Source organism: Adiantum capillus-veneris, chromosome 25 (assembly GCF_014529385.1).
Source record: "Adiantum capillus-veneris isolate H3 chromosome 25, ASM1452938v2, whole genome shotgun sequence".
Classification (NCBI taxonomy): domain Eukaryota; kingdom Viridiplantae; phylum Streptophyta; class Polypodiopsida; order Polypodiales; family Pteridaceae; genus Adiantum; species Adiantum capillus-veneris.
Window position 1 is genome coordinate 87,861,040 of NC_140955.1, and position 144,179 is coordinate 88,005,218.

Here is a 144,179-nt window from a genome sequence, read left to right on the forward strand (position 1 = left end):
CAAGCGGTTGAATGTGGCTGGTGCATTGGTCAAGCCAAAAGGCATGACAATGTATTTGTAAAGACCAAACGTAGTGCAAAATGCGGTCCACTTTTTAGGTCAATTCTACTAAAGTAGGTTGACCCTTGTAGCTTATCAAATAGGTCTTCTACCAGTGGAATGGGAAACCTATTTTTGATAGTGATCCTATTTAGTGCTCTATAGTCGATACACATGCAATATGTGCCGTCTTTCTTTTGCACTAATAGCATGGGTGAACAAAATGGAGATGAGCTAGGCCTAGCCATGTCCTTCTTAACTAACTCATGCACTTGCCGCATAATCTCTTTTTGTTGAGCTTGAGAAACTCTATAAGGAGGTTTGTTAGGTGGTGAAATTCCTGGAAGAAGTTCAATCGCATGGTCATCATTGCCTCGTTTAGGAGGTAGTTCACGAGGGATGTCGTCCAATAAAAAAATCTTGAAATCCCTTGAGAAAATTGGATAACTCTAATTCCTTGTGATTGTTTATATTTTCTTTTGGTAAAGCATTAGGTTCATTTTCAAAATCTTTAACAAAAATCATGTACACGGAAATATAGCTCTTTATTGACTTATTGAAAGCTTGCGTATGTACAATGGGTATGGTGTTACCCAACTCCTTGGCATTTATGTACATATCATTTTCCCTGAACCTAAAGTAGATTTTCCTTTCACGAAATTTAACATTGGTAGCCATGCAATCAAACCATGGTGCCCCTAGGATTACATCCTCGTGCTTGAGAGGAGAGATAAAGAAGTCCTCTTTGTCCACATAGCTTTGGACATGGAGCCTCAATTTCCCAATTAAGGGAATGACTGAAGCTTCTTGCCCCTTGAAAGCACCATCTGCGGGTAGGACATTTCCCATCTCATAGGCTTGGTTGCCTAGCTTGGTGGCCAACTCTATGGATATGAAATGGTGAGTAGAACCAGGGTCAAATAGAATAAAAGAACCAGGGTCAAATAGAATAAAAGCATCATGTTCTCTTACCTTTCCCTAAGCATGGCATAGAGGAGATCCTTTGTGGTGAGCTTCCTCTTCTTGGATTTTGACCAAGGTAGCTCTAGGAGGCTCATGGCGGGTGTTCTTTTGGGGACAAGCGTGGTACACATGCCCTTGCTTGCCGCACTTGAAAAAACGGTTATCCTTGCGATAACGCTCAAGATCTTCAAGAGAGAGTTTGTTTTTGCCTTTGTAAACTCCCTTCTCCTTAGCTTTGTTGTTATTGGAATTGCCCTAATTATGAGACTTTTGGACATTGTCCTTCCCCTTAGGCTCATTGGAACCCTTGTTTTTTGTGGGCTTAAGATTTCTCTTAGCCCCTGTTTGGAAATTGACTCACAAAGCCACCATAGTATGGTGTATGACCAAAGATGTAGTGCGTGGCCTTTGGGCCATTTCTTCAATTAAGCCCGCACAAAATTTTTGTTTTGGCTCTCCAAAATCCATCTTTATGAAGACAGTGGCTTTGAGATGTAAGTAACTTGTCTACATATTTGTGAATGGATTCATAGGGAGAGAGCTTCAAGCTTTGCCATTTGGTGAGTACTTTGTCTTTGGAATCGATGGGCAAAAACTGCTTCATAATGGAAGCTTTTAAAGCATTCCATGTTTGTGGAGCTTCACTGTTCGCCTGTAGGCTAGAACACCATTTCTTGGTGGACTTTTGAAAGTGCATGGCTACATGGTGTAGCCTAGAGGACTCCATGAAGCCCTCATCTCCAAACGCCGCATCGAATTGTTGGATGAAAGCCAAGACTTTGTCCATAGAACAAAAAGGTGCCATTGTAGGTAAGGAAAGAGATTCTCTTTCCTCCCTCTTTGAACTTCTTGAGCTTGGATGATCTCTTCCACATGGCATAGTATTTCGTATGGCCTCTTCTTTTTGATGGTTCAAAAGTTGCACCGTCGCTTTCTTCAGAAGATGAAGAATTTGAGGAAGATGGAGAAGAGGGTGACCTCTTCTCGCCTTTTTCTTGCCTTGGTCCTCTTTGTCCGCACCATCACTTTCTACATAAGAGGAAGAGGATGAAGAAGATGGAGAAGAGGGTGACCACTTTCTCGCCTTTTTCTTCTCTTGCTTTTTGTCATCCCTCTTTGAATTAAGGTGTGGAGAAGTGTGCGATGGTCTTCTCCGTTTAGGAGGAGATGGAGAGAGTTTTGCCCGCCATCTTCATGGAGCCATCGCCGCCAAGGTGGAAAGAGACTCACTTATTTCTTGTTCCTTTGGTGGGCGCTCTTGAGTTCTCCTTTGGGAAGGATATGCGTCATCAAGAAGCAAATTTTTGAGCCCTCGTATGGATCCTCCTCTTCTTCCCGAATCAGAGAGGCCTCTTTTGGGAGTCTCGCAAGGAGGCTTCCTAGGTACTCTCTTGTTATGGTGGGGAGTTTGGAGAATCCCATGAGCACGAAGTTGCCGTTGCACTTCACTTTGGAGAGATGGAGTTCCCATGGCTTGTTGAAGCCTAGAAACAAGGTAGTTAACAAGCATAGGGGCATCATTAGTAGCCTGCTCATTAGCAAAATCAAATCTATCAACATTAATTTCACTCTCTTTACTATTGTCAGCCATTCTGACAACTTTTAGGTGTAACTTTTTTTTAGGTGTACTTTGGCACTTCAATCCCTAGTGGCTACTCCTCTTTACCCCTTTAGAAAAGCACTCAAGCTATTGTACCCGTAAATCAAATATCATTAATTGCAAGGAATATAAGAAAGGGTTTTTCAACACCAAAACAACACCGGTTCTGTCAAGCTTCTAATATCTCAATACTGGTTAAGCCGTAGGCAAGCCCTGTAGGACTCCACTATTAGGACCATAGCTCTCGACAATGATTCCTCGTTATCTACATGAAGGCAGGTGCACTGCAAGGTTGAAAAATCCCTATTCTACTTACTCAATTTCAATTAATAACAACAACCATTTCTAGCTATCTTGAGGACCTCCCTTCTTGAGCAACAAAAGAGAAACCTTGTGCTCTAATACCAATGTAACATTTAATGGCCTAGTAACTTATGTGTAGCAGAAAATAGCATAGACATAGTGAGCATCTCATTAGAATAGATTCCTAATGAGCATAGCAAGAGTGCTTGGGTGGAGAGAGCAACAAAAAGCATAACACCTAGTTAGATGGGTATGAACAATACTTCAAAAGAGAGAGAAATTAAGCTATTGACAACAATTGAGGACTGGATTTTCATGGAGCCAGTCCCCCCTCCAAAAGGCTTTGAATTATAGGTTTCCCCCATCAAGGGAGACATTTTACAATACAATTATTTGTGTTCCTTCAATACTTACTAGTGCAATGAAGATGGAAGCTTCAAGCACTAAGAAAAATACTTATAACACGCAACATCAATTCCCTCACGATCTTAGAACTAAGACCTGACCCACCTTTGAAGATGGTGAGAGCTAGCGGGGTATGAGAGTAGATTGAGAGGAAGAAGGAGTAGTCTTATGAGAAAGAAGTACATCTCCTCACTTAATCACTCATATTGTCATAGCATAGCTTAGTAATTAGCATAGTAGAGGAGATGAGCATGCATTGAAGCTTGGCTCTTGGTTGGATTTGCATCACAAAGCCAAGAAGTGTTGGTGTAGGCCTCCCTTCTCACAAGCTTGGAGTAGGTGATAAGCTTTCCATTAAAGATTGAGAAGGAGAGAAAGAGTCTTCTTGCTTCACACATGAGCTAGTCTAAGTGTGTGTGGAATAATGCCTTTGAAAAATAAGTCCCCCTCTCTCTCTTGGTCGACCCTCTTGCTGGCACCTCATTGAACCTCTCTAGGCTTAGCCAATAGGATTTAAGAAGCATAAGTGATAGCCTTCTGACATGTGTCCCCCTTTCACCTTTTGTGAGAGCTTTAGGTAATTAATTAATGCAACTAAACTCTCATTGGACCCCTTTTTCTCTTGGAAAATAGGAATCAGGCAAGCCATTGGGTTGTTGAATGCTCATTGGACCCCTTGGGAGACTGCCCAATAGTCTTCTAGAGAACTTAATTCTTATTGGTTCTTTTATTAAGTGTTTTTAAATTAATTAAACTAGATTTACTCTATCTTAATTCTCATTGGTCCACCTCCATGTCCATCCAATAGGATTTGAGTGCACCTTGTGGGCAATTGGCCTAGGGAGCTGACATGTGTTCCTCATTCCGTTTATGTAAAGGGAGCCTGTGAGTGAGTGTGTGTGTGTGTGTGTGTGTGTGTGTGTTTCTCTCTCATCCCCTACTTACAGGGCACACCCCCTCCTATGTAGGAGCCTTGAAGACTTTTTTGGCACACTCACCAAGCATCCAATTTTACTAAGCTTGACCATTGGACACAACCTTTGAATTTTGGAACCTTAGAATTTTGGAAGTCTTAATGGGCTGAACCTTAGGGTCTTTAAATCCCATTGTTGCACATTGCTCTTTTGCAGATGGCGCCGCCTTTGGATCCCTATTTTCCCTCTTTTGGATCCCTACTATGGCTGGCTGCCAGCTTAAGCAATATTCTAGCTTTTTCTCCCCTGGCAATTCCCCATATTAAATGATCAGTTTAACATGAGAAAATCATTTAGGAGAATTAGATATTAGTTTTTATGACAATCTAAAAGTATGTACTAGATTCTCTGACATTGGTATCAGAGATGATTTTTCTCTTTTCTTGCCTAAGATGAGAGGTCCTCGCGTAATGCATGAAAGGTTGGAGTTGTTCATTACAATAGGGTGTGGAACTAGGATTTATTAACTTGGTTGGTATGACTATTTACAGGGTACGGGGACACCATCGCGATCTATGGTCTTAATAATGGATTCTTTTGGGACTTTCCTACAAATTAACCATTATTGAGTTACCAATCTCCCAATAGGAATTGGTGCCAACATCGCACTATTAAACCCACTCCACTACTCTTTGCCATTAACAATTTTCTAAACCACGGGTGTAGTTACTCGAATGCTACTTTTCAAGGGATAAGAGGAGTGGTAGCGAAAGCTTTGGAAGTAGCAAAGAAAGAGGTAGCATACACATATAAGGAAATTTGATCATGGCCCAACATAATCAAGAGAACATAACAGACATTGACGATTTAGACTTGGCTTATGGTATAGAATGTGATGGTGGTTGTAGAGTTGCCAATTGCCTTGTTGACAAGTTGCAAGAAGCAATAGGAAACCCTATTTTGCAAGCGGAGGTTTAAAGCCAAATTCAAGCCCTTCAAGCTCAAGTTCCCAAGAAGAGAGAATTCTTGCGAGGACTCCAAGTAAGAACTCCAAAAGAGGAATCTCTTTGGGTAATGAAGAGGAGATATCGGAAAGGAAAATTGTTCAAGAATAAGAAGTATGCATTGAACTGTCAAGGGAGAGGTATGAAAGAAACACTCCACCTACCTCTCAAAGTAATGCTTCCCCAAGAAGACAATAGGCATGGCGGTCATCTACTCTTCCCAAAAAGAAGAGGAAGTCATCAAGTACTCTCTCCCATGCTAATCCAAAGAAGGAAAAATAAATCCAAGCAAGAGAAAGTGAAGAAAGCAGTCACCATATTTGCCTTCTTCCTCCTCGTCATCATCACCATCTTATGACATAGAGGACATCGACTTGCCACCCAAGAGAGAGAAGAGAAGGGGTGAATTGAGGAGTTATGAAGCATGAAAGAGTTCACAGTTGAAGAAATTCAAAGAGGGAGAAAAAAACATCAACGTTCTTACCTATGATGGAACCTTTGAAGCAATTAATAAAGTATTGGCCTTTATCCAAAAATTTGATGTAGCTTTTGGAGATGAAGATTTCTCAAAATCTTCAAATCTCTCTATGTATGTCCAAAACTCAGCCTGTAATGGTGGGAAAGCCTACATAGTTAAGGTGAAGCTCCAAAGACTACAAAAGTTTGAAGATTGCTATAACAAAGCAATTCCTTGTGAGTGATGCCAAAGACAAAGTCCTCACGGAATGACGAAGCTTGAAGATGGCCCCATACAATTTTGTCCAAAAGTATGTGGATAAATTTTGAGAGTTACATTTCAACGACACTGTCTATAGAAAGGTAGACTTTGTGGAACAAAAGCAACAATTTGTGATGACCGAGATGAGTGAGTATGTCAACTCACAAAGACATAAAACTATTATAGAGCTCATACATCATACTATGGTCGCTTTGAAGATTCATGTCCAATAACGGAGCAAGAAGGGCTCAAAGCTAGCAGAAGCCAAGGAATCAACTAAGACAAAGGGGAAGAACTATGCGACACACAATTCTCCCAAGGCTAACAACAACAACAACAAAGGAAAGGGAAAAGAAAAGGGCTATAAAGGTAGAAATAAACTTTCTCCTATAGAGTTTGAACACTATCATAAACATAACATGTGTTTCAAGTGTGGAGAGCAAGGTCTTGTTTCCTGGACACGTCCTAAGAGAAATGAACAACATGATCCTCCTAGATCTAGCATGGTGGAAGCTCTAAAAGAGAAAGGCCATTACAAAGGATCACCACTCTCTTATGATTGTAGAAAAGTAAGAGAGCATGATTCTTTCATATTGTTTGACCCTTGCTCTGCTCACAAATTCAACTTTGTTGAGCTAGCTACCAAGCTAGGAAGTCACGCTTTGAGATGGGAGATGTGGCATGGAGCTTTGAAAGGAGAAGAGGTCTTAGTCAATCCACTGATTGGGAAGTTAAGGCTCCATGTGCAAAATTATGTTGATAAAGAAGATTTCTTCATCTCTCCACTCAAGCATGATGATGTTATCCTAGGGGCACCATGGTTTGATTGCATGGTTGCCAATATAAAATTTCTTGACAGAAAAGTCCTCTTTTTCTATCAAGGCAAGGATGTTATGCTTGATATTAATATTGTGGGAAACACTAAAGTTCTTGTACGAACTCAAACTTTAGAAAAAGTAATGAAAATCTCTCTTTCTTGTTACATGGTTTTTGTCAAGGAGTCTAAGAAAGATACATGTGTTCCTAATGATGTTAAATATGAAACTAAAGAGGAGTTAAAATTCTCTAGTTTCCTAAATGACATTCCAGGGAGCCTATTCGTCTCCATTTTGTTAACCTGTTCTATTAGTACAAAAGAAATATGGTACTTACAGAATGTGTGGAGACTATTGGGCACTTAATTGGATAACCATGAAGAAGAGAATTCTTGTTTCAAGGATAGAGTATCTATTCAATAAGCTACAAGGTTCTACCTACTATAGTAGAGCAGATCTCAAAAGTAAATATCATCAGATAAGGATAGAGCCTAAAGATATTTATAAGACGGCCTTTCAAAAAACTCTTGGCCTATATGAATTTTTGGTACTCCATTTTGGCCGTACTAATGTGTTGAATACCTTTAATCAAATGATGGAAAGGCTCTTTAGACCTCATCACAGCTTCATGAGATTATTCATCGATGACTATTGGAACATAAGCAACATCTTTAGGTAATATTTCAAGTTTTGAGAGACAATAAGTTTTACATTATCAAAAGAAAAAGTGAGTTTTTCTTAAAAGAGATTCAGTATTTAGGTCATATTATCTCTCAAGCAGAGATCCGAATGGACCCTGCAAAGTTGGAGGTAATAAAAGTATGGCATATACCAACAAATCTACACGAATTGAGAAGCTTTATAGGAATGTGTGTATACTAAAGTTGCTTCATAGAAAAAGTCTCATTCATAGCAGGACCATTATATGATTTGACTAAGAAGAATGTTAAATTGTATGGTCTGCAAAAGAGAATGGAGCTTTTGAAAATTTAAAGGAAAAGCTTATATCTCAACCTGTTCTAATATTGCTAGACCTTTCAAATCCTTTTGAAGTCCAATGTGATGCGTGTGGAAAATGTCTTGGAGCTGTTTTGCTTCAAGAAGGGCATGCCATAGCATATGAAATTAGGAGATTGGATGACTATGAAAAGAATTCAATCATATATGAAAAAGATCTATTAGCTATTTTACATGCCCTAGATGCTTGGCAACATTATCTCCTAGGCATTCCATTTGTTTTGCGCACAAACCATCACAGCCTAAAATAAATTTTGTCGCAAACTCAATTGAGTGATAAGAAAATGAGGCGGGCAAATAATCTCTCACATTTTAATTATTTATTTGCTCACATATCTGGTAATCACAACCAAATTGCCAATGCACTTTCACAAAGGTCAAAAGTGAATGTTGTATCAATAGCTACTCACAGTGATCTATCCTCTATGATAGATGAGTACGATATGGATCTAGACTTCAAAGATGTAATGTCGGGTATTGCACTAGAGAAGAAAGAGAACCCTTACGATGTGCAAGATGGTTATCTTCTCTACAAAAATAGGCTATGCGTTACACATAGTTTACGTGAAAAGGTTATGTACAAATCTCATGTTTCACTTTATGTGTTACATCTAAGAGGGATTCAAGCTACTCTCAAGGAAGTAGAGATGTACTTTTATTAGCCAAAAATGAAGGGAGACATACCGGATTATGTTTCTAAATGCATTATATGCTAACAAAGGATGATAGAGGGAAGCAGCCTGGCTGGCTTCAGCCATTTCCTATACCTGATTCCCCAAGGAAAAGTATATCCATGGATTTCATCTTTGGATTACCCAAGTCCATACATGGAAATACGGTAATATGGATAATAGTAGACTGGTTTAGCAAGTAAGCACACTTTATACAAGTCAAAAACACTATCAAAGCATGACAACCCTCTTTATCTCACAGGTCTTTAAGTACCATGGCTTACCAACATATGTAGTCTCTAATAGATATCCAAGAATGACCATCAATTTTTGGAAGGGTCTCTTTGAGAATTTGGGTACTATGTTGAAGTTCTCCTCGGCCTATCACCCACTAACGGATGGCCAAAGTGAGATAGTAAATTCAATCATCAATGATCTACTTAAAGCCCATGTTATGGAAGTAGATCAAAGAGATCAATGGGAAAATTATTTACCCTTAGTAATGCATACAATAACACTATCCATACTTCTATAGGAAAGGCACCCTTCAAAGTAATCAAAGAAAGACCCAAGCTCCCATTGATGGTCAAGACACTTGGGAACATACTTGCTGCTGCTGATGAATATAATAGAGATCTTAAAGAATCTTTTCAAAATATCAAAGAATCTATATCCATCACATAATAAAAGAAAAAAGTTGTTGGAGATAAGCACAACGGAGAGCCTTGACCTTCAAAGAAAATGATTGGGTATTTCTTAAGTTTCCAAAAGCACGCCTAAGTCACACTACGGGCAAGGTAACACAAGGACGCCCACCAACGGGTCACCATAAATATTATGCTAAGTTTTCAAAAAGATATTATCACCCATTTCAAATTCTTAAGACTATCAATCAAACAACTTACAAGTTAAGGTTACTGAGTATCTAGCTCATTCATAATTCCTTTCATGTGAGCCTCTTGGAACCTTATACGGGCAAGCCACCCAAAGAACCAATGATTGAGGAACCACCGAGGGTCAAAAAGAGATTTTGCAACCAGAGAGCATCCTACAAGATAGAGACAAGATTTTAAGAAGTGGTAAGACTATTCAACGGTACCTTGTTCAATTTTAAAATTATCCTGTTGAAGATGGAAGGTGGATGCAATACATCCAGCTAAAGGATAATGTAAACCTTGTAAATAATGATTCCTGTCAAAGGTAAGAAACAGGTATGGAAAAAATATATTTTATAAATCATTTTGTCTTGTTTTGACTCTAAGAATTCTTTTAAATGTTCATAAGTTTTAAGTGTATGTATACTGTAAATCAAGCTTGCGACAACTTAGTCTCTCAAGCATCTAGTTGACCTTGCTAATCTACCATGAAAGATGATTAGGACTAATAAAATACATGCTTGCCATAGTTAAGCCTTCAAAGCACCAAGTGGAGTTAGTCACTAGTGTGGAAGAAGGTCAACAGGTAATAAAGTGTAATGGAATTGGCCTATTAGCTTGAGAGTAGCGGAAATTAATGAGTGCTTTTGAGAAATTACTTTGTGAGCATAGCGGGTGAACATAATTGAAAATATCAACATAGTCATAGCAATTAGTTAACTTGGCATGAACAATACTTTTGCAAGAGAGAGAATTTAAAGAACATGACAATAGTTGAGGACCATATTTATGTGGAGCTGGTCCCCCCTCCAATAGGCATTTGTATTATGATTTCTCCCATTATGAGACTTGCTACAATACAGTCTTTGTGTTCCTTGTGACCTAGGTGATGCAATGAAGATGGAAAGCTTCATGCATCACAAGCATAACATAAAGTTTGAAGAAAGATTTAACTATCCCAAGACCTCAAACACCTTCGAAGGTGGAGAGAGCTAGCAGGCAATGAGGGTAGGGAAGAGGAAGAAGAAACATTTCATAGGAGAAAGAATTAGTTCCTTACTTATCATAACTCTTCTTTCTAGCATACATAATAGCATAGTAATGAAGACGGAGAAGATGGAAATCTTAAGCATTGAAGCATGTCTTGTGGTTGGATTTGCACTCTGTAGCCAAGAGTGTTGGTGTAGGCTCTCAACCTCTACTTGCTTGTAGAAGGTGAGGGAGCTCTTGTACTTTGCACAATGCAAAATGAGAGTGTGTGTGGGATAGTATACCCCCTAAGAAACCCCCTAGATTTCTTTGGTCAACCGCCGGTTGTAGCCCATGCTTGAAGCTCATTGGACCCCTCCAGACCTAGCCAATCACAAGCAGGAGGCATTACAAGTAACAAGGGTAGCCTTGGGACAAGTGTCCCCCTTTCCCCTTTGAGGAGAAGAATTGATAAATGCAAAGACAATTGATTAAATCCCCTACATTATAATTGGACCCCTTGGGTGGCCAATCAATAGGCTTCAGGCACACCATGAGGGCAACATGAAGAGGAACTTGACAACTGTCCCCTTTGCTTTCTTTGTACTAGGCATGCCTTGTGTGAGTGTGTGAGTGTTCTGTCTCATACCCCCTCATGTAGGGCTCGCCCCCTCATTGTAGGGATTGTCTTTGACCTTTTGCACACCTCAATCCACTCAACTTGGCTTGGTTCCTACCACAAGCTTGGCCATTAAGCCCCTCAATCTTGGACCGGGTTCCCACCTCAAGTACAACCCTAGCATCTCAAGCATGACAAGCACCTCAAGCATCTCAATAATTAAGCACCTCGAGCACCTTTATCTTGGGCCGGGTTCCCACCTCAAGCTCAGCCCTAGCTTACCTAAGGTCAAAGGACGTTCACACACATTATTGGAGGTTGTCAATGAAACTAACCCTAAGGTCTTATAATCCATTGGTTAGCCGTGCTCTTTGATAGACCATCTATCATTTGAGCCTCTTTATTATTGGCCCCGTGTGGAGATAGATCTATAAGCACATGTCTACATCTTAACCCTTGTTCCCATTTATTCTCCCACATTAAGTGATCAGTTTAATATGAGAAAATCATTTGAGTTGGTTAGATATTAGATTTTATGACATTACTTCTCTCTTGAAATCATAGTCGTCCTCGACTATGAGGTAGAAGAGATAAAGCCTTAGGCATTAGTCAATCTTACTTAGTGGGTAGAGGATCCCTTTTTACCCTACGACATCTTTCCAGGATGGAGGACTTATCCATTTGGTGCTTGGGAGACATAACTACCGCAAGCATGTCTGCTCTTTAGTCCATTTCATTCTCCCAAAGTAGAGTGATAAATTCTACTTGGTGTCCCGATTGGTGTTTGAGAGACATCGCCATCACAAACAAGATTCTAAGCATGCATACTAATTAAATTTGTGCACAATAAAAAAAGAACTAGTCTTATAAGACAAAAACATTGGTCATTTAAAAGAAATTTGTACATTTGCTTACTCTAATGTAGCATTGTAAGCATTGACAAGGTTCATACTATCCTTAAGCTGTATTCCTTGCATCCATCTAGCATCTTCAAAAGGATACTTTTTAAACTTAATTAGATGCCGTCAGATAATCTTACCATGTCGTAGTACCTTGTCTTCATGCCGAAGGATAGTTTCGCATTGTAGCACCTCTTCTTGGTCTTCAACTTCGGAAGGGTCTTCAATAATTGGTTCACTTGGTGGCTCTCCTTTGTAGGGCTTGAGTAGGCTTACATAAAACGCATTGTGTATGAGCCAATGGTTAGGCAACTTGAGTTGACAAGTCCTCTCATTGATGGGCTTCAATATTTGGAAAGGACCATAGTATATTTTTTCTAACTTAGCATAATACTTTTGATGGCCCGTAGGATTTTTGCAAACTTAAGTAAGACGCAATCATTTTCTTTGAACGTTAAGGCCCTTCTGTGCTTGTCAGCAGCAGCTTTTTGCCTTTGTTGAGAGATGGATATAGCCTCTTGAATCTTTTGAAAAGATTCTTGTAGTTCATGGCTATACTCATCGGCAGCGAAGATCTTTCCATGAACTTTGAGTAGCAAGGGACCTTTTGGTCTTCCCTCAATGATCTAAAAAGGCGCTTTTTCTGTAGAAGTATGTACAGTATTATTGTAGGCATACTCTACAAGAGGTAAGTATTTTTCCCATTGTGAGCATTGATCTACTTCGATAACATAAGTCTTGAGTAGATCGAGTATCGTAAGATTGGCTATCTCACTTTGGCCATCCGTTTGTGGGTGATAGGCCGAAGAGAAATTCAATCTTGCTCCTAGATTTTCAAAGAGACCTTTTCAGAAATTACTGGTCATTCTAGGATCTCTATCTGACACGATGGATGTTGGTAATCCATAGTGTTTTAAAATCTGAGATATGAAGAGAGTTTCCATGTGGTGTGCCTTAATATTCTTTTGATAGGAATAAAATGTGCTTGCTTCCTAAAGTTGTCGACTATTATCCATATTCTCGTATTCCCATGATAGAATTGGGCAATCCAAAGATGAAATCCATGGATATACTCTCCCATGATGAATTTGGGATAGGCAATGGTTGGAGTAATCCAGGTTGCTTCCCTCTATCATATTTGGTCTTTTGGCATACTACAAATTTTGAAACATACTCTTGTATGTCGACTTTCATGGTAGGCCAATAGAAATAATTTTCTACTCCTTGAAGAGTAGGTTCAATACCTCAATGTCTTGCATAGGGAGAAGCATGGGATTCATACATAAATTTCTCATGAAGGCTATGGGTAACACATAGCCTATTGCCATGGAGAAGGTAACCATCCTGCAAGGTGAATGGTTCCTCTTTCTTCCCCAAAGCAAGGGCTGACATTATTTCTCTAAAATCAGGGTCAGTAGCATACTCGTCTATCATAAAGGATAGATCATTGTGAGTAGCTGTAGACACCACATTAACTTTTGGTCATCATGAGAGTGCATCGGCCACTTGATTGTGCTTACCAGCAATGTGAGTAGTCTGAAAATTAAACTGCGGAAGAAAATTTGCCCACCTCATTTGTTTGTCAGAGAGCTTGGTTTGCGTCATGAAACACTTGAGACTTTGATGATTGGTTTTTTGTAGAATGAATGGAGTCCCTAATAAGTAGTGCTTCCATGTGTCTAGGGCATGTAGAGCCGCTAAAAGCTCTTTCTCATAAATTCCCAAGACTTGTTCATCAATATTGAGCCTTCGGCTCTCATATGCTATGGCATGCTCTTCTTGAAGCAAAACTACTCCAAGGCAATCACCACAAGCATCACATTGGACCTCAAATGGTTTTGAGAGATTTGGAAGCATGAGGACTGGTTGAGATGTAAGCTTCTCCTTGAGCTTGTCAAAAGAATTCTTCTTGTTAGCAGCCCATACATACTAACATTCTTCTTAGTTAAGTCATGTAGTGGTCCTGCTACTTGAGATAATTTTTCTATGAAGCGTCTATAGTATGCGCACATACCAATAAATCTTTTAGCTCATGTAGATTCCTTCAATTAGGCCATGCTTTTATTACCTCTAACTTCAATGGATCCATATGGATACCATCTCTAGAGATAATATGACCTAGGTATTGAATCTCTTGAAGGAAAAATTTTCTTTTCTTTTGGTTAAGAAAAAACTTATTCTCCCTCAATGCTTGAAAAATCACTTTGGAGATGTTGCTTATGTTCCTCCAATGACTTGGAGTAGATGATGATATCATCAAAGAATACTCCAGTGAATTTGTGGTAAGGTCTAAAAATTTTCTCCATTAGATGATTGAATGTAGCTGGCACATTAGTCAAGCCAAAGGCATGACTATATATTCATAAAGACCAAATGTTGTGCGAAACATGATCTTTAGGATATATTCATCCACTATCCTTCTTTGATGATATCCACTCTTAAGGTCAATCCTACTGAAGTAGGTAGAGCCTTGTAGCTTATCACAAACAAATCTTCTACTCGAGGCACGGGATTTTTTTTCTGATAGTGATGTGGTTTAGTGCTCGATAGTCCACACACATACGGTATGTATCATCTTTCTTTTGCACTAAAAGGACTACATAACAAAAGGGAGAGGAACTAGGCCTCACCATCCTTTTGTCTACCAATTCCTATACTTGCCTCATGATCTCCTCTTGTTGAGCTTGTGAGACTCGATAAGAAGACTTGTTAGGTGGTGAGGTTCCAGGAAGGAGCTCAATGTGATGGTCATCATCCCCTCATTTTGGAGGTAAGTCCATAGGAATCCTTTTAGAAAATTAGACAAGTCTAACTCTTCTTGATTCCTACTATTTACATTTGATGAAACATTAGAATCTTTTAGAGACTCTTTGACAAAAGTCATGTACGCAAAAACGGAGCTCTTCATTGATTTATCAAAACAGGAGGATTTACAAGTGGAATGGTGCAATCACGCTCACTAGCATTTATATACATGTTCAGGGAGCTTTATATTGGTAGCCATGCAATTAAACCATGGCACCCCTAGGATAACATCCTCATGTTGGAGAGGAGAGATGAAAAAGTATTCTTTGTTGACATAGCTTTTGACATGAAGCCTCAAATTCCCAATCAAGGGAGTAATGGAGGCTTGTTGTCCCTTGAAATTTGTGTCAACCATTACCATATCTCCCATCTTGAAAGCTTGAATGCCCAACTTGGTGGCCAACTCCATTGATATGAAGTTGTGAGTAGAGCCAGGTTCAAACAAGATGAAGGTCATCATGCTCTCTTACCTTTCCCCAAGCATAAGAAATTGATGATCTTTTGCAATGAACATCCTCTTTTGGAGCTTCGATGGTGGAAGCCATAGGAGTCTCATTGCGAGCATTCTTCTTGGGGGCAAGACTGATAGCCATGTCCTTGATCCTCACACTTGAAACACTTATGGTCCTTGCGAAAAGCTTGAAGCTCTTCAAGAGAGAGTTTGTTTTTACCTTTGTAAACTCCCTTCTCCTTGGACCGATTGTTTTTGTTGTTGTTGGAAGTGCCTTGGGAAGAACTTTGAGCATTGGTTTTCCCCTTTGCATCATTTTTGTCTTTGTTTTCCATGGGCTTGACATTCCGTCTAGCCCCTTGATGGAAATTGATGCGTGAAGTAACCATAGTGTGATGGATTACTTTGCTAATAGAACGAGGCCGTTGAGAGTTGATGTATTTGGCCATCTCTTCAGGTAATCCCGCAAAGAATTGTTGCCTTGCTCGGCAAAGTCTATCTTTTGAAAGACAGTAGCCTTGAGATGTAAATCCCAAAACTTGTCTACATACTTGTGGATAGACTGATGAGAGAGAAGCTTCAAGCTGCACCATTCTGTGAGCACTTTGGCCTTTGCATCGCTTGCAAGTAATTTCTTCATGATGGAAACTCGTAGAGTTTTCCATGTCTTTGGGGCTTTGCCGTTACCACGAAGTCTAGCCCACCATTGACGAGCTAATTTCTGGAGGTGCATAGCTACATGGTGATGAAGGCCAACACTTTGTCGATAGCACCAAAGGTGCCATCATAGGTGAGAAAAGAGATACTATTTCCTCCCTCCTTGAACTTCTTTAGATTTTGTGACCTTCGCCATGCCGGGTATGTTTTGCGATGTCCTCCCCTCCTGTATTCTCTAGGAGAATAGCCATAGCTTTCATCGGAAGAGGAGTAAGGTGAAGAAGAAGGAGAAGAGGGTGACCTCTTCCTAGCCTTTTTTCTTCCTTTGTTTCCTCTCTTCCTTTTCAAAATGACAAGGATAAGGAATGTGTGTTGATATTTTCCTCTTGGGAGGAGTGGGAGATTGTCTAGACTGCCATCTTCATGGAGCCACATCTTCAAAGGAACTTAAACTTTCATTTCTTTCTTGCTCTTTGGATTCCTCCTCTCGTATGGGAGAGAGTCTTCTTTTGGGGGTCTCTTCAAGAGGCCTCCTAAACTCTCTCTCCTCTTTGAGAGGAAGGAAAATCCCATAAGCGCGAAGTTGTTGAGTAACTTTGGCTTGCAAGGCAGGGTTTCCCATAACTTGCCACAACCTAGTTACAAGATAATTCACAAACATGGGAGCATCATCATTAGCACCTTCATGTGCAAAATCAAAGCTATCAATTTTCATTCTACTCTCTTGGTTATTGTCAACCATGTTAACAAAATTTATGTATGTACTTAGTGTATGCTTTGGAAATTCAAAACCGTAGTTGCCACTCCTCTTAGCCTTTGAAAATTGGCTCTTAAGTATCTACACCCATGACTCAAAGTGGTTAATTATAGAGAGTAGTGGAGTAAGTCTAACATAGTAGAGTTGCCGAAGGCTAGCTCCTTTTGAACTTCTTATGGCTCAACAATGGTAAAGCCATAGGCAAGTCTAAAAAGACTCCATTATTAAGTCCAAAGGTCCCGAGGTGTGCACCATATGCCACATAGTGGGCTCAACAAAACCGATAATAGATCCCAATTCCACTTACCCTAATATAATTAACAACATCAATCATTTATGGGATACTTAAGGACCTCTCTTCTTAAATGCTCTGATACCAAGGTAATGAAATTGGCCTATTAGCTTGAGAGTAGCGGAAATTAATGAGAGTACTTTTGAAAATCTACTTTGTGAGCACAACAGGTGAACATAATTGAAGATATCAACATAATCATAGCAATTAGTTAACTTAGTCCCCACCCCATAGTCGAGGACGACTATGATTTCAAGTGAGAGGTAATGTCATAAATATTAACTTCTAACCTTAAATTATTTTTCCAACTTAAATTGGCCACTTAAGTCTAGGAAAAAGAGAAAGAGAACAATTGAAATTGATTAGGTGTTGATGGACCATCAAGGCTTCGGACGAAAAGGAGAAAAGTTCATAAAAGAGCAAAGTTAATTGCTAACTAATTATCTTTATCATAGGTACAAGTCAAGGAAGGGTAAATGTATCCTAGGAAGCCTTGATCAAAGGTACATGACAAATGAGATGACCGTGAGTAATTATAAGAGTCTAAAAATAGAAAGTGATTGTGCTAATCTCAAGTCATTAAAATAACTCTTTAGACTCCAAGTATGAAGTCCACAAAAGCTTAGGGTGAAATTTCAACTTGCCACAAATTGTCTAAATTTAGCAAGTTCTAGGAGTAGCTTGGCGGCACCTCCAAAGCATTGTGCTAAGGTTTTGCACGAGGTGAAAGTTTTAAATTTCAAAGGGTGGGTTTATTTTTACCAAAGTTTATCTTTATATAGTAGGTCCTAAATTACCAGGTAGGTTCTAGCCACGAGTCAGCTTCATAAGACTTCAATGTTTGTGCAAAGGTCTTGTACCCGAGCTAATTAATAAAAAGGTAAGTTTATGATTTTATTAAATGAAAAGAAAAAGCTAAAGAATAAGGTTAGATCAACCCTCCTCATTTAGTAAGTTGACTCTCGTCTTTGCTTACTAAGCTTGAGTAAGACACATGACCAAAGCAGCACACACTTGCTTTGAGTGAACTTAACAAGTGTGCGTGAGTGTGTGTGGTGTCTCCACTTGCCAAGATGAGTCCCAAGAAGGGGGGGAACTTCTAGCATGTAAGCCAAGAGTGAAAAAGTGTGTGGCCTGCTTGAGTTTCATTAGGAGGTGTTCCCACCTCATTGGTCAAGTGTGAATCATTCTAATTCAAGTCTAGCTCGACAGTTGCACAAGCATATAAGGAGGGGCTTGTGGATATTTTAGGCTCTTCTTGCTCCTCTCAAACTCTCTCTCAAGTGTCCATGTTGGCAAAGCAAGATCTGTGTGTGTGTGTGTGTGTGTGTGTGTGTGTGTGTGTGTTTGGTGGACACATGCATATACAGGCGTATGCACACCAAACCCTGTAAACAATCTATTGTTTCAAAGAAAGCCATGTAATTCAGCCTAGGATGAGTTGTGACCGTGATGTAATTAGATAATACCCTCTTTACTTATCTGAGTCTACACCCTTGTAAGAGACCGGATGGTTGTCGGAAAGCCCCCTTAACTTTTAAAGTCAAAACACTTGGTTTTGAGGAGAGATTTATCATTAGCTGGAAAAATAAAAAAACGTGCACTGTGGAGGCCTCTTACTATTACAACTTGTAATCTTCTTTTCTCCTGAACTGGTAATTAGAATTCGTTTCCAAATAGCACATTGCGTTCCTTGTCTCTTACTCTACAATCTAAGTGTGATCATTTCCAATTTTGCTATGGTTTGCGACGCATTGCTTGTGAGCTAAATGCATTTATTTGGAGGTTAAAATGGTTGTTTTTTATGTTTTGTCCATGGATAAGTGTTTCTATGCTTAAGGAAGACCTTTCCAAGTAATTTTGTTTCAATTTTTTGCACATTTTTTGTGATGGATTGTTATTTATGTACCTTCCCAGATGGTGGCAAAACTCGGTAGGATCATTTAATATGGGGAAGTACCAGGGGAGAAAAAACTAGAATATTGGTAAGGCTGGTAGACCTGTCTCAATAGGGATCCAAAGGAGGGAAAATAGGGATCCAAAGGGGGGCAGTCTGCAAAAGAGCAATGTGAATGCATGGTGCTATAAAGACCTTAAGGTTCAGCCCATTAAGACTTCCAAAAGCTAAGGTTTCAAATTTTCAATCAAAAATTTATTTGGCAAATTTTGGGAATTTTGGATGCTTGTGCGAAGACTCAAAAGTCTTCCCACATCGCTATCAAGGAGGGGGCGATCCCTAAAGGTAGGGGAAGAGAGAGAAGAAGTGAGAGAAACACACACACACACACTCTCCCAAGCTCCCTTTACACAAAGGTCATAATGGACACATGTCAGATTCCTAGCCCAGTTGCCCCCAATTCCCATTCAAATCCTATTGGATAACCATAGAGGTGGACTAATGAGAATTAGGCTAGAGTAAATTTAGTGTAATTAATTTGAAAACACTTGATAAAATAACCAATGAAAATTAAGTTCCCTAGAAGACTATTGGACAGTCTGCCAAGGGGTCCAATGAGAATTAAGCAGCCCAATGGCTTGCTTAATTCCTATTGGCCAGAAGACTAAAGGGTCCAATGGGAATTTATATGAATTATTTGAATTACTTAAGCTCTCACTAAAGGGGAAAGAAGGACACTTGTCACAAGGCTCTCCATTTCACCTCTTATTTCCTTTTGGCTAAGCTTGGCATGAGCCAATGAGGGGCCATCAAGAGGAAATAGCAAGAGGGGTCGACCAAGAGAGAGAGGGGGCTGATTTTGCAAAGGCATTATCACACACACACACACACACACACACACACACACTCACACAACTCATGTGTGGAGCAAAGAACTCTCTCTCCTTCTCCAAGCTTTGATGGAAAGCTCATCATCTTCTCCAAGCTTTTGAGAAGGGAGGCCTACACCAACAACTCTTGGCTTTGTGATGCAAATCCAACCAAGAGCCAAGCTTCAATGCATGCTCATCTCCTCTACCATGCTAATTACTAAGATAAGCTAAGCTAATAAGAGTGATAATGTGAGGAGAAATACTTATTTCTCGTAAGAATACTTCTTCATCCTATAGATCTACTCTCATACCCCGCTAGCTCTCACCATCTTCGAAGGTGTGTGAGGTCTTAGGTTTGAGATCGTGAGGGAATTGATGTTGTGTTTTTCAAGTGTAAGCTTGGTGCTTGAAGCTTCCATCTTTATTGCACCATTTAGTTATTGAAGGAACACAAAGTATTGTATTGTAAAATGTCTCCCTTGATGGGGGGAAACCTATAATACAAAGCCTTTTGGATGGGGACCGGCTCCATGTACATCCAGTCCTCACTGTATTGTCAATAGCTTAATTTCTCTCTCTTTTTGAAGTATTTTTCATGCCTAATTCTAACGAGGTGTTATGCTTTTGTTGCTCTCTCTCCAACCAAGCACTCTTGCTATGCTCATTAGGAATCTATTCTTAATGAAATGCTCACTATGTCTATGTTAATTTCCACTAAATATAAGTTACTACCCTAATGTTACAGCTGCCCCCTTAAACATAACTCTAGCAAGGTCATCTCGTCTATGTGCCCCATTGATAGCAAGACCAAAAGGAGATTTTTTTCCATTTTGTGGCATCTCTACTACTTCTAAATGTTCAGACTCCATCGAGCAAGTCACTTTTGCAAAAGCATAATCCAAGCTGTTGTGAATCATTGTATCCAAGATCGTTACCTCCAACTCAACTTGCGCCCATTGTAGCTTGCCCTAGGATTCTTAGATCCACGCCTCATCAAATGAATCCACGTGAACAATGCACATTTTATGGAGCACCAACGTGCATACCATCTTAGGCACATTCTACAAAACCATGTGACATCACTTTACAAGGATTCTAAATTGAGCCTTCAACATTCTAAATGCGCACTCCATAGGCATTCTTGAGCTAGATTAATGTATTTTTCTAGTGTTTTTGATGATGTGGCTTTTTAATAGGGAGCCCCTTTGTATTATCTCATCAATTATCAATTGTTGATTGCCAAGGTTTTGGGAGACTCTCTCTGTGTAGTGTTTTCCCTCTCTTTTCTCTAGCATTATCTCTGAATGCTCTCTCTCTCTCTCTCTCTCTCTCTCTCTCTCTCTCTCTCTCTCTCTCTCTCTCTCTCTCTCTCTCTCTCTCTCTCTCTCTCTCTCTCTCTCACACACACACACACACACACACACACACACACACACATTCCTCTGCAGAAACCCTAGCCTCGCATCATCTATCCCTCCCAGGCTCAAGGGAGGTCCTGTGGAGGGGCGTCAAGCTTTACAAAGTTTGTGTTGTCCTACAACTCGTTTGCCTTTTGCAACGCATTCGTCTTTTGCAGTTCGCCCTTAGCAGTTCTTTGGCCCACTCGACTGACTGTGAAGACCTGCAACTTGGCCACCGTAGGCTTGGCTCTGTCTATTCACAGGTTTCATACCACCGATTTCAAAGCCCATCTCACCCTCCAAGGACACTGTTCCCACAGCTTTCCCCCCACAAAACAACAAGCACAACCAACAGCATTTCTCTTGCTCTGTAGATGCTTGCCCACATAACATAGATTCTAGATTCTCTCAAGGATAAAGAAACTCCAATGTCCTCCTTCAACACACCACTTTCTATTGCACGCAAAGTTTTCTTGTGGTGGCAGTTGCACCCAAGAAAGATCCCACCGCTCGCCAAGATGCAAGGCTCGCGACCCTAGAAGATCAAATCCAAGAACTTCTTTGGAGAATTCCCAACGTAAAGAACGCTTGAGTAAGCTCGAGACAAAGGCAAAGGAGAGTGAAAGTTTACTTGCAAAAACACATGAAGTCAAAGCCTCTCTCCATTGAGACGGTCAAGAAAGCTTAGAAAGAAGACCACGAGGCAATACATAAGAAGAATGATAGCAAAATACAAGCAGCCTTATAAGAATGTCGGCTATAAGAAGCCCTCAGCCTCAAGATTTGGATTAAAGGGCTTTGCTCACCATGGTGCACAAAGGAGGATACCCTCAAAGAAGCCATCACCAAGCTCAATGACATTCTTCAACCATTCAACATCGAGCCCAACACTATCTCTTGGATCAACGATACGCATAGGCGTGTGCCACTTGGTCAATACATCCTCACTTTCAAAAACAAAGAAGAACAGACGAGGCTACTACGTTAATCTTATCACCTCAAGGGGAAAAAGCTTTGGATCGCCGATGAATTAACCACAAATCAACTCAAGGTTAAAGCAAGCGAGCTTAAGAAGATGCATGAAGCTTGTAAACAAGGTAAATGTGTAGTCTACCATGGTGGTAAAGCCATCATCCAGGAGTTCCGAACTCCTAAGCCAGCTCTACCTCCACATGACCCTCCTTAGGTTTTGTTCATGTTCTTCTCCTTTTTCCTTTTTCCTTTTTCCTTTTTCCTTTTTCATTTTCCCTTCACCCCAGATGGACCCTCAGTCCCTAACTGAAATATATCTGATGCCTTTACCCCAAAAAACCATATGCAATGCTTATTTTGGTCCCATGGGTCATATCTGACCTCCATGGGCGATAATGAAATCTCTCTCTCTCTCTCTCTCTCTCTCTCTCTCTCTCTCTCTCTCTCTCTCTCTCTCTCTCTCTCTCTCTCTCCCCCCCCCCCCCCCCCCCCTCCACCCTCTTCCCTCCCCAGCTCCTCACTTGCTTGCTAGTTGTGTTGCTTGAGGCCCATGCGGTGGGCAACCATTTGTTTCGAGGCTGACACGAAGGAGATTTGTCATGGCAGATCTAAGATCTAGTCGCTACCCATACTTGAGAGGAGGTTTGCTCACAGTTGCAGACTTGATCATCATTTGATTCACCTTTTTTGTTGCACTTTTGACATGGTATTAGACTCGAGACATGCTCAAGTTGGATCAGTGATTTGTGCATGTTTATGTATTCTATTCCGACCATTGTTGCCAAGATATTATCATAAATAGGTCTCCCTTTGATGAAACTGTGTTGGTGAGGAGTGATAGCCTTATCTAGAATGGGAGAGAGTCTTAGGGCAATTGACTTGGCAATAATTTTGTAGGCTAATGACATCATGGCTATGGGCCGCCAATGTTTCAATTGGGAGCAACAAATTTGTTTCAAGATGGGTTTGATGAGGTCCCTATTAATACCAGAGTCTAGGGATTATTGATCAAGGCTCGATTGGCCATTTGCATGATAGGGACATTAAATCCTCTCATAATTCAGAGGAGAATTCCGTAGTCAGACCATCCCATCTCAAGGATTTTTCTTTGCCTAATGCTTTTAGCATGAAGAATCACCCCTCCTTAGTGAAGGGCTTCACTAGGAGGTTAGCTTCTTGTTACCATATACATGTGGTAATGATGTGTGTGAACACACTAGGACCACCGGGGCATGTTTTCCCTCTTTAGGAGATTTTTTCCCCCGAGCATTGTATATACGCCCTTCACTCCATGGCTATGTATCTTTCCATTGCACACTAAGTAATACACTCTTTATTGTGTGCCTTTAGCTTCCTTCGTCTTCTCCAAGCTGTGTGCATTTCTCTGCAACCCTAAATCCAACAATTGGTATCAGAGTAGGTTACGTCCTCCCGGGCTTAGTCCCCAATTGCTCCAGCACACGCCTGCTCACTTTCTCCGATTACAGTGAGGTTTGGCAAGCGTTCACAGGTCGAAAAATATTTCGGGAGAACTCGTAGAGCTTGGTCTACTTATATTTTTGATTCGGGCTCATTTCGGCCTCCGTTTCCACTACAGGTAGGTCTGCATAGGCTATTTCGTCATTTTGTGCAAAATTTTTGTCAGTGCCATTTTTTGCATAACATGTGCCTCATAGTCTTCTGCGGTTTGTGCTATATAGCACGTGTTGTTCCCGCTCCATTTCTCCTATTTTCGGGCAGTTTTCACATCAGGTGCAGCATTTACCATGGCTGACAACAACACAAATGCGTTCAAGATGTTTGCTATTGAGGACAGGTTGGATGGGGACAACTACCCTATGTGGGCTTATATGATGCAAAATGTTCTTCTGTCAAAGGGCGTCTGGAACATTGTGCAGGGCATTGATGTACGTCCTGGTTTTTAGGATGTAGGCGATGTTGAGGATGTTGCAGGTCTTGCTGCAAGGATTGCTGCTATTAGAGTTGTTTTGCCTATGGCAGAACAAGCTCGTTGGGATGTAAAGGATGCGTAGGCTCATGCATTGATTGCGTTGTCTGTGAAGCGCACCATTGTTCCTCACATTCGTTCAACAAAATCTGCAAAACAGGCTTGGGATATTCTAGCAGGTCTTTATGCAAGCCGCAATGAGGCTAAAATTGCTTTGCTGCGTAAAGAGCTGGAGTCGAAGATTATGCATGAGGAAGATGATATGGACACTTTACTTGCTAGTGTCAAGGATATCAATGAGCAACTTATTTCTGCAGGTGAAGTCATTTTAGACAGTTCCCTTGTGCAGACTGTTATTGATGCCTTACCAGACTTTTGCTAGTACTTGGAGACTTATGACCCAAGGAAATCCAGAAGTTGTCAAGTTTGATGCATTATGCACATTGCTGTTGCAAGAGTCACTTTTCATAAAAAACAGGACTAGACAGCATGCAGTTAAACAGGCTTTTATTCCTTCTCAAAGAAAGGGTGGTAACAACAATGCAACCACTTCTTATGGTTCTGCTGCAAGTGGCAAAAATTTTGTTCCTAATGCTTCTGCCTGGCAGCAATTCGTCTAGAAATTTTGGTGATAAGGGCAAAAAGAAGATGCGTTGCCATTATTGTAAAGCTAATGATCACTTGATCAAGTCGTGTCCTAAGTTGAAGGCCAAAGAGGGTAAGAAGAAAGAGGGTGGTTCCACTGCAAATGCTGGTTCCACTACAAATGCAGCCATTGTTGAGTCTTCTGTGAAAGGAGACTGCGTTGCTGATGTTGATGTAGAATGGGCTTTTAGCGCATAGTGCACTTACAATCCTGCTGTCCACGATGCATGCTTGTCAGTTGCTGCAGATTCACATGTGTGGTATTTCGATAGTGGTGCTACAAAGCACATTGCCTCACATCATGAATTGTTTACCTCTCTTGAGTCTGCCCCTCATGGGAATTCAGTCACTTGTGCCAACAATGCCTCTTATCCAGTTCAGGGAGTTGGAAAGATTGTGCTTACTGCTGGAGATGGCAGTTCCTTCACACTTGTTGATGCACTTCATGTACCTGGGATCAAGAAGAATCTCTTGTCTGTATTAGCACTTGCTAGACTTGGACTTGTACTCAAATTTGTGGATGACAGATGCACAGTTCATGATCTCAGTTTTGGTGATGAAATTGTCGCATCTGGCCTTTTGTGCCGTGGGCTGTATAAGCTCACTTTGTATGACAAGTGTGGACAAAATTTTGCAAATGCTGTTGCAGATTCAAGGGCTATTTCAGATGCAAAACTTTGGCATGCACGTTTTGGTCATTTGAATTTTGCCAGTTTGTTGCGTTTGCAAAACTCTGATATGGTTGCTTCTTTGCCACCTCTTGAAGCACCTGTCAAACATGTTTGTGAAGGCTCTTTTTAGGTAAGATGCAGCATTCTAAGTTTCCATAGGATGGTTTAATTCAGGCCACATGCAGGTTGCAGCTTGTGCATAGTGATGTTTGCGGGCCCATGCAAACTCCGTCCTTGGGCAATTACATGTACTTCGTGACTTTCATTGATGATTACTCCAGGAATGCATGGGTATTTCTACTTAAAGCGAAGTCCGAAGTTTTTATGTGCTTCAAACAATTTCTGGCTATGGCTGAAAATGTCTCGAAATGTACTATGGGCACCCTCCGTTCCGATCGAGGGGGAGAGTATATGTCTCATGAATTTAATGTATTTCTGGCTAGTCGTGGGATAAAACACCAATTTACAGTGCCTTATACACCTCAGCAAAATGGTGTTGCTGAGAGGAAAAACAGGTCACTGACGGAAATGGCACGATGTATGGTCAAAAGTCAAGCTTTGCCGCATTCTTTTTGGCTTGAGGCCATCATGTGTGCCACTTATGTACTTAGCAGGTGTCCTACGAAAGTTTTGCAGTCTATTACTCCATATGAAGCATGGCATGATAGAAAGACTTCTATTGAGCACATGCGTGTTTTTGGTTGTTTGGCATATGCTTTGGTGCCACAAACACAGTGCAAAAAATTGGATGATAAGGCTGTCAAATGTATTTTTGTTGGTTATAGTGCTGAAAGAAAAGGTTACAGGTTGTATCATCCACAAACAAAATGTATTCTGGTTTCATGGAATGTAGTGTTTGTGGAAGATTCTATTCAGCCCTTGTTGTCATGTACTAGAGACTGTAATGTAAGCTCACATGACATTTATGACGCTTTGTTGCCTCTTTTCGGTGGTGGAAATACAAATGTAAGTTCCAATGAGGCAAATGTACAACCTATGGGGGTTTTTGAAAATGTTACAGATCAACCTATTACTGATGCAGATGTACATGATGTACTTGATGAGGAAAGGGTTGAAAATGAGCAGGCTAGAGGTATGCCAAAATGGCTGGTGCACACTTTGCATGACAGTAAATTGGATGTACCTTTGTCTAGTCGTACTCGTTCAAGCTCTCGCCATGCATCTTACGCATCAGATTGTTATGCTTTGGTTGTGTCTAGCTTACATGATGTTGAGGAGTCTCTGTCTTTTGATGAAGCACATAATTCAAAAAATTGGATGGTTGTCATGCAATCAGAATATGATGCACTTATAGAAAATGACACATGGACTTTATGTGATTTGCCTCCTGGAAAAAAGGCCATTGGTACGAAGTGGGTTTACAAGTTGAAACGCGAGCCGGATGGTGAAATCGATCGCCATAAGGCTCGACTTGTTGCAAAGGGTTACGCATAGAAAAAAGGCATAGATTATGAAGAGACTTTTGCTCCCACTTGTCGTATGACTACTGTGCGTTTTCTATGTGCATTGGCGGCTCATTTTGGTTGGGATGTACATCAATCATACATTGTTACTCCTTTCTTGAATGGTGACATGTAACACAGCCTCACAGTTTTGTCATAAAAGGACAAGAGGACAAAGTGTGTAGATGTAAGAAGGCTTTGTATGGGTTGAAGCAATCTCCTCGTGCTTGGTATGAGAAAGCTGACACTCATTTGGTTAAACGAGGCTTTCATAACAGTCCAACAGAAAGCACATTGTATGTAAAGCGTGAGGGTGATGTACTTCTCATTGTGGTTCTTTATGTCGATAATTTGCTGATCACTGGACTAAATGAGAGACATATTGCTAAATTTAAGTTGATTTGAATGCTTTTCAAGATGAAAGATTTGGGGATGTTGCATCATAACTTGGGTATACAGTTTAAGCAATGTGATGGTGGTATTGCCTTGTGTCAGAAAAGTTACATAGAGACATTGCTATGTAAGTTTGGACTTGAGGATTGCAAACTTATTGCCACTCCCATGGAAACAGGTTTGAAGTTGAGTCTACATGATGCTGGCGATCCTGCTGGTGTCACTCTTTATCAAACTGCTGTTGGCTGCCTCATTTATGTATGCAACACGAGGCCAGATATTCAGTTTGCAGTTTCACAGGTCAGCAGATTTATGCATAGCCTAGGGTCTAAGCATTGGAAGGTTGTCAAGAGGATTTTCTGCTACCTTAGTGGCACTTTACATCTTGGCTTGTTTTATCCCAAGGGGGGATCATTGCCGCCAAACTTACATGCTTTTTCGGACTCAGATTGGGCTAGTTGTTTTGACACGCGAGTGTCCACAAGTGGTTTTTGTTTCATGCTTGGCAGTTCATGTATATCATGGTTGAGCAAGAAGCAACCTACTGTGGCCACTTCGAGTTGTGAGGCTGAGTACATGGCAGTCTTCATAGCTATGGTTGAGTGTGTATGGCTCAGACACCTTATGGATGATTTGGGTGTTGGACAGGACACTGCCAACACTATCTACACTGACAGTCAGAGCGCATTGACAGTTGCGAGGAACCCAGTTTTTCATGCTCGCACAAAGCACATTGAGGTGCATTACCACTATGTCAGGGAGAGGCTCTCAGCAGGAGAGATTAGCTTGGCTCATGTGCCAACACAGGACAACCTTGCATATCTTTTCACAAAGGCATTGTCTCGTGAGAAGCTTGAAGCTTTCCGCAAAGCTTTGGGCTTACTCCCCTTTGTGGACTGATCATGTCCTCAGCGCATGGCACTTCCCTTTACTCATGTGCCAGCTCTCGTTCACCACATCACTCCAGGGGGGATTTGTTACCATATGCATGTGTTAGCGATGTGTGTGAACACACTAGGACCGTCGGGGCATTTTTTCCCTCTTTAGGAGGTTTTTTCCCCCGAGCATTGTATATACGCCCATCACTCTAGAGCTATCTATCTTTCCATTGTGCACTAAGTAATACACTCTCTATTGTGTGCCTTGAGCTTCCTTCGTCTTCTCCAAGCTGTGTGCGTTTCTCTACAACCCTAATTCCAACACTTTTGATCATACCACTGTTTTCTTAATGCTCCTCAAGGGCTTGCCCTCGCTTCCTCAACTTTGGCATATCGGCTTTCCAGTTGATTTAAGTGAAAAAGCATCCTCTTAGCTATATCTTCTTGGTCCTTCACCTCATTCTCCTCCCCCTCTACTAGCAAGTGGATCAGGATCTATCCTCTCTTGACCTTTAAAGCCCTGAAGAAGTGAGCTTGATTAGCCGCCTCGAGTTGCAGGTAGGTTTCCTTGGATAAAAGTTCGTCTTTTCAGACTTCTTCAAGCTATAGTTCTGCTAGGTTAGTTTTTGCTTGTAGCCACCTTATGTGTTTAGCTTTAGAGGATGTTCCCTCATGTTTCTTAGAGGTTAGCTGTTCAACTTCGTCTTCCAATTGCTTGAGTTGCTCCTCCCAAGATTTCTTCAATCTAGGGCATGCGGTTGTGATCGTGTTTTGGTGAAAGAGTCCCAAGCTTTGGGGTTACTCGCATGGAGATCTTTTCCAAGCTTGCACACAGTTTTTTTGGCCAAGCCTTTGAAAAGAGGGTCTTTGAACAGGTATGCACCGGTCAGGATCAGCTTCTTGGTCCCTGTAGAGTCAACTGTCATGATGGGGTTAGCATGGAATATGATGAGATTTTGACAAGGGCTTTCTTTTCAATTAGTTTCACTCAAATTCATTACTTGAAGTGGAAGCTTCAATTACCACAATTTGAATTTTCCTCTATTGGCCCTTACGTTTTGAGTGTCTTTAAGGCCTATGTCAGACACATTTTCTCAGACGTGTGTGCAAGTGAAGTGGCAAAAGAGCATCCACTCTTAAAGTTGTCCGCAGCTCTGCAAAACAGGGTGGCATAAACCCTTCGCCCAACAACACCTATCAACGGACATGGCTAACAACTTGCGCGAGAGTTTCTTCCATTGGTATCGTGCCTACAATTTCTCGCTCCCTTCAATGATACCATATAGTTGCGTAAGCCGATTCACATCGGAAATTTGTCGTCGAATTCTTTCGACCGCCTATGTGTGGCACACACAACACCCCCATGTTCGGCAACCCATGTGTGACACGAGCCTAAGTTGGGGGTTTTACGCTATACATGCAAGGTGAGGAAACAAACCTTTCCAATAAATAACTCCCTATGCACTTTGTAGGCTTGCAAAAGTTTTTAGACCTTTGCCCATGAATGGGATGCTCAGCATTATACATTTTTTGTTGCTGCCATAAAAGGCACGACAAAGGTAGTCCCATTCGTTTCTATAAAGAGGGACTGCCCTTTCGTCGAAACATTCAGCACTCTTTGGTCTAGAGTGATTGAACTATTCCAAACACTCTCTCGTGACTAAATGGCATGGGGTCTTGAATGAAGACCTTGCCATGGGATCGACGATGGACGGTGTGGATCTCGAGGAGATCCAACGGTGATAAAAAATCAACAATGGGTTCCCCCTCGGATTCGAACCCAGACGGGTGCTATGGTAGTCCAATGCCCTAATCGAGCACGCACATGTATTTTGTTGAAATGGGTGTGCGTTTACATTTACTTATGCTTGTCTCAGTTTACTATTTGAATGTCCGAGTTTACAAAATTTGTCCGAGTTTACTTTGTAAAAATCGAACGATGTCACGCACCTTTGCTTTTGTGCCTGGAGTTCTCCTCCGTGGATCCCATGACGAAGTCTTCATTCAAGATCCCGCGTTCTTTAGTCCTGAGGAAAACACTCCCCAAAAACGAGGGACACTTAGTCTCAGCTACATCTAACACGGGCATGACAGATGGGATCAAAGACTCCCATCAATTTTGGGCCCCGACATTAGGCGTCCGTCGTAGATCTTGTCGCAAGTAAACTCGAATATTTTTGTAAACTCGCGCACCCGAGTTTACTTTTTTTCGCCCTGATACATTTGCACGTCAAAACTCCATGAAAATGTCTACATTCCACAAGTGAGGTGCACGGGCGATTTGGCTAGGCCAAATGGCTCTCATATCTCAGGTTGTGGGTTCAAGCCTCTCGGGGGGGTGATGGGGGCAGTAAACTCGGGTACTCGAGTTTATATTGTCCACGAAAACCCGAGATCTACGATACTCAATCATCCCACCGTAGACCCCATTTCCTCCCATGTCCCTGTGAGACATGTCCCTGTGAGATATAGCCAAGGGAGAGAGAGACCCTTATTGGGTAAGAACTTGACGGACGTTTGTGATTTGAGATATAGACAAGGGACACTGAGGCCCTTTGTTTTCTAGGTACTTAAATGGGGTAAGAACTTGACGGACGTTTGTGATTCCAAAGCTTCAGGAAATTAACCTGCTTGATCATAGTACATACGTTGAACGTGCAGCGAGCTTACACCGGTTACCTCTCTCTCTCTCTCTCTCTCTCTCTCTCTGGGGCCCAACGCCAGCTAACTGTCTAGTGAATGTGGTTGAGTTTGGATCGTCTTTCACAGCTTCAGTGTGTGTGTGTGTGTGTGTCTCTCTGTGGGGCCCAACGCCAGCTAACTGTCTAGTGAATGTGGTTGAGTTTGGATCGTCTTTCACAGCTTCTTGTGGAGAGAGAGAGAGAGAGAGAGAGGGCTACTGATTTGGGGTAGAGCCCAAAGTTGACTTGTAGGAAAAACTAGTTTGCCTTGATTGATCGACTGAGGAAATGATATGAATTAAAGAAGAGGAGCAGTGGTGTACCTTTCATCTCATATCGTCTCTTATTTTGGAGATTACATAGCCCAAAAGCTCTATGACTTCGCAAGGCAAATGAAATTTGGCATTTACGGATGTGTGAAGGGGAAAATTTGCACATAGTAATTTTCAAAGATGAAGATGCATTTTGTGATCGCGATGTTTGTGCCCATAAAAAAAAAGAAAGGTGCATACGTACGTATGGTGTGGAGTTGGCACCGTTCTCCACATTTATAATAATACCATAGGGAACGTGTCCTTGCCTCGCCACTTTTATCCCTTCCAGTGTTGAAGGGGGACTTATGCTTCTCCTTTAGTGATGGAGGGACTTTCTTATAAAAGCATTTTACTTTTACAAAGAGGAATTTATTATCTTTAATTTCACGCGAACTTGTGAAATTCTTGATGATATAGATAACATGCTCCGGCTCACTCTCTTGTGTCCACTCATTGGACATTGCGAAAGTTGAGCTTGCTCCATGGAGTTCTTTTCAGCCATCTGACCTTGATCCAGTGTAACCGCCTTTGCCACCACTATTGCTCCCACCTCCGCCACCACCACTGCCACTAGGCTACAATGGTTGGAGCCCATATGGATACCCTTATTATCCATACCCAGGATATGTGCCCAACCAACCCAAAGATTTCAAAGATGACGGCACGACAGTCAAATTTTTTATTTTTTTTCGGGGTGAAAGATCGCAAGAAAGCATTGCAGTTCCTACAGCAATTCGACAACATCTATGCTTTAGGGAACTATATAGAAGAATCCAAGATTTCTCGAGCAGCGGAATTTCTTAAAGATAATGCTATGCAATGGTGGAGTTCAATCGCGACACAACCGCATGCTCCAAGGACCCGGCAAGCTTTCAAGACAGTTTTTGCACGTAGTTACATGACATCGATGTTTGAAGTCCGGATTTTGACAGAGTGGGGTAACTTGAAAATGCTTGCCACCGAAACCATGGACAACTATAACCAAAGGTACCTTCCGGCGTCCTTCTTTAAGTTCATTCCCTTGGAGGATCAATGCGAGCGCTACACCATTGGACTACCATCACCATTGCAGGAATATTGTCTCTCCAAGCAAGTCTCTACCATGCAAGAGCTTATGGATCATGCTGCGGTCGGCTACAAGCTCATGAAAGGAAAATTGGAGTTTACCACAGAAGAACCTCTGACCACTAACCAGAACTCTCGGCAACAACGAACAAATTCTCGGGAATCCCGTGAAAACCAACCTCAACGGCCTCGTCTGACACAACATCAACGAGACGCCTTGTTACAAGAAGGTAGATGCTTTGAATGTTTCCAAACAGTGCATACGTTTAATACATGTCCCGAGCGAGCCTTGACGTCCTCAGTGCAACCTTCTGCTCCCACGTCAGACAGATTCCTGGGACCACCTCCGGCCAAGAAGGCTAGACCTGCTATTGGACTAGTACCCGATATTTATGGCATACACCTCGAGAGTTTTAATGAATTATGCAGAGCTTATGGAAAAGTCAACGGCTTGAAAGCCCTTATTTTCTTTGACCTTGGAGCTATGGAGAACTTCATCCATTCAGAATTCTTGAAGCAAATGCACTTTGATTGTCACGTGACACATCCCAACCCTATGTGTCCGTGGACAAGCTACACTACAGCAGGGTACAGTCAGTTCAGTCAAGTCTAGATTAGCAGTGATCTGGCACTTTTGTGAGTCTATTTGTAGACCGTGCATGCCAAATCACGTAGCATAGATGCATATCCTCCGGTTGCACACAGCATGATCATCGGAATTCCCATCAGAATCCATTAGCATCAGTTAAGGGAATTTTTTAGTGCATTTAGCCTATTTTCCTATTTATTGGTATTCACTTATTATTTTTAAGTGACTAGCCAACAAAAGTAGGTAGGGCAATTTTGCTAAGTTAATATATAAGCAAACCCAAGTTAGCACTTTCTGGCAGAAGAGGCAGCAGGAGCTTCCCGCTCAACAGGCAACTTCTCAGTAGTACCCCCCAGCAGTAGATCCTCGCCATACCTCCCTTCCCCTTGGCGTTTTTCACAGACCTTCCTTCGCCGTGAAGTCCTCCACCTTCTGGCGCTTGTCCCCCTTGCAGCCAATTCAGCCAGCGTTTTCTTTGCAGAATCGCCACAGCTTCAGTAGCGTTTTCCTTCCTAAAAACGCCAGCCTAACATAGTAGATTTTCAGCGTTTTGTTTTCAGCCAATCAACGTTTTTGATCTGCAGTTTAGCCCCTTGAAGAAACACAGATTTTCAGCCTCAGACTTCGTAGCAGATTCCCCCCAAGAAGGTTGTAGATGCTCCCCCATTTTCAGCCATAAAAACGCAGCCAAAAACAGAGAATTTCAGCCACCAAACAGTCCTTAAAATCAGCAGATAAAGGATCTCAGATTTCAGCCATCAAGTCGCCGTCGTCATCATCGTCGTCATCATCGGCATAGTCCCATTGCATTCGCATTGTACACCTTTGTGCAATCAAGTTAGACCACTCTCGCCGACGAGAGTGGGGCCTTCGGAGGAGGGTTTTACAAACCTCTCGGTGTCGTATCTCTTCTCTCTCCTTCTCTCAATCTCATTCATTTGCACGCACAATATCCACTCACTTTGTTCGTGACCACATCACTCTACAAGACGGAAAGCTCTCTCTTTCCCTAAGAACTAAAAGGAACCTTGAGCAATAAAGATCACTAATCTTGAGAAAATACAACATTCATTCCGCTGTACCTTACATTGATTATGATGCAGAGGGTGGAGAAATTGAAGCTGAGCTAGCCACGGGGCAAACTTAGAAAGTGGTACCGCTCATTGGTGCACTTTCAATGACTATACAAGATTATCATGGAAAAGCCGATTTCCACATTATGAAGTTGGGCAATTGCGACGTTCTCTTGGGCATGCCCTGGCATGACAAGAATGACGCAACTCTCCAGGTCCGGAACCGAACCATCACCGTGATGCAGAAGGGCAAGCCCGTTGTCCTCAAAGTTTGGTTGTTCCAACAACACCCTGAATGACCTCTCTAGTTGTTTTCTACTTAGATACTTTTGAACATTGTTTGAGAGTATTGTCTGAATTTTGTTTGAAATGGATGCTATCTGTTTGAAACCTGTCTTGGTGCCGCTTTGAATTGTTTGACTCTGGTTTTAATATTGGTTTCAATAATTGGTGATCTGACTCTCGGGTGGAGAAGTGAGAAATACTGTTTTGGTATTGTTTGAACCTCGGAACGACGCAGGCCGATGCTTGGGGAGCGTTTGGTTGTATGCTTGAACCTCCAAGCGACGCAGACTGCGGTCTGGGGAGCGTTTGGTTGTACAGTTCTTGAGCTCATGGCCCGGACCTTTTTAGGTTATTTGCGGAGGGAGCGACGAGGTAGTCGTTGAGTAGCTTCATACCGCAGACCGTTTGTCTCGGGGGAGTGCTCAACGGCGCTGTTTGTTGTGTCTTGTAACATGCATATGTAAGCATTTGTGTTGCATTGTGATGTGCCAATTACTGAATATTCCTAATTGAATGAGATTGCCTGGGTATGTAATTTTTTAGTACATCAAGACACCCGTGGAAGATTAGTACGGTTTGGGTGTGATGGTTAATTTTACTACGCCGGAATATCAAGAGTTCCAATCTGGACGAAAGGAGAAGCTAACTCCTTGATCAAAAGAGAAAAAAGGAGAAGCTAACTCCTTGATCAAAACAGCCGAAAGAAGAAGCTAACTCCTTGATCAAAAGAGCAGAAAGAAGAAGCTATCTCCTTAATAAAAAGAGTAAACTGATTGTTTGTCACGAGGACGTGGCAGTTATTAACCATGTCACAGAGATGTGGCAACTGCTAACCTTGGTTGTTGGTTTCTTTCCAATGGGGTTTATTTTATTTGTTTAAGACCCTCTTTTTGAAGTAGCAAACGGTCGGACATTGTATGGCCAATGTGAACGGTAGATTCACCCGCAGACGGGAAGTGGTCGGCACTGGAATTCGTATGGTAAGAGGATGTCTAGGCTCAGAGCAAGATCATATAGGTCCCCCCGTCGCACTTAGCAAGTTGGTGGATACTAGGAAGTGAACTCAATTAAGGCATAAAGTCAAGGTGGGACTATCAACAAAAAGTATCCGACAGTTGGGCCACATTGCACTTTTGGATGCGGCTCCAATGAGGATAGATGGTCAGAAGACCAGTGGGAGCCCAACGGAAGCATCTCCTAAAATTTAGGGAACTGCTATTTTGGGCCACGAAATGTGTTCGCGTCATTACCTTCGGTATGACTAGGGGAACACTTTACAACTCTGCCGCGAAGTCAACTGATGCACCAGTTGAGATATTTTTAGCAGGGAAAGCCCAAACTCGGAAACTGGGCGACGTGTCAGCTTGTGAGCGATTCTGCCACTCTGGGAGGCAAAAACGAGCTGCATATCATCAAAGGGGGCGCCATTTTTCAGCCACAGGCGGATTGTAACAAGTACAGAAACTATGGAATGCTTACCTTGCCCTCTATGCACAGTATGGTGACGGGAGTGATGCCCCGCACGCTACATACTGCTCTCTTTCTCCCCTACGTGCAGTTATGTGATGCCCCACAAGAGGGCTACTCATTTGACTGATGTACAGTTGTGTGGGTTCATGCTTTTGTGCTGAGGCAAGAGCCTCCTTGAGCAGGAACAGGGGTAGCTAACTGCTGCTCCAAAGCAGGCACTGGTGAGGGTCATAACCTCACCGTACAGGTGCAAAATCAGCGCTGTGTATGCGCTGTAATTTGACTGTTTTTCAGCCATACGGACGCCAGGATCATTGGGAATCGTGCCCCACTGGCAAAGGACAGTTAGGGGACTGTTTGGGGCTGAAAACAGGGCAAAAACCAGTAAATACAGCGTGCTGAATTTACTGTTTTTGGACAGGAATCAGAGGGTATACGACAGTGCAAGCGAGTTCCAGCAGGGGAATTGGTTTCGCGCAAGTTTTGGGGCTGTTATGTTGCCGAAATTTGGCCAAATCAAATGGTATCTAGGGGGATACACGTGAAGGATTCCCAGGACCTTACCTTGTAATTTACCCTCCTAAAGAATAAAGAAATACCGAAAGGGGCGCCAATTTTGGGGCCTACAGGTTGTCGGCGTCTGCTCGGAGCATTCTAGCTTCCGAGCCGTGTGTGTAATGAAGTGTTAATTCTCGTTACAGGTCTCCTTTGCAAAGTGCTCTGTGTGTGTGTTTAAGTAAAGAATTTCGGGTGAAAGCCAACGCCTACCGCCCTACGGGCCGGTTTCATGGTTCCATTGCCGGGATTTCAATCACTTTTTCCTCAAAGAGTGAGCCTGGATTGTTCAGGGTAAAGACACACAGTGCAAGAACGCGGGGATTACACTATGGCCGACAAGGGGAAGGGAATTATGGAAGAGCGTTCCTCTCCAAAGGACAGGCAGGAGATTCCTATGGTTTTTGAGATTGGCGAGAGCTCACGGCCACGTCAGTCTGTACCTCCTGTCAACATGAATGTCCCTCCAGTAGTACAGAGCTTTATGACAGGGCAACTTGAGGATGATGCGTTTAAGACTCAGTTAGTTGCCGCGGTGAATGTCTTTTCGCAGCTGGTGCAGAATCCGAGGTTTATGGAATTCTTGCAAGCGCCACCAGTGCAACAGCAAAATAGGCAACCTACGCCGCGTACAGAGCTTGTTGAAGCTCAAGCCCAGGTACTTCATGAGGCGCAGGAGGAAAGGGAACACTCGCATGTTGCGGAGTCGGGGGCTCCAAAGCAGGTTCCTCCCGTGCTTGAACAGGTGGCTAGAACGCCTATTCCACAGGTTATGCCAGTTCAGCCCGCCACCTTTCAGAGCCAGCATGCTGTCTTGAATGGACAGGGAGCTGGATACCAGGCTATGCACTCAGTTTTTCCACCACCCACGGTACATCCTGGGTATTTCGGGGGTGGATCAGTGTTCCAAAGTATGGCTGGTTATGCGTCTGGAAGTCAGCCGTACATGCCAGGAACAGTGTTCGGGGGTATGCAAGGCATCATGCCAAACCCCATGTATGGTACTATCGGCATGCAGCAAGGTTTCCACGGCAACCAGGGCCAGTTTGGGGTGCCACAGGGTCATTTTGGCATGGCTGGTTTTTCTGGACAGCAGCCAGATATCGCACCTCTGACGCAAAATGTGAATGGCCAACACGTGCCGATCATGCGTACTACAGTGCCCATGTTGCAGACCATCCCGTATGACAACTTGGGGGCACTAGAGAAGCCGAAGGCTTACAAAGAAGGTGGTGCAGCGGTAAAGTTCAGTACCTTCAGTGGTTTCGAGGATAAGACAAAGACACTCACTTTCCTCCAGCAGTTTGATACAGCTTATGCGGGAGGGAATTTTACAGAGGCCTCGAAGGTTAGGAAAGCTGCCACTTTCTTAAAGGACAATGCGCTTACATGGTGGACGACATTGTTAATGCAAGGACAGGCACCCGCCACTTGGGTTTACTTCAAGCAAATGTTTGCATCTGCTTGGCTATCAAATGAATTTGAAGCCGATGTCTTGACAGATTGGCACCAGCTTACGGCAGCTTCGTGCAAGAGCTTGCTGGAGTACAATAGGAGGTTTTGTAAAGCATTACTCTCAGTGACCTCCTACAGATTTGTGCCATTGACAGAGCAGATAGAGAAGTATTGTTGTGGGCTGCCTAAAGGGCTTCGCGATTACTGTACAAAGAACAGAGTGGCTACCCTTACTCAGCTTATGGAAGTTGCGAACACTGGTCTTGCCCTGTTGAAAGGAGAGGACAGTGGATTTCCGAGCAATGATAAAGGAGGGCAGCAAAAGAAAAATTCAGCGAAGAAGCCCTTTGTGAAAACGGCTCCTGATGCGTCACAGGGGTCAGAACAGGCCACCAAAGACAAGGATTCAGCTGGGACTTCTGGAGCGCAGGCAAAGAAACAGAAAAGGAAGCCTTTTGTGCGCAAGTCGCTCGAGGAAAAGAAGGTCCTAATGGCTGAAAACAAATGCTTTATATGCGAGCAGCCTGGTCATATTTCTATCAACTGTCCACAAAGGAAAAGGCCAGCTGACTCAGAGGATAAAGAAGACCAGAAAGGCAAGAAGCCTAAACCCACGGCAGGTTTAGTGCCAGACATGGTGGGTGACAGACCCAGCACAGATGCCAGTGAGTTATGCAGGGCATGGGGTAAAGTTAGGGATCAGACGGCACTCATCTTCTTTGATCCAGGTGCCAAAGCCAACTTTATCTCACCAGAGTTAGCTATGAAGCTCGGCATCAAAGCTGAAGAGATGGGGTACACCGCAGAGGCAGGGTTGGCATGTCCTGGCCACTCAGAGTGTGTTACTCCCATCATTGGAAAACTGCGTCTGCATATTCAGTCGTATGTGGACACTGAAGAGTTTTACATCATGCCGCTGGAAGGTTGTGACGCCTTGTTGGGGATCCTGTGGATGTTCCGAGTGCATGGAGTCTTGGATGCCTACAACAAAAAGATCACTGTACAGCATAGGGGCAAAACTCACATCTTGGATGTAAAGCTTAAAGGAGAGTCAGTCCCTATTGTATCTGCTTCTGCTATCACTTCTGTAATAAAGAATCATCTTTCTGTGTACTTGATTTTTGCACGTGATGTCTCAGATAGGGATCAGTCAAATTTATCTGTGTTAGATAAAGAAAGGTCAGCATTTTTGCAAAAGTTTAGTGACTGTTTTTCTGATTCATTACCGTCGCAATTACCGCCAGAGAGACCTGAGGACCATCGGATAGATTTGGTGCCAGGGTGTAGCCCACCAAATAGACCTCCCTACAGGGTTAGTGCGGCGCAGCAGAAAGAGATTATGGGCCAGGTTGAGGAGTTATTAGAGAAGGGGCTGATTCAGCCTAGTTCTTCACCCTTTTGCTCCCCAGTGCTCCTAGTGCAGAAGAAGGATGGCTCATGGCGCATGTGTATTGATTACCGTGCGTTGAATAAGAATACCATCAACAATAGGTTTCCTATTCCTCGCATTGATGATATTCTCGATCGTTTAGAGGGTGCTGCAATTTTCAGCAGGATAGACCTGAAGAGTGGGTACCATCAGATTCGTATAAGCCCAGAGGATGTGCACAAGACTGCGTTTAGAACGACATTTGGTCTTTATGAGTTTCTAGTGATGCCGTTTGGGCTAACAAATGCTCCAGCCACGTTCAACAGAATGATGGACCGGATTTTCCGCTCGCATCAACAGTTTGTTGGAACATTCTTCGATGACATGATTGTGTATTCGAAGAATGAAGAGGAGCATAGGCGTCACTTGACCATTGTGTTCGAAGCGCTGCGCAGTCACAGGTTACTTGTCAATCCTAAGAAAAGTGAATTCTTCCTCGAAGAGATCCACTTTCTGGGCCACATAGTCTCAAAGGATGGTGTAAGAATGGATCCCGCAAAGGTCGAAGCTATCAAGACATGGCCAGACTTGAAGACTGTGCACGATGTCAGAAGCTTCTTGGGATTGTGTTCCTACTATAGAAGGTTTATCAGAAATTTTGCAGAGATAGCATCGCCTCTTCACGCATTGCAAAAGAAAGAGGTCACTTTCAGATGGACCCAAAAAGAGATTTCAGCTTTTAGTCTCTTAAAGGAAAAGTTGACTTCAGATCCAGTTATTGTTTTGCCAGATCTCAGGAAGTCATTTGTGGTCCAGTGTGACGCGTGTGGCAGTAGCATCGGAGCAGTGCTAATGCAAGATGGACGGGTAGTAGCCTATGAAAGCCGAATTTTGCAAGGGCCAGAGAGGACTATGCAAGTCTATGAGAAAGAGCTCTTGGCCGTGATTCATGCGCTTTCTAGCTGGAAGCACTACCTCTTAGGTGCTGATTTTGTTGTTTAAACAGATCATCAGACCTTGCGATACTTCTTGACACAGTCAAAGTTATCCGAAAAGCATATGCGATGGGCAAACATTCTTTCCATGTTCCACTTCCAGATTATGCATGTGGAAGGCAAGAAGAATGTTGTGGCTGATGCGTTATCAAGAAAGCCACAAATTTCAGCTGTGTCAATTCCTTATCATCATGAGTTAGATGACATGAAGGAACAGTATACTGCTGATGAAGATTTTGCAAGGATCTTTGAACAGTTACAAGAGGGGCAACATCACGAGCACTACCTCCTCAGAGACGGTTTTATGATGATGCATGGCAGACTTTGTGTCACTAGGCCATTGCGACATAAGGTCATGGAAGAGAGTCATGTCCCACCGTATGCAAGGCATCGTGGCATTGATGCAACAGTTAAAGCGGTAGAGACGTTCTTCTATTGGCCTACCTTGAGGAGAGATGTGGATGCCTTTGTGCGAGCATGCATAGTTTGCCAAAAGGTCAAGTTTGACAGGCCAAAGGCACCAGGGTTGTTACAACCACTGCCGATTCCGGATAAGCCATGGGAAAGCATTGCTATGGACTTTATCTTTGATCTTCCAAGAACGCCAACAGGGAATGATGGTATATGGACCATTATCTGCAGGTTCAGCAAGCAGGCCCATTTTATCCCTGTCAGGAAGAAGATAAAATCTGATCAGATGGCACGCTTGTTCATGTACAATGTGTTTAAGTACCATGGTATGCCACAATCGATTATCAGTGATCGTGATCCTCGCATGACCAGTTTGTTCTGGAGAGGATTGTTTGAGAACATGGGTACTACGCTCAAGTTCTCGTCTTCGTTTCATCCACAAACTGATGGACAGTCAGAAGAGGCCAATTCTACTGTCTTAGATCTGCTGAAATGCTATGTGTCAGATAATAAGGGCAAGTGGGAACAGTATTTGCCTATGCTTGAGTATGCGTACAATAATACAGTGCATTCGTCTACTGGCAAAGCACCTTTTGAAATTGTTGAAGGCGGCAAAAAGGTTCCTCCCATTTTGCATACAAAGGACAAGATCTTTGAGGCAGATCGATATGTTGAGAACATGGATGAGATGTATAAGAAGATTAAAGTTGCCTTGGAGAAGACTCAGGCAAAACAGAAAAAGGCTGCTGATCGTCACCGTCGTGAATTGCTACTATCACCTGGTGATTGGGTTCTTTTAAGGTTCGAAAAGGCAAGGTTAAAGAAGATGAAGGGTAAGGAACGGCTGTTTCCTAAGCTCAGCATGCGTTACTATGGGCCTTTTCAAGTGCTTGACAAGATCAGCGATGTGGCTTACAGGCTGAAATTGCCTGATGCGTGGAAGATTCATAATGCGTTTCATGTGAGTCTTCTAAGACCCTTCGTGGGTGATGTGCCAGAAGATATGCCAGTTGAGGATCAGCCAGAAGTTGAGGAACTTGATGAGATCCTGGTACCTGAGCAAGTTTTGGCACATAAGGACAGAAAAGTTAAAGGACAAGTTGCAAGACGTTATTTGGTGAAGTTCAAGAACTATCCGCCTATGGATGCAAAGTGGATGGAAGAGCATGAACTGTCAGAGTCACCAAATGTATTGCAGCTTTACCTTGAAGCCTTTGGGTTACAGCCTACTTATGCCCAAACCCAACGTGTGCAAAGGAGGGGTAATGATAGAGCTAGTACATCAAATGTACATATGAATTCAGTGCCATAGATGGAAATGGCAAAAGTATGAAGGCCTCATTAAGTCATTTGTATCTATGTATGTTACGACCTTTCTTGCGGATACATGCGATGATAAAAGAGTGTTAATAGCACAAGATCATCAGTGGCGTGTATTTATGGTATGCAATCGAGGACGTTTGCGATTTCAAGAGGGGGGTATGTCACGAGGACGTGGCAGTTATTAACCATGTCACAGAGATGTGGCAACTGCTAACCTTGGTTGTTGGTTTCTTTCCAATGGGGTTTATTTTATTTGTTTAAGACCCTCTTTTTGAAGTAGCAAACGATCGGACATTGTATGGCCAATGTGAACGGTAGATTCACCCGCAGACGGGAAGTGGTCGGCACTGGAATTCGTATGGTAAGAGGATGTCTAGGCTCAGAGCAAGATCATATAGGTCCCCCCGTCGCACTTAGCAAGTTGGTGGATACTAGGAAGTGAACTCAATTAAGGCATAAAGTCAAGGTGGGACTACCAACAAAAAGTATCCGACAGTTGGGCCACATTGCACTTTTGGATGCGGCTCCAATGAGGATAGATGGTCAGAAGACCAGTGGGAGCCCAACGGAAGCATCTCCTAAAATTTAGGGAACTGCTATTTTGGGCCACGAAATGTGTTCGCGTCATTACCTTCGGTATGACTAGGGGAACACTTTACAACTCTGCCGCGAAGTCAACTGATGCACCAGTTGAGATATTTTTATCAGGGAAAGCCCAAACTCGGAAACTGGGCGACGTGTCAGCTTGTGAGCGATTCTGCCACTCTGGGAGGCAAAAACGAGCTGCATATCATCAAAGGGGGCGCCATTTTTCAGCCACAGGCGGATTGTAACAGGTACAGAAACTATGGAATGCTTACCTTGCCCTCTATGCACAGTATGGTGACGGGAGTGATGCCCCGCACGCTACATACTGCTCTCTTTCTCCCCTACGTGCAGTTATGTGATGCCCCACAAGAGGGCTACTCATTTGACTGATGTACAGTTGTGTGGGTTCATGCTTTTGTGCTGAGGCAAGAGCCTCCTTGAGCAGGAACAGGGGTAGCTAACTGCTGCTCCAAAGCAGGCACTGGTGAGGGTCATAACCTCACCGTACAGGTGCAAAATCAGCGCTGTGTATGCACTGTAATTTGACTGTTTTTCAGCCATACGGACGCCAGGATCATTGGGAATCGTGCCCCACTGGCAAAGGACAGTTAGGGGACTGTTTGGGGCTGAAAACAGGGCAAAAACCAGTAAATACAGCGTGCTGAATTTACTGTTTTTGGACAGGAATCAGAGGGTATACGACAGTGCAAGCGAGTTCCAGCAGGGGAATTGGTTTCGCGCAAGTTTTGGGGCTGTTATGTTGCCGAAATTTGGCCAAATCAAATGGTATCTAGGGAGATACACGTGAAGGATTCCCAGGACCTTACCTTGTAATTTACCCTCCTAAAGAATAAAGAAATACCGAAAGGGGCGCCAATTTTGGGGCCTACAGGTTGTCGGCGTCTGCTCGGAGCATTCTAGCTTCCGAGCCGTGTGTGTAATGAAGTGTTAATTCTCGTTACAGGTCTCCTTTGCAAAGTGCTCTGTGTGTGTGTTTAAGTAAAGAATTTCGGGTGAAAGCCAACGCCTACCGCTCTACGGGCCGGTTTCATTGTCCCTCCGAATGACCCTCGGAATTTCTTGAGCTAACTTGAGTTGTTTTGCAGATATGCTGTAATCGCGGACGATTACTCTCTTTCAAGAAGGGGAGATGTAACAAAGTGCTGATGTGCTGACGTGTCAAAGCTCTGAAGAAGGGAGCCAACTTGCAGATGCGAGGGGCCTAAACCCCAAGAAGAAGAAGTAACAGAAGACGTCCTACCAACCTATGGGGACCCCGTCCGATGGGGCCCCAAGTGACAAAGGATTAAAATAAAGCAAGACCTGCACACACACACAAACTGATGACGTGGCAGATTTTCGAAAATTGCGTTGACATGATGAAGTGGCGGGCTGTACGGATTTTCGCGTTTTGCGCTGACAGCTTTTTGGCATTGCTTTTTGGACCAGAAGCTTTTGAGTTTGAAGGCTTTTCATGTAAACTGCTTTTCAGGCCAAGGCCCTTAAATATGAGGTTAGGGCTCATTTTCTGAAATGCTTCCTGGAGAAGGTGCAGCGTCTGGAGTACCGGCTTGTACTGAGTTGACGCAATATAAAGAAATACTGAAAGGGGCGCCTAGGTTTGGGGCCAATACTCTCTGGGGTAGAATTCCGCCACTTCGTGTCGCGTGTTGTCTCTCTCTCTCTCTCTCTCTCTCTCTCTCTCAGTTCAGTTGTTATTGAAGTGCTAAAAGTTTGTTCAGTCTGTTCTTTTCTATTGGCACGTGGTGCTCGTCTTGTGACAAATCGACACGCCCAAGAGGACTTGGGTTGCGTGCGACCGCAACAAGCAAACGAAAATAAATTCTTGTGGTTCTTTCCTTGAGTGATATAAAACACTGCCAAAGCTGTGATACCAATGTAAGGTGCAGCGGTTGTGAATGATGAACTTTGCTCAAGATGAGTGCTCCGAATTGTGCTCAAGGTTCCTTTCCCTTACGGAAAGGAGAGTTTTCCGTTCCTTTAGTGAGAGATTGCAAGTGATCACAAACAAAGTGGATAAACACTGTGAATGAAGGTGCTGAGACTGAGAGATAGAGAGAGAAGAATACGACACTAGAATGTTGTCAAACCCTCCTCCGAAGGCCCCACTCTCTATGGCGAGAGTGGTCTACTATTGATTCCACAAAACTCTACAATGCTTTGGACTTGCTGATGTTGTCGACGACGATGAGGACGACGACGAGACGGGTTGAAATTCGAAAACGCCAAGGGCTGAAATCTGCAAATTTTTATTTGTTGAATTCCGACTCTATGTCGGTTACGACGACGACGCGCTGAAAGCGCAGATGCTGAAATCTGTGTTTTCCAGGCTGAATCTGCAAATGCTCGCTGATCTGACCGTGCGGCGAGGATCTGCTGCGGGTTGGTGAGATCTGCGAGGTTTGGGACTTCTATTGCGGTTGTTGATGCTGAAAACTGAAAACGCTGATGCTACTTGTGGTTTTGTCGCGATGAATCTGCAAACGCTAGGTGGTCAGGCTGATCCAAAAACGCTAGGGCTGAATCTAGTTTTGCAACAAAAAACGCTAGGCTTCTGCTGGAGTCTGCTACTACCGGGGCTGATCTGCAATGCAAAAACGCCAGGGCTTGCTGTCGATGAAAAACACTAGGCTTGCTGTTGGTGTAGGTCTTGCTGAGAAGGTGCCTGTTGAACTCTTGTTCCTGCTGCCTGTTATGCCAGAAAGTGCTAGCGCTACGGTTTCTTATATACTAGCTGAGTCAAATTACCCTACCCAGTTTCCCAAGAAAAGTCATTAAAAAATAATAAGTGAAAATTGGCTAAAATAGGGAAAATAGGTCTATGCACTGTAAAAATGCTCCTGATGGGTTCTCATGGAAATTTGGTGATCATGTTGTGTGCAACTAGAGGATATGCATCTACTCTAAGTGTCTGGACATGCACGGTTTGCGAACAGACTCACAAAAGTGCTAGAACACTTCCTAATCTAGCTGAACTGAACCCATGTCATGAAGTAGGTTGTCCACGTACACATAGGGTTAGTTGTGCACGTGACATCCCCTCCTTTTCAAAGTAAGGTACTAGTACCGAGTTGTATGGCGTCGAGGGAGATCGCCAACAGTGTCTAGAATCGGAAAAAACTCTTCGCTAGCCCACTCTGATGCGTGGGTCATGCAATACTTGAACTTCATAAAGGTCTCAACGCTTGCTTCTTTGGGCCGCGCTGAAAGCGACACAAAGTCATGTGTGGCTCCTTTAATGATTTAACTTCGTGTATAGTCACGCGTCTACCTTCTTCAAGAATCTCCGAGGCTAAAAATTCTTGAAACCACTTTCAACACAAAAACATGAATATACCCATTCCATGTAATGTGACTGAAAAAATTCTAGTCTTCTTTAAAGATTGTGCATGCAATGTAGATGAACAGAGAGACGGAGTGCCAAACCGTTCATCAAACACACGCAAACAATGAGATCAAATCTTGACTTTCTGATCTAAATCTATCAATTGTGGCAAATCACATTGGAAATGCCGATGCTTGATGCTCAAACCTTCTTGTGCTCTTTCGAATACTGTGTCATGCCAAGTAAGGGACATGGAATATGAATTACTTGGGTGCAAACATTTCAGCTTTTCATGAGTAATCCGCATACATCCGTGCTCATTCATGAGTGAATCGTGCAATATGTCATGCCTGTGAAAAGGGATCACATAAAGACGGTGACTAAAATACAGGAAAGCATCACGAGTGAAACACTTGAACAATGCGTGCTGACTAATCATTCGAACACAGAATACTTCCTGTGGGGGTTCTCTGGACCTCGACTTTAGAGCCAAGATCGGTTCTTCGTGATTGATCGTATTTGCAACGATGTTAGCTTCGCTAGAAAAAGCATCAACTAAACCATCATCCTGGGGAACAATCACATCTTTCTTCGTGCCACACTTCTCGTTGTCTACTTTGTCGTATCATCATGTCCATCATCGTTTTGACCAAAGTCTCCATAGAATTTGGTGCAAACCGTGGCATAGATGGGGAAGGGGGAGAGTCGGAAAAACGTCCTTGGGGGGAGAAATTCTTCTTGACCACCCTCATGCTCATTACTGTTAGGTGCAGCGGAATGAATGTTGTATTGTCTCAAGATTAGTGATCCTTATTGCTCAAGGTTCCTGTTAGTTCTTAGGGAAAGAGAGAGCTTTCCGTCTTATGGAGAATGCTATGATCACGAACAAAGTGAGTGGATATTGTGTGTGCAAGTGAATGAGACTGAGAGAAGGAGAGAGAAGAGATACGACACCCGAGAGGTTGTAAAACCCTCCTCCGAAGGCCCCACTCTCGTCGGCGAGAGTGGTCTACTTTGATTGCACAAAGGTGTACAATGCGAATGCAAAGGACTGATGCAACTTGGACTATGCCGATGACGACGACGACTTGATGGCTGAAATCTGAGATCTTCTAATCGCTGAATTCAGGACTGTTTCGGTGGCTGAAAATGACTGTTTTGGCTGCGTTTTTATGGCTGAAAATGGGGGAACATCTGCAACCGTCTAGGGGCTGATCTGCTACTGTGTCATAGGCTGAAAACTGCGAGAATCCAACTGCTGAATTCTGCGTTTTTGCTACTGCTGAGCTGGCGTTTTTGACAAGGCGGAAAAAACGCTGAATCTGCAAGTGATGCTGGTGTTTTTGTCAAGGCTGAAAAACGCTGCCTGGGAGTATCTGATGAGGTTGGAAAACGCTAGGCAAGAGGACTTGTAGGCGATGGCTTGCTGGGAGGAAACGCCAAAGGGAAGGAGTGGATGGGGAGGGTCTACTGATGAGGGGGGTACTGCTGAGAAGTTGCCTGTTGAGCGGGAAGCTCCTGCTGCCTCTTCTGCCAGAAAGTGCTAACTTGGGTTTGCTTATAGATTAACTTAGCAAAATTGCCCTACCTACTTTTGTTGGAAAGTCACTTAAAAATAATAAGTGAAAATCCCAATAAATAGGAAAATAGGCTAAATGCACTGGAAAATTCTCTTAACTGATGCTAATGGATTCTGATGGGAATTCCGATGATCATGCTATGTGCAACCGGAGGATATATATCTATGCTAAGTGACTGGGCATGCACGGTCTACGAATAGACTCACAAAAGTGCCAGATCACTGCTAATCTAAACTGATTGAACTGACGGGAACCCTGCTATGGTGTAGCTTGTCCACGAACACATAGGGTTGGGATGTGTCACGTGACATCCCCTCCATGCAAAGTATCCATTCCGCTTCGGGTGACCATACACTGAAGTCTTGGGTTCTTTAGTTCACGAGGAACTTGGGTTCTTGTGGGTCTTGGGTTCTTGGGTTCTTGAGTCTTGAGGGTCTTGAGGTTTTGGAGTCTTGAGGTTCTTGAGGTTCCGGAGTCTTGAGGTTCTCTAGGTTCCGGAGTTTTGAGGGTCTTGAGGTTCTTTAGCTTGCAATCTGTGCTAGAGAAGGATCTTTTCTTAACTGAGCTCTTCTCTTTCCGCGGGCGCACCCCTTGTGGCGGCCTTGCGCTCATACCAAGGTTGCTTTTTCCCACCTCACGTCGATTGGCCGGCCGCTAAGTGCACGGTCGGCTCTCAATGAGTGAAAAGAGGCACAAGGGAAGGCGGGACAAGCCCTATTTTCTTGGGTTTCCTGTCACTCTTCAAAAACACGATTTCGACACGCCCAAGATAACTTGGGTTACGTGTGACTGCAACAAGCAAAAGAAAATAAATTCTTGTGGTTCTTTTCTTGAGTGATACAGAACACTGCCAAAGCTCTGATACCAATGTAAGGTGCAGCGGATGTGAATGATGAACTTTGCTCAAGACGAGTGCTCCGAACTGTGCTCAAGGTTCCTTTTACTTACGGAAGGGAGAGCCTTCCATTCCTTTAGTGAGAGAGTGCAATGGACACAAACAAAGTGGTGAACACTGTGAATGAAGGTGCTGAGACTCAGAGATAGAGAGGAAAGAATACAACACCCGGAAGTTGTCAAACCCTCCTCCAAGGGCCCCACTCTCTATGGCAAGAGCGGTCTACTATTGATTGCACAAAACTCTACAATGCTTTGGACTTGCCGACGATGTCGACGACGAGACGGGTTGAAATCTGAAAACGCTAAGGGCTGAAATCTGCAAATCCTTATCTGTTGAATTCTGACTCCATGTCAATGATGACGACGACACGCTGAAAATGCAGATGCTGAAATCAGCGTTTTCCGGGCTGAATCTGCAATCCTCGCTGATCTGACCGTGCGGCCAGGATCTACTTCGAGAAGGTGAGATCTGCGAGGTTTGGGACTTCTAGTGCGGTGTCTTGATGCTGAAAACTGAAAACGCTGATGCTACTTGTGGTTCTGTCGCGATGAATCTGCAAACGCTAGGTGGTCAGGCTGATCCAAAAACGCGAGGGCTGAATCTGAGTTGTGCAACAAAAACGCTAGGCTTCTACTGGAGTCTGCTACTGCCGGGGCTGATGTGCAATGCAAAAACGCCAGGGCTTGCTGTTGATGAAAAACACTAGGCTTACTGTTGGGGAAGGTCTTGCTGAGAAGGTGCCTCTTGTTCCTGCTGCCTCTTCTGCCAGAAAGTGCTAGCGCTAGGGTTTCTTTTATACTGGCTGAGTCAAATTGCCGTACCCAGTTTCCCAACAAAAGTCACTTAAAAATAATAAGTGAAAATTGGCTAAAATAGGGAAAATAGGTCTATGCACGGTAAAAATGCTCCTGATGGAAATTTGATGATCATGCTGTGTGCAACCAGAGGATATGCATCTACTCTTAAGTGTCTGGACATGCACGGTCTGCGAACAGACTCACAAAAGTGCCAGAACACTTCCTAATCTAGCTGAACTGAACCCATGTCATGAAGTAGCTTGTCCACGTACACATAGGGTTAGATGTGCACGTGACATATGCAACACACAAGCATGCATATTTGGCACACGCACGGACCCTGTGATCATATTGGACCAAACTATTTGAAGAGTATAGGACTACCGATTGGATGTAGCAACATGGCCCTTCAATAGAATGTTCCCACATGTAGCTGGTCTAGACTACCACTTCAGCCATCCTTTCTGATGCAATGTAATGAAAAAGTCTCCTCTACATACTAGAAATATTCCTCACTATGGCCTCATAATGATGTAATGAGGGCATAGTCAAAAACTAGGTATGATGACCTATGCATGCATGTATGCTACATAGAGATGTTTTCTTCTTACTTCCAACAAGCTGAAATGCCATGGATGCATGTGGATTCCTTTCACCACATACCCCCACCTCATTTCCTTCCTTCCTGCCCGATGGCAAAGTAAACTCCACCTTCTTTTGAGCAGAGACCAGCTTTTCTTCGTGCTGCAAAGTAGGCACATAGGATGGTTTGGATGTCTTCAATGCCAGGGCCTTTCCAAGCCATGAATTTTCATCGGCAATGGAGGAACAGGTGGAGGTAACACATCCAATGAAAACTTCGTACTTGCAATAGATTTCTTAGAATGCTTTATCCTTACTTCAGTGCTTGCACACACGGTGCTTGATTCTATGAGGGATATCGTCCACAATTTGTCAGCCATTGTTGCAAATCGAACCTTTGTGTTGGCACCACATTCATCACTAAAATTCTTTGTTTCTTGAGGTAGAGCCTTGTATTGGGTTGGAAGCTTGAGATACCGAGGGGCCATTCAGGCATAGATGAAGAGGATGACTGTGTTATTTCCAAACGATTTCAGCCTTGAAGAGTATCACCATTAGAAGGCCGTGTGACTGTCACGTGACACATCCCAACCCTATGTGTTCGTGGACAAGCTACACCACAGCAGGGTTCATTCAGTTCAGTCAAGTCTAGATTAGCAGTGATCTGGCACTTTTGTGAGTCTATTCGTAGACCGTGCATGCCCAGCCACTTAGCATAGATGCATATCCTCTGGTTGCACACAGCATGATGATCGGAATTCCCATCAGAGTCCATTAGCATCAGTTAGGGGAATTTTCCTGTGCATTTAGCCTATTTTCCTATTTATTGGGATTTTCACTTATTATTTTTAAGTGACTTTCCAACAAAAGTAGGTAGGGCAATTTCGCTAAGTTAATATATAAGCAAACCCAAGTTAGCAATTTCTGGCAGAAGAGGCAGCAGGAGCTTCTTGCTCAACAGGCAACTTCTCAGCAGTACCCCCCCCTCATGACCCCCATCGCCATACCTCCCCCTTCTTCAGCGTTTTCACAGATCTCCCCTCACCTTGCAAGTTCCCCTTTGTGGCGATAGTACCCGGCGGTTCAGCACAAGGCCTAGCGTTTTGCTTACAAAAAACGCCACCAAATCAGCCAGCGTTTTTCTCACAAAAAACGCCAGCCAACAGCAGATTTTCAGCGTTTGTTTTCAGCATCTCAGCGTTTGTTTTCAGCATCTCAGCGTTTTTGATCTGCAGTTCAGCCCCTTGAAGAAACGCAGATTTTCAGCCTCAGACTCCGTAGCAGATTCCCCCCAAGTTGGTTGCAGATGCTCCCCCATTTTCAGCCATAAAAACGCAGCCAAAAACAGAGAATTTCAGCCACCAAACAGTCCCCGAATTCAGCGATTAGAAGATCCCAGATTTCAGCCATCAAGTCGTCGTCGTCACCACCGTCGTCGTCGTCGGCATAGTCCCATTGCATTCGCATTGTACACCTTTGTGCAATCAAAGTAGACCACTCTCGCCGACGAGAGTGGGGCCTTCGGAGGAGGGTTTTACAACCTCTCGGGTGTCGTATCTCTTCTCTCTCCTTCTCTCAGTCTCATTCACTTGCACGCACAAGATCCACCCACTTTGTTCGTGATCATAGCACTCTCCATAAGACGGAAAGCTCTCTCTTTCCCTAAGAACTAAAAGGAACCTTGAACAATAAAGATCACTAATCTTGAGAAAATACAACATTCATTCCGCTGCACCTTACAGTGACTTCATAATTCTCCTGTTGAGAATTCATTCTGCTGTTATGTTGAACCATCAAATTTTCCTTGCCGCTTTTCTCAAACCGGTCCTGCGAAGGGACCTCGACGCAGCCTTTGTCAAAAGCTAAAATCCGATTTCAGCCTTGAAGAGTATGCACCATCAGAAGGCCGTGTGACCTCATAATTCTCCTATTATGTTGAACCATCAAATTTTCCTTGCCGCTTTTCTCGGACTGGTCCTGCAAAGGGACCTCGACACAGCCTCTGTCAAAAGCTAAAGTCTCTCCCTCCCTAGGACATGGAAGATGGGTTTCAGCTGAATTGTGCTCATTTGAGGTCAACAATCGCACATGCGGATTTTGAGATGGTGATTCACACTCTTCCATAGGAGAAACACTGCTTTGAGTAGAGATTGACATATCAAATCTGCTTAAAGCATCATAAAACTTAAGCTCATCATCTTCAGAGCAGCAACGCTCCCTCAACACACTTCAGATACATTAAGCCTCTCTTTCATATTGTGTACTCGAGTAGATGAATCTTGACTTGAAACCTGAGGGTTACTGCATTCCACAGGCACGAATCATTTGCATTCAATTCCTTTGGGGACATGGGCCTATCAAAGTCCGCACACCCTACCGAAATGTGATAACGTCACCTAAAGAGTTTGATGTAAGAAGCTGGTTGAATTATGGACTTGATGCAGAGGTTGAGCGAAGGCCTAGAATTCAAGTGGGTAAGGCTTTCTAGAGAATTGCCAGCAAGTTGCAAAGCTTTTGTTCAGGTTTGTAGCACGTCTGTGTATTGAATCTTGAATGGTAATAGGGGTGGGAGATCTTGTGGTGAAGGTTGAAGATGATGTCGCAACAAGAAGTGAATCATTTTGGGTTACGGCCTTCATGTGCCAGGAGGAGGATGCAAGCCGTCAGCTTTGGCTAGAATCTTCACAGCCAAGCACGACATCTTTATATACCTAGATGAATCTAGGATAAGCCGAGATTCACCCTTGAAGGAAAGTGCAAGGTATAGACCCCATAGTTACCCGGAACGGGAATGGGAGGGTTCCGGAACGGGACGGGAATGGGGAGGAGGAGGGGGGGCAGGAACGATCCACTAAAGTAAGGCTTGAATTACCTCCATTCAGCTTAGTCCCAAATAAGCTCCTAAACAACCCCAAAACCGCCCCCAAATCTGCTGCTCTCAAACTGCACCAAATATGTTCCCCAAACAACCCCAAAACTGCCCCTAAAAGCCCACTTTTTTGCCCCCAAATGCCTACTTTTGTCCGTTCCGCCCCGCATTTTGCCGTTCTGCCTCATGTTCCGTCTTGTTCCCCCCATTCCAGACCACCGTTCCGGTTACAACCCGTTCCGGAACGGTGTTCCCTTCCCATCTCCGTTTCCGGAACGGGACTCGTGCGGAACGTTGTTTCGGAACGTTTGGGCTGTGTTCCCCCCGTTCCCTGTTACACTGATAGACCCATGGTAGTCACCCACAAGACAATATAACCATCAGCTCCAAGAGCCCTTAAGGTCATAGGCTTTCGAGATGCAGGCATAGGTTGGAGAAAGCCACATTGGGCATATATTGCAATCAACACATCCAAGTGATGACATTTTAGAGAAGAAGCCCATGAAGAACTTCTTGTCCTTTCATAACCGCACCACATTTGGCATACATATCGACCAAAGCACTAGCAAGCACATCTTTCTCCAACAGGTTCTGACGAGCAATGGTGTCATGAATTATTCAACCATGTCAACGTCAGCGTAAGGTCACAAGCCTTCAAGATGCAACCTGGCCTTCGACTTGGCGTGTTGCGTAGAGCCACATGCCTTCAAGATGCACGCGTATATGATTGCATCGGGGCCCTCGCTTTGCGCCCGCTGAAAACAGCCTAGAGCTTTCTGGCCTTGCTCTTGTTGTGAGTATCCCACTATCAATGCACTCCAAGAGACGACATTCCGGATAGGAAGCTCAAGCACTTTCTTTGCCTTCTGAAGTGCACCACATTTGGCATTTATATCGTCTAAGGCATTGCCAAGCATGACATTTTTTTGCTACAGCCCGGACTAACAATATCAGAGTGAATTTTTAAGCCCATATCAGCATCCTGCGTAGAGCCACATGCCTTCAAGATGCATGCGTAGGTGATTGCATCTGGAGAGAGGCCCTCGCTTCGCATCTGCTGAAAACAGACTAGAGCTTTCTGGTCCTGTCCCTGCGGGGCAAATCCTGCAATCAAGAGAGAGGCCCTCGCTTCGCATCTGCTAAACAATAGACTAGAGGTTTCTGGCCCTGCCTTGTGGGGAAAATCCTGCAATTGGTGCATTCCAAGAGTGCACACTCCTGACAGGAAGCTCCTCAAGAAGTTTTGGAGAGAGGCCCTCACTTCGCGTCTGCTGAAAACAGCCTAGAGCTATGCCTTCAAGATGCACACGTATGTGATTGCATCAGGAGAGAGGCCCTTGCTTTGCATCCGCTCAAAAAAGCCTAAAACATTTGGCCTTGCTCCCGTTGCACATATCCCGCAATCAACACTCCAAGAGACGACATTCCGGACAGGAAGCTCTCCAAGCACTTCCTATGCTCTCTCAAGTGCATCACATTTGGTATACATATAGATCAAGGCATTGCCAAGCATGACATTTTTTTGCAACATACCAAGACTAACGATATCAGAGTGAATTTTTAAGCCCATATATTAGCATCCTGCATAGATCCACATGCCTTCAAGATGCACGTGTCACAAAGGGGAGCGCACACGAATAATCAACAAGCTGGTTGAGGGAGAAGTTCGACAGAGTATTTGGGACGTGAAGATTGGCTGGTGTCACAAACTGCTGACGTGTCAAAGCCTTGAAGAAGGGAGCCAACTTGCAGATGTCGGCCGAGGGGCCTAAACCCTAAGAAGAACAAGTAACAGAAGAAGAAGTCCTACCAACTTACGGGGACCCCGTCCGATGGGGCCCCAAGTGACATAAAGGATTAAAATAAAGCAGGACCCACACACACACACGGAAAAGGTTGGCAGGGCAGCTGATAACGTGGCAGTTGTACAAAAATTCCAGAAATTGCGCTGACATGATGATGTGGCAGACTGTACGGATTTCCGCGTTTTGCGCTGACTGCTGTACGGAATTCCGTGATTTACACTAACAGCTTTTTGGCATTGCTTTTGGACCAGAAGCTTTTGAGTTTGAAGGCTTTTCATGTAAACTGCTTTTCATAGGCCAAGGACCTTTAAGTATGTGCTAAGGTCTCATTCTTTGGCATGCTTCCTAGAGAAGGTGCAGAGTCTCGAGTACCGGCTTGGTAGTGTGTTGATGCAATATAAAGAAATATCGAAAGGGGCGCCAAGGTTTGGGGCCAATACTCTCTGGGGTGGAATTCCGCCACTCCGTGTTGCGTGTCGTCTCTCTCTCTCTCTCTCTCTCTCTCTCTCAGTTCAGTTGTTATTGAAGTGCTAAAAGTTTGTTTAGTCTGTTCTTTTCTATTCGCACGTGGTGCCCTTCTTGTGACAGTGGTATGAGAGCATCAGGCGTGTGCTTTTCTAAAAGCATACCGGTCTTACAAAAGAGCAGACAGAGCTATTGGAATTTTACTTGAGGTATCTTCGGCCTCTGACCCCGGACTATTAGCCACTTCCACCCTTACTTCGTTGCGCATCGGGCGCAATCCCGTCTTCATTGCTCTGTCTTACAGGGCATAAGCCATAAAGAACCCAAGACATGGATTCAGCAGAATATTTGCAGTTTCTGCTCAACGAACTCCACGACATTCTTTTGCGGCATCCTCAATAGAATCTTCCGATGCTGCAAAGTTTTAACAATTTTTGAACTACATGTTACCCCCTCTGATACCCCAGGTGGTACCTCCTCCGGCATCAGAAAGTACGAGAGCTTCCAACCGGCAAACTTCTCAGTTGTCTTTTTCGATCGGGGGAGTCTTCAGGAATATGGTGCAACCATCTGACCCTGATCCAGTGCCCCCACCTCCACCACCACCACCGCCACCAGGCTATAGTGGTTGGAGCCCATATGGATACCCTTATTATTCATACCCGGGATATGTGCCTAACTAACCCAAAGATTTCAAAGATGGCAGCATGACAGTCAAATTTTTCACTTTTTCCGGGGTGAAAGATCTCAAGAAAGCATTGCAGTTCTACAACAATTTGACAACATCTATGCTTTACAGAAGAATCCAAGATTTCTCGAGAAGCGGGATTCCTTAACGATAATGCTATGCAATGGTGGAGTTCAATTGCGACACAACCACATGCTCCAAGGACCTGACAAGGTTTCAAGACAGTTTTTGCACGTAGTTACATGACTTCTATGTTTGAAGTCCAGATTTTGGCAGAGTGGGGCAACTTGAAAATGCTTGCCACCGAAACCATGGACGAATATAACCAAAGGTTTCTCGACATGTACCTTCCGGTGTCCTTCTTTAGATCTGTTCCCTTGGAGGCCCAATGCGAGCGATACACCATTGGACTACCATCACCATTGCAGGAATATTGTCTATCCAAGCAAGTCTCCACCATGCAAGAACTTATGGACCATGCCGCAGTCGGCTACAAACTGATGAAGGGAAAGCTAGACTTTACCACAGAAGAATCTCCGGCCACTAACCACACCTCTCGCCAACAAAGAACAAATTCTCGAGAGTCTTGTGAAAGTCAACCACAAAGGCCTCGTTTGACACCTCAACAACGAGACACCTTACTACAAGAAGGCCGATGTTTTGGATGCTTTCAAACAGGACATAACTATTTTGGTTGTACCCAACGCACTGACAAACCTGCGGAGCCGACTCCCGCGTCGACGGTCGACAGGAACCCAACACCATCTCCAGCCAAACGAGCTAAACCGGCCATTGGATTAGTACTTGACATCTATGGCATACGCCTTGAAAGTACAAATGAATTGTGTCAAGCATATGGCAAAGTCAACGGTTGAAAGCCCTAATTTTCTTTGACCCAGGAGCTACAGAGAACTTCATCCCTCCATAATTTTTGAAGCAGATGGACTTTGATTATGATGTAGAGGGTGGAGAAATTGAAGCTGAGCTAGCCACAGGGCAAACTCAGAAAGTGGTACCACTCATTGGTGCTTTTCCAGTGACTATCCAAGGTTATCATAGAAAAGCTGATTTCCACATTACGAAGTTGGGCAATTGTGACGTTCTACTAGGCATGCCTTGGCATGACAAGAATGATGCGATTCTCCAGGTTCGGAACCGAACCATCACCGTGATGCAGAAGGGCAAGCCAGTCATCCTCAAAGTTCAGTTGTTTGAACAAAACCTTGAATTATAGTTAGATACTTTTGAACTTTGTTTGAGAAAGTATGGTTTGAAATTTGTTTGAAATGGATGGTATTCATTTTGAACCTGTCTTGGTGCCGATTTGAAATGTTTGACTTTGGTTTTAATACTGGTTTCAATGATTGGTTATTTTACTCCCAGGTGGAGGATGAGAAATGATGTTTGAGAATGCTTGTTCATACTCATGGCCCGAACCCTTGTAGTTATGTACGGGGGGAGTATTGAATAATTGAAATGTGCTGCTTTTCCTCATGGCCCGGACCCTTGTGGTTATTTACCGGGGGGGGGGGGGAGGGGGGGGGGGGTATTGTTGTTGTTACTTATGGCCCGGACGTGCATGGTTATTTACGGGGGGAGTATTAAGAAGTCTGAGCAGTGGTTACTCTCAACACCTCCAAACGACCCAGACTGCGGTCTGGGGGGCATTTGGCTGTAAAAGACCTATATATCTCATGGCCCGGACCTTTTTAGGTTGTTTTGCGAACCGAGCCATCCCTGTCTGGTCTCGACTGATTGTTTTTAAGGCGTGCGTGTATCCAGTGATTTGTTATGGCGCGGAAATTATGGGGGCCCACGACCAGCGTGTCCTTCACTCTCTGCAGCGCCTCGTCGCCACCGGGATGCGAATGTTACTCGGAAAGGGAGCAAGGTCAACCTTTGTGGGGACGACAACTCTCCATCACGAGTTCAACATACCACCCGTACCTGCCTTTTGTGAGGGACAATGAGCGCGTGCCTTTGACAAGTACCGCTCGGTTTCATCTACTTGGATAGGCTCCTTGGTAAACAAGAAGCCTAAGAACCAACCGTTCAAGAAGTGGACTTGGACGACAAGAACCGAGAATTGGATGAATAAATATATCCCAGCGGCTGACTTCAGCTTAGTACGCTACCACGCATGGGACAAGTGGGACGAGAGGCATTCGTGCCTGGCGTTGGAGCCCTATAAGGAGGCCGGTTATGAAAAAACACGTGGATACCTGCTGCAGCTCAATAGGAGCACAGTAGTTACTAGGAAGGAGGAGAGAATGCTGGCTCTCGCGAGAGTAGGTGGGCTCAAACTGGCTGATAGTTATATGCGCGGACACAACATTTGCGCGCTGTGCTCCCAGTTAGAGGGTCGTTCGCTTTCGCATTTGCTGGTGAGGTGTCCGGCGACAGATGATTCTAGGGGGAGATGGCTAGACCAATTCAACTCCGCCTTCAACGATCTCGACCCTTCGTTGGACCTTGAAGAAAGGACCGTTATCCTCCTTGGTGGGGAGGCTCGCAGGAAGCGGCTGCCCTTCTGGGTACTCCGTGATCCGCACTGGAGGGACGGAACTGCAGGGCACGTGCCTGTGGCGAAGTTCCTCGGTGAAGTTGTACCCCGGTATCTAGGTGCTCTGCATAGGCGGATGGGGAGATAATGCTCCCCTTCCTATGCCGTTATTTTAATCTGATCCCCTTCGGGGGAAATGACGTAATTCTCCCCAAGCGAAGCCAGACGAGCTACGAGAGCGTCCAAGTGCCATTCCCCCCCAGGGGGGTCAACTTCACCTAAAAGGGGTTGGGAAATGCATAATGGGAGACATTACCAGCCTCAGCGGACGCCACTTGTGAGCCGACGCCCTTCCAAGCGGGTATGGCATTTCCTAGGGGAAAACCGTCGGGCTTCAAAGGCAGTTTAGTGAGGTGAGCGATAAGTTACCTGGAGGAGGTGACTCCAAAGGGAAGACCGAAGCAAGTCCCGCAGTACTTGGGCCTCTGAACAGAGGTACTTGGTCGCTGTCACGCCCACCGAAATGGGTCTCTCAAGGGAAAAGTCATCGCCCTAAGAGTGTAGATAATTCTGGCCTTCCGAGTCCAGAGGAAACTAGTGACAAAAGCGTCTGCCTTCGGTTTCTCGGGGCATAGTCCTGGTCGTTCTTCTTGTTCACCTTTTATGGTGGATAAGGGGAGCGGCCGGGCTTGCCCCGCCCGACTCCGAAAACAAAACAAAACAAAACAAGCTGTACGGAATTCCCTGATTTACGCTGGCAGCTTTCTGGCATTGCTTTTGGACCAGAAGCTTTTGAGTTTGAAGGCTTTTCATGTAAATTGCTTTTCATAGGCCAAGGGCCTTTAAATATGTGCTAAGGGCTCATTCTCTTGCATGCTTCCAGGGGTAGGTGCAGAGTCTTGAGTACCGGCTTGTACTGTGTTGATGCAATATAAAGAAATACCGAAATGGGCGCCAAGGTTTGAGGCCAATACTCTTTGGGGTGGAATTCCGCCACTCTGTGTTGCGTGTCGTCTCTCTCTCTCTCTCTCTCTCTCTCTCTCTCTCTCTCTCTCTCTCAATTTCAATTGTTATTGAAGTGCTAAAAGTTTGATTAGTCTGCTTCTCTTTTATTGGCATGTGGTGCCCGTCTTGTGAGAGCTGCCCCCCCCCCTTAAAGAGAATCTTTATTAGGGAGTATCTTTTTACAAGCACAAGTACTGGAGAAAATCCCTCCGTTCTAATTCCCAGACGTGATGGTCGTTCCTTCCCGTGAGGGAAATCCGAGAGACGAGCTCTCAATCTTTTTTCCGTCTGTAGTCGGAGTCGAGGCTCCACAGACAATTTCCAAATCCCATTCCCGAAATTCCCAAGCGTAGGACGAGGCCTTCCCGCTTCTCCTTCGCGATGAAGTACTTGCAAACACACACAAACACGGGACAACAATTCGTATGGCGAATCTGCAATTGATATATGTCGCTCTTTGATGGAAAAGCGACCTCCGTGCTCCGTAGTCTCGCGATCACTCGTGTCTTCTTCCCGACAGAGTCCTTCCCAACTAGCATTGGCATAAAACTGTCCCAGAGAGGGGGCGAGTGTTGCTTTTATAGGTTCTGAGGACAGACAGGAATAGCTGGTCTGAACCAGGCCAAAGATAAGAGAGAGAGAGAGAGAGAGAGAGAGAGAGAGATAGATAGATAGATAGATAGTTCTATTATCGTCCTGGGAGGTCAAATATGACCTATGGGACCAAATGAACATGTCACGTGGTGTGAGTGGAGTTCATAAGTGACTCTCGATGCTCAAAAATGGCTGAAATGAGCGTCGCAATAGAGAGTCCACATCGTGGTTGGGAGAGGAAGGTATGTAGGGAGAGCTCATGGCTGAATATATGGGGAAAAGAGGACCTAATGTGGTCAAAAGCTGAGCACTCAAGTAGTGTGTGGTACTCACTCTCTCGCACTTGACGAGGGCATAAGGTGCAAAGTCGATGACACTCCTCGCCAGTGCCCCAACGTCCTGTCTCGCAGCGTAGAGAATGGGAGCTAAGACGAATGAAGAGAGAGAGAGAGAGAGAGAGAGAGAGAGAGAGAGAGAGAGAGAGAGAGAGAGAGAGAGAGAGAGAGAGAGGGTTGGTGCCGTTGGAAGCTAGAGAGAGGAGAGAGAAACCTGTGCTGGCTTTTTGTTGCCCGTACAGAGAGCGCTGATCTTCTTTTTTTTTAATAAGCTTTTGCTTTATTTTTAATAGGCTTTTTAAAATTAAGCTTTTGCTTTATTTATTTTTCTAAATAGACCAAAGAGCATGAGTCATATATTGTGCTGATAAAACATCGATGGATACAAAATGAAAAGTGCATGTTACAAGGGCTTAAAAAGGACAAGCCTCAAGGATAACAAAAAGTACAAAGGGCTAGGTAGACTCTAGACTCTAGAGTGATCAATGATCATCAAACTCCGGAAGTGCTCGCCTGCTGAATCTCCATATCATCATCGTAGTCGAGGTTGTTAGTGACATATGAGGCCTCGCGAGGCTCGCAGTCCTCTAGCTCCTCCAAAAGTGTCTCGGCCATAGATGGATTCTCTAGTGCCATCTCCCACTAAGTGAAGGGATCTGCCTTGTGTATGACGCTCTTTGAAAGCATGCGCAAGTTAGCGCTCACAAACACCAAATCATTGGCCCTTTGGACCCCAAGGCGATTCCTCTTCTTAGAGGCAATGTGGCTGTACACACTCCATAGTTGCTCCAAGCAACTAGTGGTACATGCTTGGCTAAGGACACGAACAGCCAAGCGCTGCAAATGTGGGCCATCTCCTCCATAGTCCTCCCACCACAAAACTGAGCGAATCTTGCTGTGATCAACTTGTGCATCTACACATCCATAGGAGCCCTTCTTTTGCCTGTAGTGGAGTAGCTCATCTCTAATCTTGCGCGTAATGTCATTGCTAGGCTCAAGGCGCTCCAATGCAAGCTCCCATCCTTTGCTCACCTCCTTGTCGGTCTCTTGTTGACGCCTTCCCTGAAACTCGGGGTCAAGCGCATAAGTTGCCGCATGAAGTGGAGAGTAGTATCCATTCCACCTCGACTCACACAAGCCACAAATCTCCGCATACTGAATAGGATTAGGCACAAGCTTCTCAAGAGTCTCTTTCATCTGATCCATGGCTTCGCAGACTTTGCCGATGCATGGCTGCAAGCTATCAACAACTCGAAGTAGGTATAGAATAGGCTTGACCATGGCGTCAAGAGTCTTCACCTCCTCCCACCAAGCGAAGTCGTCGGCCCATTTTCGGCATTTCAATCCTGTTGTTGATGTAGACTCCAGCATGGCGTGGAACTCATCATTGAGAAAGAGGCCCCTTAAGGCTCCGCCACATGTAGACAAGCGGCCTAGCATAAGCCAATTGAATGCAAATCTTGTCTCTGAATATTTGAGCAAGGACAAGTGGCTCCTCATTGAGAACTCCTTGCGCACTTTTTGATGGTTGAGCACAAAGGAGACAATTTGAGAGGCGTCACTAATGGTGGGTGAAATCCATGACAAGCTCCCTATGTCCTTGAGGAGCTTGTTGAGGCAATGCGCCATGCAAAATGTGACATGGATACTAGGATACATGCCCTCAATGATAGCGTCGGCTGCCCTATTTGACACCTCTCCATCTGCAACCATACCTGGACATTCTCTAGGCCGATGATCTCTATGGTGCTTGTCCACTCCATAGTAAGCATCTCCGCGGCCTTGCCACTGTCGGATGCATCATGTGACTCCACAAAGTACATCCCCCCCCGAGAGTAGGCCACCACTCCGTGGATGGACCGCTTGCCCATCCATCTACAAGGAGAGAGACCCCATTGGTCTCCCACAAATCCTTTGTTGCTTGGGCCGCTTGCTCCACGGAAAGCTTCTCTTTGTCAAGGAAGGTGGTGCGAAGCCTCTCCGATGAAGGTGGCACATAAGAGGGGCCATATTCCCCTATTTTCGTAACCATGGTTCGAAAGTATGGAGACCTATCCACACAAAATAGAGCATGTTGTGTTATTTTGAAGAGTCGAGACCCCATAATGAAATACAAAATGGGAGGTTGCAATGTGCATATGCCATAAGTCACAATGGAAACTCACCGCAAAGCATGGAAGGCAATGTGGTCGTGGAAGAAGAATCGGGCAACCGACGTATCCACCTCTTCCTTCAATTTAGGATTCCAATTTTCGTTGAGGGTGCTTTGGCGATGCGCAATGGAAGCCCCCGATGTAGATGCATTTGTCTTGAACGCTTGAGAGGTGGAGCCAAGGTTGGCTTGCCTTTGCTCTTGCGGTGTCGCCGTGGCGGAGTGATCAACGGCAACAAAACGGTCCCTCTTGGCTGCTTCCGCGACCTCATACACCGTGAGCTTCTCAAGAAGCTCCAACCTCTTCTCGGGAGTAATACGTGGGCAAAACTTCACCTCATGGCTGGGTTCATGAAGAAGATGGGCTCGCACTTTGTTTGCACCACCCGTTCTCTTGTACGGGCATAGCTTGCATGTCCATGGTCTTGCATCGCCACCTTGACCACGCGCGGTAGAGTCGACTTCATCCCACCACGACCATGTTTGCACGGCGAGCCTCCTTCGAGAAGAGCTGGCTTGAGAAGTGGAGTTAGCTTGAGATGACATGATGGTGGAGAGAGAGTAGAGGAGAGCTTGTGTGGAGAGACAGTAGAGGAGAGCTTCAAAGTTGAGAGGGTAGAGGAGAGAGAGAGTGGGTAGAGAGACTCAAGGGTAGAGGAGGGAGAGAGTGCCAAGTGGGTAGAGAGGAGACTCAAAGGTAGAGCTCCGAGCCTCGAGGAGAGGGTAGACCGTAGACTCTAGAGGCGAAGCCGCGAAGCACCGAAGGTAGACCGTAGAGAGGAGAGGCTTGAGCCTTGAGCAATTTCCAATGAGAGCTTGAGCCTTAAGGGTGGCTTTTATAGCCTCCTCGAAAAAAGAGCCGTTGGGCTGCCAGCAAACCGTTTGAAACGGCTCCAAATTTGAATTAAAAAAAGCAAAAACCGTTGGCTGCCGGCCGTTTTCCGTCCGTCCCCGACCGTCCCATCCGTCCCGGGGACGGTAGCATGCCTTCCCACCTGACATGCGCCCAACCGACGGTTCCCGACCGTCCAGCCCCGTCCCCGTCTCGGTTACGGCCGTCCCCCGCCCCTAAGCCTCGTCCCGTTGGTTCCCTGTAACTATGCCTGGATCACTATCATCCTGTTGAGTGCAGGGCCTGCTGTGAGTGTGGATCAGGCTGCAGCACCCCAAGTGTAGTGTCAGGCTGTGGAGAGGACTGGCATGATGCATCAGCTGAAGAACCCGAAGCCAAACTTGCTGTGCCATGGGGTAGTCCCACAAACAGTGATGTGACTCTCTAAAGAATGACCACACGTTGCACATGCTGTTGAGAAACCGTTGTGCACCAACTAGCTCCCAACTGCTATAGCCCTATGTGCAACAAGCCACTGAAACATGGTAACTCTTCTCGGTTGCCTGCTGTCCCACAATCACTCCCAAAAGCTTGACAAGACACAACCGGCTCCCAGAAGCTTGACAAGAACTCGGCTGAGTGACCCTTCTCTTGCTAGTGAGTTGCTGCAGCTGAGCGAGCCTCGCTCCGTGCGGCCAGTGTGTCACCCAAACAAGTTGTGTACTGGAAAAAAGGAATCCCTGGGTGATCAGCTAAAGAGAAAGGATCCTGCCAGAACCACTCTCCTGGGTCCCATTGCACCTGGCCAGAGGACGACTCTCCCAAGCCCAAAGCTGCCAATGTCCTGACTCATGATCTGCTGGGTCAGGATCTATGACCCAAGTCCTCCCATAGATGCCCACAACCCGGAGCCTTTGAAAACATCACTCTGCAACCTGTGGAGCCTCTGCTGAGACTCTGTGAAGGCGACCCTCTCCCTGAACCTCAAAGAACATGTGGGGTACTGACTCCCAGCAAGCTCGAACTGCAATGAGAACCTTAGCCACGTGAAGGCTCCCATCCATCTTGGAGCTGCTACCTCTATAGGGGTATGCCACTCAGGTGGTATAGCCTCTGTAATGTCTTGACACATGCTCTTTGCACACTCCTCATGCCTCGTAGTTGAATGCTCTGAATCTCCTCGGGAAGGCCTGAAAACTGTAGTTAGTCGCCGAGAGTATGGGTTGGACCCTCTACCATGGGACCTCAGGAAACGTGAGGCTTGCTACCAACCAGGTGGCCTGTGTGTGTGCTAACCATGGGGTTCCAAACAAGAGACTGCCTCAAGCGCTCCTCCATGCAAGTGGGCTGATGCTGCTCTAGGCCACTCCTCAGCTGCTCCCAAGACCTAAGCAGGCTCGCAGCAAATCGGTCCTCCAACCTCCTGCTCATACCAACTGTGCGCATCTCTGTAAAGATCCAGCTAGTGGACGGGCTCCAAGGGCTGCCTGCATGAGGGACTCGAGCTTGAATCCGGTGAAGCAACAGCTCCTTCGAGGGCTCCTCCTCTGGAAGCAGTCCTCTGACCACAAGCTTCTCAAGGAGGGCTCTTCTTCGTTGTGCTGGGTCGGTTATCCCCAACCCCCCGTGAGAACACGGTAAGGTGATGACTTGGCAGGCTACTTTGGCTCCGCTTGACTGGGTGTCACGCCCTGATCACAAAAAATTCATGATCAGCCTCTCCAGCCTGCTGATGCAGGAGCTCGAGAAGATCCACCAAGATGTGATGTACCTTGTAGTAGCCAACAATACTTGGTTGGCCACTACAACTTTGTCAACCAAAGAGAGCCGTGCCGAACTCCAATGAAGCAGTTTCCTCCTAATGGAAAGGAGGAGGGGAGCAGTCTGTTGCTGTGGGGACAAATCCATGCCAACCTGACAAACCGGATAGCGTACAGAAGTCCTTGGGGGAATCCACCTGAAGCCCTCACCCAATGACCAATCAAGCGTAGGAGCACTGCCAACCCAGAAAGCCATTGTCTTCCTCCAATTGATTAGTGCTCCTGACGCACAACAAAACACCTCAAGAGCGTGCTCACACCTGTGCAAATTAGCCACATGGCCCTCCAAGTACATGGCTGAGTCGTCAGCAAACTTGGCGTCAAGTAGCTTGTGGAGAGTGCGTGAAACCTGCCTGTACTTTCAAAAAGGGCGGTAGACTTTATACTTAAACCTTATTTGCTTTCACCCATTTAATTTGTCGCCCACTTTACCTGTACTTTCAAGACACAACAAAGGGGAGAGGGATACAGGCTGCTAGATTGCACTTGTATGAATAGACCGACACCAGATTGGCCCCTAACTTAGGCGCCCCTTTCGGTATTTCTTTATTGTTTAAAAGAGGGAATAAACGCTGTGGTTCCCTACAAGCTGCCCTGCACAAACCTGGCTGAATTTCAACTGTTCCGGCCCGATTTCAGCAGCATAACTGTACTAGGACCCTTCACAGTCAGTATTCCCACGCATTGACTGACTTTCTTGACGCATACGGGCACTTTGCAAAACCTGGCGAGAATCTGCAGCATGCTGAATTCTCTGTTTTCAGCCCCAAAAATGCACCAGATCACCTGTACAGCAGTCCCCTCGCGTCCCCGAACCTCCTGGGGGATTTAGGGACCGTTTAGGGCCAAAACCCTAAACCTGCAAAAATACACAGCATGCTGTAATTTACTGTTTCGGGCTCCGTTTCGTGTGCCGGTTGCATCCGTAGCAAGTCCTCGAGCTCCCGCACCTGTAGGGCTACTTGGCCTTTGAATCGGACGAGATTTCGGGCGTGAAACCTCTCCGAATCACCTGTACCTGCGGGGGATTAGCAGCTAGCTAATCTAGTACCTGTGCAAGAGGCTCTTGCCTCGGCAATCGCGCATGAACCCACACAACTGTACATTGATCAATTGAAAAGCCCACTAGAGGGGCATAACATACTGCCATAGGGGAGAGAGAGGGCAGTGCGTAGCGTGCAGGGCATCACTCTTGGCACTGCACTGTACATAGGAGGGAAAGGAAGCACTCCATAGCTCTTAACCTGTGACAAAATCTGAAAATGGGCCTCTCCCAGCTTAAAATTCAGCGCCACTTCTTCCTTGAGGAGGCAAGTGCACCAGAATGTGCCACTTGGCACATTTACAAGCATTTTCCCGTTTCGGGGTTGCCGCCTAAAAATCTCCCAACCGGTTGCCTAGTTGACTTCACGGCAGAGTAAGAAAATGTTCCCCTTGTCATTCCGGAGGTAATGACGCAAACACATTTTCAGGTCCCAAAATAGCAGTTCCCTAAATTTTAGGAGATGCTGCTATTGTATCTTTCTAGGTCATATTACCCCCTTTGTACACTGCAGCCACACCCAAAACTGAAATGTAGCCTTTGTAGCAAAGGATTCCACTTTGGCTAGTCAATGACCCCACTTTGGCTAACCATAGTCCTTTTCCAACCTTAGTGCTCTCTTGCCCTCAGGCCTGGACTCCCTCTGGACAGTTCCACACTAGCTATGCAATGCAGGGCAGTTAGATTTCTCGAGGGGTGTTTCCAAAAAGTGAAAGTAAATAAATAATAAGAAAGAAATCAACAAAAAGGATAGATAGTAGTCACACGCTGGTGACATACCCCCCTCTTGAAATCTCAAACGTCCTCGTTTGCATCTATGTCGTACATACTTACAGTCAACAGTGATGTATTCAACACCTGTCGACACATGTACGACACATACATGCTCATTGTCAACCCTGGTGTATTCAACACCTCGTCGACACATGTATTGCCTGCATGTGAACCCTGTCCCAATGACATAGTGGTAGCTTCGCACTCTGCCATTGCTTTGAGTCACTAACTTTCCAATGACAAAATGGCAGCTACACATTTTGCCACTGTCTTATAGTACACGTTGGATCCCGTAACACTTTCGAGCATACCGAAACCGACAGTTTAAGAATGCAGTTACACATGTACTCTTTAATAGAAGCAATTACTGTATCCTTGACAAACTGACAAGAAATACTCACTTCTATAGCACTAACCAAACTTTTGGACATTTCATAAGAGAAATTGCCAAATTGACAATCTGTACAGCTCTAACATTCATGTAAGAGGTATTTCATTTGAGCTCACTTTAAATACCATGTACATCATTCGTTTCAGAAGCCATTGTCACACTGAAAATCCATGTAGCTTTGAAACTCAAGGGGTCAAGGTAGGTTGCAAATCGAAGGCTTCCAGGTACAGTGATAACACAGTTGGTGACTCTGCAAGTTCACCTTCTTCCATCCACTTAGCATCCATTGGTGGATAGTTTCTGAACTTTACCAAGTAACGCCTAGCAACCTTGCCTTTCACTTTTCTTTCCTTATGTGCCAAAATCTGTTCCGGGACCAAGATCTCGTCAAGTTCCTCGACTTCCGGCTAATCTTCAGCTGGCATATCTTCTGGCACATCACCCACATAGGGTCTGAGAAGACTCACATGAAACGCATTGTGAATCTTCCAACTGTCAGGCAATTTCAGTCTATATGCAGCATCACTGATTATGTCGCACACTTGAAAAGGCCCATATAACGCATGCTGAGCTTTGAAAACAGTCTTTCCTTGCCCTTCATCTTCTTTAACCTTGCCTTTTCAAAGCGTAAAAGCACCCAATCACCAAGTGAAAATACCACTTCACGACGGTGACGATCAACTGCTTTCTTTTGCTTTGCCTGAGTCTTTTCTAAGGCCACTTTGACCTTCTTGTACATTTCATCCATGTCCTGAACATACTTATCTGCTTCAAATATCTTGTCCTTCGTGTGCAGTATGGGAGGAACTTTCTTGCCACCTTCAACTATCTCAAAAGGTGCCTTGCCAGTTGATGAATGCACTGTATTATTGTATGCATACTCCACCAATGGCAAATACTGCTCCCACTTTCCTTTATGCTCTGACACATAGCACTTCAGCAGATCTAGGACAGTAGAGTTTGCCTCTTCTGACTGCCCATCCGTTTGAGGATGAAACGACGAAGAGAATTTGAGTGTTGTGCCCATATTCTCTAACAAACCTCTCCAGAACAAACTTGTCATGCGTGGATCACGGTTGCTAACAATTGATTGTGGCATGCCATGATACTGAAAATATTGCTCATAAACAAGCGTGCCATCTGATCTGGTTTTATCTTCTTCCTGACAGGAATAAAATGAGCCTGTTTGCTAAATCTGCAAATAATGGTCCAAATACCGTCGTTTCTTGTCTGCGTTCTCGGAAGATCAAAGATAAAATCCATAGCAATACTTTCCCATGGTTTATTTGGAATAGGTAGGGGTTGCAATAACCCTGGTGCCTTTTGCCTGTCAAACTTGACCTTTTGGCATATTAGGCATTCTCGCACAAAGGCATCCACATCTCTTCTCAATGTAGGCCAGTAGAAGAATGTCTCAACTGCTTTAACTGTAGCATCGATACCACGATGCCCTGCATACGGTGGGACATGACTCTCTTCCATAACTTTGCGTTGCAATGGCTTTGTGACACACGATCTGCCATGCATCATCATGAACCCATCTTTGAGAAGATAGTGTTCATGGCGTTGTCCATGCATTAGCTGCTCGAAGACCCTTGCAAAATCTTCATCATTTTCATACTGTTCCCTCATATCATCAAGTGCATGATGATAAGGAATCGACACAGCTGAAATTTGTGGCTTCCTTGACAAGGCATCAGCCACAACGTTCTTCTTGCCTTCCACATGCACAATCTGAAAATGGAACATGGACAAGATATTTGCCCATCGCATATGCTTCTCAGATAACTTTGTCTGTGTCAAGAAGTATCGCAAGGTCTGATGGTCCGTTTGGACAACGAAATCTGCACCTAGCAGGTAGTGTTTCCAACTTAAGAGCGCATGAATCACAGCCAATAACTCTTTCTCATAGACCTGCATGGCATCTCTGGCCCTTGCAAAATTCTGCTCTCATAGGCTACTACCCTGCCATCTTGCATTAGCACTGCACCAATGCTAGTACCGCAGGCATCACACTGGACCACAAATGACTTCCTAAGATCTGGCAACACAATGACTGGATCTGAAGTCATCTTTTCCTTTAAGAGATTAAAAGCTGAAATCTCTTTCTGTGTCCATCTAAAGGTGACTGCCTTCTTTTGAAGAGCATGTAAAGGTGAAGCAATCTCAGTGAAATTTCGGATAAACCTTCTGTAATAGGAGCATAGTCCCAAGAAACTTCGGACATCATGCACCGTCTTCAAATCTGGCCATGACTTGATTGCTTCAACTTTTGCAGGATCCATTCTGACACCATCCTTTGAGACAATGTGTCCCAGAAAGTGGATCTCTTCCAGAAAAAATTCACTTTTCTTTGCATTGATGAGCAACCTATGACTGCGTAGCTCTTCGAACACAATGGCCAAGTGATGCCTATGCTCCTCTTCATTCTTTGAGTAGACTATCATGTCATCAAAGAATGTACCAACAAACTGTTGGTGTGGACGGAAAATTCTGTCCATCATCCTACTGAACGTAGCAGGAGCATTTGTGAGACCAAAGGGCATCACTAAAAATTCGTAAAGGCCAAACGTTGTTCTAAAAGCAGTCTTGTGCACATCCTCTGATCTAATGCGGATCTGATGGTACCCACTCTTTAGATCTATCCTGCTAAACATAGCTGCTTCTAATTTGTCCAGAATATCATCAATTCTAGGTATAGGGAACCTATTCTTGATGGTATTCTTGTTCAGTGCACGGTAGTCGATGCACATACGCCCTTAGCCATCCTTTTTCTGCACCAACAACACTGGAGAACAGAATGGGGATGAATTGGGCTGAATCAGCCCCTTTTCTAACAGCTCCTGTACTTGCCCCATTATCTCTTTTTGCTGAGCCGCACTAACCCTGTACGGAGGCTTATTTGGTGGGCTACTGCCTGGTACCAAATCTATCGCATGGTCCTCGGGTCTCTCTGGCGGTAATTGAGACGGTAATGAATCGAATAAACAGTCACTATACTGTTGTAAAAACATTGACCTTTCTTTATCTAGCACAAATAAATTTGATTCATCACAATCTGACACTTCCCGTGCAATGCTTTTTCATTACAAAAGTAATAGCAGAAGCTGATACAGTGGGAATAGACTCCCCTTTAAGCTTTACATCCAGAATGTGAGTCTTTCCCCTGCTCTGTACAGTGACCTTTTTGTTGTAGGCATCCATGATTCCCTGTACACGAAACAACCAAGGAATACCTAACAACACATCACATCCGTCCAGTAGCATGATGTAAAATTCTTCAGCATCTACATAGGACTGGATATGTAGGCGCAACTTTCCAATGATGGGTGTCACAGCCTCTGTATGGCCAGGACATGCCAAAACCTGCCTCTGCTGTATACCCCATCTCTTCAGGTCTGATTCCCAACTTCGAAGCCAATTCTGGGGAAATGAAGTTGGCTTTGGCACCTAGATCAAAGAACATAAGCACTGTTTGATCCCTGACCTTTCCCCATGCTCTGCAAAGCTCACTTGCATCTGAATTTGGCTTGTCGCCCACCATATTTGGCACTAGACCAGCCATGGGCTTCAGCCATGGGCTTCTTTCCTTTCCTGTCCTCCTTGTCTTCAGAATCAGCTGGCCTTTTCTTTGTAGGACAATTGTAAGCAATGTGGCCAGGCTGCTCACAGATGAAGCATTTGTTCTCTGACCTCAGGACCTTCTTTTGCTCTTCCGACTTGCGAGGAAAACGTCTTTTCCATTTCTTCGCTGGTCCCTTTCTTGATTCAGCCGTAGCTTTGTCTTTCCCTGCGTTGGCTGGCTCCTGAGTCACTTTCGGAGCCTCCTTGGGAACATACTTCTTCGCTGAATTTTTCTTAGTTGATCCTTCCTTGACGCTAGTATTGAATTGACAATCTTCTCCCTTGAGCAAACCATTGCCAGTGTTTGCTACCTCGATGAGCTGCGTCAAAGTAGTGACTTTGGTCTTCGTGCAGTATTTTCTCAATCCTTTGGGTAGGCCACAACAGTATTTTTCAATCTGTTCTGTCAATGGCACAAACCTATAGGAAGTTACTGGAAGTAGAGCTTTCCAAAACTTCTGATTGTAATCATCTAGATTCTTGCAAGTAGCAGCATTAAGCTGGTGCCATTCTGTCATGACATCTGCTTCAAAGTCATCAGATAACCATGCTGCTGCAAAAATCTGCTTGAAGTAAATCCATGTGGACGGAGCTTGCCCTTGAAGCAATAAAGTTGTCCACCATTGTCCCGCATTCCCTGTCAAGAAAGTGGTTGCCTTGTGGACCTTTGAAGCCTCTGTAAAGTTTCCCCCTGCATAGGCCTTGTCAAACTGCTGGAGGAATGAGAGAGCCTTCTTCCTGTCATCAAACCCTGTAAAGGTCGTGAATGTCACACCTTTGCCACCTTCTTTGTACGGAGTTGGCCTCTCCAGCGGCGTTAAATTGTCATATGGAAGTGACTGAAACATGGGAACACTCTTAGGGTTCATTTGTGTTCCCTGACCACAATTAAGTTGACTTGGAAATGCCATATTTGGCTGCTGATTTGTAATTCTAGCCATACCAAAATTTGCCTGTGGCATCCCAAATTGGCCCCGAGTGCTCTGAAACCCTGGTAGCATGCCCGTGACACCATACATGGGGTTAGGCATCATCGTTTGAGCACCCCCAAACACTGTTCCAGGCGTGTAAAACTGATTTCCAGGTGCATGACCAGCCATGCTCTGGAATACCGATCCACCTCCAAAATAGCCAGGGTGTACTGAAGGTGGTGGGAAGACTTGTTGCATAGCCTGTAGGTTGCTTCCGTGCCCATTAGAACCAGCTATAGGCTGCTGAAAAGTGGTTGGCTGAACTGGTACAGCTTGAAAGACTGGCATCTCAGCCACCTGTTCTTGCACCTTAGGCACAGGTTGTGGAGACTGCATGTTCTCCGTCAAGCGTACAGGTGTTTCCATTGACTCTGCAGTATGAATCACCTGTGCTCGAGCCTTAACAGGCTTTTGAATGTGATCCAGTGACCCAACTTGCTGAGACGGAACAGGAGGTTGCAGAAAGGCTAAAAACCTCGGGTTCTGCATTACTTGTGTGAACATAGCCACAACAGTAGCCAACTGGGTCCTGAATATATCATCATCCGTTTGTGGTGGTCTTGAAGACTCACCCACTTCATGTGTCTGTTGACCCTGTGAAGAGGAAACCTCTTCAGTCACATCATCTGGTATGTCAGCCATAATTGCAATTCCCTGTGTCTGATCTATGATCCCATGTGTCTTCAAGCCTAACCTGACCAAGGCTCACTTCTATGGGAAAAAGTGATTTAATCCCGGCGATGGAACCATGAAACCGGCCTGTACTTTCAAAAAGGGCGGTAGACTTTAGACTTAAACCTTATTTGCTTTCACCCATTTAATTTGTCGCCCACTTTACCTGTACTTTCAAGACACAACAAAGGGGAGAGGGATACAGGCTACTAGATTGCACCTGTATGAATAGACCGACACCAGATTGGCCCCTAACTTAGGCACCCCTTTCGGTATTTCTTTATTGTTTAAAAGAGGGAATAAACGCTGTGGTTCCCTACAAGCTGCCCCGCACAAACCTGGCTGAATTTCAACTGTTCCGGCCCGATTTCGGTAGCATAACTGTACTAGGACCCTTCACAGTTAGTATTCCCACGCATTGACTGACTTTCCTGACGCATACGGGCACTTTGCAAAACCTGGCGAGAATCTGCAGCACGCTGAATTCTCTGTTTTCAGCCCTGAAAATGCACCAGATCACTTGTACAGCAGTCCCCTCGCGTCCCCGAACCTCCTAGGGGTATTAGGGACCGTTTAGGGCCAAAACCCTAAACCTGCAAAAATACACAGCAGGCTGTAATTTACTGTTTCGGGCTCCGTTTCGCGTGCCGGTTGCATCCGTAGCAAGTCCTCGAGCTCCCGCACCTGTAGGGCTACTTGGCCTTTGAATCGGACGAGATTTCGGGCGTGAAACCTCTCCGAATCACCTGTAGCTGCGGGGGATTAGCCGCTAGCTAATCCAGTACCTGTGCAAGAGGCTCTTGCCTCGGCAATCGCGCATGAACCCACACAACTGTACATTGGTCAATTGAAAAGCCCACTAGAGGGGCATAACATACTGCCATAGGGGAGAGAGAGGGCAGTGCGTAGCGTGCAGGGCATCACTCTTGGCACCGCACTGTACATAGGAGGGAAAGGAAGCACTCCATAGCTCTTAACCTGTGACAAAATCTGAAAATGGGCCTCTCCCAGCTTAAAATTCAGCGCCACTTCTTCCTTGAGGAGGCAAGTGCACCAGAATGTGCCACTTGGCACATTTACAAGCATTTTCCCGTTTCGGGGTTGCCGCCTAAAAATCTCCCAACCGGTTGCCTAGTTGACTTCACGGCAGAGTAAGAAAATGTTCCCTTTGTCATTCCGGAGGTAATGACGCAAACACATTTTCAGGTCCCAAAATAGCAGTTTCCTAAATTTTAGGAGATGCTGCCATTGTATCTTTCTAGGTCATTTGACCCCCTTTGTACACTGCAGCCACACCCAAAACTGAAATGTAGCCTCTGTAGCGAAGGATTCCACTTTGGCTAGTCAATGATCCCACTTTGGCTAACCATAGTCCTTGTCCAACCTTAGTGCTCTCTTGCCCTCAGGCCTGGACTCCCTCTGGACAGTTCCACACTAGCTATGCAATGCAGGGCAGTTAGATTTCCTGAGGGGTGTTTCCAAAAAGTGAAAGTAAATAAATAATAAGAAAGAAATCAACAAAAAGGATAGATAGTAGTCACACGCTGGTGACAGTGCGCGTGTGTGGAAAAGAGAGAGAGAGAGAGAGAGAGAGAGAGAGAGAGAGAGAGAGAGAGAGCACAAACACAAGATATGGTAAAGAGGAGGCGATCAGCCCCGCATGACTACCATGAGCAGAAGACCCAATACACAATAACCAGATGATGGAAGTCTGTCACAAGAATGTGGCAACTGTTAACTATGTCACAAGGACGTGGCAACTGCTAACCTTAGTTGTTGATTTCTTTTCAATGTTCTTTGTTTTATTTTTTGCCTCTTTTTGAAGTTGCAAAATGTCGGACATTATATGGCCAATGTGAACGGTAGTTTCACCCACAGACGAGGACGGGCACCACATGCCAATAGAAAAGAATAGACTGAACAGACTTTTAGCACTTCAATAACAACTGAACTGAAAGAGAGACGACATGCGACACAAAGTGGCGGAATTCCACCCCAGAGAGAATTGGCACCAAACCTTGGCGTCCCATTCGGTATTTCTTTGTATTGCATCAACACAGTACAAGCCGGTACTCCAGACTCTGCACCTTCTCAAGGAAGCATGCCACAGAGTGAGTCCATGGCCTCATATTTAAAGGCCCTAGGTTCCAAAAGCAGTTTACAGTGAAAAGCCTTCAAACTCAAAAGCATCTGGTCCAAAAGCAATGCCCAAAAAGCTGCCATCATAAATCACGGAAATCCGTACAACTGCCACGTCATCAGCCATTGCAAAATGCGAAAATCCGTACAGCCTGCCATGTCAATAGCCAGCGTATTTTTTGGAAATCTGCCACGTCCTTAGCAGCTACGCAATTTTCAAAAATATGTTGCTGCTTCTTCTTTTACTTTTGCTTCTTCTAGGGTTTAGGTCCCTCGGCTGGTAGCTCTGTTCTTCAGTAGGTCGACACGTCAGCAGTTTGTTACATCTCCCCTTCTTGAAAGAGAGTAATCGTCCGCGATTACAGCATATCTGCAAAACAACTCAAGTTAGCTTAATTTTTTTTTTCTGAGGGTCATCCCGAGGGACATTCAGTTTGCTCTTTTTGTTAAGTTAGCTTCTCCTTTCGTCCATATCGGAACTCTTGATATTCCGGCGTAGTAAAATTAGCCATCACACCCAGACCGTACTGATCTTCCACGGGTGTCTTGATACACTAAAATTACATACACAGGTAATCTTATATTAGGAATATTCAGTGGTTGGCACATCACAATGCAACAAAAATGCTCACATATGCATGTTACAAGACACAACAAACAGCGCCGCTGAGCACTCGAGACAAACGGTCTGCGGTATGAAGCTATTTAACAACTACCTCGTCACTCCCCCCGCAAATAACCTAAAAAGGTCCGGGCCATGAGCTCAGAGGACTGTACAACCAAACGCTCCCCAGAGTGCAGTTTGCGTCGCTTGGAGGTTTAAGCATACAACAGAACGCTCCCCAGGCATTGACCTGCGTTGTTCTAAGGTTTTCAAACATACTCCCCTGGCATCAGCCTGCGTTGTTCCGAAGTTCAAACAATATCAAAACAATATTTCTCACTTCTCCACCCGGGAGTAAAATCACCAATCAATGAAACCAATATTAAAACTAGAGTCAAACATTTCAAATCGGCGCCAAAACAAGTTCAAAACAGATACCGTCCATTTCAAACAGGATCACCAAACAAGTTCTTAAACAGATTTCAAACTTAAAAAGCAATCTCGACATCGATCGAGCTCGAAAAGTCGACTGACTTTTCATCCTGAAACCTGCACCAAAAATTAGGGTTAGGTTCATTCCATAAGGTCGTAGCCGAGCACAGCATGGTCCATCAGCTCTTGGACAAACAGTGTTTTCGTTGATGGTGATGGTAGTCCCAAGATAGCAATCGCACTGGATCTCCAAGGTTATTTGCTCGTGAAGAGACATGTACTGAGAGATGTCGAGAAATTTCAAGTTATAATCTGCTAGGGTTTCCATGGCAAGCATTTGAGGATACCCCACTCTTCAGAAGTTGCACTTTGAAGGAAGATGTCAGAAACCATATAACTTCGAGCAAAATTTTTCTTGAAAGCTTGCCAAGTCCTTGGAAGTGTGCGTCTTGGTAGCTATGATCATCAACATCTGCATGGCACTGCCTCTGAGAAAAAAAAGTAGCTCGAAACAAATCTTGGATCCTTCTCTTGCAATTGATCTTTATGGCTTATGCCCTGTAAGACATGAGCGGTGAAGACGGGAGCGTGCCCGATGCGCGATGGTGTAAGGGTGGGAGTGGCTAATAAGTCCAGGGTCAGAGCACGAAGCTAAAATTTCCAATGAACTTTGCAAGTGCGATCTTGCTCTGTCTGCTCTTTGGTGGGACCGGTATGCTTTCAAAAATGCACACGCCTGAAGCTCTGATACCACTGTCACAAGACGGGCACCACGTGTCAATAGAAAAGAACAGACTGAACAGACTTTTAGCACTTCAATAACAACTGAATTGAAAGAGAGAGACGACACGCGACACAGAGTGGCAGATTTTTGAAAAATACATTGGTTGTTGACGTACAATGTGGTGCAAGAAGTCATTTCCTGCACACCTCACTGCTCTCTCTCTTCCCTACGTGCAATAATATGATGCCCCACAAGAGGGCTCTTCATTTGACTCATGTACAGCTATGTAATAACATGTGTTTTTGCTGAGGCAAGAGCCTCTCTGAGCAGGAATAGGAGTAGCTAACTGTTGCTCCAAAAGCAGGCACCAGTGAGGGTGATAACCTCACCGTACAGGCATTGTGACATAAAAATGCGTTTCGGCCCTCTGAAACCCTGAAACGGCCGAAACGTTTCGGCAAAGCGGGCGAAACGAGTTGACTTTTTTTTTTTGGTCCCCCTTTTGACCAGTTGACCTTAAACCACCCTTTTTAAAGGTTGCTTCACAAAATCGATATCTTGTTTACTCGTGACTCAAGTCTTACATCCAGATTTTAGTATTTCACATGTTTTGACAAGTAATTTTATATGTATATTCAATATATAATTATAGGTACATACATGTAAAACGAAACTTTCTTTGAGCCCCGAAACGAAACGTTTCAGAAACCTCGAAACGCATGAAACCCCGAAACGTTTCATGCCACACTGCGTATAGGTGGGATTTCCGTGCTGGTTATGCGTTGTATTTTGATTGTTTTTCAACCATACAGACGCCAGGACCATTGGGAACAATGCCCCACTGCTAGAGGGTAGTTCAGGGATTGTTTAGGGTTGAAATCAGGGCAAAAACCAGTAAATACAGCATGCTGAATTTACTGTTTTTGGGCATAAATCAGAGGGTTTATGCCAATAGAAGTGAGTTCCAGCAGGGGAATTGTAACGAACTGTTGACGTATCGACCTACTGAAGAACGGAGCTACCGGCTGAGGGGCCTAAACCCTAAGAAGAACAAGCAACAGAAGAAGTGTCACAAAGTGATGACGTGGTTATCCGAGAGCAGAAAACCTTAACCCTAATTTCTGCCAGAAACCCTAATTGCTGAAACCCTAATTCTGGAAACCCTAACCCTAAAACTGCAGGAACCCTAACCCTAACCCTAAGGGCAGCAAGCTGATTTCCGAAATTTGCGCTGGCTGATGACGTGGCAAGCTGTACGGATTTCCGTGATTTACGTTGGCAGCTTTTTGGCTTTGCTTTTGGACCAGAAGCTTTTAAGTTTGAAGGCTTTTATTGTAAACTGCTTTTTAGGCCAAGGGCCTTTAAATATGAGGTTAGGGCTCATTCTCTGGCATGCTTCTTGGAGAAGGTGCAGAGTCTAGAGTACCGGCTTGTACTTTGATGATGCAATATAAAGAAATACCGAAAGGGGCGCCAAGGTTTGGGGCCAATACTCTCTGGGGTGGAATTCCGCCACTCCGTGTCGCGTGTTGTCTCTCTCTTTCAGTTCAATTGTTATTGAAGTGCTAAAAGTCTGTTCAGTCTGTTCTTTTCTATTGGCACGTGGTGCCCGCCTTGTGAAGGAATTGGTTTCGGGCAAGTTTTGGGGCTGTTATGCTGCCGAAGTTTTGCCAAAGCAAATGGTATCTAGTTGGATACAGGTAAAGAATTCCTAGGACCCTTCTTTGTAATCTACCCTCTTAAAGAATAAAGAAATACCGAAAGGGGCGCCAATTCGGGGCCTATTGGTTGTCGACGTCTGCTCAGAGCATTCTAACCTCCGAGCCGTGTACGAGCTTTAAGTGTTAATTCCCGTCGCAGGTTCCCTTTGCAAAGTACTCTCTCTCTCTCTCTCTCTCTCTCTGTGTGTGTCTAAAGTTAAGTAAAGAATTCGGGTGAAAGCCTACGTCTATCGCCTTATGGGCCGGTTTCAAGGTTCCATTGCCGGGACATCAATCACTTTTTCCTCAAGAAGTGAGCCTCGGTTGATTTGGGTAAAGACATAGAGTAGAGGAACGTGGAATTACACTATGGCTGACAAAGGGAAGGGCATTATGGAAGAGGGCTTCTCTTCGAAGGACAGACATGAAATTCCTATGGTGTGCGAGATTGGCGAGAGCTCACGGCCACGACAGTCTGTACCTCCTGTTGATGGGAATGTCCCTCTAGCACAGGGCTTTATGACTGGGCAACTCAAGGATGATGCGTTCAGGACTCAGTTAGTTGCCGCGGTGAATCTGTTCTCGAAACTGGTGCAGAACTCAAGGTTTATGGAGTTCTTGCAAGTGCCACCAGTGCCACAACAAAATAGGCAACCTACACTGCGAATAGAACTTGTTGAGGCTCAAATCCAAGTACTTATGCGTCTCAATAGGATAGGGAACACTCGCATGTTGCGGAGTCAAGGGCTCCAAAACAGGTTCCTCCCGTCCTTGAATAGGTGGTTAGGACGCCTATTCCACAGGTTATGCCAGTTCAGCCTGCCACCTTTTAGAGCCCGCATGCTGTCTTAAATGGACAGGGAACTTGTTACCAGGCAATGCATCCAGTTTTTCCACCACCCACGGTACATCTTGGGTATTTTGGGGGTGGATCTGTGTTCCAAAGTATGGCTGGTTATGCGCTTGGAAGTGAGCCGTACATGCCAAGAACAATGTTTGGGGCTATGTAAGGCATGATGCCAAACCCCATGTATGGTAACATCGGCATGCAACAAGGTTTTCAGAGCAACCAGGGCCAATTTGGGGTGCCACAGGCTCATTTTGTCATGGCTGGTTTTTTTGGACAGTAGCCAGATATGGCATTTGTGACGCAAAATGTTAATGGCCAAGATGTGCCGATGATGCCTACTACAATGCCCATGTTGCAGACTATTTCTTATGACAATTTGTGGGCATTGGAAAAACTGAAAGCTTACAAAGAAGGTGGTGCAACTGTAAAGTTCAGCACTTTTAGTGGCTTCGAGGATAAAGCAAAGGCTCTCACTTTCCTCGAGCAGTTTGATAAAGCGTATGCAGGAGGGAATTTTACAGAGGCCTCTAAGGTCAGGAAAGCTGCCATAGGGCAATAAAGGCCAAGGTGGGGTCACCAAAGGAAAGTACCTGACAGTTGGGCCACTTTGCATTTTTGGATGCGGTCCCAATGGGGATAGATAGTCAGAAGACTAGTGGGAGCCCAACACATCTCCTAAAAATTAGGGAACTGCTATTTTGGGCCATGAAATCTGTTCGTGTCATTACCTTAGCGTCATTACCTCCGGAATGACAAGGGGAACATTTTAGAACTCTGGCGCAAAGTCAACTGGGCAACCAATCGGGAGATTTTTAAGCGGCAGCCCCGAAACAGGAAATTGCTTGTAAATGTGCCAAGTGGCACAATTTAGTGCACTTTTCTCTTGCAGAAAAATGGGTGCTGAATTTTAAGCTGAGAGGAGCTTCATTTGTAGCTTGCCACAGGTTAAGAGCTATTGACTGCAAGCTTCCCTGTCATGTACAGTGTGGTGCAAGAAGTTATGTCCTGCACACCTCACACTGCTCTCTGTCTTCCGTACGTGCAGTAATGTGATGCTCCACATTTGACTCATGTACAGCTGTGTGGTTACATGTGTTTTTGCTGAGGCAAGAGCCTCTCTGAGCAGGAACAGGAGTAGCTAATTGCTGCTCCAAAAGCAGGTACCGGTGAGGGTGATAACCTCACTGTACAGGTGCGATTTCAATGCTGGTTATGTGCTGTATTTTGACTGTTTTTCAGCCATACGGATGCCAGGACCATTGGGAACAGTGTCCCACTTCTGGAGGGCAATTCATGGACTGTTTAGGGCTGAAAACAGGGCAAAAACCAGTAAATACAGCGTGCTGAATTTACTGTTTTTTGGGCAGAAATCAGAGGGTTTATGCCGGTGGAAATGAGTTTTAGCAAGGGAATTGGTTTCGGGCAAGTTTTGGGGCTGTTATGCTACGGAAATTTTGCCAAATCAGATGGTATCTAGTTGGATACAGGTAAAGAATTCCCAAGATCCTTCTTTGTAATCTACCCTCTTAAAGAATAAATAAATACCGAAAGGGGCGCCAATTTGGGGCCTATAGGTTGTCGGCGTTTGCTCGGAGCATTCTAGCTTCTGAGCCGTGTGTGAGCTTTAAGTGTTAATTCCCGTCGCAGGTTCCCTTTGCAAAGTACTCTCTCTCTCTCTCTCTCTCTCTCTCTCTGTCTAAAGTAAAGTAAAGAATTCGGGTGAAAGCCTACGTCTACCGTCCTACGGGCCGGTTTCAAAGTGGGTACCCCCCTACCCCCATAAATAGGTGCCCAAGGGGAGGTAGGGCAATGCCTGATAAAATTCCCCACGACCCAACAAGAAAGAAATATATACGAGGGCGCTTGGACAAGAAGGGCGGCCGGCCGCCAACTCAGGCGGTCGGACCAGGTATAAGGCTATGGGTGGCCAGCCTGGAGACATACTAGCTATACAAGTATGCTCTAGACCTATGTGAAGCAGCAGAGTGGTGTAAATTTAACACCCCCTCTCAACACCTGATGTTGAACAAACCGCATAAAGCCGAAGATGTGAGGCAAGTGATGAAGATGTCTAATGCGATGTCCACTTAAGGATAATACTTTGACGAACTCCGCGAGTGTTGCAGCAGTTTGGGGTGTCACGACCGTTGAGAAATCTCCATGGTAAAGTGCCGTCATGAGCAGTGTAGTAAACTGCTATACTTCGCCGATACAGGGTGAAGATACTGCGTGAAGGTCTCGAACTGAGTGTGAAAACAACTCCTTATGGGAAAAGAAGTGCCAATAGACTGTAAGTATCCTGCTTAATAGGATTTGTGGTGTCTGTAGTTAAACCGTATGGAGAAAATGGGGAAGCCTAGGAACCGTCATGAGAATGACGGGAAGCTTGTCAATGCATGAACCTGTAACCAAGTGTGGCCAGGTGGCTAAGCTATGAAAAACTTCAGGAAGGCCAGATGTAGCAATCTGCGCCGTAAACTCCTCCAAATCAAGGAAAGCCAGACTAAGCAGTCTGCACTGTAGAAGCTACCGTTAGCTGCAGCAATCACGGAGAGATCGTATGGACCACCACAGTAGGTAGGGTAATCCAAGATGAGGGGAAAGCCAGACTCAACAGTTTGTGTTGAAGGGCCTCTGAGCAGAGGTATGATAAGACCAAACTGTTTGCACCGTAATCATCGTGTATGAATAAGGGAAGCCAGATTGAGCAGTCTGCGCTATGAAGATCCTCTAAGAAGAGGAAAGGCTAGACCAATCTGTTTGCGCCGTCTTGCCTGTATCTCCTGTCTCCAATCCTTCGGTGTTAACCAAAACAAAATTCGCGCCAACAACTCTACCAAACTGCAACTCAGTGTGGCTCTCAATGTAAATGAGCTGGGAGTGGCCTACTGCCGAGGTTGGGAGATAAGTCTGGTGTTAAGGTTACCGAGGGTGAGTGTAAGCAACTTTGAAGGTAGCAATCCAAATGATCAGGAGTGTTGAAGAGCAACTGCACTACCATCCAAGCCAAGCTCCGGGTGACTCTGGATGTAGTCGCGTGATGCCTGATCTCCCGCATCTTGCGTGTAAACTCTCCAAGAGAATCTAAAGAACCGAAGTCCCACTCGAGTCTGTAGATCCAAGCAATGAACCTGTCCAAGAAGAGATCCAAGATCCTCTCCCTAAGTCCATGTAGATGCTCTTGTGTAAGCAAGTGATCTGACGTCTCGAGGTCTAAGTAGTAAGTGTCTGTCCACCAAAGATGGTGGTGTCTTCTCTGGGGATGTCAGAATCCCACATGAGCATGGCCATATCTCGTGTGAACTCCTCTGAAGCATAGGTATGTCCATAGCAAACCACAAGTCATCTCCCAAGGATCGTACGCCCGTAGATGATCAAGCCAATGTCAAAGATACCGTGTACTGCAGCAGTCACTAAGAGACCGCACGAACCACCACTGGATGGTGTCCTGGCAAGAATTAGCTTCATCCTTTGTGAAAAATACAAGCCAAGAGGTTGCTGTCCACCCAAAAACGCAACTGTGAGGTGATGAAAACGCTGCTGTCCAGCGATTTTCAGCGAGCTCGTACGCTCCCGGTAGGGTCCGGAGCGGTGCAGGGGGTCTGGGGAATCAAAGTAGCAACCCCGGGTGGGCTGGAAACAGAGAAAACAGCAGGTGTATATGGCTGAAATCTGAAGATCTGAAGAGGAACAGGACCGGCAAGGCACCGAATGCGGAGCCGGGTCGAGTAGGCAAGATCTAGGCTTGAAAAGCTGAGCGCTGCAGCTGTCCAAAAACGCAAGTAGAGGGAGGGATGTTCCGACGACGAAAATGCCCCAGAATTGTAGCGCTGGCAGCCAGAAGCAAAAATGTTGGCCTGATCTTCAAAAACACAGGTGGAGGGGGGTCCTCCACGACAAAAAACGCCTGGTTCTTCGCAAAACGCTGATTGTGTTTATTTGTCATGAGGACGTGGCAACTGTTAACTATGTCACAAGGATGTGGCAACGGCTAACTTAGTTGTTGGTTTCTTTCCAATGATTTTTGTTTTATTTTTGAGACCCTCTTTTTGAAGTTGCAAATGGTCGGACATTGTACGGCCAATGTGAATGGTAGTTTCACCCGCATATGGGAAGTTGGTCGGCACTAGAATTCTATAGTAAGAGGATGTCTAGGCTTAGTTCAAGATCATGTAGGTCCCTTCGTCGCACTTAGCAAGTGGGTGGATACGAGGAAGTGAACTCAATAAAGGCAGTGCCAAGGTGCGGCCACCAAAGGAAAGTACCCGACAGTTGGGCTACATTGCCTTTTGGGATGCGGTCCAAGCAGGGATAGATGGTTAGATGACCAGTGGGAGTCCAATGGAAGCATCCCCTAAAATTTAGGAAATTGCTATTTTTGGCCATGAAATTTGTTCGCGTCATTACCTCCGGAATGACAAGGGGAACATTTTAGAACTCTACTGCAAAGTCAACTGGGCAACCAGTCGGGAGATTTTTAACCGGGAAGCTCAAAACGGGAAAATGCTTGTAATTGTGCCAAGTGGCACTTCTTGGTGCACTTTCCTCATGGAGAAAGCTTGTCACAGGTTAAGAGCTATTGTTTGGAAGCTTTCCTTCTCATGTACAGTGTGGTGTAAGAAGTCATGTACTGCACACCTCACACTGCTCTCTCTCTCTCCCCTACGTGCAATAATGTGATGCCCCACAAGAGGGCTCTTCATTTGACTCATTTACAACTGTGTAGTTATATGCGTTTTTGCTGAGGCAAGAGCCTCTCTGAGTAGGAACGGGAGTAGCTAACTGCTACTCCAAAAGCAGGCACTGGTGAGGGTGATAACCTCACCGTACAGGTGCGTTTTCAGCGCTGGTTAAATTGCTGAAATTGGACTGTTTTTCAGCCATACGGATGCCAGAACCATTGGGAACAATGTCCCACTGCTAGAGGACAGTTCAATGACCGTTCAAGGCTGAAAACAGGGCAAAAAGCAGTAAATACAGCGTGCCGAATTTACTGTTTTTGGGAGGGTTTATGTCAGTGGAAGTGAGTTCCAGTAGGGGAATTGGTTTCGGGCAAGTTTTGGGGGTGTTATGTTACCGAAATTTTGCCACAACAGGTGGTATCTAGCCGGATACATGCAAAGAATTCCCAGGACTCTTCTTTGTAATTACCCTCTTAAAGAATAAAGAAATACCGAAAGGGGTGTTAATTTTGGGGCCTACAGGTTGTCAGTGTTTGCTCGGAGCATTCTAGCTTCTGAGCCGTATATGTGCTTAAGTGTTAATTCCTGTTGCAAGTTACCTTTGCAAAGTAATCTCTCTCTTTCTCTCTCTCTCTCTCTCTCTCTCTCTCTATCTAAAGTGAAGTAAAGAATTTGGGGTGAAAGCCAAAGCCTACCGCCCCACGGGCCGGTTTCAAGGTTCCATTGCCGGGAGATCAATCACTTTTTCCCCAAGAAGTGAGCCTGGGTTGTTTTGGGTAAAGACGCAGAGTATCGGATTGTGGGATTACACTATGGCCGACAAAGGGAAGGGCATTATGGAAGAAGGTTCCTCTTCGAAGGACAGACAGGAAATTCCTATGGTGTTCGAGATTGGTGAGAGCTCACCACGTGTACCTCTTGTTGATGTGAATGTCCCTGCAGTATAGGATCGGATGTAGCTACATCATCAGTTTTGCGTGTGTGTGTGTGGGTCCCGCTTTATTTTACTTCCTTTATGTCACTAAGGCCCCATCGGACGAGGTCCCCATAAGTTGGTAGGACTTCTTCTTTTGTTACTTGTTCTTCTTAGGGTTTAGGTCCCTTGGCCATGATCTCTGTTCTTCACCGACTTGACACGTCAACAGTTTGTAACAAGCACTTTCAGCGGCTTTGAGGATAAAACAAAGGCTCTCACTTTCCTCCAGCAGTTTGATACAGCTTATGCAGGAGGGAATTTTACAGAGGCCTCTAAGGTAAGAAAAGCTGCCACTTTCTTGAAGGACAATGCGCTTCCATGGTGGACGACATTGTTAATGCAGGGACAGGCACTCGCCACTTGGATATACTTTAAGCAAATGTTCGCATCTGCTTGGCTGTCAAATGAATTTGATGTCGACGTCATGACAGATTGGCACCAACTCACTGCGGCTACTTGCAAGAGCCTACAGGAGTACAATCGGAGGTTTTGCAAAGCATTACTCTTAGTAACCTCCTACAGATTTGTGCCATTGACAGAGCAAATAGAGAAGTATTGTTGTGGGCTGCCTAAAGGGCTTCGGTATTACTGTACCAAGAACAGAGTGGCTACCCTCACCGAGCTCATGGAAGTTGCTAACATTGGTCTTGCCTTGTTGAAAGGAGAGGACGGTGAGTTTCCGAGCAACAAGAAAGGAGGGTAGTAGAAGAAAAATTCAGCGAAGAAGCCCTTTGTGAAAACGGCTCCTGAAGTGTCACAGGGGTTAGAAAAGGCCAACAAAGATAAGGATTCAGTCGAGACTTCTGGAGCGCAGGCAAAGAAACAAAAAAGGAAGCCTTTTGTGCGTAACTCGCTCGGGGAAAAGAAGAATCTAATGGTTGAAAACAAATGCTTTATATGCGAGCAGCCTGGTCACTTTGCTACAAATTGTCCCCAAAGGAAAAGACCAGCTGACTCAATTGGTATAGCCTTTGTAATATCCTGACACATGCTCTGCACACCCCTCATGCCATGCAGCTGAGTGCTCTAAATCTCTTCTAAAAGGCTTGAAAACTGTAGCCAATCCCCAAAAGTACGGGCCCGACCCTCTGCCATGGGACCCCAAGAAACATGAGGTCTGCTACCAACCATGTGGCCTCGTTGTGTGTTGACCATAGGGTTCCAAACAAAAGGCTGCCTCAAACGCTCCTCAATGCATGTGAGTTGGTGATGCTCAAGGCTACTCGAGAGTTGCTCCCCGGACCTAAGCAAGCTCGTAGAAAAGCGGTCCTCCCAACTCCTGCTCAAATCTACATTGCGCATCTCTGTGAAAATCCACCTTGTGGAAGGCTCCATGGGTCGCCCATATGTGGGACCAAGCACGAATCCAGTGTAGCAATAACGCCTTCCAAAGTTCCTCCCCTAGAAGAAGTCCTCTAACCACAAGCTTCCCAAGGAGGGCTCTGCTCTGTCGTGTTGAGCCGATGATCCCCAAACCTGCCTGAGCGCAAGGTAAAGTGATGAGCTACTGGGAAACTTTGGCCGAAGCCGTCTGAGTAGCTCGCCTTGACCACAAAAAGTTCTTGATCAACCTTCCAGGTGGCTAATGCAAGAGCTCAAGAAGATCCAACAAGACATGATGTACCACATAGTAGCCAAAAGCACCGGGTTGGCCACTACAGCCCTACCAGCAAGAGAGAGCCGTGCTGAGCTCCATTGTAACAGTTTCCTCCTAATGGAGAGGAGGAGAGGAGCAATCTGTTGCTCTAGAAACAAATCCAAACCCACATGACATCCCAAGTAACGTACGGGTATCCCTGGGAGGATCCATCTAAAGCCCTCTCTAGGCGACCAATCGGGCGTGGGAGCACTATCAACCCAGAAAGCCAATCTCTTCATCCAATTGATCAATGCTCCCGATGCACAACAGAACACCTCAAAGGTACTCAAGAGCCTGCTCACACTTGTGCAAATTGGCCTCCTGGCCCTCTAGATCATAGTAACAAGGAATGGCCATTTTTAGGTCTCCGTTCCCCGTTCCCATCCCAATTTCCCGTTCCGGACTCCCACTCCGTGTTTCAGACGCGAGTATTCAAAACAGGGAATGGCATTTCATGCATGTCGCCGTTCCGTGTTCTTGTTCCGATTTCCTGTTCCTGGTAACTATGCTCCAGATACATGCCTAGGTCATCAACAAACTCAGCGTCCGAAAGCTCGTCTCCCTAATAGGCAACGCTAATCTACGTTTGAAGTCAAAAATCTGCTCATCGCCTCATCATAGAAAAGCAACAAGAAGGGGGCACGTGGTGTAACGGGACGGGCACCATGTGCTAATGGGAAAGAACAGGCTGAACAACTTTAAGCACTTTAAATAACAACTGAACTGAAAGAGATGCACGACACACGAGACGGAGTTCCACGCCAAGAGAGCACTGGCCCCAAATTTTGGTATTTCTTTATATTGCTTCAATATGGTACAACTCCCATGGCTCTGCTCTACATCTCCTGTGGGTGGACTACCAGAGTGAGAGCCCATGGGTCATATTTAAAGGCCCTTGGCCTCTAAAAGCAGTTTACATGAACAACTTCAAGTTCTAAAATCTTCTGGTCAAAAAACTGACACCAAAAGCTGGCAGCGCATTTCACGGAAATCCGTACAGTTGCCACGTCATCAACATAAAATGTGGAATTCTGTACACTTACCATGTCAACAGCCTACAACATAATTCGTGGGCGTCCATATAGTTGCCACATCCTTTTACGCCAGTCCTTTGCGTCCCTTGGGCCCCATCAACAGGGTCGCATAAGTTAGTAAGAACTTCTTTTACAATTGCCCCACCTTGCGAGGCTCTGTAAGTTGGTAAAACTTCTGTTGCTGCTACTTCTTAGGGTTTAGGCCCCTCGGCCGGGATCTACAAGTTGGCTCCGTTCTTCAGTGGCTTGACATGTCAGCAATTTATGACAAGAAGGCAACCTAACCGAACTCATAAGCATGAAGTGTTCTCCTCTTCCCCTTGCCAAAAGCACCTGACTATGCGCACACCTAGAGCTGACACTCTCCTAATCCATGCATCTGAAAACCCCATCCGGCGGAAAGTGCCCTCAAGGAAGTCCCAGTCAACTCTGTCATACGCCTTCTCAAAATCGAGGAGAAGCACCACAAGATCCTCTCCTCGAAGATGTGTGACGGAAGTTGCCTCCCATAAGGTAAAAATGCTGTCAAGGATGTTGCTCTCCTTGACAAAACCTCTCTGCGTCTCATGCATAATGCTCTCTAGCAGTTGCTAAATTCTCAAACTTAGAGCCTTTGCTAAGATTTTGTAGGCTGAGTTGAGAAAAGTGATGGGTCTCCACTGTCGAATCTCGTGGAGGGAGCCTCCCTCCTTTCGGATAAGAAAGATCAAGCCCTCACTCATGCTGTCCGGCATCTCTCTAGTGTGCAAAATGTGCTTTTAAGTGCTACAAAGGTCTCGACCAAGCCACTCCTGATAGTCCAAGAAGAAACTAGGAGTCAAACCATCCTCCCCTGGGGAGCTACCCCGGAGAAGTGCCATGAGGACCTCATGAAGCTTCTCTGTATGCAGAGGCATCTCAAGCCTCTGGCGCATCTTCTCGGTGACTAAGCTGGACATCTGTGTCCAAACCTGCTCTCTGATGCATCTCGACGCTCTGATTGTCGGGGGGTGGGGGGGGATTCTCCTACACAAAAGAGGTAGGAGGAGGTTCTGAGACGGTCTCCTGCTGTTAAGGTCCAAAGAGGTTCCCCTTAGGAACCCACTCCTATCAAGGAACAATGGGGCTCTCGCCTCCAAGGCGAGAAGCTCGGCCCTGTCGATGGCAGCCTTGAACCTGGTGCCATCCCTCCTCAGTCTGGTCATCTACCGCTACTGAGGTTGGATCTCTGGGGGTCTCCAAAGCCCCGATTGAGGGGACCTCGAAACTCCATGAATGGCCCGCCTTAGGGACCATGGTTGTGGAGCTAGCCGAGCTCCCCTGCCTGGACAGGCCCTCGCAAGATGGCCCATCTGTTTGCAAATGAAGCACTAGTTCAAAAGGTCGGAATACTCCACACTCTGTCTGACCCAACCACCACTCACCCGAGGCAGCAGAACCACCTTCGGGAGTGTATGTGCGTCCTCAACAAGAACCTGCACAATGGGTAACCCTACGGCCTTGGCCACAATTGCAGCTAAAGTACGCGGGGTCTCCAAGACAGTCCCAAACATGGAGCCAATCCTAGAAAGCAAGGGAAGATACTCCCGCCTTAGTCTTGGAAAGCAAACTGAGATGGGAAGATCTACCTCCTCCTCAAGCACATCTGTAGTCTTGTCGAAGCCGTGGTGCCATTGTCTGAAGTAAACTCGAGCCGCCTGAATGCCTAGCAGGCTCATCGAGATCACTTTGGCTGCCATTTCTGGAGACTCAAACTTTATCTCGTAGTAGCCTCTCCCGAGAATCTGCACATCAATGATCTTGCCTCACTTCGGTGAGGAGTCGGGCCTGGAGCAAGTCCAGAACCTCGTCTTTGCTATGCCGTGTGCCAACAATCTTGCAAATGACCGAGGATGCTTGAAGCCGTTCCACCTCTGCTGTCAAGCTCGCTTGCTCTTCTAGTGAAAGAGCAGGTCGAAGGGTCAGCTCCTCAATGTTCGACGAGGGGGCTTCTGTGGAGTCCCTCTGTCACAAAGTGATGACATAGCATGACCATCTGGATAGACTCCGGACAATAGGAAGAAAAAGATGCAAATGAAGTTTTACCAACTTGCAAAACCTTCCAAGGGGCCTAAATTAAAGAGTCTGAAGCTTATAAGTTGTACAAACTTATGGGACCCCATCCAAAGGGGCCCAAGGGACAAAAGGATAATTAAAATCGCGCAAGGATGCTGACGTGGCAGTGCTGTACGGACAACTCACGTTTTCCTATGACTGCTAATGTGGCACTGTACGGATTCTGTGATTTGCGTTGGCTGCCTTGAGTGCTAGCTTTTGGGCTGGGATGTTTTGAAAACTTGAAGCTTTTCATGTACTGCTTTTGGAAGGCCATGGGCCTATAAATTTGTAACTAGGGTCTCTCCCTCTCTCTTAGATTGGCTTGGAAGCACTAAGCAGAGAGGACCCTCGGACATTGTACTTTGTTCAAGCATTAATATAAAGATAAATACTGAAAGGCGCCAGACTTTGGGGCAATACCTCTGGGCACGGAATTACGCCGGGCGGTGTCGTCTCTCTTTCCTAAATTGTGATAACTTTGTTAAGTGATTTTAAGTATTTTCTCATCTGTCGTATCAGATTCCCAACTTTGGGTGTCCAACTCTGTTACAGTGGTATCAGAGCTCAGTCGATTTTTCTTCTACAAGAAATCCGATCCCTTCTACCGCGACACACATGGATTTAGTTGACGAATCCCGCAAGGATCAGACCAATCCACCTAACAACTCAGCATTTTGGTCTTGTGATTCCAGATGAGATGGACATGATAGCAATAAGAATTAGTTACTCCAAACATTTGTGGAGATCTGAGATAGATCTAGATGTGATTGCTAAATACGTTGCCAATAGATCATGATCCGATATCTCGATGGACAATGTGATGTGAATGTGGTTTGAATGTTCAATGACTATCGTCTTTGTGCAAGTGTTGGATTTGTGTTGTCTAGTGCGTCGGTACTTAAGAGTGTCTACTGAACTAGTTCTGGCTTATGTTGGTTTTGCAGGCGTAATCGAGGGCGATTACAATTCTTTCAAGAGGGGGGTATGTCACAAAGTGATGACGTGGCATGACCATCTTGATGGACTCTGGATAGTAGGAGGTCCAGCCCCTAGAGAAAGATGCAAATGAACCAACTTGCAGAACCTTTCGAGGGGCTTAAATTAAAGAGTCTGAAGCTTATAATTTGTACCAACTTATGGTATCCCATCCGAAGGGGCCCAAAGGACAAAAGGATAATAAAAATCGCGCAAGGATAATGACGTGGCAGCATCGTACAAATAGTCTGCGTTTTTCGCTAACTGCTAACGTGGCACCGTACGGATTTCCGTGTTGCATTGGCTGCCTTGAGCGCTAGCTTTTGGGCCTGGGATGCTTTTAGAAATTGAAGCTTTTCATGTATTGCTTTTGAAAGGCCATGGGCCTATAAATTTTTAACTGGGGTCTCTCCCTCTCTCAGATTGTCTTGGAAGCACTGAGCAGAGAGGACCCTCGGACATTGTACTTTGCTCAAGCATTAATATAAAAACAAATACCGAAAGGGGTGCCAAACTTTGGGGCCAATACCTCTGGGCACGGAACTACGCCGAGCCGTGTCATTTCTCTTTCCTAAATTGTGATAAACTCTATTAAGTGATTTTTAGTATTTCCTCGTGTGTCCTCTAGATTTTTGACTTGGGGTGTCCAACTCCGTTATACCCTCTCGGATGGAGTCAAGGCCTCCATTCTGTGTTTGTTGCTCTGGAGAGGAAGACGAAGATGCCGACCAAAAACACCTGCCCATTGCGGGCAGTCCACAAGCGTCGTACGCCGAAACAGGAGCACGGGGCGGGGCTAGACGAAAGGGAGCGGGGGGGAGCAGGTGAATATGGCAGCGCGCGAGAGTGAGCAGGTCAGCACGAGAGGAGGCGGACAGGTGAGCGCGAGGGTGGGCCTTTTTTTTTGGTTGGGGGGGGTAGCGGAAAGCAGGCGGATAGGGCAGCGCGCGGGGGTGAGCAGGTCAGCACAAGAGGGGGCGGATAGGTACGTGCAAGAGTCGGGTTTTTTTTTTTTTTTGGGGGGGGGGGGGGGGGGGGGGGGGGGGGGTAGCAAGTGAGGTGCAAGAGCAACAATGAGCTTCGTCGGATACAAACCATTACCCTCAAGCTAGCGACTTTAGAAAGGTCTGTTTTCTCTATTTTTCAGTTCTGTTAAGTTATTTCCAGTTTTCCCTCACGTTTGTTGTTGTAGATCTTCGGCTTGGAGTGTCCAAGTTTATTACAATGGTATTAGAGCCCAAAATTTGATCCCTTTTCCCACAGGAGACATGGATTCTCCCATTGAATCTAGTAGGGAGGAGACAGCTATTCCTACTCGTCTGAGTAAGGAAACTAACAGAGGATCTAGTGGGAGTGGACTTCCTTCGAGACTTCAAGAGAAGAGTAGGGCCCTCTACTACTGCCGAACGACATCGAAAAGATGGAAGCACAACGGCAACTTCAAGTTGCCATCTGTGCCAATCAGACGCTTAAATACGCCACGGACCCGCATTATGTGAAATTTCCGAAGAGTTATCCACTTGACGAGATTTATTCGGAATGGTAGGCGGCCATTCACTCACCTCTCAAGTCAGCCATGAAGTAGAAATCTAAGCCGAGTGCAGACAAGCGACGATTGTACTCGCACGATGAGTTTGACAGTGTCGTGGAGCAGCAGGTCAACCAAGTTATGAAGTCTCGAATGGCTCTCTAAAGAAAAGTCCTGGAGCAGATTACCCTGGCTACCTAGGTCGGAAATCCACTTTTGAAGCAATTAGCAGATCCAAGTAGCATGTACGTTGGCTGGGGCGCTCGCTTTTGTGCCTCCTTTCGTCATTGCTCCCACCCTCCCCCAATGCCACACAACCCCCCCCCCCCCCCCCCGCCCCAAAGGCTTTCTCATCTCAGCCCCCCTTCGCCCCTTACTCGTGTCCCTCCCTGGCTGCTACGCGTTCGCCTGTAAGGGCTACGTGTTGCTGCCTCCAGTTCGCACATGCCCCCTCCTCACCTTCGTGGTAACCGCCCCCCTTGCCCTTCCCGCCTACAAAGCGACTCTCCCCCCCCCCTTCCTCCCTTCATAGCTCAGGCCTTTTTCCCTAAAGGCTTCTTGACGAAGGTTGCTCCCATGGCTTGAGTTTCTCTCGCACCCTCAACGTTGTCTGTCGCTCGCCATCGGACTCCCCCTCCCTCCTAGACACAGCAGACATAGATGGAGGCTCCTGCTCCGCCCTAGAGGGGCTGTAATGAAGCCCCTTGGCCCGACTCTGCAGAGCCCACCATTTGACTTGCGCCATCGCCAACGGAGCAAGCGAGCCTTGCAACAGAGGTGAAGTGCCTCCAACCCACCTCCGTCATCTACAAGATTATCGGCAACCGACCAAGCAGAGGGGAGGTGTACGACCTCCTCCAGGCCGCCTTCTTGCAGATGTGGGAAAGATCATCCGCATACAGCTCCTTCGGCGAGGCTACTACCCGATCGAGTTCGAGACTCTCGACATGGCTTCCAAGGTCATTTCGATGAGTCCGTTGGCCATCAGAGCAATCAGGGCTCACGTTCGACACTGGTAGTGGGCACCATGGTTTTAACCCTGCTTTCGATGTTCTTGTCGAGGAAGCACACTTGTCCATTTCAATCTGCTCCCTTGGCTTGAGGAGGAAGTACCTCCCGCTTCTATCCAAGATTGATTCCAAGTTTGGGACTATTTTGGAGACCCCGCGCACAACGGCTTCAATCATTGCCAAGGCAGCAGGTATATGTTTTGGTTCGGGACACCCACTATCCCCCGAAGGTAGTTCTTCTACCTAGGGTGAGTGACCGTTGGCTGTGCCAGAGCGTGGAGTATTTGGGTCTCCCGAACTATTGTTTCATATGCAAACAGACGGGCCATCTCACAAAGGCCTATCGTCGCTGGGGACCTTGACCAGCGACACAGGCTCAGCCTCCCAAGGTTGGACCATCATAGCAAATAGAGACCCAAGGTGCACAAGCTAGGACTTCTGCAGAGATGGGTGGCAAGTCAGATGATGGCTGGTGTCACAAACGGGAGCGCATAACAATATAAAATATACTCGGATAAATAGAATTTATCACTTAATACTGAAGCCAAAGGATATAGAGATAAATAAATAGAGAGAGAGAGAGAGAGAGAGAGAGAGAGAGAGAGAGAGAGAGAGAGAGAGAGAGAGAGAGAGTGAGAAGATCAACATAGTACTGGGGACCAGAAGATGGGTTGGTCCCCCCTCTTAAAGAGAATCCTTTATTAGGGAGAATCTTTTTACAAGCACAAGAACCGGAGAAAAACCCTCCGTTCTAATTCTTTGACTCGATGGTCGTTCCTTCCCGTAAGGGAAATCCGAGAGACGAGCTCTCAATCCTTTTTCCGTCTGTACTCGGAGTTGACACTCCGCAGACAATTTCCGAATTTCGTTCCCGAAACTCCCAAGCGTAGGCCGAAGCCTTCTCGCTTCTCCTTCGCGATGAAGTACCTACAAACACACACGCAAACACGCGACAACAATTCGTATGGCGAATCCACAATAGATACCTGTCGCTCTTGCGCGGGAAAAGCGACTTCCGTGCTTCGTAGTCTCGCGATCTCTTGTGCTATCTGGCGGCAGAGTCTTCTCTTGCTGATGTTGGTAACCCCCTTTCATGAGGGCATGTGGTGCTCCTTGGCCATGGCACGAATAGCTGCTCGCATAGAGATCGCGGCCGTTTTTTTTTTCTTTTTTGCGCTGCTCTACCCGAAATAGGGAGAGAGAATTCGCTGATTGGTTTTGTTGGTTTATTTTCTAAGTGGATGTCCACTTATTAAGTGGGCGGTCGGCATATTTTAAAATTGGTTTGAACCTGTCCAAAAACTCAATAAAATCTTATAAGTTTAAAACAATGCTTTTCACAACACTTCCCAGGCGTCCCTGGATGCAACCACATGCACAAATGCAATGCAGACATAGATTCCTCGTGGGAAAGCGTTTGCTCTTCTCGGAAAACTCGTTCAAATTTTCCGCTTTTTTAGAAAAGCTTCTTAGAACCCATCTTTATTCTTGTGCTTGCGTCTTTACGCGTATTCCTCTTTCCAGTTCAGATTTCCTCTCGACTATGGATATCCCCTTTCCGATGCACCCGTCACCCACCTTGTGACGCATCAGGAATACCCATCACCTAGTCCTTTCCTACCAAACTTACGGTACAATCCCCTTCACCATGCTCTATGTCACCCATCCTATGACGCATCAGAGATGTCCGTTCTGGGATGGTCGGATACTTCTTTCCGATGCTCCCTGTCACCCATCCGATGTGACGCATCAGAAGTACCCTTTCTTGGTGGCCTTACAGACATTCCTGTTCTCAGTGCTCCCGTCATTACTTTCAATGACGCACTAGGAATACTCTGTACTCGGATGTCTCCAGTGAGAAAAACCCTCTCACTTAAAATTCCAATAATTCATTTAGAATTATTTTTCCTGTTGTTCAAAGCGAGAAAACCCTCTCACTTATAAATCCAATAATTCATTTAGAATTATTTTCTTGTCAAATAAAGGCCAGTTTAGCAACATCCCTCTCACTTATAAACAGTTGTCCTCATCTGTAGAGGTCCAACTGAACTGCCTTGGAGAAGCCGGAAAAATTCCAAATCTTGCTCAATGGTGAGTTGAGCTGGTCCTTTCTCCGTACAGAACTTAAAAAGTAAATTTCATAATTCAATACCTACCTTACTAGTTCATGTCCTTCCTCTAGTACTTCGAGGATATCCTTCACCATTCATCAAACTTACGAGCCATGTAAGAACTCGTCATTCGCGTCTTTCCGAGAATCTGTTAACTCAATTCCACCTTCTCAATCCCGAGAAGAATAATCCTCCTAAAAATCAATTTAGGTCTATGTCCTTGCGCATAACCTTGCGCTGTTAGTCCGGAGGGTGTTAAACCTCTTGTGTCCTTCCACATAGGGAATGCCCAAGTCATAGAGCATTAAGCCCGATGTCTTTCTTTCGCAAACAGAGTTTGCTAAAGAAGGTTTTTGTTTCGGGCCGTCGCTCAACGTAGACAGATGGTTCTAATCCGAAGATTCCTTGTGCACGGCCACACTTCTTTCCAATCTTTTCCTCCTGCGAGTTATTACCACCAGCAGTGTTTTCTAGACGCCTATTAGAGTCTCTTCCTTGCAGAATCATTAAAAAAAAATGATTCACCTTGCGAGCATCAATGACGCCTTGCAAAATCTCAGGCAGATAGGATTCTAGCATTTTTTGAACGTACGTTCAAACCCGGTTCACAATAGAGCGAACTCTCTTTGATTCTCAGGGATGTTCTCCCATATGTAATTCTTACCATTTTGAAACGGTTGGCGAACTATATTCTTACCATATGTAATTCTTACCATTTTGAAACGGTTGACGAACATAATAGTTCGAATTTATTCCAGTAGCGTGTAAATGCTACTTGACCTGCTCGTGGAGAAACATATACCGCAACCAAAAGTTGCTACTGTAATGGTAAAAGCACATAGCGTATTGAATGATCAACGATCATCAAAAAACCTCTTCTCCGTAGAGACTCAAAGTCCTTCTACCGGACACATCTCAAATAGAGATTCTCGTATCGGAATATCCTTGGCGCAAAAAGGCGCTCAAGAGAGTATAACAAACTCTTGTCCAGTTCCTTAGCATAGGTCTGCATCTTCGTGTGTTATCCATGTACCCAAAGGTGTACATAAGTTGCAGTGAGCCTGGGAATTTACCTTCCCTTCGTAAGATCCTTAGAGCGAAGACGCTTAACCTGACGATCCCTTGGCTCAATCTTAGAGCAAAACCCGCTCATCAAATAAACTAGGATTTCAATCCTTGGATTCCTTGAGCACAGGCCGTAGTCGTCACTTGTTCCTTCCCTCGTAAAGAGAGTATTCCTTCACTTGTGCGAAAAGCACTACCATGTCTTCCCTTACCGGGTAGGGGGGGTGTGGGCTTAAAGAGTACTCAAGCTTCATGAAAGCTTTTCTTTGCTTGAAAGCTCAGAATGGTTCCTTCATAATTTCTTGCCCGCAATAGCAGGTAATTTGTTGGAGAACTACCGGATACCAGGTCAATCATGGACCTTCCGGATGGTTAAGCAAGGCAGTTCATCGTATAAAACAATGTTCTGACTCAACCTTACTCTCATAAACACTTGAGAGTGATTGTCCTGGTTAGACACTTGCATATCTCGTGCATAAACGTTATACGCAGTTGATGAGTTCCTTAAAGATTTAACTTTGATCAAAGACCTGCCCTCTCACTTAAAGTTTGAGGGTCTTCTATTCAAAAACTCAGGAGTTAGATTGAATTCCCTTATTTCAAACTTTCTCCGGATAGCAATGTATCCTTCGAGGAGACGTAAAAAAAATTTGTTGTTTCTGTGCTCAATGGTTCTTGTCCCATTGCGTGGATTGTATTCTATGTACACTAAGGTGTACACTTCAGCTTTTATTGCTGACTCCACCATCTGCTGCAAAGTATCTTGCAGATGCGTTTACAAAATTCGGGCAAAAGTCCTTCGTTAAATTTGTTTATCTTTCCTTCCTCAGAGAGGATCAAGAATGGAGCTACCTTGGCAAGAGTGAACCACTACTTGCTTTGACTCGCTCGTGTTCCTATTGGGCAAACCAATCCCAATCTTCTTGAATGCCTTCCTCAAAGCGTAGAGGAAAAAAAAATTGTCGGAAAATTCAGCCTTGAATTGTTGTTGTAAGTTCCTTGCAGAGCTTTGGTATACCACTAAGTACTTGCAATCTCCCTTGAAGTGTTTGGTCACATGCCTCACCTTCGACACTTCTCAGAAATTGCCGTTTGCAAAGGCAACTTCAAATTGTCAAATGAAAGCAGTAGCTTTCAGGACATCTTCCCTTCCGTCAAAAGTATCAAACTTGACTGGAGTGTTCCTAGGTCTAGAGACCTTCTTCATACCCTTCCCGAGATGACGGGATTTCTTGGCTATGGTTCTGGATTGATGTTCATGGATATCTTCTGGGTTCTGAACGATCTTGAGAATTCCGCTCCTTCGATTCTCTAGGTTTTTGAGCATCACGCTCTTGTTGCCTTCTCAAAGAATCCCAAGTCTTGTGTCGAGTTCTTGCAGAGATAATTTTTTTTTTTTTACTCTGCGAGCTTTTCCTGCAGGACTTAGGTTTCCGCCTGCTTACTTCTCTCTTGGCTTGTCATGGCTTCTTCCCGTATCTTCCCAGAGTCGTCCTCCTTTACAGAGAAAGAGAGGAGACCATGCTCTGATACCACTGTCACAAACGGGAGCGCATAACAATATAAAATATACTCCGGTAAATAGAATTTATCACTTAATACTGAAGCCAAAGGATATATAGAGAAATAAATAGAGAGAGAGAGAGAGAGAGAGAGAGAGAGAGAGAGAGAGAGAGAGAGAGAGAGAGAGAGAGAGAGAGAGAGAGAGAGAGAGAGAGAAGATCGACACAGTACTGGGGACCAAAAGATGGGCTGGTCCCCCCCCTTAAAGAGAATCCTTTATTAGGGAGAATCTTTTCACAAGCACAAGAACCGGAGAAAACCCCTCCGTTCTAATTCTCTGACTTGATGGTCGTTTCTTCCCGTAAGGGAAATCCGAGAGACGAGCTCTCAATCCTTTTTCCGTTTGTACTCGGAGTTGACACTCTGTAGACAATTTCCGAATTCCGTTCTCGGAACTCCCAAGCGTAGGCCGAAGCCTTCTCGCTTCTCCTTCGCGATGAAGTACCTGCAAAACACACACGCAAACACGTGACAACAATTCGTATGGTGAATCCACAATAGATACCTGTCGCTCTTGCGCGGGAAAAGCGACTTCCGTGCTTCGTAGTCTCGCGATCTCTTGCGTTATCTGGCGGCAGAGTCTTCTCTTGCTAACGTTGGTAACCCCCTTTCATGAGGGCATGTGGTGCTTTTATAGCTCCTTGGCCATGGCACGAATAGCTGCTCGTGTAGAGATCGCGGCCGTTTTTTTTTTTTTTTTTGCGCTGCTCTACCTGAAACAAGGAGAGAGAATTCGCTGGCTGGTTTTGTTGCTTTATTTTCTAAGTGGCTGCCTACTTATTAAGTGGGCGGCCGGCATATTTTAAAATTGGTCTGGATCTGCCCAAAAACTCAATAAAACCTTATAAGTTTAAAACAATGCTTTTCACAACACTTCCTAGGCGTCCCTGGATGCAACCACATGCACAAATGCAATGCAGACATAGATTCCTCGCGGGAAAGCGTTTGCTCTTTCCGGAAAACTCGTTCAAATTTTCCGCTTTTTTAGAAAATCTTCTCAGAACCCATCTTTATTCTTGTGCTTGCGTCTTTAAGCGTATTCCTCTTTCCAGTTTGGATTTCCTCTCGACTATGGATATCCCCTTTCCGATGCACCCGTCACCCACCTTGTGACGCATCAGGAATACCCATCACATAGTCCTTTCCTACCGAACTTACGGTATAATCCCCTTCACGATGCTCTATGTCACCCATCCTATGACGCATTAGAGATGTCTGTTCCCAGATGGTCGGATACTTCTTTCCCACTCCCTGTCGCCCATCCGATGTGACGCATCAGAAGTACCTGTTCCTGGTGGCCTTACAGACATTCCCGTTCTCAGTGCTCCCGTCATTTCTTTCAATGACGCACTAGGAATACTCTGTACTCGGATGTCTCGAGTGAGAAAAACCCTCACTTAAAATTCCAATAATTCATTTAGAATTATGTTTTTGGTGTTCCAAGCGAGAAAACCCTCTCACTTATAAATTTAATAATTCATTTAGAATTAATTTTCTGTCAGATAAAGCCAATTTAGCAACAGCTGGCAGCAGGTACATGGCTACCACCGCCGCCAAAGACAGGCTCCTCTCCCCCCCCCCCGACCTGGAGGCCGACCCATGGTAGGCAGCATCGTTGGGTTCCCCTAAATCCTCCGCGTGGTTCCAGAACTCAACCTGGAGCCAGTCAAGTACTGTATGCATAGTCCACTCTGCGTGATCCTTGCCACACACTGGAAAGGAAAAACCAACCATTGTATCCAAGGCATCGGCACCTCGGGCTGCCAAAGAAAGAACATGTACATTGAAACAAGCTGCCTCAAGGTCTGGGGATGGATCGCCAAGAAACCGCGTAAAGTCGTAGTCGAAGAAGTCCCATCGTTTACAAATGTCAAAACTGGTCAACCCTTGCGGGATTGTTGCAAAGGGAGAAGTTTGCACCAAAAGGGTCATCCTTAAGTAGGGAAGTCCCTCTTGAGCGAGCCAGCTTGTATCAAAAGCGCTGCCAGGAGATCTGGAGATCTCTGAGCTGCTGAGGAGTGTCATGTTCCCTGGGTTGGTGGTGGAGTATGGGAAGGGCTAGGAGAGGAGGCTACAGGGGCAACTGCCAGCTCGGGAAACTGGAGAGGCGGAAGGAGGGTGTTGGGGAGGGGGGAGCTAAGGAGTCAGCAGGCGAGGGAGGTGGAGGTGCTGTCGGTGGTGAGATTGAGGTGGAAGGAGGCTCCTCAAGAGCATCTTGCTGTAGAGGGTCGAAACGTGACAAACTTGCTATAGACACTCTGGTTGTTAGCCAAGTTTAGTGTGACGCCGCCTGATAAAGCTGGCAATAGACACAATGTGAATTACTTTTTGCAAATACACAGAGTGCTCCTTGCTATGTATTTGTACATGACAGACTTGCTACAAACACTTTGGCCGTTAGCCAAGTTCAATGTGATGCCGCTTGATGCAGCTCGCAATAGACACATTGTGAATTACTTTTTGCAAATACACGGAGTGCTCCTTGCTATGTATTTGTACAGGAGGATTCCTCGACAGAGGATTAGCCTTACGGACTGCACGCTGTCGTGCAGCTCCGCTTCCATGCCAAGAAAGATGCCAGAAAATGCACATCAAGCTTATTTGAAGCATCCTTGATTAATGGTCAGTGACCAGGGCTTGTTAATAGGCCAAGTTTAATGATTAATGTATGCCAGATGCGGCTAAATGGGCCAACAGATACCTTACTGATGATAAAAAAGACGTATGCTTGAAGTGAGCATAAATGGGAGATTATGATCTAGAACTGTAGTGCTTGAAGTGCTCTACCGGCTTGTCTTTACGGCTCACCGATTGGAGCTACGGTAAAAAAGTTATGGCAATTTGAAGTTTAAGTCAATTGCAGATCCATACCAGATTGGGCAACTGCAGCTGAGGGGACAAAAATGAAGTGAATGCACGGGCCTGAAGTGCTCACTTTGTGGAGCGCGTTGGTCTTTTCAGATCAATGATCGGACTTACGGTTGCCAAGATATTGGCCGTTAAAGATTTACCGGGGACCGGTTTCGTACCAGTTCGGTCGGCTCGATCGGTGTGCCGTCTGGGAATTTTACAGCCTCGATAGGGTTTGTATGCATTTATGCAGTTTGAGAAGTCTAAAGGGATTTACGGCTTGGCAGGGAGAGTCTGGTGTCAATTGTCGGCACTGTTGAGCTCGGTAATTTTGGCATTATTCGAGATGTCGGTATGGACAATAAAATTCACGAAGATATTGTTAGTCAAGGACTGCTCGAGAGAGATGTCGTGCTTGGCATTGCCTTGGCCGGCATGTGTACCAAATATGATGCCTTCTACTTGCAAAGCATTGCATGGCCTGCATGTATGCCCAAATGTGATGCCCTTACAAAGGCCGCCCGCCCGCCCAAATGAAGGCTATGGCCGCCATGTATGCCCAAATGTGATGCCCTTTGTAAGTGGCCGCCCACATAAGCCTTAGTAAGTGGCCGCCCATTATGGAAAATAAGGAGGGAAGTGTGGACAAAAGCGAATAGAAAAGAGGGCATGGTGTTGCAGCGCACAGAGATGGCGCATGGGAGAGAAAGAGCTCGCAACGAGCTCGGTGAGACTCAAGCGAACTCGGCCATGTGACGGAAACTACTCGGCATGCCATGGCGCGCCGTTTCGGCACCAGCAAGGTCGAATTCCATGCCCGTCATCATGACCCGTTGCCACGTCATCGAACTGCTTCCCACCTAGCAAGGACGGCGCCGTCGTTGCTCACGGGGAAGTCACAAGTGGCCTATTTTTAAAAATTGGAGGTTTATTGCTAAGAGTAGTGAGGAGTGCATGAGGAGGTGAGGATAATAGGAGAAGAGGTTACAAAGAAGAAGAGGAGAGAACGAAAGGGGTTAGAAGCTAGAAGGCGAGGAGGGTTACGAGGGGGGAAGGCTCGGAGCAAGCAGAGCTCCCTCTCTCTCGCTCTCATCCTTGGAGCAAGCACAACTCCGTCTCTCTTGCTCTCATCCTCCGCAAGCAAAAGCTCTCTCTCTCTCTCTCTCTCTCTCTCTCTCTCTCTCTCTCTCTCTCTCGCTCTCATCCTCGACTAACAAAGGAGGAAGGGAGAAGAGGGAAGCGAAGGGAATCAACGACTAGGGCAAGAAGGCAAGAAGGGGAAACAAAGCATAACGAAGAGGAAAGCAAGGTCGGGAGGGCAAGGAGGTGACGGAGCAGGAAGCTACAAGGAGAATCTCTCTCTCGATTTCGAGGGCATGAAGAGGAGCTCTCGGCTCGTGCTCGGCAAGCAAGAAAAGCTTGCTCTCTCTCTCTCTCTCTCTCTCTCTCTCTCTCTCTCTCTCTCTCTCTCTCGTCCTCCTTGAAGAAAAGGAAGATCACTCTCTCTCTTTCCCTCACTCCGAAGCTTGAGCTCTCTCTCTTGGCATGAGGGAGCTCGATCTCTCTCTCGAGCATAAAGAAGAAAGCAAATCTCTTTCCCTTCCTTGTCCTCGGACTTAAGCTTGAGAAGAGGAGAGCAAGGAGCAAAAAAGCAAGGTAAGAGCGTGCAATTCAGGGGATTCTCTCTCTACAAGTAGCTCTGAAAGACGCTCGGCCGAGTCAATCAAAGAGAGTTTCGAGAGATCTTGACAACATCGAAAGAGAAACTTGAGGCTTATTGTTGGTATATGAGATGTGGGTGTTGCACTATGCTTCAGGTGAAGCTCTAGTATATTGCGGAGCCCATCAATGCTATGTTATCTCAATGGTGTTTGATCCAGGAGATTCTAAGGATATTCACAAGCAGATTCAATATGGATGGATACTGTTAAGTATGCTTAGTAATTGTGTGCTATTTGAACCAGGGGTAGCATATTTGCACCATAAATGCTTGATGTTTATTGATACAGGAAATGTATACTCGTGTGGATATTATGATGCTCCAGTGTTTGGGAATTCCCTTATTATCCTGTTTGATCCTGGGGGCTACTAAAGTACATGCGCAGATTCAAAGGATATGAGTTATTTTCTTGTAGCAAGATGCATGATACAAGGTTTTGGTTTCTAGATTATGCTTAGTCCGAAGAGTTTTTGGTTCTACATTCAATAAGATTACATGGCTGGCTTCCAATTGACTTCTTTGGGCAATTGATGAAGTATCTTCACATCTTTTGAGTTGGTTCTGCTACCAGAACTTAAAGTAAAGGACTTGACGGCCATTCTGTGTGCAAACAAAGTAAAGCATACTTGAGCTTGACAGGGTTCCCTAAAGCGAGCTTAATGGTCAAGCCGTGTGCATCATTAACTGGAGCACTTGAGTCTGGCGGGGTTCACTAAACAGGTTTTTCATAATTGAATGCTTTGAAGATACGGAAGACACGGTTCAAAGATTTCTGATGGGCAGCTACCTAATGCTTAAGCTAGAACATTGATGATAGGGTATAAGCCTTATTTCATTTTTCATATGATGGCAAAGATCTTAAGGTACCTATAGCAGATGCAGATTGAAGTGCAGTTGGCACAGACCTGAGGCTGTGCAAGTTCAGAGGGGGTGGATGTGGTGCAGCTCCGCTTCCATGCTAAGAAAGATGCCAGAAAAATGCACATCAAGCTTATTTGAAGCATACTTGATTAATGGTCAGTGACCAGGGCTTGTTAATAGGCCAAGTTTAATGATTAATGTATGCCAGATGCGGCTAAATGGGCCAATAGATGCCTTAATGATGATAAAAGTGGCGTATGCTTGAAGTGAGCATAAATGGGAGATTATGATCTAGAACTGTAGTGCTTGAAGTGCTCTATTGGCCTGTCTTTATGGCTCGCCGATTGGAGCTACGGTGAAAAAGTTATGGCAGTTTGAAGCTTAAGTCAATTGCAGATCCGTACCGGATTGGGCAACTGCAGCTGAGGGGACAAAAATGAAGTGAATGCACGGGCCTGAAGTGCTCACTTTGTGGAGCGCGTTGGTCTTTTTAGATCAATGATCGGACTTATGGTTGCCAAGATATTGGCCGTTAAAGATTTACCGGGGACCGGTTCCGTACTAGTTCGGTCCGCTCGATCGGTGTGCCATCTGGGAATTTTACAGCCTCGACAGGGTTTGTATGTATTTTATGCAGTTTGAGAAGTCTAAAGGGATTTACGGCTTGGCAGGCAGATTCTGGTGTCAGTTGTCGGCACTGTTGAGCTCGGTAATTTTGGCATTATTCGAGATGTCGGTATGGACAATAAAATTCACGAAGATATTGTTTGTCAAGGACTGCTCAAGAGAGATGTCGTGCTTGGCATTGCCTTGGTCGGCATGTGTACCAAATATGATGCCTTCTACTTGCAAAACATTGCATGGCTGGCATGTATGTCTAAATGTGATGCTCTTACAAAGGCCGCCCGCCCAAATGAAGGCTATGGCCGGCATGTATTCTCAAATGTGATGCCCTTTGTAAGTGGCCGCCCACATAAGCCTTAGTAAGTGGTTGCCCATATGGAAAATAAGGAGGGAAGCGTGGACAAAAGCAAAAAGAAAAGAGGGCATGGCGTTGCAGCGCGCAGAGATGGCGCATGGGAGAGAAAGAGCTCGTAGTGAGCTTGGTGAGACTCAAGCGAACTCGGCCATGTGACGGAAACTACTTAGCATGCCATGGCGTGCCGTTTTTGCACCAACAGGGTCGAATTCCGTGCCCGTCATCATACCCGCTACCACGTCATCTAGGGGGAAGTCACAAGTGGCCTATTTTTAAAAAGTGGAGGTTTATTCCTAAAAGTAGTGAGGAGTGCATGAGGAGGTGAGGATAATAGGAGAAGAGGTTACGAAGAAGAAGAGGAGAGAACGAAAGGGGTTGGAAGCTAGAAGGCGAGGAGGGTTACGAGGGGAGAAGGCTCGGAGCAAGCAAAGCTCCCTCTCTCTCGCTCTCATCCTCGGCAAGCAAAAGCTCTCTCTCTCTCTCTCTCTCTCTCTCTCTCTCTCTCTCTCTCTCTTGCTCTCATCCTCGACTAACAAAGGAGGAAGGGAGAAGAGGGAAGCGAAGGGAATCAACGAGTAGGGCAAGAAGGCAAGAAGGGGAAACTGTCACGTGACACATCCAACCCTATGTGTCCGTGGACAAGCTACAGCATGATCAGGGTTCAGTCAGTCCAATCAATCTAGATTAGAAGTGATCTGGCACTTTTGTGAGTCTATTCGTAGACCGTGCATGCCCAGTCACTTAGTGTAGATGCATATCCTCTGGTTGCACACAGCATGATCATAAGAATTCCCATCAAAATCCATCAGAATCAGTCAAGGGAATTTTCCAGTGCATTTAGCCTATTTTACCTATTTTTGGCGTTTTTTACTTATTAATTTAAGTGACTTTCCAACAAAAGTAGGTAGGGCAATTTTGCTAAGTTTGTATATAAGCAAACTAGAGCTAGCACTATTTGGCAGAAGAGGCAACAGGAGCCAAGCTCAGCAGGCAACTTCTCACCAAGACCAAGCCTTGGTGGTTTCCCTCCAAGCAGCAGATCCCCCCCATTGCCTAGCGTTTTCAACAAGAAGCATCGCCATACACCTTCCCTCACCTATCATTTTTAGTCAGCACCATAGCCTAGCGTTTTTGCATCAGCAGGTCCTCGCCACAGAAGACCCCAACAGATAGCGTTTTTGCATTAGCATCCTCGCTAGCAGGAAACCTCAGCCTAGCGTTTTTGGGAGCTTCAGCCTCTAGCGTTTTTTGTCCCAATTTCAGCCCTTTGCAGATTCAGCATGCAGCGTTTTTTCATCATTAAAGACCGTCAAGATCAGCCCCTAAAGAAGTAGCAGATTCAGCCCGGAAAGACCTCAGTTTTCAGCCTTAAGCAACCTCAGTTTTCAACCCTAAACCTGCAGATGTTCAGCGTCAAAGACCCACAGAAAACAGCCCCCAAATCAGCGTTTTTGGACTAGTCGCAGATTTCAGCCCATAGCGTTTTTGGACAGCGAAAGATTGCAGATTTCAGCCCTTAGGTCGACTTCGTTATCCCCGTCGTCGTCGTCAACATAGCCTAGACTTGCATCAGCACATGCATTCAGTTTGTACCAGATTGTGCAATCAATAGTAGACCACTATTGTCGACGAGAGTGGGGCCTTCGGAGGAGGGTTTTACAACGTCTCTGGTGTCGTATCTCTCTTCTCTCTCTATCTCTCAGTCTCATACACTTGCACGTACAGTGTCCATTCACTTTGTTTGTGATCATAGCACCCTCGCATTAAGAACGGAAGGCTCTACCTTCCATAAGAACAAAAGGAACCTGTTCGGAGCACTCATCTTGAGCAAAGCACAAATATTCATTCCGTTGCACCTAACAAAAACAAAGCATAATGAAGAGGAAAGCAAGGTCGGGAGGGCAAGGAGGTGACGGAGCAGGAAGCTACAAGGAGAATCTCTCTCTCGATTTCGAGGGCATGAAGAGGAGCTCTCGTCTCGTGCTCGGCAAGCAAGAAAAGCTTGCTCTCTCTCTCTCTCTCTCTCTCTCTCTCTCTCGTCCTCCTTGAAGATAAGGAAGATCACTCTCTCTCTTTCCCTCACTCCGAAGCTTGAGCTCTCTCTCTTGGCATGAGGGAGCTCGATCTCGCTCCCGAGCATAAAGAAGAAAGCAAATCTCTCCCTCTTCCTCGTCCTCGGACTTAAGCTTGAGAAGAGGAGAGCAAGGAGCCAAAAAGCAAGGTAAGAGCGTGCAATTCAGGGGATTCTCTCTCTACAAGTAGCTCTGAAAGACACTTGGCCGAGCAAAGCAAGTCAATCAAAGAGAGGTTTGAGAGCTCTTGACAACATCGAAAGAGAAACTTGAGGCTTATTGTTGGTAACCGAAGCAATAGAAGGAGCGTAAGAGCAGGTTAAGGAAGGCACTTAGAGAAGTTTTATGAGGACGAAATAAAAAATTGTGTGCGGCAATTAAGTCAGTGTAAAGAAAATAGAGTAAGAAGTTGTAGGATAATTGATAATAACTGATGCTTGATGATTGAGGGAGTGAGCAGAATTGAAGCTTCCAGAATCCACAAGGTAGTTGAAGCAATTAAAGCGGTAGAAGAAAATTCCCATCACAGTTATCACCAAAAGATTGATTAAACATTTTGTTAAGCCCCGATGTCATTAACGGCCCGGTTGATTCTGTAAAGCGGAAGCTTAAACTCCTAATTAGCATGTGATCCAAGTGACGGTGCTGTTAACAGCCCACCTTGGCTAAGAATTAAGTTGTACTCAAAAGCATTAATCAATTAATTGATGATTACGGCAATTGCCAGAGCTGTCAGTGTCTCTTGTTCTCTCTCTTTCACACCTCCCACAGCCAGAGGCCCGGTGCCTGCCCGGCTCACGTTTCGAACACATATCCCCCGACAACGCTCTTCTTGGGCATGGGTTGTGGACACTCACTTTAGACATGGCTTTCTCAAGGACGCTCGGATGCGGACTACTCCCCATCCAAGATGACCTCGAAGATTGTGAGATTGGCTGCCGCGGCAATATCGGCTTTCTCTCACGTAACCCATGAGAATTGTGTCACAAGACGGGCACCACATGCCAATAGAAAAGAACAGAGTGAACAGACTTTTAGCACTTCAATAACAACCGAACTAAGAGAGAGAGAAAGAGAGAGAGAGACGACACGCGACACGGAGTGGCGGAATTCCACCCCAGAGAGTATTGGTCCCAAACCTTGGCGTCCCTTTCGGTATTTTTTTATATTGCATCAACACAGTACAAGCCGTTACTTCAGTCTCTGCACCTTCTCCAGGAAGCATACCAGAGAATGAGCCCTAACCTCATATTTAAAGGCCCTTGGCCTGAAAAGCAGTTATAGTGAAAAGCCTTCTGGTCCTAAAGCAATGCCAAAAAGCTGCGAGCGCGTTTTGCAGAATTCGAACAACTGTCATGTCGGTAGTTAGCGCAAAACGCGGAGTGTCCGTACAATTGCCACGTCATCGTTTTTTGTGTGTGTGTGTGTGTGTGTGTGTGTGTGTGTGGGTCCTGCTTTATTTTACTTCCTTTATGTCACTGGGGCCCCATCGGACGAGGTCCCCATAAGTTGGTAGGACTTCTTCTTTTGTTACTTGTTCTTCTTAGGGTTTAGGCCCCTCAGCCAAGATCTTCAAGTTGGCTCCATTCTTCAGGGCTTTGACACGTCAACAATTTTGGACATCCCCCTTCTTTGAAGAAAGTGATCGTCTGCGATTACAGCATATCTGCAAAACAACTCAAGTTAGCTCAAAAATTTCTGAGGGTCATTCCGAGGACATTCCGAGGGACAATCAGTTTGCTCTTTTTGTTAAGGAGTTAGCTTCTCCTTTCGGCTCTTTTGATCAAGGAGTTGTCTTCTCCTTTCGTCCATATCGGAACTGTTGATATGCTGGCATAGTAAAATTAGCCATCACACCCAGACTGCATTGATCTTCCACGGGTGTCTTGATGCACTAAAATTACATACTCAGTCAATCTCATCCGGTCAGGAATATTCAATAGTTGGCACACCACAATGCAACACAAATGCTTACATATGCATGTTACAAGACACAACAAACAACACCGTTGAGCACTCCCCCGAGACAAACGGTTTATGGTATGAAGCTACTCAACGACTACCTCGTCACTCCCCCCGCAAATAACCTTAAAAGGTATGGGCCATGAGCTCAGAAGACTGTACAACCAAACGCTCCCCAGACCGCAGTCTGCGTCGCTTGGAGGTTCAAGCATAAAACCAAACGTTCCCCAGGCATCAGCCTGCGTCGTTCGGAGGTTTCTAGCATACAACGGAACGCTGAAGAATAAACACCCAATGTCCCCAACAATAATTGTGAAAGTGACAAAAATTGGAAAAGGGAAAGCAGGGCATAAATGCTAAACACGAGCCTCTACATCGTGCATGTCATGCATAGATGGTAACACATGGCCAATCCGACAACCAAAAGGCAATGAAGAATAAACACCCAATGTCCCCAACAATAATTGTGAAAGTGACAAAAATTGGAAAAGGGAAAGCAGGGCATAAATGCTAAACACGAGCCTCTACATCGTGCATGTCATGCATAGATGGTAATACATGGCCAATCCGACAACCAAAAGGCGATGGGGCTAACTGCTCAATTGTCTTCTACGTGCAGTGGTCATAGTGATAACTGGAGGACAAGCCCACTTGTTTAAGATTGGGGTTATCTCATTGTATGATCCAAATATGCTTGCATCCATTCACGTATCTAAACCCTTGTTTCCATACCGTATATACCATACATATTCTGTAGATTGATTTGTCTCACACGCAACATTTTTAAAATTAGAAAAATGTGGTTCATATGAATTTTTATCTTCAATCAATGTTGCAGATTTTTATAAAAAGATTTTGTGTATGTTTTTCGATATATTGTGTACCTCAAGTACCTTATTTGAGGTTGACCAACAATATTATAACGATGCCTAACGCATGGTACCTAATGTGCTGGACTACCCTCATGACTAAGGAACACGGGGTCTTTAATGAAGACCCCGTCATGGGATCGCGGCGGATGTGGCACGCACGCATCTCGAGGGAGATGGACGTCCAACAAAAAACGGAAGTCAACGCGCGCCCGGTGGTTCAAACCCGGCACCTTGGTCATGGCAACTTGGTGAGCTAACCACGCATGCGCGTGCATTTCGGTGTCAACAAGGCGAGAAATAAACTATATAAGCTAAACTTAAATGGGGAAAAGTAAACATGGACAGAAAAAGTAAACACGGACACGTCCGTTTAAAATCAGACGGCTGGGTGTGCCTTTGCTTTTGTGCGCATAGCTGCTCGCCATGGATCCCATGACGGGGTCTTCATTGAAGACCCCGTGTTACTTAGTCCTAAGGCCTAACTACCTTCGGTACAAATGTAGCAATTTTTTCATCTCACAATTTTTTCTGCATTTTTGAAATGGAGATGACATGGAAATTGACTTTAATGTATGATGTTTAATCCAACTATCTTGCTTTGGTGAACTGTTTCACCTTCTGACGTTTTTCATAATTGCAGGTGAAATGACACAGTATTTGGTAACTGGAAAGGCGTGCACAAAAATTGCCCTGCTAAGCTTTGCCATTGGAGTTATTGTAGGGTTTAAGCTGAACAAGACATTGCGGCGAATTGCAGCGAAGTTATTGAAAGGTGTGACGAATGATGCGTGATGCAGTGACAGCCGGTGAGTGCCCACCGAAGACATTTGAAGGTATTCCTCAAGAGATTTGACATTAGAAGATGGGGTTTCTGTATTTTCCCACATCATGTCAGCAACTCATTGAAATGCTGCTTTACCAATCGATTGAAAGCAATGAAATTAGTGGGCTGTATCATCCCTTGTTATAGTGGAGAGTAGAAGATAGACATGACCTTTGAGGACTGATTCGTGTAGCCCTCCTACAAAATGGGAAAACCATTGCTTACTGTAGTGCCATTTTTGTAAAATGTAATTCGTTTATGTGCTATACAGGCACTTGGAAATTGGAGGTTATTTCTGGTGTTCTCTTGTGGCTAGCATGCTTTGAGAGAGAGTTTTCATGTCAAGACATCTTCTCGTGCGTGCATGCGTGTGAGTGTGTGTGTGTGTGTGAGAGAGAGAAGAACCAACTCGTGTGTGCACATGCGCACGCACGCACGCACGCGCGCGCGCACACACACACACACACACACACACACACACACACACACACACACACACACACACACACGTTCATGTGTAGATTTGGGCTCTCTGATGCCAAGTTCACGGGCTACCATGCCCACACCCACACCCACACAAAGAAACCTTCGGGTTTCTGGGATGCTTATGGCAGCAAACATACTGGAAACATATGCGAGCTTGTGAGTATGCACTGGACTGCGGGTCTCCAAAGATACCAGGTGTTTGTGAAGGGTCTTGATTATCCTGCTCGTAGTGAGATTGTCTGGGTATTCTGCATGAAAAACAACAAGGTGAAGGTTGACATTGGCATTCTAAAACCATGTAAGTCAAATCATGTAAGGCTCCCAAATGAAACATAGGGATCGATTGAAAGAGGAAAGGAAAAGAATGTTTTCAACGTCTAGGAAATGATAAAATTTCAATGTATGCCTAACTCTTTCCTTCTATCACCCAAGTGTGGTAGATTGGTTATGCCATTTCCCTCTTGCATAACAGGTCTTGAGTTCAACTCTCGTCGTTGGATAGATCTTTAAGGTCTCTTGAGATAGTTTCCTACGACGTTAAAGCACTAATAAAAAGAGGAAAATGGTATAACTTTCTATCACCCAAGTGTGGTAGATTGGTTATGCCATTTCCCTCTTGAATAGAACAAAAAACCAGATAGCACATCAAGGATCATATTTTTCACTAGTACATTACCTACAAATATGCTGTAAAGGGTCAATATTATAAGTAGTCATATAATCCTCATGAACAAAAATCATAAAGGGAAGTGGAATACCCTTCAAATAAGTCGAAATTTGATGTTAGCCATATGCTCAACAAAAGTTACAAGCCCTCTTTTTTAATGTCGTAGGAAACTATCCCAAGACCGACGAGGAGAGTTGAACTCAAGACCTGTTAGTTTTCTCTACTCATGCTCAAAAAATTCTTATCAAGATGATCTTTTTTAGGTTTTGGACATCCTTGTTTGTTTTGTTAATTCTTTTGACACTTTTGTGGGAAGACTGTTGGGCTCATTTAATGTCAAAGTTCACTGTAACGATGAAAATAGTGAAATAAGGTTGGGATGTAGAGTATTTATTGAGGACAAATATATGAAGTTACATGGGGAGCAACATTTGGAAGGTCCCCCATCCTAGTATTGTTCCTACATATGTACGCTTGACTTCAAGGTTTCTACAACCTCGTCTAGCTATCTAGACCTTCGAACCAATAGGTGCCAAAAATGTTGGAATTAGGGTTGCAGAGAAACACACACAGCTTGGAGAAGACGAAGGAAGCTCAAAGCACACAATGGAGAGTGTGTTACTTAGTGTGCAATAGAAAGATAGATAGCCCTAGAGTGATGGGCGTATATACAATGCACGGGGGAAAAAACCTCCTAAAGAGGGAAAAAATGCCCCGGCGGTCCTAGTGTGTTCACACACATCACTACCACATGTATATGGTAACAAATCCCCCCTGGAGTGATGCGGTGAACGAGAGCTGGCACATGAGTAAAGGGAAGTGCCATGCCCTGAGGACAGGATCAGTCCACAAAGGGGAGTAAGCCCAAAGCTTTGCGGAAAGCTTCAAGCTTCTCACGAGACAATGCCTTTGTGAAAAGATCTGCAAGGTTGTCCTGTGTTGGCACATAAGCCAAGCTGATCTCTCCTGCTGAGAGCCTCTCCCTGACATAGTGGTAATGCACCTCAATGTGCTTTGTGCGAGCATGAAAAACTGGGTTCCTCGCAACTGCCAATGCGCTCTGACTGTCAGTGTAGATAGTGTTGGCAGTGTCCTGTCCAACACCCAAGTCAGCCATAAGGCGTCTGAGCCATACACACTCAACCGTAGCTGTGAAGACTGCCCTGTACTCAGCCTCACAACTCGAAGTGGCCACAGTAGGTTGCTTCTTGCTCAACCATGATATACATGAACTGCCAAGCATGAAACAAAAACCACTTGTGGACACTCGCGTGTCAAAACAACCAGCCCAATCTGAGTCCGAAAAAGCATGTAAGTCTGGCGGCAATGATCCCCCCTTGGGATAAAACAAGCCAAGATGTAAAGTGCCACTAAGGTAGCGGAAAATCCTCTTGACAGCCTGCCAATGCTTAGACCCTGGGCTATGCATAAATCTGCTGACCTGCGAGACTGCAAACTGAATATCTGGCCTCGTGTTGCATACATAAATGAGGCAGCCAACAGCAGTTTGGTAAAGAGTGACATCAGCAGGATCGCCAGCATCATGTAGACTCAACTTCAAACCTGTTTCCATGGGAGTGGCAATAGGTTTGCAATCCTCAAGTCCAAACTTACATAGCAATGTCTCTATGTAACTTTTCTGACACAAGGCAATACCACCATCACACTGCTTGAACTGTATACCCAAGTAATGATGCAACAGCCCCAAATCTTTCATCTTGAAAGTAGCATTCAAATCAGCCTTAAATTCAGCAATATGTCTCTCATTTGGTCCAGTGATCAGCAAATCATCAACATAAAGAACCACAATGAGAAATACATCATCCTCACGCTTTACATACAATGTGCTTTCTGTTGGACTGTTACGAAAGCCTCGTTTAACCAAATGAGTGTCAGCTTTCTCATACCAAGCACGAGGAGATTGCTTCAACCCATACAAAGCCTTCTTACATTTGCACACTTTGTCTTCTTGTCCTTTTATGACAAAACCGCGAGGCTGCGTTACATAAACTTCCTCAAATATGTCACCATTCAAGAAAGCAGTAACAATGTCTGATTGATGTACATCCCAACCAAAATGAGCTGCCAATGCACATAGAAAACGCACAGTAGTCATACGACAAGTGGGAGCAAAAGTCTCTTCATAATCTATGCCTTTTTGTTGTGCATAACCCTTTGCAACAAGTTGAGCCTTATGGCGATCGATCTCACCATCCGGCTTGCGTTTCAACTTGTAAACCCACTTCGTACCAATGGCCTTTTTGCCAGGAGGCAAATCACATAAAGTCCATGTGTCATTCTCTATAAGTGCATCATATTCTGATTTCATGGCAGCAATCCAATTTTCTGAATTCTGTGCTTCATCAAAAGACAGAGGCTCCTCAACATCATGTAAACTAGACACAGCCAAAGCATAACAATCTGATGCATAAGATGCATGGCGAGAGCCTGAACGAGTACGACTAGATAAAGGTGCATCCAATTTACTGTCACGCAAAGTGTGCACCAGCCATTTTGGCATACCTCTAGCCTGCTCATTTTCAGCCCTTTCCTCATCAAGTACATCATGTACATCTGCATCAGTAATAGGCTGTTCTAAAACATTTTCAGAAACCCCCATAGGCTGTACATTTGCCTCATTGGAACTTACATTCGTATTTCCACCACTGAAAAGAGGCAACAAAGTGTCATAAATGTCCTGTGAGCTTACATTACTGTCTCTAGTACATGACAGCAAGGGTTGAACAGAATCTTCCACAAACACTACATCCCGTGAAACCAAAATACGTTTTGTTTGCGGATGATACAACCTGTAACCTTTGCTTTCAGCACTATAACCAACAAAAATACATTTGACAGCCTTATCATCCAATTTTCTGCGCTGCACTTGTGGCACCAAAGCATATGCCAAACAGCCAAAAACACGCATGTGCTCAATAGAAGGTTTTCTATCATGCCATGCTTCATATGGAGTAATAGACTGCAAAGCTTTCGTAGGACACCTGTTAAGTACATAAGTGGCACACATGATGGCCTCAAGCCAAAAAGAATGCGGCAAAGCTTGACTTTTGACCATACATCGTGCCATTTCCGTTAGTGACCTGTTTTTCCTCTCAGCAACACCATTTTGCTGAGGTGTATAAGGCACTGTACATTGGTGTTTTATCCCACGACTAGCCAGAAATGCATTAAATTCATGAGACATATACTCCCCCCCTCGATCGGAACGGAGGGTGCCCATAGTACATTTTGAGACATTTTCAGCCATAGCCAAAAATTGTTTGAAGCACATAAAAACTTCGGACTTCGCTTTAAGCGGAAATACCCACGCATGCCTGGAGTAATCATCAATGAAAGTCACGAAGTACAGGTAATTGCCCAAGGACGAAGTTTGCATGGGCCCACAAACGTCACTATGCACAAGCTGCAACCTGCATGTGGCCCTAACTGAACCATCCTTTGGAAACTTAGAACGCTGCATTTTACCCAGAATACAGCCTTCACAAACATGTTTGATAGGTGCTTCAAGAGGCGGCAAAGAAGCAACCATATCAGATTTCTGCAAACGCAGCAAACTGGCAAAATTCAGATGACCAAAACGTGCATGCCAAAGTTTTGCATCTGAAATAGCCCTTGAATCTGCAACAGCATTTGCAAAATTTTGTCCACACTTGTCATACAAAGTGAGCTTATACAGCCCACGGCACAAAAGCCCAGATGCAACAATTTCATCACCAAAACTGAGATCATGAACTGTACATCTGTCATCCACAAATTTGACTACAAGTCCAAGTCTAGCAAGTGCGGATACAGACAATAGATTCTTCTTGATCCCAGGTACATAAAGTGCATCAACAAGTGTGAAGGAACTGCCATTAGCAGCAGTGAGCACAATCTTTCCAACTCCCTGAACTGGATAAGAGGCGTTGTTGGCACAAGTGACTGAATTCCCATGAGGGACAGACTCGAGAGAGGTAAACAATTCACGATGTGAGGTAATGTGCTTTGTAGCACCACTGTCGAAATACCACACATGTGAATCTGCAGCAACTGACAAGCATGCATCATGGACAGCAGGATTGTAAGTGCACTCTGCGCTAAAAGCCCATTCTGCATCAACATCAGCATCACAATCTCCTTTCACAGAAGACTCAACAATGGCTGCATTTGTAGTGGAACCAGCATTTGCAGTGGAACCACCCTCTTTCTTCTTAGCCTCTTTGGCCTTCAACTTAGGACACGACTTGATCAAGTGATCATTGGCTTTACAATAATGGCAACGCATCTTCTTTTTGCCCTTATCACCAGAATTGCCAGACGAAGTGCTGCCAGCAGAAGCATTAGGAACAGAAATTTTGCCACTCGCAGCAGAACCATAAGAAGTGGCTGCATTACTGTTACCACCCTTTCTTTGAGAAGCAATAAAAGCCTGTTCAACTGCACGCTGCCTAGTCCTGTTTTTTCTAGAAAGTGACTCTTGCAATAGCAATGTGCATAATGCATCAAACTTGACAACTTCAGGATTTCCTTGGGTCATCAGTCTCCAAGTACTAGCAAAAGTCTGGTAGGAATCTGGTAAGGCATCAAGAACAGTCTGCACAAGGGAACTGTCAGAAATGACTTCACCTGCAGAAATGAGTTGCTCATTGATATCCTTGACACTAGCAAGGAAAGTGTCCATATCATCTTCCTCATGCATAATCTTCGACTCTAGCTCTTTACGCAGCAAAGCAATTTTAGCCTCATTGCGGCTTGCATAAAGACCTGCTAGAATATCCCAAGCCTGTTTTGTAGATTTTGCTGAACGGATGTGAGGAATAATGGTGCGCTTCACAGACAACGCAATCAATGCATGAGCCTGCGCATCCTTAACATCCCAACGAGCTTGTTCTGCTGTAGGCAAAACAACTCTAACAGCTGCAATCCTTGCAGCAAGACCTGCAACATCCTCAACATCGCCTACATCTTCAGAACCAGGACGTACATCAATGCCCTGCACAATGTTCCAGACACCTTTTGACACAAGAACATGTTGCATCATATAAGCCCACATAGGGTAGTTGTCCCCATCCAACCTGTCCTCAGCAGCAAACATCTTGAACACATCTGTGTTGTTGTTGTCAGCCATGGTAAATGCTGCACCTGATGTGAAAACTGCCCGAAAATAGGAGAAATGGAGCGGGAACAACTTGTGCTATATAGCACAAACCGTAGAAGACTATAAGGCACCTGTTATGCAGAAAACGGCACTGACAGAAAATCTGCACAAAATGACGAAATAGCCTGTGCAGTACTGCCCGTAGTGGAAACGGAGGCCGAAATGAGGCCAAATCAAAATTCTGAGCAGACCGAGCTCTTCGAGCTCGTCCCAAAATATTTGTCGACCTGCGAACGCTTGCCAAAGCTCACTGAAATCGGAGAAAGTGAGCAGGCGTGTGCTGGAGCAGCTGGCGACTAAGCCCGGGAGGACGTGACCTGCTCTGATACCAATTGTTGGAATTAGGGTTGCAGAGAAACACACACAGCTTGGAGAAGACGAAGGAAGCTCAAAGCACACAATGGAGAGTGTGTTACTTAGTGTGCAATAGAAAGATAGATAGCCCTAGAGTGATGGGCGTATATACAATGCACGGGGGAAAAAACCTCCTAAAGAGGGAAAAAATGCCCCGGCGGTCCTAGTGTGTTCACACACATCACTACCACATGTATATGGTAACAAAAAACCTCCGTTCTAGTCAACTTTTGCAAGCCTTATAGTTATGCACCGGCTCACCCCACAACCGTGCTCATACACTAACCTTAGGACTTCATTTTTCTCTCTCTTTATGCCTCCCCTTGATGTCTTTGGAAAGAATATACTACACACACACACACACACACACACACACCCAAACCCCTATCTAGGTATATATACACATAAATTTGTACACAAAAATAGTTCTTTGTGTGTGTGTGTGTGTGTGTGTGTGCATATATATGTGTATATCTGGTTTTTAAACTCATAGCATGGCAAAACGTTCTACTCACATGGTTTCCTTGTAGGGTAGCTGGACAAAACAACGTTCTCTACCTTGCACACTCAAACAATCCTACTCAATGATTAGATCAGTAATCTAAGTTAATTTTTCCATTTCTTACAGTACAATCTAATATATGTAAACAAATTGTTCCTGACCCCCACAACACATCAACATTATGCTAACCAAGCAAGATTACTTGGGGTCCAAAAGAGATGTTTTAAGGATCACCCATTCTAAGGGATTAGGGACTAATGTCCTATTTAAAGAGAACAACGACAATTATTGTAATTAGTGTGGATAGCTTTGTATGGGCTTCTTTATAGGGATGAATTAGGGATTCTATTTGAGTTCTCTCTCTCCCTCTCTCCCTCTCTCTCTCTCTCTCTCATCATGGTAGTGACCCTACCCCTCTATTAGTGTTCATTACCTCAGCTTAGCCTAGAGTGGTTGAAAATCCATGTTAGTTGGTTTCAAGCCAAGTTTAAAGGAAGAGAAAAATACTTGAAAATAGTTCAAAAATCTTGCAACTTTGCAAATTATTTTTTAGTCTTTTTAGTTTGTACCTTTACAAGGAGAGGAAATCTCTCTCTCTCTCTCTCTCTCTCTCTCTCTCTCTCTCTCTCTCTCTCTCTCTCTCTCTCTCCCCCCCCCCCCAAAAAAAAACTAGAAACTATATATAGTGCATGTCATACAAAAGTTCCATACGGAGGAGAGCCGACATTTTTTCTCCCTAAGGAACGGAAACGGTGCCTTGCCACGGAGTAGCAAACACATAGATATGGAGATTTGGATGTAGATGAAAAGCCTTTATGTTTTATTGATATAGTTTTGTCGGATACTCTCGTTCTTGATTTTCTACCGTGACTATGGACTGCTCTAACCAATTCATTTTTCAACTTGCAAGTGGGAAGACTTTGTCTTTGCTCCTGCATTGGTAGCTCTGACCACTAGCCAAAAGCATCCTTCTTCCACTTTGGTGTATCATATGTGGAGAGTCCTACACCACGAATTTTTGAGCGAGATGCCATTCTCCCGTCTTTGGCATGGGATCTTCCCAAGGATGATTTTGACCCATGTTTGAATCAAGCAAAGTGAACAATCTAAATCTCTTAGATTTTCATAGGTGCCTCATCAATGGAGTACCTTGTTTGCCCTCTTAAGAAGGTTGGTTCTTCTCGATTAATCTCAATTTCAAGCTCGACTTCAGTGCCTTCGTCTTGATCAATACAAGTTTCTAAATCCATTAGCATGATAATTGGGATAATCCCTCACATCCAAGACCCTTGAAGCTACTAGTTTCTTAGCTTCCCATCTCTCATGTGATTCATTCTCTTTAGTGGTCACCCAGAGAGCCATTTTTATCCCCCTCTATGATGACAATCCTAGAAATCCCTCTGCAACCTAATGAAGGATGACTCATACTAGAGGGATCAGATTCCTCATCCACATTTTTTTTTCATTGGTGGAAGATATTCCCTTTTTCTGGTCCACATCCCACATGGAAAGGCTAATTGTATTCACACTCATAGAGACAACCTTTATAGCTACTCCTCTCTTTGGTCAGCATCTCATCATAAGCATCAAAAAAATACCCAACCCCTTCGGTTTTTGCTTCATCATCATCCTCTAATTGACCTTGTAGACCCATCTAGCTATCCATAGCCTTCGTTTCATCCTTCTCTACAAAGCTACAAACCAATTGCACTGCAAAAACACTTTCCACCGTTATCTTCATGATCAAAGTCATCAACATGGTGCCGCATAGCACCCTCAACTACATATCTTCTTCCACGTGCTTTGGCACCTCAACCTTCTCTTCTTTCACATTGGCTATCACCACATTATCAGACACACAATAATGCATCTTTATGCTTACCAACACAGGATCGTCTGAATCTGTTCCTCGCCATAGGATTGTCAAAGTCGACGATGCGGAAGCGTAGAGAGAAAGGGGAGTGAGCATGAGAGAGAGAGAGAGAGAGAGAGAGAGAGAGAGAGAGAGAGAGAGAGAGAGAGAGAGAGAGAGAGAGAGAGCAAGAGAGAGAGTCTCCTGAACCAATCGACCTTGGCGATAACTGAATGTGTATACAATGGAGGCAAGGGGTTGCTTATATAGCAATCCCAGTAAATTGCCCTACCCAAGACTTTGACAAATAAGTAAAATAAATACCTAAAAGCCAAACTAAATAATGGGATCACATTGGGTAGTTCACTTGAGATGCCTAAACTTTAACACCCTCTTTGCAGCTCGTAGTGAACATCGATAGTGAGACCAAGTCAATGTAGAAGCTACCATGGACACCCCAATAGTGGCCACCAATTGGATACACCTTGCTGTTGCTCTCCTCAACTTTGTACCTGAAAGTAATGCATCCTGAGCATCGGTTGCCTTTATAGAAACGTTGAACTGTAGACCACACTACGTCCAATAATCCCCATTCGTGAACTATGAACACATCACGTCCAAAATATAAAACTCCAAGAGAATGAGCTGTTGGAACACATACTGTCCATAATCTAACCGACAACAATCAATTAGCTAGCCCATCCATAGCGTTTTAGAAGTCTGATTGGTTCCTTGTCAGATGCATGTGCATTGAACTCCGGCCTACGGGTCCAAACACGAATAACTTGAACTCCAACACAAGGGTCCAAATTAATTATAGGGAGCAAACATTGCCCATCTTTTCCACTCACAAGCCTCTCTCTGGCTGAAGCTAGTGGTGACACCTGTCATTTGACTAGAAATTTGACGTCGAGGCCACTGTGGCCACCACCACGAGTGCTTGCCAATCTCCTCTGTCAAATCTTTATTACCGTAATCTCTGTTCAGCTTGCCTTTATCCTTGTCTTCCTGTGAGTTCTTGCTTTTGCCTTTGGCTTCAAACTCTCGAGCCAAACAAAGCGTCAAATCACAATCATGAATGTGGTCGTACCTCCCAGGTACCGAGGTAGCTAACTGACTACTGGTACTTCCATCCGTGTCCAATTGACCTTTGCCAGTGTTCTCTATCAAACTCCTCCATTTGCTTTTGACTTCACAAACTCGAGCCAAACAAATTGTCAGGTTCCTTGAGAACTGTGCCAATGCATAGGCCGCTAAATGGATGGTTGACGATCCGTTATCCATAGCTTTTGATTGGTTTTGGTCGATGTCATTGCGGGTGCTCGAGCAAGGGGAGGCCTTTTTGAAATTGCAAGATCTGGAAAACTGAACTCCTTGCACTCCAAGAGCCGTACAAACCAAGCCGCAAATGCTACAAGCTGATCCAAAATCCCCAAGCAATTCCACTCCTCTCTGGTGCTTCCGAGTCACTCCACAAAATCTGCTATCCTTGTCTTCAACTCCAAACTGTTTACCTCTCCCAAGCCGCTCCACAATCTCTCTTTTGATTCCTACTCCGAGGCCTGGCTGCTCTCATAACTCTCCCAACACTTGTGATGCCAAATACCGTGCCAAAACAATTTATAAAAAAAGAGCTCCCTCTCTTGATCAAGGGTCAAAGCCTTCCTGTCTGCAGCGTTTTGAAACGTTGGCAGCACGTAGGCCAATGGGGAGAAATGAGGGACCTATTGGCGTGAGTTTTGAAACGCTGGTGCACCAAGCATGGGTGGCTCGCCTAGGGCGTCTCAACACAAAAACGGGAGGGGGCAAGGCACCGGGTAGTGGGGCTGCGGGCGTCTCAAAATGCACACGAGAAGAGGGGATGCAACAAGGGGATGGCAACGTTCCAATATGCACACAAAAGAGAGTGGGGGAGGTGGCGGTCAAGGAGCGCTAGCGATAGCGTTTTGAAACGCTATCCGCAGGGAAGACAACCGAGCTCTCCACTGCACAAGGGCTCTCCAGCACCGAGGATGTACGTTTTTAGAACGCCAATTGGGAGGGAAGAAAAAATGCCAACCGCAAGGTGATCTTCTCACAGATTCTTCTCCACTATGCAACTTCGCCTCCACCAAAGCTCTGATACCATGTCCAAGTCGATGATGCGGAAGTGTAAGGACAAGGGGAGTGAGCACGAGAGCGAGAGAGAGAGAGAGAGAGAGAGAGAGAGAGAGAGAGAGAGAGAGAGAGAGAGAGAGAGAGAGAGAGAGAGAGAGAGAGAGAGAGAGAGAGAGAGAGTCTCCTGAACCAGTCAACCTTGGCAATCAATAACTGAATGTGTATACAATGGAGGCAAGGGGTTGCTTATATAGCAATCCCAATAAATTGCACTACCCAAGACTTTGACAAATAAGTAAAATAAATACCTAAAAGCCAAACTAAATAATGGGATCACATTGGCCAGTACACGAGATGCCTAAACTTTAACAAGGATGTCGACTCATCCGCTTTATCTTCCTTGCTTGTCTCCCAAAACCTCGAGCTTTTATCTTCATCATCAATATGACACACCAACTCTTTGTCAGCTTCCTCATCCTCTTCCTGCTCCTCAAAAACTTGACCATCCTCCTGGCTTTTCACATTTTCTTCATCTACTGCATCGAAATAGACCTTTTCCCTGATCTTTGGATGCAAGCACTCAAGAAACTTTGACAACTTCAAATAGTGATTGCCTTTGACACCCATAGGAATCTCTAGCTGCCTCCAACAGGCTTCAAACTGCTCAAGAAAAATTGAAAACGCCTTACTTATATCTTGGCGTACCACCTTCAACTTTGCACGAGCCTCTGCGAGAGTAACCACCTTCCAAAACCGCTTCAAAAATTGACTCTACACTGCCTACCATGAGCTTCGATCCACACTCTTCAAACCATCAAACCAAATCTTTGCACATCCTTGCAGCAACAACGGTACCATCTATAACTTTTCTTAATCACTCTGCATCCGCAACGAAAGCATAAACAGCTCAAAATATGACAACCATTCGTCTGCATCTTCATCACAATTGAAAATCGGACCCGAATTCTACCACATCTTAATTCACAAAAATATCACCAAGGAACAACTAGTGTGGTCCTTAGTGGGGGCACCAAAATATGTAAAAGGGGAAAGGGGAACACACCTGGAACACAATCCACATGCCTCTCTATAATGCACAATATATACAACACGCCAATCTACTAGATTTCACCTTCAAACTCAACACAATCCACATGCAAACCATCGTTGTCACTCAACAAACACACTTAATGGGTGAAAGCATGTTAACCTGTCGCGCTTTTTGTGCTAGTTAGCAATTTCAAGTTAGCACATCTTCAAAAAGTTGGGTGCCCGGTAAATTTTTTACAAATAATATCAAAATTTGTCGGAGCTTGTACATTTGGATTCCTTGTTTCAAGTGCTTTCTATTGATATATCATATGTCATAGATCTTCGAGATGTAGCTCAAGTTATTGTACTAGTTAGCATATGTCAAAATTGTGCTAGTTAGCATTGTTCTGAAAAAGCATGATAGGTTAACATGCTTTCACCCTAATGCCACACACCAAACAAGCCCGATCAATCCACACTGCTCAATTCACATCCTTCCACACACGCACAACTTCTCTGAATATCTCTTTGCACAATATACCTCATGGGGGAATACCTGCAAACACACGCCCAAAAATGCATGCACACAAGCAAAGAAGAGAAGGGGGGAGGGGGAATTGATACAAACATAGGACAATGATGGCTTCGCTTTAAAAAAACCATATAGAATATTTCCTCCAAGCGGGCATACTCCTTGGCAAGCTCAACACACAAACCAATAGCTTTCCTCGCTCCACAAAGCATCCATAGCTTCAACAACTGCTTCCTCGACAAGACAATGGTCCCCCCCCACAACCGTAGGGAAAAGAACCCCTTCAACTTACAAAAAACTCTTCTTATAGGAGAGGGCCAACATATCAAAAACGAAAAATTGGTTTAACTTGACTCGTACATTCCAACTTGAACCTCTTTTTGGAATTTCTCATACACTCCACCCACTTGGCAATCCATATTTAGCATATTTTCATGCTCCATCTCCACAACCTTCCATGTCCATCTCTCTCTCTCTCTCTCTCTCTCTCTCTCTCTCTCTCTCTCTCTCTCTCTCTCTCTCTCTCTCCCCCCCCCCCCCCCCGCCCCCCCCCCCCCCCCCCCCCCCTGTGTGTGTGTGTGTGTGTGTGTGTGTGTGTGCATGTGGATCACCTCTTAGTTGCAATCCTCGGACCAACTTGAGTGCCAAGGCATGTGAGCACCCCCTTCAAGGGATGTCACGTCACAATGACAACGGCTAAGGGAGCATCCTCTCGATTAAAAGCATGGGCCTCCTTATAGGCATGCAAGAACCAGCCCCCAAGTGGCTCTGCCATGTCATCATCATCAATCAGATGCCGCCGATGGAAAATAATAGCAGCACAGCCATGACATCGCACACCATGAAAACGGTAGCGAGTGTCGCCGGCCCACGGCCACCACCACCTGACACAGTGCTAGGGCACGAGCACCATGGCCTAGAGCTTCAAGCTCCTTCTCTCCAATTGTGGATGTCCACATTGCCTCCACGGTTCTGGATATATACCCTCTCTTGTACTTTTATGGCAATGCATATGGGTCAAATCCTTGGGCCACATGGCATCCACACAGTGCTTGGTCCTCCAAACTCCCAAAACAACAAACTTCAAAAAAACTTGGTTTTTCCCCTGACTTTAACCCACTATTAGTTGATGCTCATGGCTCCAGTTCCCAATCTATAAAGCATGGCTCAAAGCTAATTTCTTGGGCTACAACTCCACCTGCTCTCTCTACATTTTGACCCCAACACGACCTCAAACGATGCACATCAAAATGACAACAAACATCAGATCCTCCCTGCCTCAACCTGCTCTTACTGCCTGATCTGGGCTCCGTTTGATGTGCTATCACTTCTTGCTATCTCCATATGTTGTCCACCACATTTGATAACATTGTCAAGATTCAACAAAATTAAAACGGCATATCTCCCAATGAGGTAAAAAAGACGCATAACCGGACCGTACTAGAACTTCAAAGCTCTGTAACTTGGCAACCAGACGTCCGATTGTCGATATGTAAAGACCAACACGCTCCACATTTCAAGCTCTACAGACATACACTTCAATGATCACCTGCCTACCCAAGATATTCACACCTGATTTAGCCCTTTTCCTACACCCGTTCGTCCATACCTGTCTGTGCCATCTTCTATGGCCAACACACTTTAGCTACACCATCATTGCCCAACCCCCTTGTTGAAAATTTATGTTCAACCACAAAATTGCTTCATTCCTCTTTCAACTACACACATGGACAAACACTATCAGCAAACCTAAACCATACATACAATCTTATTCTCGCCTACCAAACCTCAAGTGGGTTGCCCCACCCCTTGCACCACAATATGTCTTCCACCTGGGTCAAAACACGTGGTATCAATTTCATCCATCCACTTGCAACCGCATCCAATAGTGCTTTATCCCACAACACCTAAATCAACATGCTTGTAGGCTGCACATGACCTACCTTCATTACTCCAAGCATCCCTTGGCAAATAGCCCACTTCAAACCAAGCACAACCAACCACACCATCAATCAAAATGGATGTACCTAAACCTCCCTCCCAACCATAGAAATTGAGGCTCTCCATGTAAGAAACCTCTTTGAAAGAGAACTTTTGTTGACACAAATACTTTGTCACTTCGGCCTCTGCTTGCACATCCATAGCAAATTATTTCTCATCCACTGGAAACACCTGTTTTGGAGGGGCTAACCCTTGCATCACCTGTATCCTGCTCAAGGCTTTGTCAATGAGCACCTGTGTCTCTTCATCCATAGCAACCGATGGATCATCAAATCCCCAATCAGGCTCACTCTCAAGGCATATATAATCCATAGAACCTATATCCATAACATCACCACTGCAATCCATAGACAACTCCAGCTACTCCTCTCTTTGATCAACATCTACTCATCATGAGCATAAAAAAAATGCCCAACCCCTTTGGTTCTTGCTTCATCATCATCCTCTGATTGACCTTGTAGATCCATCTGGCTATCTATAGACTTGGTTTCATCGTTCTCTGCAAAGCTACAAACCAATTGCACTGCAACAACACTTTCCATCACTACCTTCATGGTTGTTTCCATGATCCAGTTAGACGGATGTTTGATTCAATTTTGGAAGAATCCTTTTTTTAAAAGCTTTTTCATGTTTTTTGTGCTTTTTGGTGCTTTTTTACAAAAAGCAAGACTGTATCCTTAATCTCCGAGTCCTGGAGAAGGAAAACTATGGTTTAATTTTGTAAATTTTTTTTTTTGAATTCTTTTCATGCTATTTTTACTGGCAAATAAGTATTCCAAAACCTCTGGTAGTAATCATCCATTGTATCTTTCTTAGTCATTCTCAAATGATGCCAAGTCGTGATGACATATCTTTCATATTTGTCTGCTGATATCCAAGTTGATGTGATTTTTTTTTTGAATTTTAACCACTTTGCAGGTGCTTCTTTGCGTAACAACAGAGTATACCACCATGTCTGTGAAATTCCTTCCAAGTAAGATGCCACCCTTTGGCCCTTGGTGTGTTTGGTGAACCAACCTCCAGAGAAGGCAACGTCAAACTGCTGTATAAACCCAAGGGCTTGATGGGTGTCTTGGTAGCCTAAAAACATCTCAAACATGATGGCCTGACCCCCATTTTCTTGAACTTCTTGGTCTTCTTGCTCATATGTTCACTGTTAGAAGAGGACGAGCTCTCCCCCTCCAAACTACTAGATGGCCTCCCATGCCTTCTAGACTCTTTTCTTGCTCTTTCTCCACTTCTTTTGCCTTTTCTCATCCTCTCTGGAACTAGGGGATGACGAATTGTCAAAACTCTCTTAAGAAAAAGCAAAATATGAGTAATCCTTGAAACAAACATGCTTCTTGGATCTGCTTGCCATGTTGCAACTTGACTTCCAGCCCAAATAACCAGGGAAATCCACCGATTTCCTCGTCGTCCAAGAGTGCTTTAATCCTTTCATTATCTCGTTCACCTTCTTCTCAAGAGCTCTATCTAGCTCTTTCTGCGAGTACAATTTCCACTTTTTTGCACTTTGCTTGTCTCTCAGCTTTCTTTTCGACTTGAGAGGAGAATCAATGGCCTCACGCCATCTCGGCGAATCTCATCCAACAAGTAACTCTTAAGGTGTTTCACATACTTTGGGTTTTGGGAGTACTTCATTAATCTTTTCACAAGTATCAACAGGCAATTGAAATTTGTACTCCACTTTGGCAAACTTCCTTGCCAAAAATTTGCCCAATTCTTCATTCTTTTTTTCAATTCCCGTGCCAAATTTCAACTTTTGTTTGCCTTCCCACCAGGAGGTGTTATCTCTGTCAAATTCTCCGCAAGAACCCATGTGTACTCTTGGGTTCTTTATGGATGATGCCCCTTAAGATAGAGCAATGAAGATAGGAGCACGCTTGATGCAAGATGGACGAAGGGTGGGAGTGGCTAATAAGTTTGGGGTCGAGACTATTGAAGGGAAGCTCTTGACTACTTTGTGATATTCTCCTTGAGAATCAATGTATGATGTTGAAGGGATGAGATCCTTCGTAGAAGAAGAATTTTTTTGGGCTCTGATACCAGTGAAATAGGCTTGGAAACTCCAAGCGAGAAATCAATAGCAACACACAAACAAAAACTTCAAAATCATTGAACTTTTGGGGGGGGGGGGGGGGGGGGGGGGGGGAGAGAGAGAGAGAGAGAGAGAGAGAGAGAGAGAGAGAGAGAGAGATTTGAATCTAGAAGCACTGGCCCCAAAGATTGACACCCCTTTTGGTATTTCTTTATTATTGATCATATCAAGGTACAACTTTCCTCTACTCTTAGACTCTATGCCTACATTCCCTTCAAAGTGAGATGCACAAGGGCTCTTATAAACAGTACAAAGGATGCTCAAAAGAAGAGCCCCAAAAGCTTCAGGTTCAAAAGCACCTTTGCCCAAAAGCTGGTGCTAGGGGCTACCAATGCAATATGCGGAAATCCGTACGGCTTATCACATCAACTGAAGAGTATAAACACAAGCTCACACTCACACTCTTACCTAAACCATGCGGGAACAATCTCTATCCCTAGAACATTCTAGGCCTTCCATCATAAGCCTATATAAGAGAAGGCTCTCAAGCATTTAACTCAATCTCTCATTTGCATAATAGAAGGTTGCATTCTCTTTCTCTATTGTGTACATTCTCATTTACACTCGCACACACTCACTATGAATGCTTCACATGAGCATCCACCCTAGCCAGGGCCCAACAACTGGTATCAGAGCTTTGAATGATCCTTGGCCTACTCATGTGAACTTCCCTTCTGTCTAGGAGTCTCTCTCTCTAAACCCATGATTTTTCAGCTCTCCCTTTCCTTTAAGAAAAGTTGGGCACTAGCCCACATGCCCACTTGCCACCTCTTCTACCTACTTTTGACTTTTTGCCACTTTCTCTCTCTTCTCTCTCCTCAAGGGTGCCCAAGTCTAGGCGTGGGGCTTTGGGGCTGATTCTTCTTCTTCCTCAGCTCCTCAAGCTTTAATGGAAAGCTTTCTCAACTTCATACTCAGCCCATAGCTCATATCCACCCTTTCCTACATCATTTCAATGCATCTCCTACCTCACTAGCTCTCATTTTCTCTCTCTAAACTCTTTCTCATAACCAAAGTTTGAGATTTGCTGCTGTAATTTGAGCATTCTCAGCCTCATAATATCACTAAAATCTCATCATTAATCCATCATTAGTCTACCATAAGTTCTCTACACATTGCGGGCAATGCGGTGAAGACTAGTACCACAAAACTAGTCAAATCAAGAAGTACATGTTTTAATTTTCTGTTTCATAACAGAAAATTTCCAGCCCACATTAGCTCAACAAATTGGTGGTTTACGGCCTCGAGAACCTTTATCAAAGCTCGGGCAACCTCGGTGCTTCATTTGGTGTCATTCTACATCAATTTTGCGGTCATTTTAGCTCATTTTGGAGGCATTTTGAAGGCACTTTTGGCTACAACTATTGGTGGAGTTCAAAATAGCAAATAGAATTTCAGATTTGACTCCAAATTCAACATCAAATCTCAAGGCAAGGCTGAGTTATATCATCCCCATCTACTCCGGCACATTTGGAGTATATTTTGGTAATCATATTGGTCATTTTTGTGCTTATTCATAATCCCTTTTTCATTACCGCATCTCCCATTTCTCACATGCTTTTGTAAAAGGGTAGACACCATTTCAAGAGTCTTGAAATAGGACCCCCTTGCTTGCATTTTCACATATCACTAAGCATTATGGGTAACAAGGAGATCGCTATGTTCAATGGCATCGGATTTCACACATGGCAAGTGAAACTCAAGGGTTATCTAATGAAAAAAGGGCTATGGAGTATCATAACCACTGATGCACAAAACCTCACGGCACAACAAATCCGAGAGCGTCAAGCCAAGGATGAGAAAGCCCTAGGCATTCTCATCACTAGTGTGGCGGATGATATCATTCACCACTTAGATGAAGCCACATCGGCCAAGCAAGCATGGGAGACTTTAGAACGCACATTTGGGGCAAAATCTAAGCACTCTAAAATATCTCTCAAAATGCAATTATATGGTCTAGCAATGTATGAAAATGAAACACTATCTAGTCTTGTTAATAGGCTAAAAAGCTTATGCACTCAACTTTCATACATTGAGTGTCACATAGATGATGATGATAAAGTTGCGGTTCTTCTAAAAGCACTTCCTTCTACATATGACAATATTGTAATCGTACTTAAGGAAAAAGAGCCCATCCCCACACTAGAAAGTGTACTCAACTCTCTCCAAGAGGACCATAACAACAAGCACCCACACAATGAAACTAATGCATCAAAAGCACTCTATGTTTCAAGTTCAAAGCACACTAAGGCTTGCAAGCATTGCGGGAAGTACAACCACTTATCTTCCGAATGCTACAAAATCAAAAAATGTGTGAAGTGCGGGAAATTGGGGCATCCACCTCAATTTTGTACCAAAGGCAATGGCGGAAATGGCGACAACGGCGGCAAGAAGGTTACCTTCAAAGGTAAACGTGTCAACTATGTGCAAAGTGAAAGTGATGATAGTGATGATGAAGATCAAAGAGCTCACTCCGACAATGATGAAGTGAATATGGTAACTTCCGCTTTCTCTTCACCCTCTGCTTCTATTTCTTCTTCAAATAAACATGCTAAGGGCCAACTCAAATATAGCTACAGTGAAGGAAATGATATTTATTAGAAAGAAGGATGCTACCCTAAACACACTATGTTGAATCGCAATTGTGAAGTTGCATTTCTCATGTGAGAACCTCTTATGTTGTATCTTTGTAGACATGAGTGATGAATCCAATTGAGAACCACTCATGATCACATTAGAACCTTAAGTGTTGAATCCATCTCTCTATGTTGTAAAGAGCATGAATGATGAATCCAATTGAGAACCATCATGACTCTTACCTTCTTCCTGTTGAGAACCTTAGCTTGTGTGTAAGCATGTGTTTAAGGGGGAGATTGAAGAGTATAAACACAAGCTCACACTCACACTCTTACCTAAACCATGCGGGAACAATCTCTATCCCTAGAACATTCTAGGCCTTCCATCATAAGCCTATATAAGAGAAGGCTCTCAAGCATGTAACTCAATCTCTCATTTGCATAATAGAAGGTTGCATTCTCTTTCTCTATTGTGTACATTCTCATTTACACTCGCACACACTCACTATGAATGCTTCACATGAGCATCCACCCTAGCCAGGGCCCAACATCAACAACGTAGAACATGGGCGTCGGTATAGCTACCACGTCATCAACCTTCATGCAAGTTCTTTTTTTATTTCTTGTGTTCATTAGGTCCCATCAGACAAGGTGCCATAAATTGGTAGGAACTAAACTTTTAAAATTGGGCCAATCGGCAAGGCTTGGACGTTGGTAAAACTTGTTTTGCATCTTTCACTAGGGATTTGAACCCTCTCTGCCCGGAGTCTGTTCTTTAGGACATGCCTTATCATCAATTTGTGACATTTTCACTAGGGATTTGACCCCTCTCTGCCCGGAGTCTGTTCTTTAGGTCATGCCTTATCATCAATTTGTGACATTTTCCTAGATCATCATCACAACAACTCCCTTTAGTAGACAAAGACCACATACCTTCACCATTAGCACCTAGATCCATCAAGCACTTTCATTGTGAAGAACATTCGTATTTAGCAAATAAGAAACATTGAGGCATATTTTGAGTTAAAATCCCTACACAATTGTGTTGCACACTACATTGGTATGAGAGTGTAATAGGAAGGCATCATGTGTTAATAGAGAAAAACATGCGGAACAAACTTTAAGCACTTCAAACCTCTTCAAAACAATTGAACAAAAAGAGAGGTGCACGACACACGAGACACAGAGTGGCAAATTTCCACCCTAAGAGAGCACTAGTCCCAAACAATGGCACCCCTTTTGGTATTTCTTTAAATTTCTTCAACTCAATATAACTTCTGAGACTCTTGCTCTACTTCTGCTCTTGTGAGAATGCCAAAGAAGAGACCCCTAGACCGTATTTAAAGACCCATGGCCATTCAAATGCAATACATGAAAAGCATCAAACTTAAAAGCATATGGTCCCGTAAAAGCTGCTAACGTAAATTTAAGGAATCCCCCATCCCGACGGGGGGTCCCATAAGTTGGTTGGGAACCCTTTTAAAAATTGGGCCTCTTGATGAGGAAATGTAAGGTGTTGAGAACTTCTTCTTCTACTACTGCTTCTAGGATTTAGACCCCTCGATTGAGATTTGTAGATTGGCTAGGGTTAGGCTTCGAGATCCCTAACCTGCCTGATCTTCAGTGGCTTGACACATCAATAACGTGTGGCATCCCCTTGAGAGAGTAATCGTTTGCAATTATAGCATATTTGCAAAACAAATCAAGTTAGCTCAAAAACATCCGAGTGTCATCGCGAGGGACATACAATTTTTTCATTCCATGTTGGAGCTCTTGATATTCCGATGTAGCAAAATTAGCCATCATAGCCAGACCATAGTGCCTCGATGCACTAAAATCACATACCTAGGCAATCACCCAATTAGAAATATTCACTGGTTGACATATCACAATGCAGCATAAATGCTCACATATGCATGTTACAAGCCACAACGAACAACATTCCTGACCACTCCTCCCAGGAAAACGATCTTAGGCATGAAGCTACACAACGACTACCTCCTCACTCCTCCCACAAATAACCTAAAAATATATGGCCCATGAGCTTAGAGGACTGATGTAACCAAACTCTCCCCAAACTGTAGTCTGGTTGCTTGAGGTTCCAAGCATACTAGTAAATGATCCCCAAACACCCAATCTGCATCATTCCGAGGTTCCAAACATTATCAAACATCAATTCTTCTCTTCAATACTCCATCTGGGAGTACAAATCATTGAAACCAACATTGAGACCACAATCAAGCAATTCTCAAATCAGCACCAAGATACGTTTAAGACAAATACAATCCATTTCAAACAAATCATTGAAACCAAAGTCAACAACTCCCAAATCAGCACCAAGACATGTTTAAAACAAATACAATCCATTTCAAACAAATTTTAAACAATACTTTCTCAAACGAAGTTCAAAAGTTATCTAAATACAAATCATCTAGAAAATTCATTCAGGGCTTTGTTTCGAAAATTGAACTTTGCGGACAACATGCTTCATGCAAAAAAGGCATGCAATCTGGAGATATAACTGCTGCTATAAAAAGCATGTTCCCATGCACAGTTGGGCTTGAAAACCTAACACCATCTTGGTTAACTTGAGAGATCCACAAGTACCCAAAATGAGCCATGACCACTACTGGTGATTGTTAGATCTATGTCATGAATATGCATGCTGCTCCAAATCAGCCTTTGCTAAACACTAGGGCCCATAACACCTAGCATGCATTTAGCAAAAACAAACCCAAACCTACATATTTATGTCTGTCTTGGACCTTGGTCCAACATTGGACCATAATGGAATGTGAAAATTGATCACACCTAGGTACCAATGAAACATGTTTACCAATAGAACAGAGCCTTGCTACATGTATAAACAATCATCCGTTAAAGTTGTTTAACAACTCTTGTACCTTTATAAGTGTTAACTGAGTAGACATCAGTTAATAGGAGCTGCTAAAGATCAAAGCCTTATGAATGCACATCGAAGATGAATATGAAGAAGCAGTGAAGATTGGAGTTATACACTTTTCACATTTTTACAAAATGGCCATATATTGTAATTTTCCCAATTTATTTAGCCATTGTGATAATTGTAACGTGTTACGGGCTCAATAAGAGTTTCAATATGTAAAGAATAGGTTAGTTAGTGTACTTAAGTTGCAGATACAGTAAGCTGTGGAGCCTCAAAGGTCTTGGGCGTCGGGACATTACACATTTTAAACTTTGGCTAAGGTATAAAAGACAACTTTGTAAATATTTTATTAAGTTTTGGATCAGAAATACACATGGTGAGCTAACGGTGCTCAATTCTCTCCTTCTTATGCTTCCTACTCCCTTCTTGTTGTACATTGCAGTGTCGCCTGTTTCTTTGCAACCCCGTAGGTAAGAGCTCTACGCATTGACGTAAATATATCATGGTAAATCGTAGATTTTGGCATCGCCAACCTACGGCTTAATTTCATCATAAGTAGGAATTTAAGCTAGGAAATCACAAGGTAAGCATAGGCAGGGTATTGGGGCATCACTGCTAAGCATTTAGATGCATTTGGGGTCAGAAACGACTAGGTCAAAATCTCACTGTTGTTAATAATTGTGTTTTTTTCACTTCATCAAAAGTGAAATTTGAGACCATAAGCATGTGTGCTTAGGGCTTATATACTTGTCCTAGAAGTTTCATAACATCTGGATGTCGTTTGATGCTGTAACGGTCATGTTTTGTTTGCCAATTAATGACTAGCTTTTGATGACTTAGGTCATTTGAGTGTAGCTTGTGTTAGATGTGAGTTGTTTGTTGTTTTCTTTGAGATTGACACCCTGTTGTAGCCCTCTATGCACTAGTCGAGTCAGCTTTGTCCCATGGATTGACAATTATGTTCGTTGTTCTCGCTATGTCTGCAATAAGATAAGAGTAAGGTTAGGAAACCCATCCATATTTGGCGCCGTTTCCGGGGATGAATAGACCTAAACTAGGGAAAACAAGAGTATCTTGTGTAGTTGTCCTTAACTTCCTCTAGGATCACCTAGAGTTAAACTTTCTCTTTAAACCGCATAGTTTAAGAGTCTCGTCTTTTGTTGTGTAGAGGTAGCTTGGAAGTAGATTGTACTTGCTAAATACCCTGTAGAATTGTAGGATTAGGTTAGGATTATGAGAATTATTGATGGGACAAGACAAGTCTTAAGATCAATGCTCAGGAAACCTTAAAAAACAAGAAAACAAGTGGTTGTGGACACCTTCCACAACCCAATTGCAACAAAACCCAGGAGTAGGGTAAGTAGAATCCAAGGTGGGATCTCAAATCATTGCTCACTTCAAAAGAATCATCTGTGAGTTGTTTATGTGAAGTTGCAAAATTTTAGGTCTACGGCTTGAAACAACACCAAAAGACTGTCAACCATTGAATCCGACTGGAGATTATGCTCATAAAAGTTGCATATGCGATCGTGGTTGTTGTACATGGATTACATTGGTCAAATGTACTGTCGAGAGCCAGTAATGGAAGATCCAACAGATCAGCCAATAGAAGCAAGTCTATTTGGAGAACCAAGTCAAAGGCAATACAAAGGTCAGACTGAAGCAGTCTATAGCCTAATGCTCAATGTTTTAAAAGAAGATGCCGACAACTTGGCGAGTACAGAAGCTAAAACTTCTCATCTAGAGATTGACATGATAGAACCAAATGAAATACCACCACTCATGGCGTATAGCTCAGATTGTGGAAGAAAAAATGGACATTTTTATGAAAATTGTCCAAGAAATCCATACAACAGGGACACATCAACTGCCAAGCAAAGCATGGAGCAAACTGGAAATGTGAATCCCAATTTATCATTGAAGGTCAAAAAGAGTGTAAGGTTTGCAAATGATTCTGCATCCACTTCCACAAGTGTGCAATCATTCACGAGTCTAAGGGACACATCAAAGCGAATGATGTTAGCTTTGTATGGCACACATAATTCATGTGCACACTATGTGGACAAAAAAGGGCAACTATACAAAAAGGATCAACCAGTGTTTGAAAGGCCCACATCCCAGCTCATAGAAGTGGGTCCAGTGATAGATCAGAAAGAATGGGTCATTTCAAAGTATAGAATCTATTATAGCCCATCCTCATTAGAGCTACCCGAGTGAATCCAAAATCTGTTCAGAGGCAAACTCTCCTCCATCGGAAATCAAGCTTCAATGTTGTGACCAAATGAGCATATACTTTGACAAAAACACTCGTAGATATAGATGAGAGTCTAAGATGTATGATGACTTGGGTCCTGAAACCATAGAAGCTCATATCATAGGAGATCCATGGGATAGACAATATCAAGGCAAAGATAATGCTATCTACAGCTTGACTTGGAGAATAATTTTTCATCTTTTATGGAGATACATAGGAAAACTATGCAGAAGGTTTACAGATGCCAAACATCAACAGTGCTACCCAAAGTGGATCTTCTAAGATCAAAATTTACTCAAATGCAGGTAGACAATGCTCATCAGCTGCAAAAAAAAGGTGCAGTAACGCAAAATGAGACAACATCAATAGAAGCAGGTGATCAAGACAAAGCAATGTAGAAAAAGCTCAACCCAGGACATTGCCACAACAAAATCAATCAATATAGAAAGATATCCTGAGACATCAAGTCGAACATTGTTGGTGAGAAGGAAGAAAAACTCTCAAGAAAAGTAAAGTTAGATTTTTCAACTAGACAAGAACTTCATGTATTTTTGCACTTGGAAAATGTGGCCAACCACAGCTGGAAGATGCTCCTGAATTCATTGACATATCTAGAAACAAATGAGTAGAATGCTAGGGAATCATCTCCACCGCCATTCAAATAGGTCCACAGATCATTATAGCTCATTCTCATGTGGTAACAACAAAAGATGCACGAGATAACACCATATTGGGAATGCCATTGGCCCAAAAGGTCCTAGAGATATAGAGTTCAATGAAGATGCAGTCGTCGTCAAAGAAAACAAAGAATGAAGACTAGGACTGGTCACCCATGCTGACGACAACACAAAGTCCTCAAGCATAGTTAAAATGGAGACTGATATCAAAGCAGATCTCATTGAAGATGATTCATCTCCATGAAAAAAACTTTAAAAGAGATTAAAGAAAATTAGGCAATAGCCAGTGCAGATCAAACAAAGTAAAGGGAAACCACAAAAACTATTGAGTAGAGAATGCCACCAAGACAAGAAGTAAAGAAGATCAAAATTGCAGACACCCAGGAAGCAATAGGAAGTCCAAACATCCAAACATTGACAACTAAATTAGTTGATGAAAGTCAGAATGGAAAACAGAGTCTCAGGCCACCCTCCATAGAGACACATTTAGATCAAGATGAGACCGTGACAAAAGCAGGACAACAATCTTCAATAGAACCTCCAATGAGAATATCTATAGTCTTCAGTAGTGTAAATGGAGCAAGTGTCAGATGCAATGCCCTATTGGATAAAGAAGCAAAGTGCAATATGGTTGTAGATAGCATCCAAAGAATACTCGAGATCACTCCAGGAAAACAGAACAATAAAGCAATGCTAGATAAGGCTGCGAGCGAAGAAGAAATGGTTGCTACACTTAGCATCCAGAAGCATGAAGAGCAAGTAAAGTTTCAAGTAAAGTCTTTAAAACACATGCTGGTAGATGTCATCCTTGGACATCAGTGGTTAGACTAACACAAGGCCTACAGAGAAGATACAATGTTGATACTCTCTTTCCCAGTTTTCTTGAATTTATTATCGGGGAGGTCACCTAAGAAAAATGTAACCTATTATGTGAGTTCAACAGAAGGGTATTTAAAGTTCTTGAAACTTACAGATACAAAAGGATAATATTTTTTCAAACTTGAAAAAAACTTACAGATTTTGAAAGAAAAGGGTACATTATATTCCTTAAAAAAATAACAGGGAACAATGTCAATGGAAGGATTGAGCAATTAGGACACTACGCTCGCTACTGCTGTTCACCCCCCCTTGCTGCGCCATCGCTACCCCCCTCCCCGCCCCCGCCAGCCCTTGCGCGCGGCAGCCCAACCCGCTCGTCCCCCCTCGTTGCACGTACCCGCCTGCTGTCCCATTTTCCCGCTGCCCCCAGTCCCCCCTCCCCCCCCTGTCTTCTTTTTTCCCCGAAGCCTCCTGCAATTGGCTCTTGCAACACTGTCTCTTTGGTCAGTGATCGGCACACTCGATTGTAGAGTCTCTCCACCGCCCGCTTCTTCGCCGCAGCAATAGACACAGATGGAGGCTCTAGCTTCACCACAGAGGGACTCGTCTGAAGCCCCCTCGCCTGATCCCGCTGAGCCCACCATTTGACTTTCTCTTTCGCCGACAGAGCAAGCGAGCCTTGCCGCAGAGGTAGAGCCCTTTTCGGCGACTTCTGTCATCTGCAAGGTTCTTGGCACCCGACCTAGCAGAGGAGAGCTGCGTGACCTTCTCCAGGCCCGCCTTCTTGCAAAGGTGGGTAAGATCTTGGACGTACAGATACTCGGACGAGGTTACTATCAGATCAAGTATGAGATCTCCGAGATGGCGTCCAAGGTCATCGCCATGAGTCCACTGACCATCCGAGCAGCACGATCCCACTTTCGAGAGTGGAGACATGGTTTCGACCCTGCTTCGGATGTTCTAGTAGAGGAGGCATACATCCCCATCTCCGTCTGCTTTTCGGCTTTGCGGAGGGAGTACTTACCACTTTTGTCCAGGATCGACTCAACCATTGGGACCGCCCTGGAGACACTCACACGGTAGCCTCAGTAGCTGCCAAGGCAGCTGGCATTCCCTCAGTTTGCGTTTTGGTCAGAGACAATCATACGCTCTCGAAGGTTATTCTTCTACCTCGGGTGAGTGGGGGTTGGTTTAGACAGAGTGTGGAGTATTCGGGCCTCCTGAACCAGTGCTTTATTTGTCGACAGATGGGCCATCTAGCGAAGGCCTTTCCACGGAGGAGGCTTCGACCTACACCACAACCTCAACCCCAGCCTGCAAGGGCTGGCCAGCAAACACAGACAGAGACACAATGCACACATGCAGAGCCATCCTCTGAGCACGGGGCTCCAGTGGAGGAGGGATGGCAGCAGGCCCGTGGTAGACGACGATAGGGGCCACAACGATAGCCTAGCACTCAGAGTGGTCCTCAGGCGCCTACTCAGTAGCAGTGGGTTCCCACGGGGAACCGGTTTGGTCCTCTTGAGTAGGATGAGGTCCCTCAACAGCCCCTCCCCCCCATGAGTTTTCCCCCTCTTTCTCATCCTCCCCCCCGCCTCCTGCTCCCGCTGCTCCCTCCTGCCCCTCTTCTCCACCGCTCTCCCCAGCTCCTTCTCCCCCCCTCCTGCTTCAGTTCCACAGCCGACCCAGGGGGCAGGGCCTTCTTTGGCTGCTAGGAGATCTCTTGGCAGCACCTTTGCCACAAGTCGCTTAGCGAGAGAGGGACAACCTTTCTTGCGGCCCCCTCTGCAAGTACAGACGTCTCCCCTTGCAGCTATCCCTCGTGGTCTGATGAGCATTGGCATCCGGCGCCGATGGGACTTCTTCGACTATGACTTCACTCGTTTTCTCGGTGACCCGTCAGCAGACCATGAGGCAGCCTGCTTCAGGGTCCATGTTCTGTTCCTTGCAACTAGGGGGACAGAGGCCTTGGACTCTGCAGTTGGTTTCTCCTTTCCCCCTTGTGGCAGGGACCAGACAGAGTGGACTCTTGACTTAGTGTTGGGATGGTTGCACACATAGGTCCTAGAGTTATCTCACCACATGGGAGAACTAGGAGTTACAGACATGCTTTAGACTTTGTGGCCATTGGCCAAGTTTGCGGCGACACCTCCAGATTCAACAGGATGTAGACACATTGTGGTTTACTTCCTTGCCGATACACAGTGCTTGCCATGCTATGTATACATTCATGAGGACTCCTGGACAGAGGAGGTTTCTTTATGTACGGCTCGCTCTGCTTGGGCTTCGGCCAGGCACTCGTTGCAATCACATGTATCTATAGGACGCTCGGATGCGGATTACTCCCCATCCAAGCCAGCCTCGAAGATAGCCCGTCTAGCTACTACGGTAGCATCTGTTCTCTCTCGCTCCCCATGAGGATCGTCTCATGGAACGTGCAGGGACTAGGTGGGCCCCAGTTTCAATGTCAACGGGGCCGACTACGTCAGGAGCTTCAATGCTGCCTTGTGGGAGGAGAGATTGATCTCCTTATGCTTCAGGAGCACCATCTGTGTGAGAGCCGCATTAGATCTTGTGGTCAACTCTTGCGTGGACGATATGATACTTTTTGGTCAGCTGCTTTTGGACCTAAAGGCATCCTGGGTGGGGTATGTATGACTATTGCGGACTCTTTGCAGCAGGCCATTGTGGGAAGAGGGATTATTGTGCTAGGCAGGGCTCACTGGATTACTATGCAGGCTTAGGGTTGCCTAGTGGGATTCCTGAACATCTATGCGCCCAATGTGGTGAGTGCTCAAGTAGAGTTTTGGTCACAGATAGTTGAGTCTCTGCCGCAGGCAGAGCAATGGTGCATAGGAGGGGACTTCAACATGTTGGAGGACCCTTCTCACAGGATTGGTGGTAGCCATGCTATTGTGCATGGAGTTGAGCTGGCAGCTTAAGAGAGGTTTCGTATGACTCTGAGGGTCTCGGATGTTTGGTAGCACTCTGGTTTTGTGAGGCCCCCAGATAGCCTTGCCTTCTCTCGTTCCGGCCGTAGAGTGGGAGGAGTGAATCTATCGCGGATAGATCGCTTCTACACTAGTGACCACTTTAGTGACTTGAGAGGGATAGTGGGCATTCTGGCAGGGACCTCCTTCTCTGACCATGCACCAGTGATCCTCACAGTGGCAGACAGGCACAGGAGTGGGAGCACGATCCTTTGCATCCCAGAGAGGGTCTTGTTGGACTCAGCACTCAGAGAGTGGGTAGAGGCTCGACAGGAGCTTGTTAGCACAGAGGAGAGGCGACATGAGTTTGCTTTCCACCGACAGGCATCTCAGTGGACCCAGGTGGGCGACAGAGTGACTGGTGCTTTCTTTGAGGTAGTGGGACCTTGGCATTCGCATGCCAAGGTCAGTCAGTTGAGGAGGCTCGACGGGTCAGTTGCTTCTGAGCCCGAGGATATGCGTGCAATTGCTACTGACTTTTATCCTGAGTTACTATCTGCAGAGTCCCAGTCAAAGCGTCAGGAAGCATGCAAGGAGCAGGTTTGGGCACAGATGCCTTGTCTTGTGAGTGAGGAGATGCGTCAGAGGCTTGAGATGCCACTCCAGCTTGAGGAGCTGCACACGGCTCTTAGGGCCCTCCCCCATGGTAGCTATCAAGGTGAGGATGGGCTGACTCCCAGTTTTTCCTTGGAGTACTAGGACCTGCTTGGCCCAGATCTCTGTAGTTCTTTTTAGTACATTTTGCACACAGGAGTGATGCCTGACAGCATGAGTGAGGGACTGATCTACCTCATTCCCAAGGAGGGTGGCTCCTTGGATGAGATTCAATAGTGGCACCCCATCACCATCCTCAACTCATCCCACAAAATTCTTGCCAAGGCTCTGAGTTTGAGGATTCAGCCACTTCTAGAGAGCCTTATACATGGGACTCAGACAGGTTTTTTCAAGGAATACAGTATCCTTGAAAACATCTTTACTTTTTGGGAGGCTTCTGCCTTGGCACGGTTCCGTGGTGAGGACCTAGTGATTCTTCTTCTCGATTTTGAGAAGGCATACGACAGAGTTGATTGGGACTTTCTAGAGGGCACTTTACACAGGATGGGCTTCTCAGATGCTTGGATCAGAGGGGTGTCATCTTTGTACAGACATGCTCACAGTCAGGTACTTTTGGCAGGAGGTAGAGGTGATTGTTTCATGCTCACACATTCGGTCAGACAGGGCTGTCCACTTGCCCCCTTCCTCTTTCTGTTCTATGTGGAGGTGATGAGCAGGTTTTTGGTGTTGTGCAGGTTGGTCTACGGGGCTTAGCACTCCCTATTTGGGGAGATGAGCTACTGGATGCTGAGTTTGCCTACGACTCAGCCTTATACTTAGATGGCCAAGAGGCCAAATTTCACAGGTGTAAGTAGGCTCTAGAGGCCTTCTGCAGTGCATCGGGCGCACTGATCAACTAGAGAAAGACAGTGGATTTTCGGTTGGTAGTGCTCCTATGCCCGATTGGATGCCAGGAGAGGGTTTCAGGTGTATTCCCCCAGGGACTGCAATTCGGTACTTGGGCTATCAGGTTGGTTTGGACTTGTCTCCCAAGCAGCAGATTGCTCCCCTTCTCCTATCTATTAGGAGAAAGTTGTTACATTGGAGCTCAGCACGACTTTCTTTGGCTGGCAGAGTAGTAGTTGCCAACCAGGTGTTGTTGGCAACTATGTGGTACATCACCTCTTACTGGATCTTCTCAAGTTCTTGTATCAGCCATGTAGAGAGGCTGATCAAGAACTTCCTTTGGTCAGGACATGACACTCAGATAGCCCGAGCCAAAGTGGCTTGATAGGTCATCACTCTTCCTTGTTCACAGGGAGGGCTTGGGATCATTGACCAAGCACATCAGAGCAGAGCCCTTCTTGGGAAGTTCATCGTCAGAGGACTTCTTCCAGGTGAGGAGCCCTGGAAGGAGTTCTTGCTACAACTGCTTTGTGCTAGGGTGCCTCAGGCAGGAGGCCCTTGGCAACCTTTGACCAGATGGATCTTTACAGAGATGCGCATAGCTGGTTTGAGCAGAGACTGGAGGAATGCTTCACTGTGAGTTTTCTTCGATCTTGAGAGCTCTTACGGCAAGGCCTGTAGCAAAGACAGCCTACTTGCACGGAGGAGTGCCTACGACAGCCCCTTGTCTGGAACCCCATGGTTAGCACTCAAAGAGGCTACTTGGTTGGTAGTCGGCCTCATGTTTCCTGGGGTCCCATGGCAACGGGTCCAGCGCGCTCTCTAGGTGGCTGGTTAGAGTTCACAGGTTTGTCAGAGGAGGTGCAGGGTTTCCACAGGACATGAGAGAGGTGCAGTGCATGTACCAGGACATCTCAGAGTGAGTTCTAGCTGAGTGGCTCACGCCTCTCGAGCCAGTAGCACCCAGGTGGATGGGAGCCTTCACACGACTGGAGGTTCTCATCTCAGTCAGGGCCTGCTCAGAGACTGTTCCATCCCTTTTCTTTGAGCTTCAGGGTGGGGCACGCCTTCAACGAGTTACAGTAGAGGCCCTGCAGGTGGCAGAGTGCTGTTTTCAAAGGATCCGAGTAGTGGGCATCTGTGGGAGGACTTGTGTCATAGATCATGACCCAGCAGCTCTTGAGATTGGACATTGGAGACTGTGGGCTTGGGAGTGTTGTCCACTGGCACGAGTACAGTGGGATCCTGGTGAGTGGCTCTGGAGGGACCCCTTCTCTTCTGCAGACCATCCAGGAGTCCCGTTCTTTCAGTACGCTATTCGACTGGGACGTCATATCCTAGCAGCACAGAGAGAGGCCCGCCCCGTTGCCGCACCTCATTGGCAGGAGGAGGGTCTCACAGCTGAGTTCTTGACAGCATTTTGGGAGAGTTTGTGGGACTCCAGACAGCCGAGGCGAGTTACCTTGTTTCAGTGGTTGGTCCCACACAGAGCTACATCAGTTGGGAGCGGGCTAGTGCATAGTGGTCTCTCGGCCGCATGTGCAGCTTGTGACCATCTTGTGGAGAGTCAACGTCACTATCTTTGGGACTCTCCATCGGCCCAGCAGGTGTGGATACGAGTTCTTCGTCTGATGCCTTCTCTCTCCACGGCTCGACAGTACACTTGGGGAGCAGTGGCTTGGTCCACCCTCACGGGCCCAAATTTTCAGTTTGAGCTATCTTCCACCAGCAGGATGATAGTGATGCAGGAGGGGCGACCTACACTCCAGCCTGCTACAAAGCTTACTCCACAGGAGTTGTGTAGTGAGAGAGAGGAGTGTTGGGAGCTCAGCAGTGGCCTGACACTTTGGTTCATCTGGCGGGCCCATTGCTTCTGCATCTTTGAGGCTCGCCCTGTGCCACCAGCAGAGACTGTTTGCGATTTTTGGCTAGAGCTGATCCATACTCTTAGAGGACAGCTTGAGGGACTACATGGAAGCTCCAACCGCATGCGGGAGCGTAGAGAGGCTTTCCTTCGACTCTGGCGTCTTGGGCCTTTTTACACCATGGTCCAGGGTGTTCTCCGATGGCACTACCGACCACATGTGTGGCTCTTCCCTCCCCCCATTTCTTGATTTAGCCCCATTGTACATATGCTGGTTTTTTCATTGGGAGAGTTTCCTATCATGGTTGTTGTAGCCCTCTCTTGAAGAGGTGGTTCTAGCCCTATGGGCAGTTTCAGTAACTAATAGAAGGATCTTTTTCTCGGAAAAAAAAAACAGATAAGGGGTTTTACAAACATGTCTTGAATGCACGTGATATGGTAGTTTCACACACAGTGACCCCTTGAGAATTTAATTAAGTAGGATATGTTAGCTTGAATGCTTCTATCCATTTTTCTCTTCAGAGACATGACAAGGTTATGTAGGAGAAAAGTATTTTGGGCCGTAGTGTCCAAAATACATTTATACGTTGTGCAATTACAGACCTACATGTAGTGTTTGGATTGGCATATATTGTCACATGGGATACAACATGGTCTAGGAACTGAAGGAGTTCGATTTAACCAGTGTGGAGCAAGGTTAATGAGGGTCCCTCTCACTCATGTTGCTGAGTGTTTACGATTACCTCAACACAGAAGTACCTCTCGTACTTGAAGAATGTTCTTTTTCCAGACATCCTTATTTGAGATATATTCAATATGTGGAGAATACGAATCTTTGGGACTGACGCTAGCGCCCGCTATTTCAATTGTGTGTCACAAAAAATTCTCCAGACAATGGTAAAATCCGTTTATAAGATCATTTTGAGCATGTCGTATCGGGTAAGATTTCAGTGGCCAAAAATTATTGGATACCTAGTCAAACGTTTTCTAACCTCACTCTTATCTTATTGCAGATATAGCGAGAACCACGAACATAATTGTCAATCCATGGGACGAAGCTGACTCGACTAGTGAATAAAGGCTACAAGAGGGTGTCAATCTCTTGGAAAACAACAGACAACTCGCATCTAACACAAGCTACACTCAAATAACCTAAGTCATCAAAAGCTAGTCACTAAGCGGCAAACAAAACATGACCGTTACAGCATCAAACGATATCCGAATGTTATGAAACTTCTAGGACAAGTATATAAGACCTACGTACACATGCTTATGGTTTCAGATCTCACTTTTGATAAAGTGCAAAAAACGCGATTATTAACAGTAGTGTGAGATTTTGACCTAGTCGTTTCTGACCCTGAATGCATCTAAATGCTTAGCAATGATGCCCCAATACTCCGTATATGCTTACTTTGTGATTTCCTAGCTTAAATTCCTACTTATGATGAAATAAGGCCACGGGTTGGCGATGCCAAAAGCTACAAATTACCATAATATGTTTACCTCAATGCGTAGAGCTCTTACATGCAGTTGAAACTCAACAAACGACATTGCAATGTGACAACCAACAAGGGAGTAGGAAGCATGAGAAGGAGAGAGGTGAGTGCCATTACCTCACGCTGTGTATTTCTTATCCAAAACTTAATAAAATCTTTAAAAAATTAGTTTTTATACCTTAGCCAAGGTTTAAAATGTGTAGTGTCCCGGCACTCAAGACCTTTGAGGCTCCACAACTTACTATATCTGCAACCTAGGTACACTAACTGAATTATCCTTTATATATTGGAACTCTTATTGAGCCCGTAACATTACAATTATCACAATGGCTAAATAAGTCGGGAAATTACAATATATGGCCATTTTGTAAAGATGTGAAAAGTGTGTAACTCCAATCTTCACTAGTTCTTCATATTCATCTTTGATGCATTCATAAGGCTTCAGTCTTTAGTAGCTCATGTTAACCGACATCGGCTTAGTTAACATTCCTCCCTTTCGATTTTAGTGCCCATCCTCAGGAACTGCTGGAAAGTGTCTGTGGAGGCTGTGGAAGCGTTTTCATTGGTTGTTGATGGGCTGATCATCTTCATTTGTCGTTAAATTTGTTGATGATGTTCAATTTGCTGCAGCATCTTCATTGGTTCGAAGTTGTTTCTAATGTGAGAGATGATGTTGCATTTGTCCATTGTAATAACATAAAGATGAGGCTGCTGTTTATTAATGAAAAGTATGTAAAAGGGAAGTAGAACAATGCGGCTCTAAATTAGGGTCTAATATTTGGATGACCAAAGGGAAAGAACCCAGTGGGAAAAAAGTGCCTTTGGGATACACACATTATTGGAGTACTTATTAGCATGGGAAATATTAAGAAAGTACTGAAGGGATTATTTACTAATAGATATTAAAATAAGAGGGCAACAAATATATGAAGGTAGCATGATTGAACATTGGTTTTCCTGTTGTAGTCCACTCAAGCTGCATAGGTGGCAGCAAAAAAGAGTGTCTAATGCATATGTTCGATGATGGGACATCCTATATGCATTCATAGAAATGCATGAGAAACAATATGCTATGCAAGAAAGATTTTGAGGGGTTCTTCATAATGATGGTGTAGCTATAAAAGCACATGACATGGATTTGCAAGCTGGCAACCCTTTAAGAATTTTTTTGTTATCGAGGAAATGTGCTCTTATCTTACTGTGCACTGTGCGTGAGTGTTGAACTCTACAACACTCCACCAATTGTAAGTTAATAGACTTCGACTCTTATGATCATCTCATCTAGCATGAGCGATATGACTT

At 44.9% G+C, this 144,179-nt stretch overlaps 1 long non-coding RNA gene and 1 pseudogene across 1 annotated transcript; one reads left to right on the forward strand and one right to left on the reverse strand.

Annotated features, from left to right (window-relative positions):
* Positions 1–30,427: 30,427 nt before the first annotated feature.
* On the forward strand, positions 30,428–109,392 carry LOC147425228 (uncharacterized). Its single transcript, XR_015186460.1, has 2 exons — positions 30,428–30,586; positions 108,895–109,392. It is a non-coding gene; the product is annotated as an uncharacterized LOC147425228 (long non-coding RNA).
* On the reverse strand, positions 60,045–62,250 carry LOC147425229 (uncharacterized; annotated as a pseudogene).
* Positions 109,393–144,179: the final 34,787 nt, after the last annotated feature.